This window comes from Bombina bombina, chromosome 2 (assembly GCF_027579735.1).
Source record: "Bombina bombina isolate aBomBom1 chromosome 2, aBomBom1.pri, whole genome shotgun sequence".
Taxonomy (NCBI): Eukaryota; Metazoa; Chordata; class Amphibia; order Anura; family Bombinatoridae; genus Bombina; species Bombina bombina.
The window spans coordinates 750,774,695-750,896,397 of NC_069500.1; the positions used below are offsets into that span (position 1 = coordinate 750,774,695).

Below are 121,703 nucleotides of genomic sequence, written 5' to 3' on the forward strand. Positions count from 1 at the left end.
AATCCTTCTGCTGCAGGGGAGAGAGGTGGGCTACCAACGATCCCTGGAAAGGGCTCTGTCGCTGGGGAGAGAGGTCGGCTACCTCCTCTCCCTGAAACGGGTTCTGCCGCTGGGGAGAGAGGTGGGCTACCTGCTCTCTCTGGAAATCATTCTGCTGCTGGGGAGAGAGGTGGGCTACCTCTGCTCCCTAGGAAGGGCTCTGCCGCTGGGGAGAGAGGTGGGCTACCTCTGCTCCCTTGGAAGGGCTCGGCCGCTGGGGAGAGAGACCGGTTGTCTCCTTTCCCTGAAACTCATCCTGCTGCTGGGGAGAGAGGTCGGCTACCTCCTCTCCCTGGAAATCATTCTGCCGCTGGGGAGAGAGGTCAGCTACCTCTGCTCCCTGGTAAGGGCTCTGTCAATTGTCCCCATTGCTGACCTTTCAGCCAGGACTTCAGAGCTTTTGGCTATTTCTTCCTGATAGTCCCAGGCAAAGGGAGCCTCACCAGGCTGCTGAGCCGAGTCTAGCAGCTTTTTGTAGGCCACTTCCAGCTCCCATTCCTGGACACTTGTAAAATCCAGATTGCTTGTAGCCAGGGTACCCCAGAGATATTCAGCAGTCTCTCTCAATACTTGCTAATTTCCTCAAGTCTCCACTCTGCCTCACTCCCAAAGTCTTGGTCCTCTGTCAGTTTTTTTAAAAAGCAATCCAGGGCTACCGAAGCCAAAGCTCTCTGGGGGGAGGTCTTCCTCCAGCCATGGCCGCACCTGCATAGCGTACCATCGGAGGGTACGGTAGTCGTCATCCAGCACCATCTCTGTCCAGACCAATCCATCTAATGTAGATAGCCATTCCTCACTGAGCTGCTCTCCCAGGAAAATATTTAAAGATTCAAAAAATGAAGTGCAGCAAAAGTGAAATATAGCAGGTTTATTCAGCACATAAAGTTAAAAAAAAAACATGCAACGGTTCGGGAACTCCTTCCCTTAGTCATGCAATAAAAATTGTGGTACAAAGTATCCTTATATACCCCTCAGCCACCAGGGGGCAATAGAGGGATATTTACAAATTTAAAGGATTACTTTCTGTTATATTTTTTAAGCTAAACAACTAACATATTAAAGTTAATAAACATTAATTAAAACCTACTGACCTATATTTTCTCCAAAACGAAGTTTCATAACATTCCAAAAGTTATATCTTTTATTCGCCGATGATGTCACGTTATCCTGCCCACTATTTTCAGCACTGCATGTTCAAAATACTTAAACCAATAACTGTGTTTAAAGCGCCATTTTGAAACCTAGGTATTGTAAACGGATTGGTACAGAGCAAAGGATACCCACGGAGTGGGTTTGGAAAACAATTACATTTGCAGACAAGATTTCTGATATACAGTAGAGATATGTTAATGAAATGCTATTGATAAAAAGCGTATTTGGGGTAGTTAGTTAGTAACAGGCATAGAAAATATTTACTTACAGTGGCCCTTTAACTGTTTATTAACCAGATTACCACTAGACAGTATATCACAAATCACAGAATGGGACCACAATACTACAAACTGATACTATATAAGTAAATGCAAAAAAATTGCATCTATCCCAAAACATTGCAGGTTTTTTTTTAACTATGTGCTGAATAAACCTGCTATATTTCACTTTTGCTGCCACTCCATTTTTTTAATCTTTAAGTATTTACCTGTAGGGTGTGGTGGTGTGCAGTGAACTGTGTGTTGGACTGTACTGCTTGTTGTTGCTGCTCTCCCAGGAAAGGCACTCGTAAGTCTAGCTGGAGCCAGTACCTTTCCTCAGCAGTGAGGAGGACCTTTCCATATCAGTCCTGCTCTTGTTGAACAGCCTCTCTCCATAGTTGCAGGCAGATAATGTCCCTCAATTCCAGTTCGTCCTGTGCAGAACCAGGACCATCCAGCTGGGCCAGCGCCTTTTGCACTCTCCATAGAAACTCAGCTTCCATGGTTGCAGGCTACTGTGGCACTTTTCCTGTGTCAGCAGGAACCGTGTGGAAGAAGCAGATCCCACCGTTGTCACCAATGGGACGGACCCCGGATACCCCGACTGGGTATCTCTGCCAAAAGGTCCTGCTTCCTCCCCGGAGCCTGTAGCTGTATGGCTGGAATGTGTAGCTATATAGCGGAGAGAAGTGATTATAGCCAGAGCCTACCCAAATAACCAGACATAACTAGCATTCAGGTGAAACACAAATAGACTTTATTGTGAAAACCACACAGCTTATATACACATTCAGAGTCTTATCTGATCCTAAAATCTCCCGCCATTCCCGCCCCTTCAGACAATCTGGAACCTCCATAGGAGCCACATTCACATAGAGCCCCCACTGTGCCTAGGTCACGGTTTTTAGGGTGGTCCGGGGGGGGCAGGGTGTCGTTGGAAAGCTCCTGGTCCACAGATGCCACAGTCCAAAAAGCGGCATGTTCCGTTACTGGGGACCAGAGTTACAGCCTGGCAAAGATATGGAGGGGAGGGTGTCCAAAACCCCCGGACAGCCCTTGTCCACCAAAGGCACAACAAATCCCCAAAAGAGCGGAGCTCTGGGACAAAGGGCCTCTGGAGCGACCTAGGGTAAAGATCAGCTCTTTTAATGACAACGTATAAGCAGTGAAAAACAAGTAGCAAGGGGGTCGTAGCACAACGCAATCCAATATTGAAGGGAGGGTGACCTTGGGAATTTGGTATCTGTGACACCCTATAAAAATAAAAAATCCCTTCTAAAATAAAAGCAACCCCTAATCTATCAATATACTACCAATAGCCTTTAAAATTGCCTTTTGTAGGGCATTGCCCTAAAGAAATCAGCTCTTTTACATACAAAAATTGCAAAGTACCCCTTAACAGTAAAACCCCCCACCTAACCACCCAACTAAAATAAAAAAAAACTAAGTCTAAAAAAACCTAAGCTAGCCATTCCCCCTAAAGGGGCATTTGTATGGGCATTGCCCTTAAAAGGGCATTCAGCTCTTTTACTGCCCTTAAAAGGGCAATCAGCTCTTTTACAGCTCAAAAGACCCTAATCTAAAACAAAAAAGCCACCCCCCCAAAAAAAAGCCTAAGACTAAGCCCCAAATAGGTACTCACTGTTCCTGAAGCCCGGCTCCATCATCTTCTATCTTCATCCGGAGCGAAGGCGGCACGGAGCGGAGGTATCTTCCCTGATGTGTGGATCCGGAGCGGTGGTTCTCAGCGGCGGTCCTCAATGGCAGTCTTCAGCGGTGGTGATCCTCAGCGCCGTGGAGGCTCCTCTTCATCTGATCTCTGTCGTACACTAAAAATGTAATGGAAGGTACCGCATTCACTTTGGGGTACCTTGTATTCCTATTGGCTGAAATTTTGAAATCAGCCAATAGGATTAGAGCTACTGAAATCCTATTGGCTGTTCAAATCAACCAATAAGATTTCAGTAGCTCTCGTCCTATTGGCTGGTTTCAAAATTTCAGCCAATAGAAATGCAAGGTACCCCAATAAATATGGTCTCCACGCCCAGCTGAGGACCGCCCCCTCTGAGGATTGCCACAGCTGAGGACCACTGCTCCGGATCCGTGCATCAGGAAAGAAAGCTCTGCACCCCCGCTCCGTGCCGCCTTCGCTCCGGGTGAAGATAGAAGATGATGGAGCCGCATGGAAGAAGACCTTCTCCACCGGACTTCAGGAACAGTGAGTACCTATTTGGGGCTTAGTCTTAGGTTGTTTTTTTTGGGGGGGGATTATAGGGTTTTTTGGTCTGTAAAAGAGCTGATTGCCCTTTTAAGGACAATGTCCATACAAATGCCCCTTTAAGAGCAATGGGTAGTTTAGGTTTTTTAGTGTTAGTTTTTTTTATTTTGGGGTGTTTGTTGTGTGTGGTGGGGTTTACTGTTGGTGGGGGACTTAGTATTTTTTTACATGTAAAAGAGCTGTTTAACTTGGGGCAATGCCATACAAAGGGCCCTTTTAAGGGCTATTGGTAGTTTAATTTAGATTAGCAGGTGTTTTTATTTTGGGGGGGCTTTTTTCTTTTCATAGGGGTATTAGATTAAGTATAATTTTGTTTATTTTTTTCTGTAATTTTAGACTTTTTTATTTTTTAACCTTTGTTAGGTTAGGGGGCTTAGTAATTAAATTACACCTAGATTCCGAGTTATGCACGCTATAGGGAAATTAACAAACGCAACAAAGTTGCATTATTTGACCCTCTATAGCGCAGCTATTACAAGTTTTCAAACAGCCGGCTTGTGCGTGCAATATGGCTGCGTTGAGCTCCATACCGCACACAATTCAAGCGCTGTTTTGACGTGCTCGTGCACGCTTTCTCCATAGACATCAATGGGGAGAGTGGGTCAGAAAAAAGCCTAACACCTGCGATCGCGGAAAGAAAAGCTGGAGGTCCTCTTCATGCGATTATCCGCCGCACACTGAGGATTAAAATGCAAGGTACCCCTTTTATACTGGGGGTACCATTGCATTCCTATTGGCTGAAAATTTTGAATCAGCCAATAGGAATTAGGGTTGCTAAAATCCTATTGGCTGTTCAAATCAGCCAATAGGATGAGAGCTAAGCTACTAAAATACTAATGACTGATTTGAATAGCCAATAGAATTTTAGCAGCCCTAATTCCTATTGGCTGATTCAAAATTTTCAGTCAATAGGAATGCAATGGTACCCCCAGTATAAAAGGGGTACCTTGCATTTCAATCCTCAGTTCTCCACGTCGGATCGATGGACCTCCGCCTTGGACTTTCGCCTGGACCTCCGCCTCCGCTTATCGACCGCTATGCCTCCGCAGGGATGAAGAAGATGCCGGTCCCGCGATGGAAGAAGATGGAGGCGCCTGGATGAAGATGCCGCATGGATGAAGATGGAGCCGCCTGGATGAATGAATATGGAGCTGCCGGGATGAAGATCCTTCAAGCGGGACTTCAGCAACTGTCAGTGGATCTTCGGGGGTTAGTGTTAGGATTTTTAAAACTTTTTTTGGGTGGGTTTTGTTTTTAGTTTAGGGTTTGGGCTTTTCGTAAAAGAGCTAAATGCCATTTTCAGGGCAATGCAAAAGAGCTAAATGCCCTTTTAAGGGCAATGCGTAGCTTAGGTTTTTGTTAGAGTTAGGTTTTTTTATTTTGGGGGGTTGGTTTTTACTGTTGGGGGGTCTTTGTATTTTGTTTACAGGTAAAAGAGCTGCTTAACTTAGGGAAATGCCCTACAAAAGGCCCTTTTAAGGGCTGTTGGTAGTTTATTGTAGGCTAGGTTTTCTTTTATTTTGGGTGAGATTTTTTATTTTTATAGCGCTATTAGATTAGGTGTAATTCTTTTTTATTTTTGATAATTTCGTTTGTTATTTTTTGTAATTTAGTCTTTTTTTTATTTTTTGTAATTAAATAGTTTGTAATTTTTATAGTAGTGTTAGGATTTTTTTAATATGTAATATAGTTTATTTAATTGGTAGTTAGTTTAATTTTAGTTTAATAGTTATATTAGTTTAATTGTTAGTTTAAACTTAGTTTTTTAATTTGACAGATAAGTTTTAATTTAATTTAAGGTAGGGAAATTGTAATTTTAATATAAAGTTAGGGGGGCATTAGGTTTAAGGGTCACTAGTTTAAATTAGTTTATTGCGATGTGGGGGCTTTTGGTTTAGGGGTTAATAGTTTAATTTAGTATATTTTGTTGTGGGGGCAGTTCAGGGGTTAATAGATTTATTATGGCGGTGGTGTAGGGCTTAATAACTTTAGTATAGTGGGGGTGATGGGGGGGACGGCAGATTAGTGGTTAATAATATTTAAATAGTGTTTGCGATGCGGAAGAGCCTCGGTTCAGAGGTTAATAGGTAGTTTATGGGTGTTAGTGTAACAGTTTAGTTATGAGTTTTATGTAACAGTTTTGTTGCGTAAAAACTCATAACTACTGCTCTCAGATGACGAAACGGATCGTGTCGGTATAGGCTGCAACGCAAGCTTTTTAGCCTCACCGCAAAACTCAAAATGGCTGCACTATGGAAGTCCCATGAAAATACGTAATTTTTACGTGTGCGGGACTGACGTTGCGTTACAGGCTAAAAGGCTTGCAGGTGGATTATTTTAGCTACACGCAGCCAACATTTTTTTGGCTGCCTCGCGCAGCCAAGATTCCTTTGAGGATGCGTGCGCAACTGGCGACGGACGCATTACAAACGCGATTATAATATAGATATACACATACATATAAATGCTCTATAATTCTCCCCCTTTTTTTGAATTATTTTTATACATATACATATACTGTCTGCATCTGTGATCTGTCTTCATATGGTAAAGGGAGCACAATCATCAGCATGAGGCAGAAGGTTGGATATAGGTACTATGTCAACAGAGTACGCTAGGCAAAGTACCCTGTGAAGTAGTACCTACCTCAATGTTGCTTAAGGGGTTAAACTTTCATGATTCCGATATTTTTAAGAGATTTTTCTATTTACTTCTTTTATCAAATGTACTTTGTTCTCTTGGTTTCTTTTCTTTTAAAAGCAAACCTAGGTAGGTAAAGAAGCAGCAATGCATTACTGGGAGCTAGCCGGTAATTGGCCATTACAAACATATGCCTCTTGTCCCTAGCTCACAAGTAGCGCATTACTGACTTCAACAATGCTGTCAATCACCGTGTCATGAGCGCTTCCGTTCATCGCCGTGTCGCCGCGGCTCCCGGAACTCCTCTGTGTCTCTGACGTCATGTTGCTTAGCAACATGACGCTTTCTCTCACACCCCTCTGATGACGGTTACGCTCCTGCCCTTTAAATCTCGGCGGGAGATCTGAATCTGGGCCCGTTTGTTTGTTTCCCTGGATTGTGAGTACCATATCAGTTTTATTCTTCTGTGTACCGACTTCTGCCTGCCTGACCAAGCCTCTTGCCTAATCCCTACTTGCTGATATTTGGACATTGACTTCTGCCTGCCTGACCTTGCCTGTAGCTATTACCCTTTTGCTGACACTTGGATGCCGACTTCTGCTTGCCTGACCCTGTCTTTTGCCTATACCTTTTGCTGATATTTGGATGCCGACTTCTGCCTGCCTGACCTTGCTTTGGCCTTTACCTTTAAACCTATTCTTTGTTAAACAAGACCTGCTTAAAGGGACATTTACTTTTACAAGCTGCAAAAGAGAACTTTGCCTTTCTGTTTGTTATACACCTGCTTAAAAGGGACATTTACTTTTACAAGCTGCAAAAGAGAACTTTGCCTTTCTGTTTGTTATAAACCTGCTTAAAGGGACATTATACTTTTACAAGCTGCAAAAGAGAACTTTTCCTTTGTTTTACAAGCCTGCTAAAGAGGACCTTTTTCAGAAGCTTCAAAGTAAGAGCATTTCCTTTTTGTTCTTTGTACTACTTAAAGGGACGTTTTATCCTTTGTGGCTTTCCTGCATTCTGGAACAATATTCATTTTTGTTATCTTCTAATCTGCTTCCTGAGTGGGTCACGTCCTGGATATTTCTCAGTGTGCTAGCGTGTGCTTTCAATTCACGCTAGCAGTTGGGTTACATCCCGGATTGATTCCAGAGCGGCTGACACACCGTCTTCCAGCCGAGGCCTTTTCAGCTCTTTTACATAAGCAAATGTTTTGAGTACACAATATCCTCTTCAGCTAGGGGGACCTTCAGGACATGTGAGATCAGGACCCCAACAGCTATATGTGGCGTACAATAAGCTCTTTCTGTTAATGTTTGTTTCTAACTCACATTGTCATGATTGTCACTATTAGTACTGTTGTTGTCTTCATAACTGTGAGCAGGTTAGGGTGTGTGGAACTCAGAATGCAGGAACAGATATACTGAACAACAAAAGTCTTTTGAAAGCTTTACTGAATGATACGTAGAAGAACAGTTTTTAGTTTAAATTAAATATCACAGAAATTGCAAGTTTGAATATAGCCCCAATGCAGAAACTAAAGTCCTATACAAAGTTCAGAATACTTAAGTAGGTTGCAGTAAAAAAAAAGTCCAGTGGGCACTGTTGCTTAGTCTCACCTTTAAATTGTGACAATCTCCCCCCCTAAATTGTGCAGTAGAGGGTGAGAGTGTCAGAGGACACCATGTAGGCACAGCAGACACAGCCGGTTTATGGAAAGCTGTCACTGGTATAGCAAACACAGGATATTCAGCAGGCACAGGATACTGTTGGTGAGACTGTCATGGGATAACAGTAGGTACAGCGTCAGGAACAATGTGAGCATACGCAAGTGCAAGGTAAATGTGCTTGGTCTCTTGAACAAGGTGAGCAATCACAGCTATCAGTTAATTATGCTTGGTACCTGGAACAAGGTGAGCATAGACAGGTATCAGGTAAGGATGCTTGGTCTCTGGAGCAAGGTGAGCATACGCAGGTAACAGGTAAGTATGCTTGGCTTTGAGGAACTAGTAGAACATATGGAGGTGCAAAGTATGCTTGGCTTTCATTAACCAGATGAGCATACGCAGGTGTCAGTTAATTACACCTGGTACCTGGAACAAGGTGAGCATACGCAGGTATCATGTAAGTATGTTTGGTCTCTGCAACAAGGTGAGCATACGCAGGTAACAGGTAAGTTTGCTTGGCTTTGAGGAACTAGGAGAGCATATGCATATGCAAAGTAATTTTGCCAAACTCCAAGAGCAAGGTAGGTAGTAAATCAGCCCAGGGTGATGGGCTGAGTGACCTTTTATAGGAATTCCTACTCCAATAGCCTCCAGGTGGAAATTCCGGTAATTAGGACATGGTCCCTTTAAATCTAAGCAGTGCGCAGCTGTGCACACCTTGAGAGCTGTAGCAGCAGCTATAGGAGTTGAGTCTCGGTGTCCCTCCACGGGGGACATCGAGACTGAAGAAACCACTCTTGGTGTTTGCCGAGACTGGGAGCCGGACAAGGATCCAGGTAAGTCCTGACAATAACTGTCAATATTTGCATTTATTGATTGTAAAAGCACAGTTTCCGGTTTAGTGTGATCTGAAACCAAGGCTACAGGTTTATATTACAAGGATTTATGATATATTCCTATAATGTATTTTAACAGTACTGAAACTTTAAAGCAGGAACCCTCTTCCATCGCAACATTGTATCTGTATTTTTTTTTTAAAGGGCAATGTGTTTTCATGCATTCTAACTCCAAACACGGTTATAACAGTGCATTTGACAGCACTTGTTCCTTCGTTACTGAACTCACATTCCCATACGCGCAATCATGTTTACAAGTTCAATAATGTAGGTAAAAGCACAGTAAACTTCTTTTCTCCACTGACTTTCCTTACTGACTTTTCTTTACTGACTTCCTGATATCACACCTTCGTTAATTAACTGAATAAGTATTATCCATTAAACAGAGCCTCAGACATCTCATCTACCAGATTCTTTGGGTCCCGAATTTGAGACAATTAATGTTTCTTAACAAACCAGCTTTGAACTAGCTGTTTATTTTCAACCACATCAAATTTAAAATTGCTGAAAACTTCAAAATTATTCAAAAGACACCAAGACACTGAGGGGCCGATTTATCAAGGGCCAAATCGCCCCTGATGCCCCTGTTTCCTCACGAGCCTTCAGGCTCGCCGGAAACAGCCGTTAAGAAGCAGCGGTCTTAAGACCGCTTCTCCTTAACTAGTCCGTTGTCTCTGAGGCGGCAGACAGCAATCAACCCATTCAGATACGATCGGGTTAATTGATACCCCCTGCTAGCGGCCGAATGGCTGCAAATCTACAGTGGGCTGCACTGCACAAGCAGTTCACATTCAGCAGATGTAAAAGATAAAAAAAGAAGGCGCCACCATAGTGCACAATCAGATGATTAAAACACGCCAAATGTACAAGTAAGACCGTACTTACAAGCTGTATGACACTTGAGAAGTGTCACAAATGCCTTCTGGACTGTTAGGAGTCGTCCAGCTAACTCACACTGGTGGATATCGGAGTAGCTCTGGAGTGTAGGAGCGACGATAGGCAAACAGCATGCAGTATCCAGCCACAGGCTTTTCACAGAGCCGGATCGTCTAATACTAGTCCACTAATAATAGTAGATACACTAGTAATGGTAGATACACTAGTGGATACAGTGTATCAAATGGATCCAAATGTTGAATAAAAATGTGAAGTATATGAATAAATAAATAAAAGATGATGATTCGTGGCAAAAGTCTTGTAAAAGCAAACAGACTTTATTAGGAGTATAGCAGCACAACGTTTCTCGGTCTCTCCTGACCGTTTCCTCAGGTGCAATATACAAAATAATTAAAACCACGAACTTTTATTGCCGAGTTTTCGGCGTCTTCTAGAATGAACAGCGCATGCGTGGAGGTGTGACCACTACTAGAGCTACCATTGGTTATCATTGTCCAATGCTAGAGGGGATAATGTTCAAGCCTCTGTATGATATAGACAGCGTAAGTAAAAAACTGCCAATAGTGTCAAACACACAAAATCATACCGTGCAGGGTTATATTAACCGAGCATATTTATGGAACGTATATAAAGTATATATAGATCCAGTAAGTATATGTCTATATATAAAGTATAAATACGATATATGAAAATAAATAGTTTATATATATATTTCCAATGGGAAGCTCTTAGTGGTGACACCAATCGCACAAACTTAAAACCAAACATTAAGCAGGTAAAGCTAGAATATCTGTCAGTCTGGATACAAATAATATATTATTCACTTGATAATACAACATAAAACTGTATACAGCAGCCTCATGTAGGAAGCCTAGGTTTATATTTCTAAAACATAGATAAAATTGAAAGTATACACGCAAATCTAACACAATCAGTTGTGAAACTATATAAATAAATAAATGAGTGCAGATAAAACCTACTTATAAAACATATTTACAAAATAAATTATATATATAAAAAAAGCATAGATACACATATGCAAGTACACGTCTATAACGCGTGTTAAATATCTAACTATACAAGCATATATGCACACATACACGTCTCATATCTCATGAGTATGGCTGAAACCACAACCCAAAAGGCATCACACATGAAATACGATATATCTGTCAAATGCCAGTCATGTAATATCTGTATTAGTTGGCGTTGGGTATAATAAATTTCCCATAAGGCAATAGTGGTGGAAGTATCCATAAAGATTCCATCAATGTAATCAACATAATATATAGTAAAATGTATTAAAAAGGGATGAATATAATAATCAGAATATTGTAAAAAATTATTGAAACAATTAGTTAAAAGCTGCCATATCAATATTGGCATTGAGACCACCAGGGGACAGACTTTTGAGTTTCCAAATCCAAAAGGTCTCCCTTTGTCTCAAATGTAAAAACCTGTTTCTGCCCCACTTGGGTAGGATCTGTTCTAATGGGAATATAGAGAAACAATCAGATGGTGTGGAGTGGCAAAAACTAGCATGTTTGGGGATACTATGGTTTTTGATTTTGTTTTCTATGTTTCTTTTGTGTTCCCCCCACCTCTTTTTTAGGGGCCTGGAGGTCCTCCCCACGTATTGGAGCCCACATACACACTCTAAGAGGTAGACAACAAAGGGAGAATCGCACGTAAAATGTGAATTGATGTTGAATTTTTCTTTTGTGGTAAATGAACTAAATTCAATTCTATTTGGATTTGTGAAAGCACATAGGCCACAGTGTGCACGATTGCATTTATAGAAACCTGGTTTGCCTAGTAATGTGGAGTCCCTATTTTTAAGGATATAACCATTTGCTTTGTTTGTGGGCTGATGTACTTTCATGACTACCTTGCTGGGTGCCAGCTTATTTTTTAAGGTGGGAGCTCTTCTGAAAGTACATATTGGTTGCTTACTCAAAGTGTTGGTGAGAAATGGATCGTTCTCTAGGATATACCAATATTTTTCTAAAATGCCTTTGATCTTTTTGTGATTATTATTAAATTGTGTTACAAATCTAACCCCAGTATTATTAGACTCACTGGGATTTTTTGGCTTATCTTCTTTGTCGGTCACAATGTTGGCCCCTGTGTATTTAAAGAAAAAATCTTCTCTACATTTCTTTCTGGCCTCAAGGAAGCTGGTCTCAATTAAACTACTAGGAAAATTCTTTTCCAAAAACCTTTCTTTTAAAAGGTTAGCCTGTATATCAAAAGTTTTCAAATCAGTGCAGTTTCTGCGCAACCTACAGAACTGATTGTATGGTATATTCTTTTTCCAGGGTAAGTGGTGGTTGCTTTTAAAATTAAGATAGCTATTAGCATCCACTGGTTTGAAAAAAGTTTTGGTGGAGATATTGCCTAAATTATCCCATTCTAGTATTAAATCCAGAAAGTCTATACTTGTTTCATCCATTTTGGATGAAAACTGCAGACCCATATCATTATCATTTAATTTATCAACAAAATTTTGGGCTTCTATAGGGCTGCCTTCCCAAATAAACAGGAGGTCATCAATGAAACGGCCATAGAAGACCAGATTCGCCACCGAGTCGGAGGAATAGATGTATCTGTCCTCGAACATGCCCATAAATAAATTGGCAAAACTCGGGGCGAATCTGGTCCCCATGGCCGTTCCCTTGATCTGCAAAAAGAATTTTTCTTGATAGACAAAATAATTGTTCTTAAGGACAAATATTCAGCGATGTCTGGCCGCCATTTGGTAAATCGGCCCCTGAGAATCAATTTCTACATTTGTCATTCATTTATGGAAAATAGTGAGTACTTTCTATTTTGGGGATTACCCATGACTAGCAGGGCACTCCAAGACGAATTTTGTAATGTGGTTGTCAAGTCAGCCAGTGTTGAAAAATATGTTGGATGAAGAAGACCTCACCTTCAAAAAAGCTGTGGCTATTGCAGCCATCATAGAACTGGCACTAATAATGCTAATATCTGAGGCAGTAATTAGGGCTCTACGGCAGAAGTGAATATTTTTAACAGACAGAGTTTTTCCAGCAGTATTTGTCACAAACAACAGTTTAAAATGTAAAGTTTAAACCCACTAATTAGAGGTCAAGATACCTAGAATAAAGGGGCCCCTCCCTAGACGCCATATTGAATAAAGAGACACACTGTTTCTGGAGTTTAGACTAATGTCGTTACTTTTATCTATAAACAATAAAACTTTATTTAAGCATGGAACTAGACGTTTTAAATAAAAAATATTCTAAACCATAAAGGGGGGTAACAACTGAGTACCTTAAACATTAGCACCTAGCAGGTCAGTGCCCTAAACTGTAAGTTTGTAAAACTCCTGCTAAGCTTCACCCCACAAAAATGAATACCAGGCAATCTCGGGATTATAGGTCAGTAGACATATGGAGAGGTGCACTCCAAGCAACTACCTGAATTATAATGCTCCATACTTTAGCTTGGCCCACTCTGTTTAGACCCTGGTATAAACATTAGGCCCTGACACCCAGGGCTGGCTCAAGGTATTGTGCTGCCAGGGTCAGAGAATGCAGTGAAACCCCCAGTATTAAAATTATTGATTAGCATATCAACTTACTAGCCTGGCTGCTGACCTTACTAAGCCTGCCTACCTTCATAAACCAATGCTTATGCACAATTGCGCAAGTGGGAAGGAAGTTACCCCTGACATTTTCTTTGTTTTTGTGCATGATGAGGTTATACCGCTGGGAGGACTGAGTCTGACAATGACTGACTCAGACACTGAAGTGCTGCCCCTTGTTAACTGCTGCCTGGGACCATTAGACCCACTTGGTACCATGGTTGAGCCGGCCTTGCTGACACCGCCAAATAGGATGAATAAAAAATGAACTTCAACCCTCAGAAAAGTAATAGATGCTGGAGAAGTGGACATGTGAACAGTGGAATTAGCCACAACAGCAATTATTGAAATAGAATTTGTTCTACATCAACAGTTTCCATTAGACCCCCTGATTTGGTTATTCAACTACTTCCCCAGATTCCAATCTCCCACCGGCTAAAAAAACACTTCCAAATAACAGTTAATAGTGCCAGGTTTCTAAATTGGAAATGCAAAGAGGCCCCATCACTATTCATGTGGAAGTCAAGAGTCTTGTGAACTAATGGAATACCACTAGCATAAAAACAGAATAATAGACACGTTACCTAATAAAAGTCTTATGGGCTACTTACACAGAATAGCTCAACTCCACTGACATTCCCATATGGTATCCTTGTTAATATCTATTTTTTCTCCTTAATATCCCTTTTCCCTCTCTCTTTCTTACTCCTCTTGGTGAAACTGAATACACGCATGATTTTCCATTGAGGCTATTCTGCTCCGGCCTGCCTACATTTAGTGCTAGACTGAGACAAATTTCTTTTGCTACTAACCTTGTTTTTTTTTTTTCCTCCTTATTATACATTTGCAGTGTATCTTTGCAAGATTTGTATTATTTTACTATGCACAAATTGTATTGAAAATTTTTACTTTAATAAAGCTGGTTGAAAAAAAAAATGAACTCCAACCCATTAGGGGCCAAGGTTGTGCTAGCCTTTCCACATGCACACGCCAAGAAGAGAAAATATTACCACAGTGGACCTACTCATTACAGTGAATGTAAATTTGAATGAATAAGTGCTCGGTTTTTAAAAATACTATTTAAAAACAGGGGCCCTTTCTTTCATTAAAATTTACATTGAAGCGTTTTTAAAAAAATACTTATCTTTTTCTTTAGGAAAACCAGACCGGCGGTCCTCCGCACCTTTGTACTTTGTATTTAGCACCTAAATGACTAAATCGGCTTCCTCAATTTGTTGCGAGCACCTCAAGGCGTCCAGCTCCTGAGGCCACACAACGATTGGAGGAAGACGTTTTTGTCGTTTAGGTGCTTAATACAAAGTACAAAGGTGCTAAGTACAGCAGAAGAAGTGGGCGGAGGACCGCCGGTCTGGTTTTCCTAAAGAAAAAGGTAGGTATTTAGAAAATAAAAACGCTTCAATTTAAATTTTAATGAATGAAAGTGCCCCTGTTTTTAATAGTATTTAAAAAAAAACGGGCACTTATTCATTCAAATTTACTTAAGTAATTAAATGCACTATCCTCCTGGCTTGCTGTATTATAACATAACAGTCATAGAACTGACTGAACCATAACAATAACTTATATAACTTATAAATAAACACAAGAAAAAGAGTGTGGGAAAAGACCCGTGGGTCACTTTTATTGTGAAACAAGAGAACCGCAATCTAGCTAGGAGAGTAAGCAACCCCCTGCTAGGAAGATGGGCTGCACCCGTGAATGCCTACACAAGCGGAACTTAGCTGCATGCAGAAGGCTTAGGGAGTTCTCTGCAACGTCAAAATGGGGGAGGGACCCCAGGCACGTGCCTGCTAACACTACCCTCCCCCTGGGGCAGCCATCACTCTACCTCTGATGGCAAACCAGGGCACGGGCCAACCACCCAGCCAGGGTGTAAATCATTGAACTCCAGACTAGTTGGGCCAGGTGTGACTAGGCGCGTGTGCATGCCACTACCTGGGGAGCCAAAACTATCAGCCTTGGACTTAAGGAAATGAGCCGCGTAGCCCTCATCCTGCCTCAGACCCCTGCTGAACACCATATTGATGTCCCACCTAAAGATTGCCGCCTTACCAGATTAAAGGGAGGGGGGGGAGGGAAGCTGTGAAGATGAGCTGGAAAGAGGGTCGGGCCTGTAACTTGACTTCCTATAAGTAAGCCAAATCCCCATCCCCACTAATGCAACATTGTTGCCACTTTGAAGCAGCACACTCCTAAGGGCCTTATTTCTTATGTCTGCCCTCTACTTTCTTAATTAATTTAATGCCCTATCCTCCTGGCTTGCTGTATTATAACATAACAGTCATATAACTGACTGAACCATAACAATAACTTATATAACTTATAACTTATAAATAAACACAAGACACAGAGTGTGGGAAAAGACCCTTGGGTCACATTTATTGTGAAACAAGAGAACCGGCTAGAAGCAACAAGGCAAACCTACACCAGGTGGCGAAAAAATCTAGCTAGGAAAGTAAGCAACTCCCTGCTAGGAAGATGGGCTGCGCCCGTGTATGCCTACACAAGCGGAACTTAGCTGCACGCAGAAGGCTTAGGGAAATTTTGGCAATGTCAAAATGGGGGAGGGACCCTAGGCATGTGCCTGCAGACACTTCCCTCCCCCTGGGGCAGCCGTCACTCTACCTCTGATGGCAAACCGGGGCACGGGCCAACCGCCACAAGAGACAGCCCAATAGGTACAGCTCTTGCCGCCACCCTCATAGATGTAACAAAATAGCATGCCTCAGATTACACAGGAACAGGTCAATGCCTCTCTCAGAGAGGTGCACCCCGTCCCTCCTGTAGAGGCTCCTCTCAGCCGTTGTGATGTTTCCATGTTAAACAACGTAACCTCCTAACTGAGACAGGAAAATCCTCACTTCCCTATTCAGCTTCTTACGGACCTGAAAGGCCGCCCTGTGGGACTGCATATGGCGCCACTCTATTCTCGGGATAATGTTAAACCACCGTAACCTAGCATTTGGGACCCAAGTATGGAAAGTGCACAGGTTGGACTAAATCACCGCATTGAGCTGCTTGCACTGCAGGTACCCCATATCATTCCCCCTGGCGTGAATGATCAGGACGTGAGGTTTCTCCCACTAATGCAAAGCCCCCTGCAATAACGCAGGAAGACCAGGCCAAGTCAACCCCCTGCAACCCAACCATCTAACAGTAACCCTAGAGCAAGGGAATTCCAACTGGCGCCCATCTGGTCTCACAATCGCTCTCAGTTCCGCCCAAAGGATGTAGGAGTGACCCATAATCCACACTCTCAACGGACCCTCCCTTGGTCCTGCAAAGAAACCACAGTTAACAAGGGAAAATCGCAAGGTAAAAAGCAAAAACAATTATACAGTCAAAGGCCTAATATACAACAGGTATCTTTGTGACATCCACCACCCCAACGATCTAATATGTTCAGCAGACCAACCCAAACCTACAGCGGTGGTAGCCGCTCCAACCCTGAATGAATGAGGAGCAATGACCCTAGGGTCAAGGCCCACTCTAGATGCTGCCCAGTTCAGGACTTTCTGGAACTGGAATCTCATCAATGGGGAACCATCCGCGTGTACAAGAAATTGTGATAGACCCTCTGGACGCACGTCCATGTAAGTCCCAATTAGCCTGACTAGGCAAAAGACGGAGCCCGCATGGGCCGGTAATGAGATCCAGACACCTCTTCCCTCTTGACTCATCGTTCCGTAAGTGAGCGACCAAAAGGTATTCGGGTTTGTTTCTTGAAGGGGGGACCAATTCACCCACCCTTAGCGCCCCGTGAAAAGCCAGCCCAAAGGCCTCGTAGGCAGAGGAACATACATCAGGCAAAGTGTGACAAAGGCTTACCAATCGTTCAACAGTGACAGGTTCCATAACTTCAAGAAAATAGAGAGACGCACTCACTGAGACAGAACAATAGCTAGAAAAACTTCTGTGCTTGTCCACAAGGCCAGTGCCACTCAGGGTGCAGTCTCTTTTTGTACACTATGCCTTTTCACAGAGAAAAAATATCCTGTAGCATATCAGTCTGATCCTGCCCAATGACAGTCCAGCACCGAAATACCAGGCAATTCTTCTCTGAACAAGTCAAACAACAAACCTCAGACGTACATTTCGGCCTCTCTTGGGCCTCGTCAGTGAGGTGCAGTTGCATATCTCTAGGGCATGTGTGCAAGGAGTCCACGTCTGGTTTCCCCCTTTTACTCTTAGAGAGACCTAAGAACAATTTACATAAAATCAAGACAATAGAGAGACGCACTCACTGAGACAGAACAATAGCTAGAAAAACTTCTGTGTTTGTCCACAAGGCCAGTGCCACTCAGGGTGCAGTCTCTTTTTGTTAGGATCCACCTGAGGAAACTAACGTATAGAAGGCTTCCCACTGAAAGCGGAAGAGCGCATGTGCAATCCTATTCTGTACACCAGGGACATGTCGAGCACGGAACACAATGTTCAGGTGCAGACACCTCAGCACCAGCAGCCTCAAGTATCTCACTACCGGAGGAGACCCGGACGTTAGTTTGTTAATAGCGAAAACTACGCTCATGTTGTCTATTCAGAAGACTACCTTGTGTTCGCGGAGCTGTTCGCCCCATATCTCGAGGGCCACTATTATGGGGAAAAGCTACAAAAGACAGAGATTCTTCACTAGTCTCTTGTTGATCCACGACCGAGGCCACGGGCCAGCACTCCATTGCCCGGACAAGAAAGCACCATACCCGTGAGAACCAGCGGCATCGGTGAACAACTGTTTTGCTGTGTTGGAAGAAAACATCTTCCTCCATAGGCAGATCCCGTTAAAATGACTCCCACACCACAAAGTCGTCCACCATTTCAGGAGTCACGCGATTCTACCGGAATGATTCTACAGGCAAAGTTCAGAAGACTCAAAAGGGTCTGAAGGTCCTTTATGGACCTGTAAGGCTCCAACTTCATAGACCTGAGTGCCCCCAGCATGCGGTCAATTTTATCATGTGGCAAACGGCACTGCATTGCTGCAGAGTCAATTTCAATGCCCAGGAGAGTAAGGCATGTACAAGGACCTTGTGTTTTGTCTTCTGCCAGAGGGAAACCCAACCTGCCCATCAGAAGTCCCAGCACGATCTACCAACTGGAAATCATCCAGGTAGTGCGCCAGGCCATCAAAGCCGGCAACCGCCGCAATAGTCCATTGCAGAAAACTACTAAAAGCCTCAAAATAAGCACAAGAAATGGAGCAACCCATAGGCAAGCACTTGTCTACAAAATATTCACCCTAAAACCAACACCCCATAAGGTGAAAGGATGAGGGGTGGATGGGAAGGACCCAAAAAATTCCACGTCCAGTTTTGCCAAAAGCGCCCCTTCACCTGCTCTCCTGACTAGCACAATTGCATTGTCAAAAGACTGATAGTGAACCGAACTAAGTTCGGAGGAGATAGCTTTATTAACGAACCGCCCAATGCAATCTCCTTGCCCAGTTTCTCCCTTACCATGCTTGGGAATTGATATGCGGATTTCAGGTTCCTTGCGAACCGAAGAACCCAAAACCTCAGAATTGACGGGAATAACGAATCCCCATAGGAGGCCAGCGCCAAGCAACTCGTCGGCCTCCCTATCCGGGTAGAGCATCAGCCAATTCTTAATTGCAGCTACCCTCAGCGGGGAGTCCACCCTTTCCACCAGCGAAAAGCTTAGGCCCAGCACCCTGCTGCTCTTGGGAGCGACCAGCTTCATGGGACCTTGTGCACTCAGAGCCAGACTGGCTCCCTCCGCAGTACCTGCAAGCATGTTGGAACGTACACTCTGCTCCCTTAACGCAGAGCTTGTCTTGAAAGCGCCAGCAGACCCCTGCAGGACGCCATCGAGAATGCAGAGAAGCTTGGTTGCTAGAAGGCCGGCAGGAAGCTGCCCAGGTACAACCAGTTTCTCAGGTCCCAATTGCGCCCATAGGCGCATGTCTACATCTCCAAAGGACAAACAAGGGTTACCAACCTTCTTTCTGCAAAAAGCCACATCGTAGTCACGCCACGCCCCTTCCCTAAACCCTTCCTGAACAGTTTCAATGGCATCTTGATATTTCAGAATATCCAATGCTTGTTCAGGAAATTTCGTGAGATAACAAGAGGCGTACACAAAAGCATTTCGGCCACTCGTCAAAGGCATCTGGCCCTTTGAACTTTTTGGGGCCTGTACCATTCTCCTCCATTTCCTTCTGGCAGTAGTCTTCAATGGAGAGCTCAAACATTTGCACATATTTACCTTCTTGAATCCTTCTAACCATTTTGGACTTGAGATGATCGTGAAAGCTGAATGAGGGCCACAAATACGTGTCCCCATATATAGCTGCCTTACGTCTCGTTGTTGCCTCAGGGCTCGCAACCCCTGCCGGCGTGGGAGGTGTCGGCAACGGAACATGGGGTTCCATGTGGGACGAACCAGGGGGGAGGGGCAGACCCATGGCCTTCCTTTCTTCCACTAACCATTTCATCATCCTAAACATTCTTTTTGACCCTTTGCCTCCAACCCCAGTGACCTATCACTTTCTGACCCAGAATCATCCGAAGATGAAGTAAACCCCTTGAGCCCCGAAATCAAAGGTGTCTTACCGTTTCCGAATGGACGCTGCACGTAGTGGGGACCGGAGGAAGTTGAGGGCTGCTCCTGACGGCGCTGCTCCTCCTCGCCACGACAACTTGGACCGGAGTGCTTGGCAGAATCCGCTCCCTGAGATTCCATGGTATCCTGGAATGAGAATTGAGAGAGGAGTACCACGGATAACAACAGAATCTACAACCCCTGGACTATCAAGCCTGCGATATCAAGCCATGGAATCCCACACACCGACTCCATGCATTCATACAAACCACCCTCTTGTGCATCAAGTACAGCATTAGCAAACTGTACCTGTCTGATAGAGCCCTGTTCTGCGCCTACCACAATCCCTTGACATAAACTGGGAAGAGTGCCTGAGCCCTTCTTGGCCGAGGCCCTAGTTGTAACCCCAAGGGGAGCCCCACTTGGGGATGCACCCGAGGATGGCCTGCGCACGCCACGCGATGCCCTTCTTGTGCATCGCAACGTGGCCGCCGCGCGACTCCTGCTAGGCTTTGAGTTTCCACCAGCCCGTTTCTTACTGCCTGTCTGACCTAATAAAGGCTGACAATCTAAACTACCCGATTGACAAGATGATGTACCCCCCAGTCACGCCTGCGGGCCTGCTCATAAACACCAGTAATAACATCCGCTAAAAGGCCTCCGCCCTGTTAATTCGCACATGTGTCTTAGAACCTTGCCCCCTAGGTGTGGCAACCCCAATGTCTCCACACGAGAGCTGATCCCCATTGGCAAGCTGCGCGCCCCCCCCCTGTGGACCTCGTCCCCCCGGGGCACTCCTCTCTTACCTTAGAACCCCAGAGGCTACGACGATGCTGCCCGCTTGGAACCCGACTCACAAATGGCCGGACCGGAAATTAGGTCACCGAAAGCACCCAGACCAAAAGTGTAGTCATCGGAAACAGACACCGCCGTCCGCATTGCCGAAGATTCCCGTGAAGAGGAGCCTGAAGCCGCCCGACGACCAGGAGATGGATGAGGGGAACCGAAAACCAAGACCACAGAAGGAAGATCTGCCGCCCGCCAAAACCGACGCAAGCGACTGCAAGAGCGCGACCGCGGCCGAAACAGACTTGCTGGATAGCATAACTGATGGCGGAGGTAAGTATGAAGTGCTGACACTCGTTCCAGCCAATGATGTACCGTCAAGACGCACATCAGGGGATAACATTTGAGAAGGGGGGGCACCGACCCGGGCCCAACCTCTGGCTGACTGGGAGAGGGGAGGGAAGATGGGCCTGATGGGAAACTCACTATAGCTGCCACGTTACTAACGAGACGAGGGGGGAGGGGACCCACCACACGAACCTCAGGGTACAGGGAAGAATCCGGGGTACGACTCACCAGAGATGGTGGGACCACGTCCTCCTCCGAGTCGAAATCCACGATCATTAACTCCTCCAACTCTTCACTACTGACAGGCGCTTTGGAAGATTTGAAGCGATCCATGCTGCAGCAGACTGCTGTACTGGACAAATGAAGATCCTACAAGCTGTGAAGACGAGCTGGAAAGAGGGTCTGGGGCCTGTAACTTGACTTCTTATAGGTAACCAAATCCCCACCCCCACTAATGCAACATTGTTGCCACTTCACAGCAGCACAGTCCTAAGGGCCTTAATTCTTATGTTTGTTACGGGCTATTCTGCCCTCCACTGTCTTTCACTTTAAGAGCTCTAGTGCGACTTCACTTTCTCCTGCCACCACAACTAACTTAGCTATCCTAAGGAAGCTGACACCTCAGTACCACCACCCCAAACTACACCATAAAGGAAGACAAGTGAAGGGAAAGGAGGAAGGTAAAAAACCCACTCTGATCAGCAGGAGAAAGAGGAAGAGAACACAGAGCAAGAGCACTTAAAGGGACATAAAACCCAAAATGTTACTTTCATGATTCAGGTAGAGCATACAATTTAAAATAACGTTCCAATTTACTTCTATTATCAAATTTGCTTCATTCTCTTTGTTTCCTTTGTTGAATGAGCAGCAGTGTACTACTGGGAGCTAGCTGAACACATCAGGTGAGCCAATGACAAAAGGCATATATGTGCAGCTGCCAAGCAACAGCTAGCTCCCAGTAGGGGCATGTTGCTCCTTAGCATACTTAAGTATGCTTTTCAGCAAAGTATACCGAGACAACAAAGCAAATTTGATAATAGAAATAAATTGGCAAGTTATTTCACATTGCATGCACTATCTGAATCATGAAATAAAACTTTGACTTTACTGTACCCTTAAAGGGACACTGAACCCAATTTTTTTTATTTAGTGATTCATATAGAGCATGCAACTTTAAGCAACTTTTTAATTTACTCCTATTATCAATTTTTCTTCATTCTCTTGCTATATATAATTGAAAAGAAGGCATCTATAAGCTAAGGATTCGACAATTGTTGGTTCAGAACCCTGGAGAACACTTGTTTATTTGTGCTGTCCAATCAGCAAGGACAACCCAGGTTGTTCACAAAAAATGGGCCGGCATCTAAACTTACATTCTTGCTTTTCAAATAAAGATACTAAGTGAATGAAGAAAATGTGATAGTAGGAGTAAATTAGAAAGTTGCTTAAAATTGCATGCTCTATCTGAATCACAAAAGAAAATATTTGAGTGCAGTGTCCCTTTAAGGTAACTAACATTACCCCCCAAAATGAAACAATGTTACTAACTTTCTGTACATAGTTAGGCCTTTACCTTACAGGGTGAGTTAACCTTTTAGATGCTCTTGTCTAGTCTCCCAATGCTTGCATTTCAGATGAATAAGGTCCAGCATGATGTTACTGCTGTATGGCTAACTCCCACAACGTAATAAAATAGAGGTGATCTCATGGGGTATTTTTTTACTTCACCCCTTGTATTAAAGGCTTGTGCTTAGATGGCACAGGTTGCATGGGATCATCAGTAACGTCGCTTTCTCATATGTGCATTAAGCATGTCGTTCTATCACTAGGGATATGGCAAAGCTATGTGCTTAACCATCACAAAGAAGTTAAACACATAGTAAAAGTACCACTCTGGACTTGCAGAGCACTACCGAGTTGCTGCATCACTAGTGATAAAATGACCTACTCTAATGAATTAAAGCAATCTATAATGGCCTCATTTTTTTTTAACCCACAGCAGTTATTTCAGGCAAGAGGTCTATTATCCAGAAGGTCATGTGACCTGTTTATTATTATTTTTTAATGCTGTGGGAGTGGTAACGAGAATGTAAGAGCTTTATAGCTACTTTGCTGATGTTTTCATTTGTATAGGACTCCTGCTAGATGCAAACACAAACATACCTTACAGTGAAGCCACTGCATGTGCTTATTTGCATGCCACATACACTATTTTTATAGGTCAGTCCTAAAATTGCTTCAGACCTGCTTTTATATATGTGTTTTTCTTTATAATTACCAATCAGTGAAGCTGTGCTCCTACAAGGCATTTCCTGATGAATTTAGCTATAAAAAAATCTCTAATGCATTTTGTTATTACACAGATGTTTGCTGGTAACTATGGGGTTGATTGAATCTTGAGCTTCTTTTGGGCAGATAACAATTTTTTAACTTTGGACGGTATTGCCAGTTTGTTTTTCCAGTGATCAAGACTCCAGAATGCTTTTGTCATTAATAGCCCTGAAGCTTGGAATAATTAGCTCTCAAAAACCGCATGAAATCTATATCTGTGCAGTTAATCTCGCAATTAACCAAATATGCATGATTAAAGAACATACAAAGGGCCAGATTACGAGTCGAGCACAAACATTTGTGCGCAATATCGGGTTTTGGCGATAATTTGCGAGCAGGTTAAATTGCGCTTGCATTACAAGTTGAAAGTAAATTCGTTTGCTTGAGCGCAATTCAAGTTAAATCTCATTTGGTTAGCATGTACTCAGAGCTGTGGTTAAAGTGTCAGTTAACCTAAAAAATAATGTTATATAATTCTGCACATAGTGCAGAATTATATAACATTATTTTAGTGCTATAGTTATAAAAGCCTTTTTTCCCTTTGAATATTTTAAAAATATGCCGCCATAACATTAAGTGCAGCTCGCTCCTGCTCTGTCTGACAGCAGGAGCGAGCTTCACTTAGTCTTATGGCGCGGTCGGGTCGGGCTGTGACTATACAGCTGGTCCGATGCGCTGAGTAAAAAAACCAGACCCGCTCAGCAGAGAGCAGAGAGCGGGTCTGTAAAAGCGGCATATTTTTAAAATATTCAAAGGGAAAAAAGGCTTTTATAACTATAGCACTAAAATAATGTTATATAATTCTGCACTATGTGCAGAATTATATAACATTATTTTTTAGGTTTACTGTCCCTTTAACTGGTTCGCAAAATAAAAAAGTGTCACAAAACACATTAAAAAAAACTTTACAATGTACAGTTACACTTAAAATGACACCATCTAATATATATATATATATTTTTTTTTTAAATATTGCACATAAATGTTATAAGTGCTCAAAGATATGAGGTCTCAGGTTAGGTGTTAGTAAAAAAGAAGGGTGCAAAGGGCTTTAATATAGAGATCTCTTTATGTTGGGTTAATGCCCTTGAAAATATGAGTTTGGTTTAGTGACTGAATAGGGTGTTAGGTTTTTTCCACTTTTTTGCTCCATTGACTTCTATTGGGAAAATGTTATCGCACTCGCAATATTCTAATTGCGCTAGAAGTAAGCAGTTTGTGTGCGCAAAAAGTTTACTTCTATCGCAATTAGCGCTCTAGTGAAAGCGCTAAATAGTTGTCCACTAATCATCTGGCCCAAAATGGCTATTTTAAGGTTTAATTGTGTCTTGTGATGCTAATAGTTGATGAGTTTAAAAGGATATGAAACCCAAAAATGTTCTATTGTGATTCCCCTGGTTCCACGCGAGCCTTCAGGCTCGCTGGAAACAGCAGTTATGAAGCAGCGGTCTTAAAGTGAAGGTAAACTTTGATGAATGAAAGCCCGTTTTTAAAAAATATTATTAAAAACAGGGGCACTTTCATTCATCAAAGTTTACAAAGCAGCCGTTTTGATTCACAGCCAGAGCAGCTTCACCCACCCGGAGATCCTCTCTTCACACGTCAGCAATGACTAATCAGGCTTCCTCCAATCACTGCTTTCCCCCTAGGGTAGTCATTGCCTGAGGCCATGCTGTGATTGGAGGAAGCCGGATTAGTCATTGCTGACGTGTGAAGAGAGGATTTCCAGGAGGGGGAAGCTGCTCCGGCTGTGAAAAGTAGAGAGGTAAGTTTTTAATCAAAACGGCTGCTTTGTAAACTTTGATGAATGAAAGTGCCCCTGTTTTTAATAATATTTTTTAAAAACGGGCTTTCATTCATCAAAGTTTACCTTCACCTTAAGACCGCTGCTCCATAACTGGTCGCCTGCTCTGAGGCTGCCGACATTAGTCCGCTTGATCCTATACGATTTGGCTGATTGACACCCCCTGCTAGTGGCCAATTGGCCGCGAATCTGCAGGGGGCGGCATTGCACAAGCAGTTCATCAATGTCTGTCGGACATGATCTGCTGAGCGGATCATGTCGGACAGACCGATGATAAATCAGCCCCAGAGGTTTCAATTTTAAAAAAAGTTTCCAATTTACTTCTATTAACAAATTTGCTTTGCTTTCAATATATTCTGTGTTGAAGAGATACCTAGGTAGGCATCTGGAGCACTACATGACAAGAAATAGTGCAGCCATCCAGTGCTCTTGCAAATGAATAACATTCTTGCAGAACTGCTGCCATATAGTGCTCTAGACACATGCATGCTCCTAAACTTATGTCACTGCTTATCAACCAAAAGATACCAAAAGAACAAAGAAAATTTGACAACAGAAGTAAATTAGAAAGTTGTTTAAAATTGCATGCACTATCTGATTCATGACATAAAAATGCTGGGTTTCATATCCCTTTAATTAACCTGTTGTGCTCCAAAACCATAAAAATATACGATGATCGAAAGTGCTGCGAGTCAGTGATATATTTGAAAGGGATCCAACGCAGAGAGAATGCCGGCGAAGTATTCAAAAGTGCCAACATTACTGTTTAAAAGCAGCATCGCTGAGAGGCGTTTTATTGTACATTGCAATCGGTGTCGATGCTGGGGAAATATTTCAAGCAGCATCGGCACTGACATTGGAGATGTAAAGTAAAGGATCCCTTTTATATATATTGCACCGAGTGTAATAAATATAGCTATGTACCCCTAAACCGACATAACCCACCACCCCAAACTAACCCCTATACCTCCAATAGCCCACTGCAATAAACTTCCTAACCTATTAACCCTTAAACTGCCACAACTCCCCAATGCAAACACCCCCTAACCTATTAACCCGTAAACCGCCTCAACCCCCAATGCAAAAACTCTCTAGCCTATTAACCCCTAAACCACCACAACCCCCAATGCAAACTAGCCATGCACTACTTAACTACCTAACAGCTAACCCTCCCCAAGGCTCCTAAGCTAACACCACCTAAGTTACAAAACTGTGTGGATCTGCTTTCCTTTTTTACAATTTAGACAGAATGCGGGGCCGACAAGGCTAGAAAGGCAGTTTGTTGTCTGTCTGTCAATGCTTTGAATATCGGGGCCCCAGGGATTTGAGCAGACATTATCAGTATAATGGGCATATGTTTTTGTTGGGTTATTGATTTTGCTAATTTTTCTTAGTATAAAAGTGCTTATTATTTATTTTTTAACTGTAATTAAATGAGCAGCTAGCATTTGTATTTGTTTTGTGACCTTATCCAATATGGCAGTGTGTTTTGTCCATGTGCTAAACCATGGGTTATTAGCATTGGTTATTAGTGTTGGTTATTACCACTGGTTATTAGCACTGGTTATTAGTGTTGGTAATTAGCACTGGTTATTAGCGTTGGTTATTAGCACTGGTTATTAGCACTGGTTATTAGCGCCGGTTATTAGCGCTGGTTATTAGCACTGGTTATTAGCACTGGTTATTAGCGCTGGTTATTAGCGTTGGTTATTAGCGCTGGTTATTAGCATTGGTTATTAGCGTTGGTTATTAGCACTGGTTATTAGCACTGGTTAGTAGCATTGGTAATTAGCACTGGTTATTAGCACTGGTTATTAGCACTGGTTAATAGCACTGGTTATTAGCACTGGTTATTAGCGTTTGTTATTAGCACTGGTTATTAGCACTGGCTATTAGCACTGGTTATTAGCATTGGTTATTAGCACTGGCTATTAGCACTGGCTATTAGCACTGGTTATTAGCACTGGTTATTAGCACTGGCTAGTATGCTGATAATTATCAAACAAAAGATTTTGATCAATTCCTATGTGTTTCTCTCTTTCACTCAGGGGCCTCAAGGTGTTGTTATTTCTGAGCAAGACCGGCTCAGGAAGGTTTCTGATGAGAAAGATTAACTATGGCCTAGATTTGGAGTTTGGCGTTAGCCGTGAAAACCAGCGTTAGAGGCTCCTAACGCTGGTTTTAGGCTAACTCCGGTATTTGGAGTCACTCAAAATAGGGTCTAACGCTCACTTTTCAGCCGCGACTTTTCCATACCGCAGATCCCCTTACGTCAATTGCGTATCCTATCTTTTCAATGGGATCTTTCTAACTCCGGTATTTAGAGTCGTGTCTGAAGTGAGCGTTAGACATCTAACGACAAAACTCCAGCCGCAGGAAAAAAGTCAGTAGTTAAGAGCTTTCTGGGCTAACGCCGGTTCATAAAGCTCTTAACTACTGTACTCTAAAGTACACTAACACCCATAAACTACCTATGTACCCCTAAACTGAGGCCCCCCCAACATCGCCGCCACTCGATTAAATTTTTTTAACCCCTAATCTGCCGACCGCCACCTACGTTATACTTATGTACCCCTAATCTGCTGCCCCTAACACCGCCGACCCCTGTATTATATTTATTAACCCCTAATCTGCCCCCCACAACGTCGCCGCCAGCTACCTACAATAATTAACCCCTAATCTGCCGACCGCAAAGCGCCGCCACCTACATTATAGCTATGTACCCCTAATCTGCTGCCCCTAACACGGCCGACCCCTATATTATATTTATTAACCCCTAATCTGCCCCCCACAACGTCGCCTCCACCTGCCTACACTTATTAACCCCTAATCTGCCGAGCGGACCGCACCGCTATTATTATAAAGTTATTAACCCCTAATCCGCCTCACTAACCCTATAATAAATAGTATTAACCCCTAATCTGCCCTCCCTCACATCGCCGACACCTAACATCAATTATTAACCCCTAATCTGCCGACCGGAGCTCACCGCTATTCTAATAAATATATTAACCCCTAAAGCTAAGTCTAACCCTAACACTAACACCCCCCTAAGTTAAATATAATTTTAATCTAACGAAATAATTAATTATTAAATAAATTATTCCTATTTAAAGCTAAATACTTACCTGTAAAATAAACCCTAATATAGCTACAATATAACAAATAATTACATTGTAGCTATTTTAGGATTAATATTTATTTTACAGGCAACTTTGTAATTATTTTAACCAGGTACAATAGCTATTTAATAGTTAAGAACTATTTAATAGCTAAAATAATTACAAATTTACCTGTAAAATAAATCCTAACCTAAGTTACAATTAAACCTACCACTACACTATCAATAAATTAATTAAATAAAATACCTATAATTATCTACAATTAAACCTACCACTACACTATCAATAAATTAATTAAATAAAATACCTACAATTATCTACAATTAAACCTAACACTACACTATCAATAAATAAATTAAATACAATACCTACAAATAACTACAATGAAATAAACTATCTAAAGTACAAAAAATAAAAAAGAACTAAATTACAAAAAAAAAAAAAATATTTACAAACATAAGAAAAATATTACAACAATTTTAAACTAATTACACCTACTCTAAGCCCCCTAATAAAATAACAAAGATCCCCAAATTAACAAAATGCCCTACCCTATTCTAAATTACTACATTTCAAAGCTCTTTTACCTTACCAGCCCTGAACAGGGCCCTTTGCGGGGCATGCCCCAAGAAATTCAGCTCTTTTGCCTGTAAAAAAAAACATACAATACCCCCCCCCCCAACATTACAACCCACCACCCACATACCCCTAATCTAACCCAAACCCCCCTTAAATAAACCTAACACTAAGCCCCTGAAGATCTTCCTACCTTGTCTTCACCCTACCAGGTATCACTGATCCGTCCTGAAGAGCTCCTCCGATGTCCTGATCCAAGCCCAAGCGGGGGGCTGAAGAGGTCCATGATCCGGCTGAAGTCTTCATCCAAGCGGGAGCTGAAGAGGTCCATGATCCGGATGAAGTCTTCATCCAAGCGGGAGCTGAAGAGGTCCATGATCCGGATGAAGTCTTCTATCAACGGCATCTTCAATCTTCTTTCTTCCGGATCCATCTTGCAGACCTCCGACGCGGAACAGCCAATAGAATGCAAGCTCAATCTGATTGGCTGATCGAATGAGCCAATCGGATTGAACTTGATTCTGATTGGCTGATTCCATCAGCCAATCAGAAAATTCCTACCTTAATTCCGATTGGCTGATAGAATCCTATCAGCCAATCGGAATTCGAGGGACGCCATCTTGGAGGACGTCCCTTAAAGGAACCGTCATTCGGCTAGTAGGCGTCGGGAGAAGAGGATGTTCCGTGTCGGAGGTCTGCAAGATGGATCCAGAAGAAAGAAGATTGAAGATGCCGTTGATAGAAGGCTTCATCCGGATCATGGACCTCTTCAGCTCCCGCTTGGATGAAGACTTCATCCGGATCATGGACCTCTTCAGCTCCCGCTTGGATGAAGACTTCAGCCGGATCATGGACCTCTTCAGCCCCCCGCTTGGGCTTGGATCAGGACATCGGAGGAGCTCTTCAGGACGGATCGGTGAACCTGGTAGGGTGAAGACAAGGTAGGAAGATCTTCAGGGGCTTAGTGTTAGGTTTATTTAAGGGGGGTTTGGGTTAGATTAGGGGTATGTGGGTGGTGGGTTGTAATGTTGGGGGGGGGGGGTATTGTATGTTTTTTTTTACAGGCAAAAGAGCTGAATTTCTTGGGGCATGCCCCGCAAAGGGCCCTGTTCAGGGCTGGTAAGGTAAAAGAGCTTTGAAATGTAGTAATTTAGAATAGGGTAGGGCATTTTGTTATTTTGGGGGTCTTTGTTATTTTATTAGGGGGCTTAGAGTAGGTGTAATTAGTTTAAAATTGTTGTAATATTTTTCTTATGTTTGTAAATATTTTTTTATTTTTTGTAACAGTTCTTTTTTATTTTTTGTACTTTAGTTAGTTTATTTCATTGTAGTTATTTGTAGGAATTGTATTTAATTTATTTATTGATAGTGTAGTGTTAGGTTTAATTGTAGGTATTTTATTTAATTAATTTAATGATAGTATAGTGTTAGGTTTAATTGTAACTTAGGTTAGGATTTATTTTACAGGTAATTTTGTTATTATTTTAACTAGGTAACTATTAAATAGCTCTTAACTATTTAATAGCTATTGTACCTGGTTAAAATAATTACAAAGTTGCCTGTAAAATAAATATTAATCCTAAAATAGCTACAATGTAATTATAATTTATATTGTAGCTATATTAGGATTTATTTTACAGGTAAGTATTTAGCTTTAAATAGGAATAATTTATTTAATAAGAGTTAATTAATTTTGTTAGATTAAAATTATATTTAACTTAGGGGGGTGTTAGTGTTAGGGTTAGACTTAGCTTTAGGGGTTAATACATTTATTATAGTAGCGGTGAGCTCCGGTCGGCAGATTAGGGGTTAATGTTTGAAGTTAGGTGTCGGCGATGTTAGGGAGGGCAGATTAGGGGTTAATACTATTTATTATAGGGTTAGTGATGCGGATTAGGGGTTAATAACTTTATTATAGTAGCGCTCAGGTCCGCTCGGCAGATTAGGGGTTAATAAGTGTAGGCAGGTGGAGGCGACGTTGTGGGGGGCAGATTAGGGGTTAATAAATATAATATAGGGGTCGGCGGTGTTAGGGGCAGCAGATTAGGGGTACATAAGGATAATGTAAGTAGCGGCGGTTTACGGAGCGGCATATTAGGGGTTAAAAATAATATGCAGGGGTCAGCGATAGCGGGGGCGGCAGATTAGGGGTTAATAAGTGTAAGGCTAGGGGTGTTTAGACTCGGGGTACATGTTAGGGTGTTAGGTGCAGACGTAGGAAGTGTTTCCCCATAGCAAACAATGGGGCTGCGTTAGGAGCTGAACGCGGCTTTTTTGCAGGTGTTAGGTTTTTTTCCAGCTCAAACAGCCCCATTGTTTCCTATGGGGAATCGTGCACGAGCACGTTTTTGAGGCTGGCCGCTTGCGTAAGCAACTCTGGTATCGAGAGTTGAAGCTGCGTTAAAAATGCTCTACGCTCCTTTTTTGGAGCCTAACGCAGCCTTTTTGTGGACTCTCAATACCAGAGTTATTTTTATGGTGCGGCCAGAAAAAAGCCGGCGTTAGCTACGCGGGTCGTTACCGACAAAACTCTAAATCTAGGCCTATATATTTAACCCCTTTAAGGTTTAGATTACAAGTGGTGCACTAACTGTTGGGTTTATCATGTCTGTTTGTGTGCGTCGGAAGGAGCCTGTGTATTACAAGTAAACGTGATCGCATGAGTGCAAATTAATTTAATGTGTATTGGGATAGCGCAACTTCAGAGTTCTAGTTAACTGTTACACGACACAAAACACTTCAAAAATACATTTAAAAGTACAGTTGTATGTAATATTCATATTCCATAAAGCGTTTAACTATGTATTTAATGTAAATTTTTCACATTCCAATGTTCTTCACATAGGGAAATATGTATCTATTTATAAATAGATATTCCTATATATCTATATATATCTATATATAATTATATATATATATGTACAGATATATATTTTACCAAAATACAATCATATATATATAGAAATATGTATTTATGAATAAATAGAACATATTCTTCTATGTGAAGAACATTGGAATGTGAAATATTAATATATTCATGTCGGGTTAGCGCACTTGAGGTTTGTGCATTCTATTGACTTCTATGGGGGAATACGTAGTCACAATATTCTAACTTCGTCTTTTTGCGCTTCAGGTTAGAGCACGAGCGAAAACGTTTTACTTTGAATAATATGCGCGTCGTACTTCTAGTGGAGTTAGTGCCGAGCGGGTGCGATAAATAGCTCTCCACTTGTAATCTAGCCGTAAGTTTGCAGCAAACACTTATGCAAAAGTAAAATACTGTAAGACACTAGAGCATGTTATTATTACATATTAACCTATAAATGTGATATTGTTTGTAGTGTTTTAACAGGAAATATCTACGGAATAATAATAGTTCAAAGGAGAAAAGAGCTTAGCAGGATATATAGAACTTAAAGGACACTGAACCCAATTTTTTTCTTTCGTGATTCTTGCTATCTTTATTTGAAAAAGAAGGCATCTAAGCTAAGGAGCCAGACATTTTTTGGTTCAGACCCTGGACAGAACTTGTTTATTGGTGAGTGAATTTATCCACCAATCAGCAAGAACAACCCAGGTTGTTCACGAAAAATCAGCCGGCTTCTAAACTAACATGCTTGCTTTTCAAATAAAGATAACAAGAGAATGAAGGAAATTTGATAATAGGAGTAAATGAGAAAGTTGTTTAAAATTGCATGCTCTATTTGAATCACAAAAGAAAAAAATTTGGGTTCAGTGTCCCTTTAAAGAAAAGGGAAAGAAATGCAAAATCTTGTAGCCAGGTAAAGTATTTGCTATTTCAGGAGGCAAGAAACAGATGCTGGTACATTTAGCACTGCATCTGTGCTGTGTGCCTTAAAGGCCTCTCTTGCAGCAAAGTGACCACCTCATTCTGTGATAATGGAGACAGCAGCTGGGAATCTGTAATTGGAAGGTTAACATGTCAGAGAACTCAGGAGGTGGAGTGTTGTGTTTGTTCATTATTCATAAGAAGGCAGAGACCTAACGTTATATAAATATATATTTCTAAATAAGTGTAACCTGATCCCCAAAACTAGCAGACCCCCTCTGATCTGTAAACATCACATCCCTTTAAATGCACAGTTCCCAAGATATGCACCTTCTAATAAAGAGATGCCAGGAGATATACCCTTGTCATGCCAGATCCCCTCTCTTAAAGCACGGACATTTACTTTGCTCTTCCTCCTAATAGACAGACACCAGGGCTTGTAACACTCACCTCCTCCTAATACAAAGACCTAAGAACATGCATCTCTCATCTCCTCCTAATAGACAGACACCAGGGCCTGTAACACTCACCTCCTCCTAATACAAAGACCTAAGAACATGCATCTCTCATCTCCTCCTAATAGACAGACATCAGGGCATGTAACTCTCAACTCCTCATAATACACAGGAATCAAGGCATGTAAAGCTCACCTCCTCCTATTACACAGGCATCAGAACAGTGCATCGTTCATCTCCTTCTTATAGACAGGCATCAGGGCATGTAACTCTCACCTCCTCCTAATACAAAAGCATTAGAACATGCATATCTCATCTCCTCCTAATAGACAGGCATCAGGGCACGTAACTCTGAACTCTTCCTAATACACAGGAATCGAGGCATGTAACTCTCACCTCCTCCTAATACAAAAGCATTAGAACATGCATATCTCATCTCTTCCTAATAGACAGGCATCAGGGCACGTAACTCTGAACTCTTCCTAATACACAGGAATCAAGGCATGTAACTCTCACCTCCTCATAATACACAGGCATCAGAACAGTGGATCACTCATCTCCTTCTTTTAGACAGGCATCAGGGCATGTAACTCTCACCTCCTCCAATTACACAGGCATCAGACTCACATGTTACTAGTACACAGATATCATGACCTCTCACATGTCACTAGTACACAGATATCATGACCTCTCACATGTCACAAGTACACAGATAGCATGACCTCTCACATGTCACAAGTACACAGATATCATGACCTCTCACATGTCACAAGTACACAGATATCATGACCTCTCACATGTCACTAGTACACAGATATCATGACCTCTCACATGTCACTAGTACACAGATAACACAGTACACAGATATCATGACCTCTCACATGTCACTAGTACACAGATATCATGACCTCTCACATGTCACAAGTACACAGATATCATGACCTCTCACATGTCACAAGGACACAGATATCATGACCTCTCACATGTCACTAGTACACAGATATCATGACCTCTCACATGTCACAAGTACACAGATATCATGACCTCTCACATGTCACTAGTACACAGATATCATGACCTCTCACATGTCACAAGTACACAGATATCATGAACTCTCACATGTCACTAGTACACAGATATCATGACCTCTCACATGTCACAAGTACACAGATATCATCAACTCTCACATGTCACTAGTACACAGATATCATGACCTCTCACATGTCACTAGTACACAGATATCATGACCTCTCACATGTCACAAGTACACAGATATCATGACCTCTCACATGTCACTAGTACACAGATATCATGACCTCTCACATGTCACAAGTACACAGATATCATCAACTCTCACATGTCACTAGTACACAGATATCATGACCTCTCACATGTCACTAGTACACAGATATCATGACCTCTCGCATGTCACAAGTACACAGATATCATGACCTCTCACATGTCACTAGTACACAGATATCATGACCTCTCACATGTCACTAGTACACAGATATCATGACCTCTCACATGTCACAAGTACACAGATATCATGACTTCTCACATGTCACTAGTACACAGATATCATGACCTCTCACATGTCACTAGTACACAGATATCATGACCTCTCACATGTCACAAGTACACAGATATCATGACCTCTCACATGGCACTAGTGCACAGATATCATGACCTCTCACATGTTACTAGTACACAGATATCATGACCTCTCACATGTCACTAGTGCACAGATATCATGACCTCTCACATGTTACTAGTACACAGATATCATGACCTCTCACATGTCACTAGTACACAGATATCATGACCTCTCACATGTCACTAGTACACAGATATCATGACCTCTCACATGTCACAAGTACACAGATATCATCAACTCTCACATGTCACTAGTACACAGATATCATGACCTCTCACATGTCACTAGTACACATATATCATGACCTCTCACATGTCACAAGTACACAGATATCATGACCTCTCACATGGCACTAGTGCACAGATATCATGACCTCTCACATGTTACTAGTACACAGATATCATGACCTCTCACATGTCACAAGTACACAGATATCATGACTTCTCACATGTCACAAGTACACAGATATCATGACCTCTCACATGTCACAAGTACACAGATATCATGACTTCTCACATGTCACAAGTACACAGATATCATGACCTCTCACATGTCACAAGTACACAGATATCATGACCTCTCACATGTCACTAGTACACAGATATCATGACCTCTCACATGTCACTAGTACACAGATATCATGACCTCTCACATGTCACAAGTACACAGATATCATGACCTCTCACATGTCACTAGTACACAGATATCATGACCTCTCACATGTCACTAGTACACAGATATCATGACCTCTCACATGTCACAAGTACACAGATATCATGACCTCTCACATGTCACTAGTACACAGATATCATGACCTCTCACATGTCACAAGTACACAGATATCATGACCTCTCACATGTCACTAGTACACAGATAACACAGTACACAGATATCATGACCTCTCACATGTCACTAGTACACAGATATCATGACCTCTCACATGTCACAAGTACACAGATATCATGACCTCTCACATGTCACTAGTACACAGATATCATGACCTCTCGCATGTCACAAGTACACAGATATCATGACCTCTCACATGTCACTAGTACACAGATATCATGACCTCTCACATGTCACTAGTACACAGATATCATGACCTCTCACATGTCACAAGTACACAGATATCATGACCTCTCACATGGCACTAGTGCACAGATATCATGACCTCTCACATGTTACTAGTACACAGATATCATGACCTCTCACATGTCACTAGTGCACAGATATCATGACCTCTCACATGTTACTAGTACACAGATATCATGACCTCTCACATGTCACTAGTACACAGATATCATGACCTCTCACATGTCACTAGTACACAGATATCATGACCTCTCACATGTCACAAGTACACAGATATCATGACCTCTCACATGTCACAAGTACACAGATATCATGACCTCTCACATGGCACTAGTGCACAGATATCATGACCTCTCACATGTTACTAGTACACAGATATCATGACCTCTCACATGTCACAAGTACACAGATATCATGACTTCTCACATGTCACAAGTACACAGATATCATGACCTCTCACATGTCACAAGTACACAGATATCATGACTTCTCACATGTCACAAGTACACAGATATCATGACCTCTCACATGTCACAAGTACACAGATATCATGACCTCTCACATGTCACTAGTACACAGATATCATGACCTCTCACATGTCACTAGTACACAGATATCATGACCTCTCACATGTCACTAGTACACAGATATCATGACCTCTCACATGTCACTAGTACACAGATATCATGACCTCTCACATGTCACTAGTACACAGATATCATGACCTCTCACATGTCACAAGTACACAGATATCATGACCTCTCACATGTCACTAGTACACAGATATCATGACCTCTCACATGTCACATGTACACAGATATCATGACCTCTCACATGTCACAAGTACACAGATATCATGACCTCTCACATGTCACTAGTACACAGATAACACAGTACACAGATATCATGACCTCTCACATGTCACTAGTACACAGATATCATGACCTCTCACATGTCACAAGTACACAGATATCATGACCTCTCACATGTCACTAGTACACAGATATCATGACCTCTCACATGTCACAAGTACACAGATATCATGACCTCTCACATGTCACAAGTACACAGATAGCATGACCTCTCACATGTCACTAGTACACAGATATCATGACCTCTCACATGTCACTAGAACACAGATATCATGACCTCTCACATGTCACAAGTACACAGATATCATGACCTCTCACATGTCACAAGTACACAGATATCATGACCTCTCACATGTCACAAGTACACAGGGTTCGGGACATTTACCTTTCATGTACTTCAAAAACACATTTATGAGCAAATGTACCTCCTAATACACAGATACCAGGACATGCACCTCTCCCCTCCTCCTAATACACAGATATCAGAAAATATGTCTTTCATCCCCTCCTAATACACAGATATCATGTAATGTGCTTATCATCCCCTCCTAAAGCACAGGCATTGGGTAATGTACCTCTCATGTGCTTACACTACTCCTAATATAAAGATATCAGGTACTTTAACTCTCACTTCCTCCTATTACACAGTCATCATATAACGTACCTCACACTTCCTCCTAATACACAGATATCAGTCAATGTACCTCTCACCTCCTCCTAAAACACAAATATAGGTAATGAATCTCTCATCTCCTAATACACAGACACCAGGGCATGTACCTCTCACCTCCTTATAATACACATATATCAGTTAATGTACCACTCACCTCCTCTTAATACACAGACATTAGGTAATGTACCTCTCATCTCCTAATACAGAGATATCATGACATGTACCTCTCACCTCCTTATAATACACAGACATTAGGACATTTACATCTTATGCTCTTCTAATACACATACATGAACTAATGTGCCCCCTTATACACAGACATCAGGACATGCACCTCTCACCTTCATGCACAGATTCTATAACCTGTACCTCCACTCAACTAAAGCACAGATATCAGGACACACATCTCTAATAGATAACAATCAAAACACAGACATCTCAGTTAATTCTAATAAATTAATGACCTAACATAACCTAACTACCTAATACACAGTAATCTGGGCTCATAATACTGAGGGATGATCATATCTTCCTAATACACAGACATATTTCCTCCTTCATATCATTTCCTTTAAATACATAAGCATTAGGACATACACCTACCGCTACACTACAGTAACATTTGGAGACAGAGCACTCACCTGCTTCTAATACACAATCATGACAAATATCTCTCACCTCCTTCTAATATACTGACATCAGCACACGTAGCTCTAACTTCCTAATACACAGTCATCAAACAAAGCAGAGTTTGAAAGGGGTTTATAGTGGTTGTCCTTAAATGATACATGAGAGATATCTGAGATTATATGCCACGTTTACTACACTTACATTTATGTATTACATGTAAGTGAATAGCTGCCCTCTTTATAAAGCACTTGTCCCACAGCCTTGTGGAGGGGGAGGGTGTTGGTACCCACAGCAGGTTTTGCTGACCTGAGCTGGGATGTTGTGTAGTGGTAGGGGGGGTGCATGAGTAATATGAGAATGACATCATTGTGTGAGAGTGGATCCTCCCGAGGGAAATAGAGAGAGCAGCAGGAGGAGGGAGTGAGAGAGAGAGAGGAGCAATTAATGTGAATGCTCTGGATGGCTCCCAGCACACGGCATGCTGGCTGAATCTAGGTATGATCGTTTTCGTAACGACTCTGTAACTTCAGCAGAGGAGCAGCCACCATTGGCATCTAGAGCCATGAGCGGACAGGTGGCTCCTGGTTCTCCTTCAACGGCACCCTCTTTGGGTCAGCCATTCTCTGATCCACAGGGCCCAGAGGAGCAGGATGTGGCCACAACCTTCTGTATGATGATACCCAGAATGGGACAGTGGAAATTCACCAGCCCAGCTGCATTCCTCAGCAGATCACCCTCTGGAACAAGCAAGGATTTGACCTTGGACAAGACTGGAGGTGCTGGAGGAGGATTGGGGTCTGTGTTTGGTGCTTGTGACCCTGTATGCTCTACACCTTGCACTTTGCAGGTGATAAACCGATTGCGAGGGGGTGGTGGTGGAGGAGGGGGTGTTAGAAAGGCTGCAAGGACTGAAGCAAATAAACTTCCAGCTGAGGAGTGGAACCGTAAAGGTACCTTCATCAGTAAACCAGCTCAAGGGTGGCTGCATCCTGATGATCGTCTGCAAGGTCCTGGGGTCTCCTATATTGTCAGGGTAAGTGCTCTTACTTTAAGTGACAAGGAGAATGTTAGGACAACTTTACCTAACAGCAACATGTAGAATTATAAAGCTCATGATGGATTAAATTGTAGACATTACATTTATTAGATAATATGGGCTAACATAAGTAAAGGGATGAGGATACAAGGCCTTACAAGTGCACATGTCCATAATTTACTGTGATACAAGTCAGGTTTATGCATTTGGTGGCATTGGTGCCAGAACACATGTGATACGCCCTATGTGTTAATACATTTCGACTGCAAACGTCCACTTGAAAAATTGACAGTGCAGTAAGAGAGCAGTATGTGCCAACATCCTGTTGTATGCCATTATCTGGTTGGTCAGTTCAACCCTTTCTTGCTGCTAATTGGTAGAAATGCTGATGCATTGTTTTTCTTTTTTGTTTTGCTTTGCACTGATTGGCCAATGTCTCCTTTGTTTTGAAGAGGCAGTGAATAGAAGGTTAATTATTGTTTCTTATGACATCATAAGCATGAAGTATCTCAAAAATAATATCTTTTACATTACTGAATCCTATAACTAAATGGAAGCATCATACAAGCTATGTACGCCTGCACTTAAATGCATAAAAAAATCAGGTAATATTAATGATTTATTATATAAGGCTTTTAACCAGAGTATCTCTGACCTTGGATTTAAAGTTTAAAGTGACTGAACCTGACAGATACAAATACCTTTTTGCAGGAGTCAAACACTGGGATAAACAAAAGGCTATCTTACAAACCAACTAACATTACACTTTATAGGAAGTAAGTGCAGACATCATGGGCCTATTCTTCTTATCTGCTGACAAAAATCTATGTTTTATACTCCCACACTTCGGTCCCTCTGTTTATGCAAATGAATGATGTCCTTACTAACAAAGAATAACTACAGCAGATAAGCGCTCCAAGAATCCCTCACATGTGCAATGTATTGTTTCTGCCATATTGAGACTTCTTGCTTCTGTTTAGAGAACATGCCCTCTTATTCTACCATCTTTTCTTCCTTTGTGAAATATTAACAGGGATTGGGGATGACAATTAGGATGAACACTGAGAATGTGATTTAAACCTCCTGCTTTGATTCCCAGAGGGGTAGGTTAATGTCTCTTACAAAGAGTCTGGTTTCTTTCAAACCTACTGCTCAGTCACATTAATTACATCTGAAAGCTTAAGCACTATTCAGAAAGAGGCAGATGGATAACAGGATGAAGTATGGTAAAATTGATGTGAGTTGCTATACATGAAAAACTAAAGGCAAAATGCATTTGGTGCCCTAGATTTGCTAACAATTTAGAAGTCTGTCCAGCAAATCTACAGATCCTGTGATATTATATAATAAAATGTACTATAGTACAAGCTCTCTCCCCACAACTTAGTGAATTGGTTCTGTAGTATAACATAGGAGAATTCTTATCTTGAAAAAAGGCTTTTAAAGGGACAGTCAACACCAGAACCAGTTTTGCATAACCAACACTGTTATAGAAATACACTTTTTACCTCTGTGATTATCTTGTATCTAAGCTTCTGCAAACTGCCCCCTTATTTCAGTTTTTTGACAGACTTGCATTTTAGCCAATCAGTTCTCACTCCAGGGTAACTTCACGTGCATGAGCTCAATATTATCTATTGAATATTATCTATAGAAATTAGCATATGAACCTCCTAGAATAAGCATTCAACTAAGACTACGAAAAAAACAAAGCAAAATTGGTGATAAAAGTAAATTGGAAAGTTGTTTAAAATGACATTCCCTATTTAAATCATGAAAGTTTTTTGGGGACTTGACTGCCCCTTTAACTTTAAAAACCACCACAATCTTTATCTTTGATATTATATAATCCTAATCTCCTAAAAGACTGGTGAGTTGCTTCCCATTAAATGTCTTATTCAGTATCTTCAAATAAAAATTAAAGTTTGCTTTTGGTTGCTGCAATTTGTTTTTTAAGGGCTAATTTGTTAGAGCATGTAATTTTTACATTACTGATTCTAACTCATTATGAGGTTGTTCCTATAGAAAAACATATCTAATGATTTCTTATCGAAAATAACCATTAAAGTATTTTTAATTCCTCCAATACTTCATGATGATTTAGATTCATCAGATTTATCATTGGCTGGACAGACAGGGGCTGGCCCGGAGAGAAACCACACAAAATGTTTTTTTATTGACATTATGTTGTAATGCGTGCGTCTCTCCTACACATCCTGAACTCTGCATAACGAGATAAACAGCTTTCAAGCTACAATGTGTCTTTCTGAATGCATTTGTGGGCCTTGCAGTACTGACAAGACTTGTTAGATAATCTAGCCAGAACTAGTCATCATTTTAGGTATTTTTGCCCAGAATGTGTCTTTAACAGAAAATAACTTTCCCGTAGTATATTAGTCAGTGCCTACTTTTAAAAGATGACCATACCCAAAATCCCAGCACTCCCCTAAGAATGATAGACAGCAATCACAGACAGTTGTGTCAGCCTTCTTTGGGTCTTGTCAGTGAGGTGCAACCTTACCTTTCTAGGCAAATTGGAAAACAGTTTGATCTTTGGTTGCCCCCATGGTTGCCATGCAGACCTGCTGTCGGCATTTAGTAATGTCTGTCGAATATGATACTCTACAGCGTATCATGTCGGACAGACATTGATAAATTGGCCCCTATGTGTTTAACCCCAAGAAAGGAGTTAAACTCATAGGCAAATTCCTGCTTGGGAACCTCAGGTTCTAATTAGCTAATCACCAGCAGTTTTCTGCTTGGGAGCTGCAAGGTTGTAATTCCTGAGAGGAACTTTACCTATGTATTTAACCATGTTCTGGGTTAAAGCCATAGTAAACTAGGATTAGTAATGTAATGATTACATGCTGTAATTAAAGCATTTACTAATATACATTAGACTATCCCCTTAGTAACTGTGATGTATTTTCCAACCCACTAGAAGAACCATGTGGCGTGTTTTTTCTTGAGTTTTGAAATTTGAGGCCAATGAAAGTCAATAGAACACCAGCAACACCTAGTATAGGTGGCCTTCACTGTATATCCTGTATTTAGGTTAGTTTCTGAAGAAGGTTTTATGGTATCAGAAGTTGTTATATCTAGTGTTATTCTTTATATAGGGCACACTGAATGTTAGGACAGGGGTGGGACATACAGGAGGCATTGCATACAGAAGGAGGGGAATAAGGGGACTGGGCTGAGGGCCCCACATATTTGTCTTGCCCATGTCTTTTGTTCAGATGGAGATTTGCTGGTATTTTGTGGATGGACGTCTTCTTTAGGTGTATCTAGTCTGAGATATTGCAGGACATTTTCTCTCTGTGAAAGGCACATTTTGGCTGCACTTGGGATATTGACTAGATATACAACAAACTTGTATAATTGTTCTTGTTCTCTAGTTGAGCTCTTCATTCTTTTTATGTATGCTAATTATGATCCTTGAGGATTAGTTCCCCCCAAGGGTGAGAGAGAGGAAATTCAGATGTGCACCTGTTGCCCAATGTACCTAGAGGTATATGAATGTACCTCACTTAGGAGGGACATAGAAGGCTGAAACATATCTTTGGAACTGCCATGTCTCTTGTTCAGAGGGAAATTGCTTGGTATTTCTAGTTGGTCATTTTTAGGTGGAACCAGCCTGATACACTACATTCTGTGCTTATAGAGGCTGCTGTTGGGTCGTGGCTAGCTTTAGAACAAGCTATTTACTTTGTTGTTTGTCACTGTGTCACTTATTTTGTCTCCCTCTAGTACATGGGGTGCATTGAAGTTCAACGGTCCATGAGGTCCCTGGATTTTAATACACGGACTCAAGTAACAAGGTAAATAATAGAACACAACTCTCAAAGCTATACAAATTTATATCTGTTTGGGGATAGTGGGACTATGCATTCAAACATGTGGTCTCATTTAAAGATTACAAACATGGGAATGCGATTAGGGTACAATAATGCAAATGACTTAATCGGATATTCTCCCATTATAAACACTCTAATCAAATGAGCAAATATGCTTTACTTAAATGGACAGTTTACTCAAAAATGTTCTCCCCTTTAATTTGTTCCCAACGATTCACTTTACCTGCTGGAGTGAATTAAATTGTTTACAAGTATTTCCATTACCCTTATATTGGCATTTGAAATAGTTTATTTAGCCTGTGGTATCCACACCCATCCTGAAAGTTTTTGGCCTCAAGGCCAAGCTGTGTTAACACAGCTAGTAGAAGAAATTACACTCCCAGTTGGGTATAGAAGAGATAAGGTAATAAAAAGTTAATTTTCCATTGTTCTCTCCAAGTATTGGTGATTGGTTTATGGACAGATATAAGATAAAGAAGTAGGTATATGTACACAATGTGATAAAGTAATGAGATCTGATTATACCTACAAGCTCAACCCATTTTATTAGATTGTGACTTCAAAACACAAAATCAGCTAATTCATATACACAAACAAGTCTTAAAAAAGAAAATCTCATACATTTTATACTCTGTAGCTGGTAAAAAGTAATTGGAAACACATTAAGGGAAAAACAATTTTATAGTATACTGTCCCTTTAATATGTGTGTTCTAATGTTATACAAAACACATTTATTATGACCCAACCAGTCTTTTATACTTGCCAGCTAATTAAAATTGGCAGCTAAATTGGTACCATAGCTGGAAGGAGCCAATTAGTTTTGAGTTTGGAGATAGTGCTGATGCAGTCTGCTCCAACATATTTGATGGCAAGGGTCAACAAAACCTTTAATGCCTATAACTGTTTGTTGTTCATCAAGTTGGTCATGTCTAGGTAGGATCATGGAGAGAAGCAAGTTTTTCTTTTCTTTCTTAGTTTCATAGTTTTGAAGATTTTGTACGCTTAAAGGGACATGAAACCCAATTTTTTTTTCTTTCATTGTTTAGAAAGGGCATGCAATTTTAAACAACTTTCCAATTTACTTCTATTTAACTATTGTGCTTCATTCTCTTGATACCCTTTGTTGAAAATCATATCTAGATAGGCTCAGAAGCTGCTGATTGGTGGCGGCACATAGATGCCTCATGTGATTGGCTCACCCATGTGCATTTAAATTTCTTCAACAAAGATATCTAAAGAATGAAGCAAATTAGATAAAAGAAAAAAAATTGAATATTATTTAAAATTGAATTCTCTATCTGAATCATGGAAGACATTTTTTTTGTTTTCATGTCCCTTTAATGTTAATTGTTAAGAAAATGAGGATAGAAAAGAGTATATTTCATCATGTGAACTGTCTTACTATACTTTGTGTGTAACATTTTCATTGTTGTCTTTGTGCTCTTGTAGTAAATAAAGACCAGTTAAAAAAATAGGTGGCATGACACCATATTAGGACTGTAATGTATCAATCAGTTTATCTATCTGTATGTCTCTTATATACAGTGAGGCAAAAAAGTATTTAGTCAGCCACCAATTGTGCAAGTTCTCCCACTTAAGAAGATGAGAGAGGCCTGTAATTTGCATCATAGGTATACCTCAACTATGAGAGACAAAATGTGGAAACAAATCCAGACAATCACATTGTCTGATTTGGAAAGAATTTATTTGCAAATTATGTTGGAAAATAAGTATTTGGTCAATATCAAAAGTTCATCTCAATACTTTGTTATATATCCTTTGTTGGCAATGACAGAGGTCAAACATTTTCTGTAAGTCTTCACAAGGTTGTCATACACTGTTGCTGGTATGTTTGCCAATTCCTGCATGCGGATCTCCTCTAGAGCAGTGATGTTTTGGGGCTGTCGCTGGGCAACACGGACTTTCAACTCCCTCCAAAGGTTTTCTATGGGGTTGAGATCTGGAGACTCGCTAGGCCACTCCAGGACCTTGAAATGCTTCTTACAAAGCCACTCCTTCATTGCCCGGGCGGTGTGTTTGGGATCATTGTCATGCTGAAAGACCCAACCACGTTTCATCTTCAATGCCCTTGCTGATGGAAGGAGGTTTGCACTCAAAATCTCACGATACATGGCCCCATTCATTCTTTCATGTACATGTACAGGTCTACAATTTTGTTTCTGGTGTCCTTCGACAGCTCTTTGGTCTTCACCATAGTGGAGTTTGGAGTGTGACTGTTTGAGGTTGTGGACAGGTGTCTTTTATACTGATAACAAGTTCAAACAGGTGCCATTAATACAGGTAATGAGTGGAGGACAGAGGAGCCTCTTAAAGAAGAAGATACAGGTCTGTGAGAGCCAGAAATCTTGCTTGTTTGTAGGTGACCAAATACTTATTTTCCACCATAATATGCAAATAAATTCTTTCCAAATCAGACAATGTGATTGTCTGGATTTGTTTCCACATTTTGTCTCTCATAGTTGAGGTATACCTATGATGAAAATTACAGGCCTCTCTCATCTTCTTAAGTGGGAGAACTTGCACAATTGGTGGCTGACTAAATACTTTTTTGCCCCACTGTATATTTAAAATTATTATCATGTCTTTATGTCATAGAGAAGCCATCAACAGGCTGTACGAGTCTGTACCTGGGGTGCGAGGAACCTGGAAGAAGAAGGTGAGACATTTTCCTGGAGATCACTAAGAAGGCCAGGCTTCCTCACGACAGGATCTTTCAGCTGCAGGATACTATCTTAATTATTCTATTCTCTTTCTGCTATAGGCACCAAATAAATCTCTTGCATCTATTTTGGGCCGTAGTAACCTTCACTTTGCTGGGATAAGCATTGCTGTAAATATATCCATAGAAGGACTGAACCTGAGTATCCCAACAAGTCGGCAGGTCAGTATCAGGACTCCTTTCACATTTAGTATAAAACACTGGACCAAGGCCATGAACAGCAAACATATGAAAGATCAATCATTACAGCTCAGGTTCTTTTTAAAGGTGTGTACCTGGAAAATGATACACATGCTAAATTCCACTGCATTGCCAATGCTTTTAATAGCACTTATAGGGATACTAAATCCAAAAATGTTCTTTAATGATTCAGATAGAGCATACAATTTTAAATATCTTTCTAATTTACTTCTAATAACAATTTTTCTTTGTTCTCTTGCTATCTTTATTTAAAAATCAGGAATGTAAAGCTTAGGATTCTGCCCATTTTTGGTTCAGAAACTGGGTTACGCTTGCTTATTGGTTGGCTGAATGAAGTCACCAATAAGCAAGGGCTATCCAGGGTGCTGAACCTAAAATGACCTGGCCTTGTAAGTAAATGCCCCTCCATAGTCTACAGAGTCACTGCAAGCAACAAACTAAGGGCCCGGTTCTATAAAGCTCTCCGGGCTTGTAAGATCCTATAATAAATCGCAACAGTAGTAGGAAGCCCATGTCCTAAATCTATAAAGGCCGTTTTTAACTTGAGAGGTGTGTTCACAAAGTGTGTTCCCTGCTTTTAAGTATATAAAAGCGATGCAAATGTTACAATAGGAAAACCGTAATATAAAAATGATATAAAATGAAAAAAAAAATAAGCAGTAAAAAAATTGGTATTGTTCAATCATATTGTAAAGAGTTTCTTTTCTGCAAAAAATCATATTTTATGGAAAAATTAAAATTTGTACTGAAATTACATAGCAAAGAAACAATTGAAGGTGCAAAGTACAAAATGTAATAAAATGACACTGCACATGCAAAAAAAAAAAAAAAGTAAAATTCGTATTCATAATACAAAATTCAAAGTTTATTTGATGAGAATAGTGAGTTTCCCTTCCTTTACTAAAGGGCTGTACAAAGGGTGTAGCTGAAATTTCTGCACCAGCTCTGGTGTATGCTGTAAAAATGTTCCCTCTGTTTTTCCTGCAATCTACATGGTGTGAGATTGAGGTTGTGTCAAAAATATGCAAAACTGCCCTTATAGAAAAACACATACGAAAATAGAAGCCATTATAAGATAATATACAATGATAGCAGAGTGATCTGATTTGTATTGGCTGTAGGATTTAATTTTTAAAATGTAGCCCCTGGCCCTGCACCCTGCTTACTTTTGCTCGCTTTCCAGTGAGCTGAGCTCCATTACTTTCTAAGGGAGATGTCTGGCCACTCGCAGGTAAAATTCCATAGATCCCGGCAACAGATCACAGACACAGGGCTAAACTGAAGTTCTAGGTCACGGGGTGCCAGCAATAAGCGGTGGAACAAACGGCCAGTACTTGAGCACGTAGAAAGAATGCTGCACTCCAAGAAGCTCAGAAATCCAATGTTTATTGAAATATTAAAACGGACACGGGAGACACAAAATGTCCATCTTATGCTTTTCACGCTACACAGAGCGCTTAATCATAGATAACGTCACAATTCCAGGATACATCTTCTTTAAGCAACTCTTAACCAATCAAAAACGATATTCGTATTACGTTTCGATTACCATATTACCACTATTCTGATTCGGTAGCCGTGCATCGAGGAATATGAAAAAACAAATATGCGTGTGTTGTGTGTTACTGTTTGCCAATAAAGCAGTGGGAGTCCTGCTTATTAACCAGTGAACAATTGGACCTTATGGACAGGTTGTGCTTTCTGTTATTTTCAAAATCAAAATATTTTTGTATAAAAGAAGACTATGTTAAAATGCAACATGTTCTAATAGAGATTTTTCCTATGTGTGATACAGATTTCTGTTCCAGTAAATAATCAACTCCCACTGAGGGTGGGAGAGACTCCAGCCAATTTGAATGGGTGTTGCTGTAGCAGCTTTGAATAAAACAAAATCTTACTAGTAACTTGCATGACTATATTATCCCTTTAATCATATGATTTTGGGTAAAAACAATAGAAGCCACTATTGTTTAGTCAGACATTGTTATTCCTAAAACAAGTTGATTACATTTTTCCCAAAAGTGTATTCAAAGTGACTGAATGTTGTAATTTTGAAAATATATTGGCTTTTCTCTGTGGGCACCCGGTGTTAGTGAATTTCATATTATACTCAGTTTTATTAAATGCATCCTTAAGTTTATTGCAGCATTGTATTTCATTTTGATTTAATTGGGGCCAAGAGAAATGTTTTGGTTTTGTTTTATAAAAAAGGCTGGCTGACTTCTCCCTTGTGTCACACCCAGTGTTTATTTTTATTTTCTTTGGCACTTCATTTCTACAGGTTTAAAAATGTATGTAAAATTTTAATGACCATGATTGTATTATAGGAATACAGGTCTTCTAGCTCCAGAAGTGCACTGGTGCCCAGGCCCGGACTGTCCATAGTGCATACAGGGCAAATGCCTGGTGAGCCGTGCTCTTATATGGGCCTTACTGCTATATACCACCCTCTCTTAATATGAGTAACAATAGGAAAGCTGTTACAATCTACATTTTCTGTCTGGCTGTTAAAGGGACAGTATATACTAATTTTCAAATAACTGCATGTAATAGACACTACTATAAAGAAGAATATGCACAGATACTGATCTAAAAATCCAGTATAAAACCGTTTAAAAACTTACTTAGAAGCTTCCAGTTTAGCTTTGTTTAAAAGGTTACTGGAACACCCACTGCAAGTGGGAAATATCAGACACTCCCCCCCTCCCCCTTCCTTTGCACAAACAGAAGCAAGCTGGTGTAGGTATACATTGGTATTCTCCTAAAACTTTGGGGCTTGGTTAGGAGTCTGAAAATCAGAATAATGTTATTTAAAAATAAGCAAAACTATACATTTTAAAAAAAAAACTTTATGGGCTATATAAATCATCTACAAAACATTTATGCAAAGAAAATTAGTGTATAATGTCCATTTAAGCACAGATGCTGGAGGACAAGAGATCTGGTGTATTATGGCTACCTAGTTGACAGAGCTCTAATGTGGACTGCTCTGCGTTTGAATGCCTGGGCCTATTTTTTGGTCCCAGTCCAGTCCTGCTGGAGCTGATGTTGAAGACAAAGTTAGAAGTGACCCTGTATGTGTTGCCTTTCTGAACAACTATATGAAAATATCTGCAGCGCCAGCTTTCTCCAAATGATGATATCAAATCTGAGCATCAGGTACAAAAAACTAAGCTTCTTTCAAATACCAGGTAAAGCTTATTTTTGTACCTGATGCTGGAATAAAGTTTTATGTCATTTGGGGAAAGGTGGTGATGTGGACATTTTAATCTATTTGTACAATTGGAGGGTGTAAAGCACTCTGAGGTGCTGTACCTTTAGTTTGTTATGTCTCTCTCTTTCTCTCTCTCTCTCTCTCTCTCTCTCTTTCTCTCTCTCTCTCTCTCTTTCTCCCTCTCCCTCTCCCCTCTCCAAAATGAAACTTTCATGGTTCAGGTAGATCATTTAGTTTTAAGAGACTTTTTAATGTTCTATTGTCGAATTAACTTTTTTCTTATGGTATCCATTGTTGAAAAGCATACCTACGTTGGCTCTGGAGCAGCAATGAACTACTGGGAAATAGCTGTTGATTGGTGGCTTTGCAAATAGGCCTCTTGTCATTGGCTCATCATATGCGTTCAGCTAGCTCCCAGTAGTTCATTGCTGCTCTGTAGATGACTTTAACAATGTGTTTAACCTCTTTGCAGGAGTTAAACACATACATCATTTTATTATTACACAATTGCTTGCACATCACTAACACATTAGAACATTTTAAATTTGCAATTTGATGTCCCTATTAAGGGACAGTCAAGTAGAAATGAGATGTTCATAATTCATTTAGAACGTACAATTGTAAATAACTTTCCATATTATTTCTATTATCTCTTAGCCTTCCTTGTCAAATAATAATCTTAAGTGAGCTCAGGAGGGTGTAGTTAACATTCTATGGCAGCAGTATTGCAACTATGTATCACATAAACACTCCTGCCAAATAGCAGCTGTTATGCTGTTCCGGTCTTAGGCAGTGCTGCTTATTTCTCTTTTAAATTTATAATGCATTTTTTAAATTGGGATATTGCTGACATGAGGGGGCTGCAGAGGACAGAGCCATAGATTTGGTCTGTTGAGAATACAGCTGTCACAAAGTAGTGTCATGTGATGTCTAATGTGGCCATGTAGCGAACATGAGGGCTCTATAAGCGTATGATTACGGTTTGGAGCCGAAACATGTCAGTTGCTACCTGCTGACCAACCCTTGTACATATTTTCCATGTTGTGCCCTAATAAGGATTTTAATATTAAGGTGAAATAAAGTAAGACTTTTTAATTATACAACCAGTAGCCGGTGCTCCTTCTTGTTTTTTGTTTTTTATTCTTTCTCTATAAGCTCTAGCACATTGAAGAGCAAAGGTTAATTTATCTGCTGACCAATAGGTGAAACAACTGCAGATGCACTTACATAAAGGAATGTTATGTAATGATGTACAGTTTGTAAAGAAGGAATAGTGATGTGCAGCACCCACTATATGCAATGACTGCAGTTTACATTTTAACCAGTAGATAGAGCACTTGTTTGTTTTATTATTTCTAGTTTTTATCTGATGCTTTATTTCTGCTATATACAGCTCTGCTGGTTATTCTTTCATGACAATTATGTTTATTTTCATATGTAAATAAATATATATATTTATGTATTTAAAAATGTAGTTCTCGATTTCAATCGTTCTGAAATTCTTATTCAATATTGCATAATGAGATCGGCCATTTTATTGTTTTTAAATCAAAATTATTACAATCTTACAGCTAAGCTGCGTAAAACTCTTACCATATTTGATCTTCATTTCCTCACAATGGCACTGTTTACGACCGATAATTGCTGCTCATCCCAGAAACCAAATTGATACATGAAAAAAATACTGCTCTCCAGGCTGCCCAGCCCCTCTCACCAACTGACCAGGCCCAGCCCCTCTCACCAACTGACCAGGCCCAGCCCCTCTCACCAATTGACCAGGCCCAGCCCCTCTCACCAACTGACCAGGCCCAGCCCCTCTCAACAACTGACCAGGCCCAGCCGCTCTCACCAATTGACCAGGCCTAGCCCCTCTCACCAACTGACCAGGCCCAGCCGCTCTCACCAATTGACCAGGCCCAGCCGCTCTCACCAATTGACCAGGCCCAGCCCCTCTCACCAACTGACCAGGCCCAGCCCCTCTCACCAACTGACCAGGCCCAGCCGCTCTCACCAACTGACCAGGCCCAGCCCCTCTCACCAACTGACCAGGCCCAGCCCCTCTCACCAACAGACCAGGCCCAGCCCCTCTCACCAACTGACCAGGCCCAGCCCCTCTCACCAACTGACCAGGCTCAGCCGGCACTGACCAGGCCTCGCCTTCTTAGTCTGCTGGTCCAGCATTATCTTCCCTTCTGATAGTCTCCTCTGTCGTTGCACGTTTCAACTGTTGGTATCTTGTAGATATGTTTTCTTCATGTTTTAAATTAAATTTATGGAGAAAAACTGATCAATCATTTCATTGTCCCTTTTCCTGCAGTTTATTATTTTTCTTTTTGCACTTCTATTTTGTTTTAACTTTTACTAATATCTATTGCATGCAGTAAAACAATATTTAAAGAGGCATCAAATAAAACTTTCTTGCATCAGATAGAACATCGGACATGCAATTTTAAGAGACTTTACTTTTATTATCAAATGTACTTTGTTCCCTTGTTATCCTTTGTTGATAAGCATACATAGGTAGGCTAAAGATCAGTAATAAACTACTGGGAACTAGCTGCTGATTGGCAGCTTCACATCACATATGCCTCACCTAATTCAGCTAGCTCCCAGTAGTGCATTGCTGTTCTGGAGCTGATTTTAACAATATGCAGGGGTTAAACACATAGATATATGCAAGCAGTAGTACAATAATGTAATGTCCACACATTAAAGTATTTTTTGGTCTCTCTTTATATCCATTTTAGCACCATTTGAATTACAATAATATTCAGAAGCTTTATTGATATACATGTATGTATTGCATTTTTAGGTTATAGCCAATCATCACATGCAGGCCATCTCCTTTGCCTCAGGAGGGGACACGGTAAGTTCCAACTTCTCATTGGCTCTTAGATTAAAAATAGACAACATGACTAACTCTTTTTGTTTCCATGACAGGACACCATTGATTATGTGGCGTATGTGGCCAAGGACCCCATAAATCAGAGAGGTAAAAAATGTATAACTTCTTGGAATGGCTGTAAATAGTATGGGCAGAATATCTATCTGGGCTTTTCAGGGCTGCTTATAATTTTATAATATGATTTAGAGATATGTCTGTGAGCTACAGTTTTCTAGATTCACTAGCAATTTAAAGAAGTTTCCAGTGAGGAATATCTCTCTATTTTAGTGCTGATTCACTAAAGGGTAAATTTAGTCTTAATAAATGAGTCCTTGTATCTATGACAGGAGTCAGCAAACTTGGGCCCTCAGATGTTTTGAAACTAGATTTCCCATGATGCTCAGATAGCCTAAAGAGTGTCTCAGCATCATGGGAAATGTAGTTCCAAAACATCTGGATGCCTGAGCTTGCTGACCCCTGCTCTAGGATATCAGAATAATTATTTAACATGAGCTCCCTTTGCTAAATAATTTAGGAGGTAAAGCTAGGGGCCAGATTATCATAAATTCACCTGAATAGAGAGAAATCACACAAAACCTTTTTTTTTTTTAGTATTAAATTGTACTCTATGCGCCTCTCGTTACATTCAGAACAAATAGCAAAATAAACAGCTCTTAAGCTAAAATTTGCCTTTCTAAAATAGTTTGAAGGACCTTGCAGTATTGCAGAGACTTCTTAGATAATCTCGCCAGACCAGAAAGCCCTAAAGGCTCTATCCTCAAAAGCTCTTCGCTTAAAGGGACAGTCTACACCAGAATTTTATTTTTTAAAAAGATAGATAATCCCTTTATCATTTATTCCCCAGTTTTGCATAACCAACACTGTTATAGTAATATACTTTTTACCTCTGTGATTACCTTGTATCTAAGTCTCTGCAGACTGCCCATTATCTCAGGTTTTTTTTGACAGACTTGCATTTTAGCCAACCAGTGCTGAATCCTAGGTAACTCCACGGGCGTGAGCACAATGTTGTCTATATGGCACACGTGAACTAACGCCCTCTAGTTTTCAAAAAAATATTAAAATGCATTCAGATAAGAGGTGGCCTTCAAGGGCTTAGAAATTAGCATATGAGTCTACCTAGGTTTAGCTTTCAACTAAGAATACCAAGAGAATAAAGCACAATTGCTGATAAAAGTAAAATGGAAAGATGCTTAAAATTACATGCCCTATCTAAATCATGAAAGTTTATTTTTTACTAGACTGTCCCTTTAAGTAAGAGTTTCTAAACATATCCAAAGGTTATCTTGCTGAGGGGTGTAACCTACATTTTTGTGTAAGACACATATACTATAGTAACGTGATAAATAAAATTAGCAGTTTAAAATTTAAAATTAAAGTAAGCATTTAAATGTAAGCATTTACAGTAAATTGTATTAATAATACACATTACAATTTGTACTTAAAGTATGCAAAAAAAGTTCATTTAAATTACACAGCAAAATTATTTTTATATTATAAATTCAGTAAATTATATATATACTAGTCCTAAAGCCCGTTCACACGGGCCATTTTTTACATTACAGCGGTCCCACCCCTTGCTCTCTCTCCCCCTCTCTTTTGTGCTCTCTCCCCCTCTCTTTTGCGCTCTCTCCCCCCTCTCTTTTGCGCTCTCTCTTGCTCCACCTCTCTTTTGGTCTCTCTCTCCCCCCTCTCTTTTGCTCTCTCTCCCCCCCCTCTCTTTTGCTCTCTCTCCCCCTCTCTTTTGTGCTCTCTTCCCCTCTCTTTTGCGCTCTCTCCCCCCTCTCTTTTGCGCTCTCTCCCCCCTCTCTCTTTTGTGCTCTCTCTCGCTCCACCTCTCTTTTGCTCTCTCTCTCTCCCCCCTCTCTTTTGCTCCCTCTCCCCCCTCTCTTTTGTTTTCTCTCCCCGCTCTCTTTCGCTTTCTCTCCCCTTCTCTATTGCGCTCTCTCTCCCCCCCCTCTCTTTTACACTCTCTCTCCCCCTCTCTTTTGTGTTCTCTCTCTCTTTTGTGCTCTCTCTCTCCCCCCCTCTTTTGCGCTCTCTCTCTTCCCCTCTTTTTGCAATCTCTCTCTCTCCCCCCTCTTTTGCGCGCTCTCTCCCCCCTCTCTTTTGAGCTCTCTCTCTCCCCCCTCTCTTTTGTGCTCTCTCTCTCTCCCCCTCTTTTGCTCTCTCTCTCACCCCCTCTCTTTTGCGCTCTCTCTCTCCCCTCTCTTTTGCGCTCTCTCTCTCCCCCACTTTTGCGTTCTCTCTCTCCCCCTCTCTTTTGCACTCTCTCTCCCCCCTCTCTTTTGCGCTCTCTCTCTCCCCCCTCTCTTTTGCTCTGTCTCTCTCTCCTTTTTTTTTTGCTCTCTCTCTCCATCCCTCTATTTTGCTCTCTCTTTCCCCCCTCTCTTTTGCTTTCTCTCTCCCCCCTCTCTTTTGCTCTCTCTCTCCCCCCTCTCTTTTGCTCTATCTCTCCCCCCTCTCTTTTGCTCTGTCTCTCTCCCCTCTCTTTTGTGCTCTCTCTCCCCTCTCTTCTGCACTTTCCCCTCTCTTCTGCTCTGCCCCCTCTCTTTAGTTCTTTCCTATCTCTTTTTGTCTCTCCCCCTCTCTTTCTATTTCTCTCCCCTCTCTGTTGCGCCGACCGCTCCCGGCCACGCCCCCCACCATGCCCGGTCACGCCCTTGTCCATGCCCGGTCCCATTTCTCTCCCCGCTCTCTTTCGCTTTCTCTCCCCTTCTCTTTTGCGCTCTCTCTCCCCCCTCTCTTTTACACTCTCTCTCCCCTTCTCTTTTGTGTTCTCTCTCTCTTTTGTGCTCTCTCTCTCCCCCCCCTCTTTTGCGCTCTCTCTCTTCCCCTCTTTTTGCAATCTCTCTCTCTCCCCCCTCTTTTGCGCGCTCTCTCCCCCCCCCCTCTTTTGAGCTCTCTCTCTCCCCCTCTCTTTTGTGCTCTCTCTCTCCCCCTCTTTTGCGCTCTCTCTCACCCCCTCTCTTTTGCGCTCTCTCTCTCCCCTCTCTTTTGCGCTCTCTCTCTCCCCCACTTTTGCGTTCTCTCTCTCCCCCTCTCTTTTGCGCTCTCTCTCCCCCCTCTCTTTTGCGCTCTCTCTCTCCCCCCTCTCTTTTGCTCTGTCTCTCTCTCCTTTTTTTTTTGCTCTCTCTCTCCATCCCTCTATTTTGCTCTCTCTTTCCCCCCTCTCTTTTGCTTTCTCTCTCCCCCCCTCTCTCCCCCCTCTCTTTTGCTCTCTCTCTCCCCCCTCTCTTTTGCTCTATCTCTCCCCCCTCTCTTTTGCTCTGTCTCTCTCCCCTCTCTTTTGTGCTCTCTCTCCCCTCTCTTCTGCACTTTCCCCTCTCTTCTGCTCTGCCCCCTCTCTTTAGTTCTTTCCTATCTCTTTTTGTCTCTCCCCCTCTCTTTCTATTTCTCTCCCCTCTCTGTTGCGCCGACCGCGCCCGGTCACGCCCCCCCACCATGCCCGGTCACGCCCTTGTCCATGCCCGGTCCCGTCCAGTCATGCCCACGCTCCCGCCGGCCATGCCCACGCTCCCACCCGACCACGCCCACTTTTGCCGCAAATAGCATGCCATGAATTGTCAGGTAAGGCCAGGTGTGTTTGTCCTCGTACTGTCTCTACTGCGCATGACAGCTTCGGACAAACACACTTGGCCTTTTATATTATAGGATTAAAATATACACAGTAAATCATATTAAGTTTTGAATGTCATGTCAAATTACAAAGTTTAAAGGCACATGAAACGCAATTTTCTTAATTTCAGATACATACAATTTTAACCAACTTTTTAATTTACTTCTATGATCAAATTTGCTCCATTCTTTTGGTATCTTTTGTTGAAGGAGTAGCAATGCACTACTGGGAGCTAGTTGAAAACATTGGATTAGCCTACTTAGGTATGCTTTTTAGCAAAGGATACCAAGAGAATGAAGTCAATTTGATAATAGAAGTATCCAATTATTAAAAATTGCATGCTCAATCTGAATCACGGATGACTGAAGGGACATTAAACTGCTAGGCACAACTACCTTAGCATGGTTACTACTCATTATATTCCTGCAGCTCTTTTCAAATTCATTGTCCTGTTTTAATAGCTTAAAGGTGCCAGATACTGAAACTCCACCTCTTTGTACTGGGGCTGCCATCTTGGAGCGCAGGTATTCTCACTGCCTGTGACACATGATGTATCATGCACACTGACCTGAAGCACGTTATACAGCTGTAAAAAACATGGACAATATTACTGATCTGTGAATGTGCACAGCTTATGTCAGAATACCCGAGCGCCAAGATGGTGGCCCCCAGAACAAAGAGGTAGAGCTTCAGTATCTGGCCCCTTTAAGCTATTAAAAAGGAGAACTGATTTGTAAAGAGCTGCAGGAACAAGATAAAATGCAATAAAATTGTTACTTTTCTTTTGTAGTTGTGCACAGCAGTTTAATGTCCCTTTAATATTATACCAAAAAGTACTTTATTTTTCTATTCTAAAATAAGTCTTTGTGAATGGGCTGAACAGGGGTGTTCCCTGGACGTATCCAAAGTTTTCTCTCAGTTTTTATCTTATTCTCTACGCATGTAATGCTTTCAGGTTGTGATTGTTTTATCTTGCAAAATGAAAGCTGATGAGTTGTCTCAAAATACGTGAGGAACTGAATGTACTGATAGAAAAAGTAATATATATATATAAGGCAAAACACACTGAAAACAGCACAATGTGACTGTATGAGATCAGTGCTGTATGCTCTCCGTCATTTGCTTTCTCCTATGGGATCCTCCATTGCAGAGCTCATCATTATTTGTATGTGTGTATGGGAGAAAGCTGTTCTTTTTTTAGAGAATTGAGAGAGGGAAGCCCATGCGAGGTTTTGCAGGATATTTATTTCCATGCCAACAAATTTGAAAGAATCCGTCCACAACTAAGATATCTTTCTGTATGTAAATTAAATCCTACCCCAGATTCACTAAGATGCTGAGAATATTCTAGTGAGAATAATCCATCCACTTTCTATTCAATCCTATATAGCTCGGAGAGATACCTCATGTTTAGTGAATCAGCTTTATAGTGTATCGGCAATCGAAGGGTATTTTCTTGCTCAGGGTCTGTCTGAAAGCTGTAGTATGAAAAGAGGAGTGTGCCTGAATGAGATTTCAGGATAATAAAAAAAGAGAAGAGGGAGGTGAATGGTGATGCAATATGGAGGAAAGAGAGTTTTTGTGTTAGAAGGCTAGAAGAGAGATAATTTAGGCTGGTACAGAACGTGTACCCTCCATTCTTATCCCCTGAGATGCTGCTGGCGGTTGCTAAGGAGACAGTGACGGAGGTTGTTGATTGTTTCCATGGTAATGGAGATATATATTGGGTTACAAAAGGCCTGCAAGGTTATAACAAGGAATGGACATTTTGATACAAAGTAGCTCCCTTTTAAGGAGGTTAATTTATAAACAAGACGTACTGCAGAGATACTTGGTTCTCAACTGTAGAAGCTTTTTTATGTCTGCTCATTCTAATTCATTAGGACAAGTGCAGATCACTGGGCATTTAATGAGAATCACATTATGAAAATTAGCTACCCATAACCTATATTTCTGAGAGCATCCGTGCACGCTCTGTTAATAAGGCTTATTAAATCTTAACTGCAATAAGGGTTCAGACATTAAGTTACAACCTAATGAAAAAACAAACAAAAAAATAAAAGTTACCCAGAATAACTTATTTAACTCTTTAGGATTCAAACACCAGCTGCCCAGTCATCTAATAGTACAAGGTTAATGTTATGTGTGAACTGTAGGACTACTTGAGTGTGAATGTACGAATAATAGGAAGCCGACTGACTCCATAATCTGAGCCCAATGCTGCTTTGTGGTAAAACAAAAAGTAGTTTAATTAAAAAATAAATACAATTTATCAACAACAGGATTTTGTAGGAATAAGTGCCTTAGTTTCTTGAAGACTTTGGTAACTCCCCAATAGCTATGTGCCCTGCTATACATTATGTGTCCCTTCATCCCTAGCACACATCGTTTGTGGATATCATAGCAGTGTTAATGTGTGTTCTTGTCTTTCGCACCAACCCCTCTTCTCCTCATTTGGACCACTCCTTCCTTCCCATGTGTTCCCTTGTGTCCCATATCTCACCCCCATCCTCCGCAGCCTGTCATATTCTGGAGTGTTGTGAGGGACTGGCCCAAAGTGTGATCAGCACTATAGGACAAGCATTTGAGTTGAGGTTCAAACAGTTCCTGCACAGCCCCCCCAAACTGGCAGCTCCCACTGACAGGTAGGCCAAAAAGTCAACGTACCCCTGACTGTAACTTGCATCCCCCTATTGTCTTGTCCACAAAATACTCACACAGACTAAAGTATATAAGAAACTATGCCCTCACTTTTGACTGATAATGTCAGAAATACAACCAAATACAGAATGCTCCTCCCAGTGTTCTAATTTTAGTGTAATATCCCTGGTATTTTGTATTCAGCAGGTTTAATTTCTGCTGCTGCATTGTCTTCTAGCTCGTCTGCTAAAATACCCCTCACATATGTCTACAATTTTGTCTGTACTTCTTTCCTCCATAGTCTTTCAAAATATGACGTTTGATACAGGTATTTTCTTTCACTCTCCTATCACTTGTTTCCACAGGGTGGTGCTGGGAGATGAAACATGGGGGGGAGAGGACGAGCACAGCTCAGAACACAACTACTATAACAGTATCCCTGGAAAAGAGCCCCCAGTCGGAGGGGTGAAGGACTGTCGCTTGAGGGAAGGGGGAGCCATTGGACAGTCAGCTTCACAGACAACTGCCAATGGGCCAGGGCCTCAGGTAAATATAATTCCAACTGTCAAGAAAGAAAATATAAATATATATATAGATATATACAGTACATATATATATATATATATAGAGAGAGAGAAAGATCACTGTATTTTTCAATGATACAGGATAACCGTAGGGTATAAAAACACTTGCTGTGCTACTAGCAGTCAAGGGGTTCACTTCATTACTGCATGGGTGTTGTTTGCAACCTAAAAGGTAAACTTTTGGGTTTATATGTTGCTGTCAGCCAAGAGGGTAAAAACCATGCTCTCTTGTGCAAATATATTTGGTGTTGTCAAGGTTGAGGGCCAAAGGTATAGTTTAGTAGAGGGGGGCATTTTGTGGCCACATGTTCATTTACTCACAAGTTGTCCGGTATTTTGTCACTCATTTGTGTTTAACATGATTTTGTTTTAAATATTTCATCCAAAAATGTTTATAATCAGTTGATAAAAAATAATTATTCCATATGGCCCCTCTTTCTGCCTCTGCAGCTGTAAGGAATGTCCCTTTTTACTCCCAGAAAAGACATATACCCCTTTTTACCCTACAAAACACCTGCATTCTCTCTACTCACATTTCCTAAACCCTGGAAGTAACCTCATTATGACTTGAGCCAACATCATAAAAACCTCCCTGTGTAACTTCCAGTCACTGACATCTTTTCCGGTGTCTGGAGGACAAATCCCTGACAAGCTTTGCTTTCCCTGAAATGTGTTCCAACATAAAGGCAATCTGGTGGTCCAAGAAAAAAGACTTACCTCTTGTCTGTTACAGAGTGCATGATGTTCCCCAGCCATTAGATTCAAATCCAAAGGCATCCCAGAAAGGGAGCAGTCATTCCAAAACTCCATGGTTATAAACCATCACTATTGTTGGCGCAAATCTCCTTGGGAAAGGAGGTCTAGTTGATTGTATGAAACATTTTTCCGTAAAAAAATACATTTTGCATCGCCATAAAATTCAGCAGCATGGACAGAAGCTAAAAAGAAGAGGTATTACTATGGATTGATGAGTCACTGAAATTACCATTGCTCTTAGTGTCCTTCTCGGCACCTTTGTAGAAGATATATTTGAGAAAAGCTCAACTGGTATACAGGAGTCTAATTTGAAACTGTTGCACACGAGAAGGTGTTAAGGTGGGCTGGAGAAAATATATCACAAAACACAAACTTTGAGAAAGCTAAATCAATACTGATGCACCTGCAGACACTGATTCTTGGTTCAAAAGTAGAATTTTGTCTTTATAAATCACTAGATCTATGAAGTAAAATTTGCTGCCACTGGTTTCAGAACTTTGGTAATGCATCAAGTAGTCGAGACTAGGCTGAAGGGATTGCATGGGATCTGCAAAAATGCCCTTTGCTACTGGAATTGTAGATAATATCTGCAATCTTGGTCAACAAAGATAGAAAGATATACATCCTTCCAATTAAGATATGTGGACTAGTCTCAATGAAATAATATGTCTCTGAAAATGTGGATATAGGAATGCAGAGCATTAAAATAAATTTAGGACAGGTAGTTGATTTTTTCCTTACTAAAAAGATGCTGCTGACAAAACCTGAGAGGAAGAAGCCTACTTGAATTGTCTCTTCATTTAAAAGGTTGTTCTTGAAACAACTTCTGATCATGAAATGAAAATGAGCTTGCCTTCATTTGGTTCTTCTACAACATATTTTTAGCAACATGTAACTGTTGGGGGGGAGGGGGAGCAAATCTGCCTGTTTTATGAAGAGAACTGATTAATGAGATTAGCACATCATAACTCACCTTTGGTAGCATAACCTCTCCTGTATAAGGATCCTTATAAACAGCCTAATTTGGACCTATGTGGGAATAGGTTTCTATGGAAGAGCTATGTGCTGTATTTGTCATTGAAACCTGTCTCCTGCTCGTGCGTTAAATTTGCTTGAAGCAGGCTTTTTGCACACGTCGGGTAGCGTGTGTATTACAAGTTGAAAGTAAAATGTTTTTAATCAAGCGCTAACTGGATGCGCGAAAAAAGGCAAACTTTAAATATCATAATCGAGTTAACATATTCCCCCATAGTTTTCAATGGAGCGTGAAAAGTGAAAAAAACCCTAACACCCTTAATCGCGCGCAACCCCAATCGCATTTACTCAAGTGCGCTAACCTGTCATGAAATATGAATATTTCACATTCCAATGCTCTTCACATAGCAGAGTATGTTCTATTTATTCATAAATACATATTTTTATATATATATATATATATTTATTTTTTTTGTAAAATATATATATATATATATATATATATATACAGTATATATTATATTTTATATATATTATATATATATATATGTAGAAAAAAATCACTATGGTTTACTAGTCAGGGTTAAAAAGCTACTAGCCCAGAGAGAAAAAGTTACTAGTTCACTCATGTGTTAAAGATATGAAAAAGTCTGGGCGGAGCCTGGCCGTGCCGGAACATGGCCGACTTGTGAAAGAGCTCTGAGCTAAACAACTCTCAACCTCCTAATAGAGCCGGGTATAGACCTCACGGAGTGCTACAACTGGTCACCGGGTGATCAGGGAAGCAGTGGGAGATTGCAGAGAGTGAGATGGTCCCCCCCTGGTCCTTAACTTAAGATAAGTTCTCCTGTGCACACATCGCATCAGGGGCCGTCGCCATATTGTCACAACATTTGGTCCGGCTAACACAAGCGCAGCTCATACACTTGCTGTAGTAACGCCGCAACGAAACAGGCACAATGCTGTGCAGATACACTGAATCAGTGTCGGTCCAGACACAGGCATCCCAGCACGGTCCTTGCATACAGCGAGCCGATAACTACGCAGCAGCAAAAATTATTTTGAAGAGTGGAGTGGCCATGCTTTCAGCAGCAACGGAAGGGTGAGACTCTCAATGCTTAATTCTAGCAGCAACACTCATAACTAGCCTAACCATCCCATGAAGCTAATTCAGATCCCAACATGTATGAAATCATGCCCTCCTATAATTCAATATATATCGTTTAGCTGTTGAAAAGGCACATATCTTATAGCTCCTGGAACCGCAGCTTTTACATGTAACAACTCTAGCAAGTCCACAGGGATCCACTTCCTTTCTTCTAGATATCCCACAAGTCTAAATCCAGTTCTTTAAAGGGCCATTTACTACTCAGTATAATTATTGAGTCGACATACTTAGCATACTTGTTGAAGTGGTGCTCTGAGAGCTTAATATGGCGTCTAAAAAAGGCGCTAAATCGGACAAAAATAATAAACAAGCTGCACTACCTATGTCAGTGGGCAATTTCTTTGGCACTCATGAGACCTCTACTCTTGAACAACATGAGGGCGGGGGCAACATACAACACATACCGGACGCAGTACAACAACAGACTGCTCCGGTAGAGCTTATGACACAATTAAAAGCAGATATAGCCAACCTCCCATCTAAATCCGATTTTGACTCCTTGAAAAATGTAATCAAATCTGAACTCACAACAATAAGAGAAGAAATCTCTGAAATTGGATATAGAGTTGAGGACTTGGAGGACACACAAGAAACTTTGAATTCACTGACAGACACGATTATAACACAATCCATCGTACAAGAGGTTAAGATATCAGCTCTCCAAGACAAGATTGACGATTTAGACAACAGAAATCGCAGAAACAACTTAAGAATCCGAGGCATACCAGAGAAGATCACTAACGCTGACTTAGAAACATACGTTCAAGATCTGTTTTGTCATCTGAAGAAAGATCAACAGGCCCCAAAGGTGGAACTCGACAGGGTCCACAGGGCCCTTAGACCTCCCCCACCAGATAGAACTCCCCCAAGGGACGTAATCTTGAGATTCCTCAGATATAAAGATAAGGAAGAAATTTGGATACTGGCCCGCCAATTAAGGGACATAACATACCTTGACCATCACCTTCAAATCTTTATGGACTTGAACCCAAATACATTACAAAGAAGAAGGGAAATTGCCTTTATAACCAGAGTGCTCAGGGACAGAAAGATAAGATACAGATGGGGATATCCCTTTAGCCTAGTGGTCACACATGAAGGAAGTGTATTCACCTACAAAGAACCCCAGGACCTGGAAGCTCTCTCTAAGGGATTGAATATTTCTTTTAATATCCCCACTGAGTTTGACTCTCAGGGAAATAGGGAAGCTGGAGAGACCTCGGACCCCAGACCATTGCAAGGAAAGCACTGCTGGCAGGTGGTGAACACCAGCAAGCGCAGAAAGGACAAAAACAAATCATCTCCTTTAGAAGATGCAATGGTTTCTACCGCACAAGAGACATGAAGCTGCACGTAGATGGGTGAGATTGTACCAATCTTGAACATGTTTTTGTTTTATAGAAATTGTTGGAGGATGATGAATACGACAGTATGATTACTTGTTTGGGAAATGTATGTATTATGCGCTCTAATAGAGATTAAATTCATTATATATGAAAGGGGGTAATTATGTTGTTTTGCAATCCCTCCTAACCTATGGCTTTGAGCATCTCTTTGTTCTTACAGTATGTTTTATATGTTAATGTTGTTTTGAAAACTGCATTAAGCCGACGTAATCAATTTTTTAAGTACCAGATTATGAGGGAGCACATGGTGTATCACAGAGTTTCTGCCACACACTAGTCACGAGAGTTAGCCCACCGCCAGCACTGTATCATTTAACAATATATGGATCCTATAGATAAACTGAAGGGTATATACCATCCTCACGGTTAATGCAAAGGGCCTCGATAGCCCATATAAAAGGAATACAGCTATGAGAGATTTCAATGAAAGAAAGGGCGATGTGATTTTCTTGCAGGAGACAAACTTCTTGCAGATTAGAGAACCTCACAGCTTTAGATTACAAGTTTGTGAACTCTTTTTATGCCTCTAACACTGCTAAAAAAGGAGGAGTTGGTATTCTGTTGCGAAAGGGTGTATCATTCCAGGTCCACAAATGCATAAAAGACAAATTGGGTAGATTCCTCATACTAGTGGGTACCTTGTTTCATAAGCAAGTGACACTGGTCCAGCACATACGCACCAAACACTGGCAGGATATTTTCTTTAACACTCTGGACCAACGCAATACTAGAAGTAGTAAAGGGCTCTTTAATACTGTTTCGGTGACCTCAACTGTACATTAGATCCCACATTGGATAACTCTTCAGGGACAACATCCACATCACACGCAATTATCCATAAGCTTCAAAAACATTTAAGGGATCTAAACTCTACATGATGTTTGGAGGATACTAAACAGGAAAGTGAAAGATTATACATTTTACCTCCCACCCTCATGTTAGATACTCGAGGATAGACTATATTCTAACAGACGTTACTAGCTTAGTCTGGGTAAAGTCCTGCAAGATACTTCCCACAACATGGACAGATCACTCCTTGGTCAGTTGTCACATGCGTTGGGATACAAGAGATAGCACTAGTTATGTATGGAGATTGGAAGACAGACTATTAGATGACCCCATATATGCTGAAAAAATAGAGAAAGCTTTATAAGACTTCTTTCAGTTTAACTCAGACGCTGAGGTGGACACTAGATACCGCTGGGCGCACACAAAGCTGTTATCAGGGGGGAATTAATGAGTATGAAAGGACACCAACTGAAACAACAAAGAGCTTATTTAAACTTGGTGTTAAATAAATTAGAAGACTTAGAGAGAACCCATAAACAGGACCCTAGAGACGCACAAACATTAGATCTTTTAACAGAATATATGGGCAAACTTAACACAATTTTTGATAAGGAATGTAAAATCACAGCACTTAAATTGAAACAACAGCACTATGAGGGACATAATAAATGTAGTAAATTATTCGCCAGGAAGCTGAAACGTAAAACAAATAAAACTTATATACTAGGAATTAAAGACTCCAAAGAAAGAGGAGAAAACCTCATCTGCGCATATTGCTGAGGCATTCCGTGCATATTATGAAAAACTTTATAACTTGCAGGAATCTCCTCCAGAAAACATAGATGCATTTCTGGATCAAATATAATTACCAGATATAGGGGAGGAAGAAGGGGCTCGTCTCAACGAACCTTTCACCCTCAATGAAATAAAGAGCATAATTAGGGACTTGCCAAATGAAAAGAGCCCCCGGGCCCAGACGGCTTCACAACTTATTATTTTAAAAAGATATAGACAACCTTTTCACCCCACATGCTAGGTCTATATCAAAATATATCAGAATGGAATCCTTTCTTGGAAGAATCCTTGGCAGCACACATTGTTGTGCTCCCTAAACCAGGAAAGAAATCAGGACAGAGTGGAAAATTTCAGGCCCATATCCCTACTTAATAATGATATCAAAATATACGCCAAACTACTTGGCCAAAAGGTTGAACCCCATCATTCCACAGATAATTGATAAAGACCAAGTAGGGTTTGTAATTGGCAGAGAGGCAAGGGAAATACAGTGAGAGCCATCAACCTGATAGACTACGCAGTTTCGCGGGATGCCCCATTGGTCCTGATCTCACGACGCGTAAAAAGCTTTTGACCGCGTCCGATGGAGATTTTAAAGAAGGTATTGGAAAAATTTGGTATAGGGACTTCATTTATAGCGAAAATAATGTCATTATATAGCTCCCCCTCAGCACAAGTAAGGGTGAACAGCGATGTTATCCCAACCTTTTCAAATCAGCAATGGCACGAGACAGGGGTGTCCTCTGTCCCCTCTGCTGTTTGCCTGTGCGGTAGAGGCCCTGGCTGTGACAATTAGGAACGACCCAAAAAATCAAGGGAGTTAAGATCAGAGAAAACGATCATAAAATCATGTTATAATGCAGATGACATCTTGTTTACTCTCATGGATCCACTCATATCCTGCCATATATATTACAACACTTGCAAAACTTTCAACTCGCATCAAACTTTATGATTAATAAAAGAAAATCATATAATACTCAATATCTCTCTGACACAAAACCTTCTTACTCAACTAAAAGAGACGTGCCCCTTTAAATGGCAGGAAAAATCCTTAAATATCTAGGGGTCTTGATCACAAGAAACCCACAAGACTTATTTTCAGATTAACTACATCCTCCTGCAGAGACGAATAAAGCTGACCTCTTCCTCTTGGAGATCTTTACAGACTTCTTGGTTGGGGAGAATAAACATTTTCAAAATGAATGTCCTACCACATATACTATATGTCTTACAAGCCCTACCTATTCACTTTCCACCTAACTTCCTCTCGTCCCTACAATCAAAAATTTTAGAGTTTGTTTGGGAGGAAAAAAAATGCTAGAATAAATAAACGTATAATGTGTACACCTCTGCTAAGTGGTGGGCTTGGCGTGCCTGATCTGATAAAATACAGATATGCAACCTATTTACAAAGAATACTTTTCTGGTTCTATAATTTTCAAAATAAAGCCTGGGTACAACTAGAGCAAGAGATGTCAGATATTAAACACTTAGGAGGCCAATGCTGGACTAGACTTGGGCTATACGGACAGGGACCAATAATCCTCCACAGGTTAAGTTCTGAACTTTTAGAGTTTGGAGCAATATATTGTCAAAGTTTCCACGCATATCCTCCAAACATTCCCCCCTAACTCCTATGTTTGAAAATAAAGACTTTTTCCGCATGTACACAGCTGCTCACACTACACTTCCAGCACGTCAAATAGAACTTTTATAGGTGTATCAATTGGAAAATGAACAAGCCCTACGAACAAAAGGGAAATTGGTAGAGGAGGGACTACTGATGTTTAAGGACTGGTTATTTCATCATCAATGTGTTTCCTTTATTTTTAAACATTGTGATAGGAAAAATCTAAGCAGACCATTGACTCAATTTGAAAACATGTGCATCTCTCCAAAGCCAATAGCTCATTCTTTATCCTTATTATATAACATTTTGCAGATACAGCCCCCGGGTCATGTTCCATACTACATCGAGAGATGGAACAATGACTTGGTATGGTTATCAACCAGAGAGAGGCAAAAATGTTTTTTTATAATATCGCAAAATCATCTGTCTCAGCCAACCTGACTGAACTAAACCTCAAAATACTTCATAGGTGGTACATGACACCAGTTAGAATACACAAACTCTTTCACACACATTTTAACGATTGCTGGCGGTGCAGTGCAGAGAAAGGCACAATGTCCTATATTTGGTGGACTTGTAATAGTATAGCTCCCATATGGGATTGTATAGCGGGCAGAGTCCTCCAAGGTACTGGGTAGACATGTGTTACCTGATCCAAAAATTTGGCTATTCTTACACTATCCTATAAAATTTCCGACTGTACAAAAAAAAAATGCTGTGTATTTTAAGTAATAGTGTGAAAAATCTTTTAGCTCAAAATTGGAAATCCCGAAATATACCAGATGTGGCACAATGGATCCACAAGTGTAATGATTTACTTAAAATGGAGGAATATCACTATATTAGGGTTAGAGGCACAGATCTGTTACGCACAGATGTTGTTAATGTGGGGGACCTATATTGAACATAGATTTGAGAATCAGGGCCGAGATGGTGGCGAAACCCCTCAATAATATCCAAGTAAGAAAATGGGGGTACATGTGTGTTTGGGTCGACATCTCATAGGGGGCGTTGGTTAGTAGGTTACGTGTCCTCCCCATAGAAAGCTTAGTCTGGCTTGCAGTTTTGTTTTCAAAATGTTGTTATGTTAAATATATATATTTATACAAAGTGGTATCCAATCTATGTAGTAGGGTAGTCTTCATGAATGCAATTTTTTTTATATGTACATCATATGTGATATGTTTGTGATGACTATTGATTATATAGTGACTTTTTTTATCTTGGATGTCCAATAAAAAAATTATTAAAAAAAAAAAATATAGGAAAAAGTCAAATTTCTAAGTCATCAGCTGCAATTTCTAAGTCGTAGCCGGAACCACTGGAGATGTCAAGCACTGGTAAATATATAGTCACTGGATTAAGATCAATAAAGTATTAATTTATTCAGTGGTAACATTTCAAGGTTCACAGATCCCTTCCTCAGGCCAGACGTGCAACAATGTATCAGTGCAACTTAAATATGCTAAGTCCCACCCCAAAATTAATTAAAAAATATGTGCCAGAGCAGGCGGGACAAGTTATGGAGCAGTGGGTCTTTAGACCGCTGCTTCAAAACTTCTGTTTCGGCTCGCCGGAAACAAGGGGCATCAAGCTCCATACGGAGCTTGATAAATAAGCCCCTGTCTCTTTTTGTTCAATAACCATGACTTACACCACCAATATATAGCCTATTTAACCCTCTCAATCGTCACAATTCTCTTGACTGCACACTTTATATGCAAACAAGCACACTTCTAATTCATTTCACTATCACTGAAACCTGGTAGCCCTTCAAAGAAATGGTGCCTCTCCTCCTCGAACACAACCTCTGCACTCTCTCTGTCCTATGGTGGCCTGCACTTCAGTCACACTCCAGGGCAGGAGGACAGACAAGGAGAGGGAGTAGGCATTCTTTTTTTTTCCATTACTGTATATTCCACTACATTCCATTGACTCACATCCTTTTTTTTCTTTGTTCACCGCTGTAGGTTCTCTGTGTTGCTGTTATCCATTGGCCTCCTGGTCCAGATCAATATTTAGGACCCACATTTCCTCTCCTGTTAATGGCCCTTCCCTCGTCTTAGGTGATTTCAACATACCCATTGACAATCCTAACAAGCCTGGTGCCTCTATACTGTCCCCAATCTCTGTGCATTTTTTTACGTTTTCTAACTTCCTCTTTTCTCTCTTGGAACACCATCTACAACTTTCTCTCTAACTCTCACAGGAGCATCTTCATCAACCCCCAAAAAAGTGCTACCTTAAAGGAACTTAAATTACTTAGATCTCCCAGACTTTTGTTCTAAACAGAAACCTCTACTCTCCAACATTTCATCCCTCTCTTGCCCAGACCTTGTGGCCTTACAATATAATTCTGTACTAAAAATCATCACTTGAGAAAGCACCCTCCACAGTTTGCTGTGCATCATGCACATCATTGACAGCCATAGCACACCAAACAGAACCGATATCTTCAGAGGAGGTTCACGGACTGCTGAACATCAGTGGAGGAAATCATGCACACAATGCTGATTTCCTCTATATAAATTCATCCTCATACCATACAACTCTGTCCTCTACCTCGCCAAACACACTCTATTTCTCCTCCCATGTTGTCAACCTCATTTAACAAACCCCAGAAAACTGTTTTCAAACTTTAACTCCCTCCTATGTCTGCCTTTACCTACCAAACTCACTGTTATAAATATTGCTGATGACTTCAAAAATAAAATTGACACAAATAGGAAAACACATTGCTCTCTCACACCCTCAAAGACAGCCCTTCTACCTACCCCGTCTATAACAAAACTCTCTTTTACTTCTCTCCTGTAACAGCAAGTCTTCATACTGCTATCTTTTTTCACTGCACATAACTGTCCACTCAACCCCATTCCTTCACAACTTCTTCACTCTCTCTTTGTTTCTTTAAACCTCTGCCCTAAACTCCTCTCACCACTGGCATATTTCCTGATACATTTAAGCAAGTGTTAATCTAACCAAATCCTAAAAAGTCCCATCTTGATCCTCTCTAACTATTGGCCTGTTTAGGTTTTAGTTTATAATCGCCTATCTCAGTTTCTCTCAAAAACTCTTTATTTGATCCCTTCCAATCTGGGTTGCACCCAAACACAGATAAACTGTTCGTTACTACAGTAACAGGTGATCAGATATCAGCTAAACTAAAGGGGCAAATACTCCTTACTAATTCTTCTAAATATATCTGCTGCTTGACCATCTTCTCCTCTCAAAAAAATCTATATTCTTTTGTCCTCCGAGACACAGCCCTCTCCTGGTTTGCGTCTATCTCTCGAACTGCTCATTTCTCATGTTAATTAATTTAACAGGGTGTGTTTTGGGGTCCCATTGTTTTTTTTTTTATCTATACATCCTTCCTTGTAAAACGTATATACTCCTTTGGGTTCCAGTACCACTTATATATGCTGATGACACACTAATCTATCTTTCTTCTCCTGATATCTCTCCCCTCTTTACTCAACCAGATTTCCAACTGCCTCTCTGCAATTTCCTCTTGGATGTGTCTTCCCTACTACTATTCTGTCTAAAATTGAGTTGTCTTATTCCGCCCGTCTTCCTAGACATCCCACATCTGAATTTATTTTACAGTTGGAAACTCTCTTTCTTACACTTCATCACAGGTCCGCTGTTTACATAATTTTTCCTTTTCCTTACTCATGAAACTACCAAAATACTAATTTATTCCTTATTTTGTCACCTATTGACTATTGCAACCTGCTCCTAAATGGTCTTCCCAAACACCACCTCTCCCTCCTCCAATCTGTCATGAATGCTTCAGCTAGACTCATCAACCTAAGTTGCCGATCTACATTAGCTCCCACACTCTGCCTGGTCCCAACACTTGCTCCCAATTCACAGTCCAGAATACAAAGCAAAATATTAACCCTAACCTATAAAGCATTTAACAGCCTCACCCCCAACTTTATTTCCTCTCATCTCCAAATACTCCCTGACTCGTACTCCTATTCGATGAACAACTGAGCATATGTCTCTCCCCTCCTATTATTTCTACTTTCCCTCTCTCACCTCCAAGACGTTTCACTGCACTGCTTCTGTCATTTGGAACAGGCTTACCATCTCTTTTCTGTTTTTTCATCCTAACCTAAGTTAAATCTTGAACTGCCTTTGACTCGCTACTGCAACTACAAGCCACGTGACAAACTACCCCAAACCTTATGTCTCTTCACCCTTCAACCTCTTAACTGTAAGTTTTTTCGGAGCAGGGCCCTCCTCCTTCTATACTAGTTTGTTTAGTCATTTATGTATTTCTATCTTACAAACAAATCTTTCTCGGATAGATATCCCTACTGTTGTACCCAGTGCTACAGAATTTTGTGGCGCTATACAAAAAAATGATAACAATAATATTATACTCTGTCTCTGTAGCTATCAATAGCTGCTTGAATAGGATTTAGCCCTATGTAACAGTCCAAATTTGTAGGTAGAGTTTTACCTCTTGAAGCTTTCTGTGGATAAACTTCAAACACCATGAATAAAATAATAAAATTAATATTATAAATATGCTCCCCTTGACGAGGGTTAACAATCAAAAACATTAGATAAAGAATAGAATTTGATAACGGGATAGGCTTCAAAAGTCATGTGAAATTATTGCAGATCCCACCTTGATCCATCCACATATGGGATCAGATGCCAACCATGGGTCATGGTCTCCAATTACAAAAACAATCATGATCTCCCAAAACTTTTTTAATTAAAATAATACCCTTCATAAAAAAAAACCACTCAGATTCTTACCCCAATGTTCCCCTCTAACAATTGCTTTTTAAACTACTGTCAAAACAGCCCCTGTAATCAATCTTCCTGAAACAGGTTTTTACATCTGTATTGAGACTAAGGGGCCTATGTATCAATGGTCTTGCGGACCTGATCCGACAGTGCGGATCAGGTCCGCAAGACCTCGCTGAATGCGGAGAGCAATACACTCTCTGTATTCAGCATTGCACCAGCAGCTCACAAGATCTGCTGGTAGCAAACGCCACCCCCTGCAGACTCGCGGCCAATGGGCCGCCAGCAGGGAGGTGGTCAATCAACCCGATCGTACTCGATCGGGTTGAATTGTTGCAATTCCTGTCCGCCTGCTCAGAGCAGGTGGACAGGGTTATGGAGCAGCGGTCTTTAGACCGCTACTTCACAACTGCTGTTTCTGGCGAGGTCTGAAGAAACACGGGCCCACAAGCTCCATACGGAGCTTGATAAATGGGCCTCCATATATGTTTTATTTAATAGGTAATGTTTAATTTGCTGCACTTTTGGTATAATTAGTAGTTGGAAACCAAGCGTAAACAAACAATATATTATGTCATTTAGGCAATATTTATAAGCCATAATACAGGCGTGAACATGTAACTTAAAGGTAGTTTTATATAATTTCTAATACATTTGTACCCTCAGAAAGATAGTACAGTAGTTTAATCAGAAAGGTATTTGTTGTTTTAAATAAATATAGATTATTATTTGCATTGTTAGACACAAAAACCAAACCAAAGACACAGACGGAAAGATTGTTAACTTACAGGCTCTAGTGATTTTTGCTATTTTTATTTTTGTCAAAATATGAATTAAAAAGTTTTTATTTCAGAATAAGGTTTGGATTTTTGAAATTCTGTATTGGGGGATTTGTACCTGTATTACAAATTATATAAAACTACCTTTAGGTTACAAGTATAAAACTATATTATGATATGGTAAATATTGCCTAAATGGAAATAAGATATTGTTGTTTACACTTGGTTATATCCCCTCTCCCAAACTGTCCCATTTTACAGATGCAAATATTCCAAAATCCAAACCTTTTACTGGTCCCAAGCAGTTTTGGAATAAAGGCTTTTCTAATGTACTTATTTTATATTGCGTCCTATAATTAAACGGGAATATCTGTAACACACTGATCTATATATAAACACAAATAATGAGCACTTTTCTTTATGATATATTGATGAATGAGTATTTTCACAAATCTATATCTAGAATATATTGGAAAATATGAACTGAATGAATATCTAAATCGCCTGTATTTATTTTTTTTTCTCCTTTTCTCAGTCTCAGGTGGGGTCTCCAGCCAGAAGACCTCCAGTGTCACATTCTGGGTCTCAGTGGAGCTTGAGGTGCAGGGTAAGTAAAACACATTAAGAGTGATGGAGGTCAGTGACAGGGGATGTCACCATTCTGATGCAAGATATTTCTTTACCAGGACAGGCAGTGAAGCCCTCCTCTGACCAATGATCGGGCTGTAGGAGTCAGAGACTATGAAGAGCATATGTATGTAAAACACACAGAACCTGGATAACTGGAGCAACGACAGGGAAAGCATTATATGAATCCTGAGGACAGTCCCAAGAAGGATCTGTTTGATATGAGTAAGTGGGCTGGAGGTGTAATATTCTGCTTTATTCTGCTGAAAACCAAATGCTGATGGCCATGAAAGGAAATGGGAAATACTGATAGAAGAGAGTAATAAAATGTACTCAATTAACAAGTAGTTAACATTCACCTTTATAATCAATTGAATCATAAATGTAAAAAAAAATGTATAAAGAGAAATAGGAAATTAGTGGTAAGACATGATATTTTGCAGAGTAAATAAGTATTATAAACAGATAATGAGATGCATCTGATTCACCACAGAAGACAAAATAAACCTCCTATTCACAAAGTGGTTAGGACAGACAGAACAACTACTTGATTGTGCCAGACACTTATGAAAATAATCACCATTCCCCAGTACTAAAATGTATTTTCTTAAAATCAATTTGCAATTTTTTTTTAAAAAATTACATGAAACCCAAACATTTTCTAAGCATGATACTTGATAGATCATAGATTTTCAAACAACTTCCCAATTTACTTCTGTATAAAATTTGCTTAATTTTCTTGGTAGCCTTTGTTGAAGGAGCTGCAATGCACTACTGGGAGCTAGCTGAGCACATTGGCAAACCTATGGAAAGATGCATATCTGTGCAGCCAGCAATCAGCAGCTAGCTCACAGCTTCTTTTCAACAAAGGATACCAAAAGCAAATTTGATAAATTAAGTACATTGGAAAGTTATTTAAACTTGTATTCTCTATCTAAGTCACAAATGAATAATTTTAGGTTTGTATGTTCCTTTAATATCAATTTGCTTTGTTTGTGGCCACCCACAACTTCACTTTACAGTAGACTTGGCCCATGATCTTGCACCTAATGCACTTTGTTCTATTTATCTAAAGGACCATTTGAAGATGCCCTGAAGCTCCATGAATCAACCCTATCTTGGGTCCCAAAGGCTAGATGATGAGTGGCCAAGTCCCTCCACCAGGAAAGCTCCTGTGGCTCCAACAGAGGAGCAGTTGAAAGGAGAGCCATGGTACCAGGGGAAGATGAGCAGAAGAGAGGCAGAAAAGTTGCTGCAAAGGGATGGAGATTTTCTAGTGAGAGACAGCATCACCAATCCAGGGCAATATGTCCTAACTGGCATGCACAAGGGGCAGCCCAAGCACTTACTGCTGGTTGAGCCAGAAGGAGTGGTAAGGATCCCATCTACCAACAAACACAAATCATAATTGTATGGTGTTACTGGGTAACAGAGATACACAACTTACTAGAAGGTAATTCCTTTAATGGCCAGATAGATTAAGGCATAAGCTTTGTGTAAGACAACCTAAATACATTTCAGTCAGTGACGTGCAGTCACAGGAGGCAGGTGAGGCAGCGCCTCCCCCTGGCCAATCTATGTAATTACAGCCTTTATTTAAAATTAAAAAATAAAAAAATTAGATTTTTTTTTTTTTTCATATTTTTTTTTTTTTATAAATAAGGTGACCCCCCCCTACCCCCCCACCCCTCCACCAAAATCAGGATTCTGTTTTTGTCAACACTCACTGTAAATTATTAAAACCGACCGTAATATACTTATTACATCAATACATTCATATTGCGCAAAACAAGGACAGCCGGCTGTCCTTGCATTGCGCTATATGAATGTATTGACTACTGTGGAAGTGTATGGGACGCTGAGAGGACTGCCACCAAGAGGAGAAAAGGTGCTAATGCAGTGCTCTCCAATGCGCCCCATACGCTTCCACAGGAGGCTAGCCTCCGTCCTGGCCGGCTCTCAGTCTCACTAGTCTCAGCCAATCAGATTCAGAATTCAGAACTCGTCTGAATCTGACTGGGGCTGGCTGTCTCTGAGTGCCGGGCGGGAATGAAATAGATCCTTCCGCATGCGGTCACGCGGAAGGATCTATTTCATTCCCGCCCGGCACTCAGAGACAGCGCAGACTAGAGTCAGACGTGGTGGGTGTCAGTCGATCGCTCGAAGTGCTGCACTCTGCTGTGTTGTGTTGACGGCGTGACCCGGGCCCTGGCCGACTGTGAGTGATACTGAGACAGGAGTGGAGTCAGGGGCGCAGGACCTAGACAGGACGTCACTCAGGACAGGAGGACTAGGAGCCGAGGGGAGCGCCAGAAGGTTAGGTGCCGACTGCCGTTGGAATGTTTATTTAATTAATACAAATAATACATACACATTACACAACAACCTAAGTCATCTAATAAATCTGAGAGCCATCAGCCAGATCGCTATAAACAGGCCCCGACTGACCATGGCATAGGGCATGCATTGCCGGGCATTTGCCCGGTGGGCTGCCAGTTACCAGAGCCCCGCCCACTATTAGAGCACATACTGGGTGCTTTCAAATTTCAATGTGACAAGGGCCGTTTCCAAGCGGGGACAGACTGAGCTGTTTTTTGCTGAGGTGCTGCAGTGGGGAGCGCAGTGACTTGGGAGCTCTCCCTTACTTTTCTTTTTTTATAAGTTTTTTTTTTTATTGTTGTAAATTTGTAATCCAGGGGCATTGGGGGCAAGAGAGCTAACCAGGCTGGTCCTTTGAGGCCTCCGCACTCTGCTGCATATGGTTAGGACCAGAGGAGCAAGAATCACGTTAGCTGGCAAGCTGTTTCAGCATTTACCACCTAATGGCATCTGCAGAAAATCAAAGCCTCCAGACGCGTAAAGCAGAGAGGTGCACAGACATTACATAGCTAAAGTTACTTTGCAGTTTGCAAGTTGGTTAATTGATGGCATGCCGAGAAGGAGAACAGCTAAAAATGTCATAGCAGAGTTTATTACCTCCATGCCGATGCACAGGCTTCTGTGGAGACAAGGAGAAGAAGGTGGGCTGAGCAGAGCAGTGTAGCAGATGCCGGCAATAGAAGAGCTGTCACTTGTGATTTATAACAATTTAAATTGACCCCTCTACATAGGTAAGAGACAATCTTGAGCACTGTTCACTTTTGTGTACAAATAAATAAGTGCAGCTTGTCAGGTCAGATGTTTGCTTTTTACAGCTTCCTGTGTGTAATCTATGCATGCTGTGACCCCTGATAACAGAGGGCAGACATTTTATATCATTGTTTTGTTTTTTTAACCCCTTGTTTTCAAAAGTGTAAAGTACAGTAGAGGCTATTTGCCTACAGGTTTTATTTTATTATGTTGCTGTAGGACTAATTATTAATATTTCAAATAGGTCTTTTTTTTTTTATTATTAAAAAAAATGCATTGAAGGTAATGAATTTGTACCCCTAGAAAAAAAATTAAATCTACTATATAAACTTTAAAAAAGCTGAGAGCAAAATGTTAAATGTCTACTGTAGAAAGCAGCTGTTGATTTTTAGATGTAATAGTTTTGGGACACAGGTTTTAAAATATATACTTACAACCATGTTTCAAGTGACCTCTGGGTCCCTCTGTGTCTTATGTATATCTGATGTAACTTGTGTATATATATATATATATATATATATATATATATATATATATATATATAGTATTAATGCATATGAGGTGTGTGTGTTGTGTGCGTATCTGGGTGTATGTGTGGTTTGCATGCACATGAGTGTGTGTGTGTGTGTGTATGTGTTTGTATGCGTGCGTGTTATGTGTGGTGTATGCGCATATGTAAGTATGTGTGCTGTGCTTGTCTATGAGTATATGTATGCGTGGTGTGTGTTTATATGTGTAATGTGCATGCATGTACGTGTTTATATGTGTGGTGTGTGTGCATTTGAGTGTGTGTATGTGGGCGTTTAAATTAAACATGGGGAGGAGTGGGCTGTTTTGCCTTTAAAATGCCCGGGCCTATTTTTGGTCCCAGTCCGGCCCTGGCTATAAATTAAAAATGGCACAGAAATATTTACTTAAATCTGCTGGACGGACCCTGACAAACTGAATGGTATCTGTGAATGTGATTGATTCATTGTGCAATAATAGTACAGAACAGAAGCAGCCATAGACGTGTCGGGGTCAACACAGTCACACAGTCAGTGAGTGGTGCTTGAGTGGTGGTGACAGACTCCAGTGGTCAGTGCTAGCAACAGTCTGCTTAGGTGAAGTGAGTGTTTTTTTATTATATAAATTAGAGGGACAATACATGACATCCGAATCCGATCACAGATCAACAGAACATTTGACACTGACAAGTTTCGTGCCCAACTGCTACTGCAGTGCCCACTGCCCACTGCGTCACGTTACTATAAACCAGCACTCTGAGCCTGTCTTGTCTGCCACAGTGGGAATAAGTAAAAAATTAGGTCTCAATTCTCAAAATTGCATTGCATAATATACCTGCTGCTTGAAGCCTTGAATATGTGTGGGAACAAGGTGACTTTTATTAACACTATATGAAGGGGGGGAAATAAATTAAAACATAAATTTTAATATGCAGATAAAGATTAAAACTGAATCACTTATTAAAAACACACTTAGGAATTCCTCATTAGGTATGTACTGTTGCATAGTAAAGGTAATAGTGTGCTAGCTTTAGGTGCTTGGTTAAATCACATAAAACTGACGTATTGCCATTTGGGGTATAGCAAGTTAATGTAAATAACCTATATAAATAACCTGAGAATGTCTAAATAGCAGAATTGACATTGGACATTTATGCTATTTAGGACATTCTCAGGTTATTTATAAAGGTTATTTACATTAAAATGCTATACCCAAATGGCTAATACGTCAGTTTTATGTGATTAACCAAGCAAGCACCTAAAGCACACTATTACCTTTACTATGCAACAGTACATACCTAACAATGAGAAATCCTAAGTGTGTTTTTACTAAAGTGATTCCAGTTTTAATCTTTATCTGCATACTAAGTTATGTTTTAATTTATTCCCCCCCCCCTTTCATATAGTGTTAATAAGGTCACCTTGTTCCCACACATATTCAAGGTATATTTGCAATTTTGAGACCTCTTCATTTTTTAGTTAATCCCATGAGTGCTGTTAATGTAGTCCAACATTTTTAAATTTACAGAATAATGAAGGAATCTATAAGCATAATTGCAGCAATAAAGTAAAAAATATGTTTTAAACATATTTTAATGGGCCTGGATTCTAGATCTCATAATCAGAGCAAGCATTTTGTTATCTGGCAAGAGTTTCTGTTACAATCCTTTAGAATAAAATCAGATGTTTACTAAGTTGACCAGTTTGGCCTAGACACCATTTAAAGGGAGATGAAACCCATATGTTTTCTTTCATGATTTAGAAAGAGCATGCAATTTTAAATAACTTTCCAATTTACATCTAATATCTGAGCTACTGAGCATATTTAGATATGATATTCAACAAAGGATATCAAAAGAATGAAGAAAATCATATATCCTTTGTTGAAAATCATATCTAAATATGCTCAGTAGATACTGATTGGTGGCTGCATATAGATTCCTCATGTGATTGGCTCGCCCATGTGCATTGCTATTTCTTCAACAAAGGATATCTAAAGAATGAAGGCTTATCCGATTCCTAGCCACTGCCTCACCAGCCTCTTGAAGTCACCGCACAATCACTGATTTCAGTTGAAAGTATCAGCTAACTATACTTCCAGTTTGTATTTTACACAGATACGCTATAAACCATTTCTTTGAATTAAAAGATATTTCTATTTTTTTTTTTACCAATTTCTACTTAATAGTATTGTACAGTTTCACTTAAACATGAGGTTACAAAGCTTAGTAAATCTGATCTGTTTGATTGGAAAAAACTTGAAAATTATTATATGTAGGGACTTCCCTTTGAACTTCATAACAATAGAGATAGGATAGGCTTTTGGGCACACCATCTGCTCAGTTATCAGTTGAATTGGTTCTAGGTGTTTGTTTAACAGGAGCACTTATTTATAATAACATAAGGCCACTGTTAATTTCTTGCATTTCTTTTCTAAGGTGCGAACTAAGGATGTGCTATTTGAAAGTATAAGCCATTTAATTGCCTACCACTTGCACAACCAGCAGCCAATTGTAGCGGCAGAAAGTGAACTGCACCTGAGGCAGGTGGTGCCAAGAAGAGTGTCATCATTATAGAAGGTTGAGAAGCAAGGACTAGAAACATGGCAATGGACTACCGTGCAGATACAGGCCTGGCCAAAGGCCAAATGTTGAGATTAGATTGTTTTGTAACACATGCAGATTGTATGCACACACATACAGACACACAAACACAATATGCAAGTATTATACATATATGCTATACACAATAAGGAACTACTATATGGCTGGACTTGTATATATGTGTTAAAGCCAACCCAAAAATAATGATAAAACATTTGTTAAGATTGCATAAAAAGTAACACCTAAATTATATTTAATTTGTATATACTAAGGAAAATGTATGTTACATAGAACAGAATAATACAGTTTTCTTTCATGTAATTGGCAAGAGGACCATGAGCTTAGTGACGTATGGGATATACATTCCTACCAGGAGGGCAAAGTTTCCCAAACCTCAAAATGCCTATAAATACACCCCCACCACACCCCACAATTCAGTTTTACAAACTTTGCCCTCCTATGGAGGTGGTGAAGTAAGTTTGTGCTAGATTTCTACGTTGATATGCACTTCTCAGCAGGCTGAAGCCCGATTCCTCTCAGAGTACAGCGAATGTCAGAGGGATGTGAAGGAAGTATTACCTATTGAATGCAATGGTCATCCTAACGGGATCTATTTCATAGGTTTCTCTGTTATCGGTCGTAGAGATTCATCTCCTACTTCCCTTTTCAGATCGACAATATACTCTTATATACCATTACCTCTACTGATTCTCGTTTCAGTACTGGTTTGGCTATCTACTTTATGTAGATGAGTGTCTTTTGGTAAGTATGTTTTCCTTTATTAAGACACTCTCAGCTATAGTTTGGCACTTTAAATGTAAAGTTCTAAATATAATCTTTGTACTTATATTTGCCATGATTCAGGTTTTATCAGTATATTTCCTTTTTGCAGGACTGTCAGTTTTCATTTTGGGAAATGCACATATATATAAAAAAAAAAATTAAAAAAAAATCTTACCTGAAATTTTTCATTTGCGGGCTGTTAGGCTCGTGGGTGCGCAAAATGCTATAATTTATTGCGTCATTCTTGGCGCAAGCCTTTTTGGGGCGAGAATTACGTTTGTTGACGTATTTTCGTCATTTCCGGTGTCTTAGTTGGCGCCCGAGAATTTTCACGTAGTTGCGTCATCTATGTTGCAGACGTTTTTGGCACCAAAAATATTTTGTCAGTTGTGGGCGTCATACTTGGCGCCAGACTTTTGACATTATTTAAGTCTTTATGTATTTTTGCTTCTGGTTTCCAGAGGCTTATTCTGTTTGCATTTTTTTCCCATTCCTGAAACTGTCATATAAGGAAATTGATAATTTTGCTTTAATGTTATTTTTTCTCTTACATATTGCAAGATGTCTCAATCTGATCCTGTTTCAGAATCCACTATTGGAATCCCTGCTGCCTGATGTTGGTTCTACCAAAGCTAAGTGCATTTGTTGTAAACTTGTGGTAACTGTTCCTCCGGCTGTAGTTTGTGATAGTTGTCATGACAAAACTTTTACATGCAGAAAATATTTCCATTAGTAGTAATCCATTACCTGTTGTTATTCCTGTCAACATCTAATGCTCAGGGTATTCCTGTTAATGTGAGAGAATTTGTTTCTAATTCTATTCAGAAGGCTTTGTCTGTCATACCACCTTCTAATAAATTGTAATAAGGTCTTTTTTAAACTTCTCATTAAAATTGATGAATTTTTAAATGACCAACAACATTCAGATTTATCTATCTCTGATGAGGATCTATCTGGTTCAGAAGATTCTGCCTCAGATATTGACACTGACAAATCTTCATACTTATTTAAAATGGAGTATATTTGTTCCTTATTGAAAGAGGTGTTGATTGCATTAGATATGGAGGAGACTAGTCCTCTCGATATTAAAACTAGTAAATGTTTAAATTCAGTTTTTAAAGCTAATGTAGTTATTCCAGAGGTTTTTCCAGTTCCTGATGCTATTTCAGATGTAATTTCTAGGGAATGGAATAGACTGGGTACCTCTTTTACTCCTTCAAAGGTTTAAGAAATTGTACCCTTTGCCGTCTGATAGATTGGAGTTTTGGGAAAAGATCCCCAAAGTTGATGGGGCCATCTCTACTCTTGCTAAAGTACTACTATTCCTACGGCAGATAGTGCTTCTTTTAAAGATCCTTTAGATAGGAAACTTGAATCTTATCTAAGGAAAGCCTATTTATGTTCAGGTCATCTTCTTAGGCCTGCTATTTCTTTGGCTGATGTTGCAGCCTGCTTCAACTTTTTGGTTGGAAACCCTAGCGCAACAAGTATCAGATCATATTGTGTATAGCATTGTTAAGTTAATTCAACATGCTAATAATTTCATTTGTGATGCCATTTTTGATATCATCAGAATTGATGTCAGATATATGTCTTTAGCTATATTAGCTAGAAGAGCTTTATGGCCTAAAATCTTGGAATGCTGATATGACTTCTAAATCAACGTTGATTAAATTATTTCAACTGTCACTGGGGGGAAGGGAGCTTTTTTGCCTCAGGATAAAAAAATCTAAGGGTAAATTTAAGGCTGCTAACTGTTTTCGACAAAATAAGGAACAGAAACCTGATCCTTCCCCTAAGGGAACGGTTTCCAATTGGAAGCCTATTCAGTCTGGAATAAATCCAAGCCATTTAAAAGGTCTAAATCAGCCCCCATAACCGCATGAAGGTGCGGGCCCTCATTCCAGCTCAGCTGGTAGGGGGCAGACTAAAATTCTTCAAGGATGTTTGGATCAATTCAATCCAAAATCATTGGATTCAGAACATTGTTTCTCAAGGATACAGAATAGGTTTCCAAGTAAACCTCACCACCTGTGAGAAGTTTCTTTCTTCTCACGCATTCCAGTGAAACCCAGAAAAGGCTCAGACTTTCCTGAAGTGTGTTTCAGACCTGGAGGTATCTGGGGTAATTGTGCCAGTTCCTGTTCAGGAACGGGGTCTGGGGTTTTATTCAAATCTGTTCATTGTCCAAAGAAGGAGAATTCTTTCAGACCAGTTCTGGATCTAAACATTTTTGAACCGTTACGTGAGAATTCCAACAATCAAAATGGTGACTATAAGGACTATTCTGCCTTTGTTCAGCAAGGGCATTATATGTCCACAATAGACTTACAGGATGCATATCTTCATATTCCGATTCATCCAGATCACCATCAGTTCCTGAGATTCTCTTTTCTAGATAAGCTTTACCAATTTGTTGCTCTTCCTTTTGGCCTAGCGACAGCTCCAAGCATCTTTTCAATGGTTCTCGGTGCCCTACTCTCTGTAATAAGAGAGTGGGGTAATTGCGTTGTTTCCTTATTTGAACGATATCTTGGTACTTGCTCAGTCTTTACGTTCTGCAGAATCTCACACAAATCAACTAGTGTTGTTTCTTCAAAAACACGGTCGGAGGATCAATTTACCAAAACGTTATTTGACTCCTCATACAAGGGTAACCTTTTTAGGTTTCCAAATAGATTTCAGTATCCATGACTTTGTCTCTATCAGACAAGAGACGTCTGAAATTGGTTGCAGCTTGTCGGAACCTTCAGTTTCAATCATTCCCTTCAGTAGCTATGTGCATGGAGGTTTTAGGTCTCATGACTGCAGCATCGGACGCAATCCCTTTTGCTCGTTTTCACATGAGACCTCTTCAGCTTTGTATGCTGAATCAATGGGTGCAGGGATTATACAAGGATATCAACATTAAGATCCTTAAATCCCAATGTTCGACTATCTCTGTCTTGGTGGTTAGATCACCATCGTTTAGTTACAGGGGGTCCTCTTTTGTTCGTCCAACCTGGACTTGTGATCACAACAAATGCGAGTCTTTCAGGTTAGGGAGCTGTCTGGGGATCTCTAACAGCGCAGTGGGTTCGGAAATCTCAAGAGGCGAGATTACCAATCAATATTTTGGAACTTCCCCGTGCGATTCTCAGAGCTCTTCAGTTTTGGCCTCTTTTGAAAAGAGAAAACCGTTTATTTGTTTTCAGACAGACAATGTCACAACCGTGGCATATGTCAATCATCAAGGTGGACTCACAGTCTCAAGCTATGAAAGAAGTATCTTGGATACTTGCTTGGGCGGAAATCCAGCTCCTGTCTAATTTCTGCGGTCCATATCCCAGGTATAGACAATTGGGAAGCGGATTATCTCAGTCGCCAGACTTTACATCCAGGAGAGTGGTCTCTTCACCCAGATTGTTTTTTCAGATTGTTCAGATGTGGGGGCTTCCAGAAATAGATCTGATGGCTTCTCATCTAAACAGGAAACTTCCCAGGTATCTGTTCAGGTCCAGGGATCCTCAGTCGGAAGCAGTGGATGCGTTGACACTTCCTTGGAGTTATCAACCTGCTTATATCTTTCCGCCTCTAGTTCTTCTTTCAAGAGTGATTTCCAAAATCATAATGGAGCGTTCGTTTGTACTGCTGGTGGCTCCAGCATGGCCACACAGGTTTTGGTATGCGGATCTTGTTTGGATGTCCAGTTGCCAACCTTGGCCACTTCCATTAAAGCCAGACCTTCTGTCTCAGGCATTTTTTCCATCAGGATATCAAATCAATAAATTTGAAGGTATGCAGATTGAACGCTTAGTGCTTAGTCATAGAGTTTTCTCTGACTCAGTGATTAATACTATGTTGCAGGCTCGTAAATCTGTGTCTAGAAAAATTTATTATCGAGTTTGGAAGACTTACATTTCATGGTGTTCTTCTCATAAATTCTCTTGGCATTCTTTTAGAATTCCTAGAATTTTACAGTTTCTTCAGGATGGTTTAGATAAAGGGTTTGTCTGAAGTTCCTTGAAAGGACAAATCTCTGCTCTTTCTGTTCTGTTTCACAGAAAAAATTGCTAATCTTCCAATATTCATTGTTTTGGACAGGCTTTGGTTCGTATTAAGCCTGTCATTAAATCAATCTCTACTCCTTGGAGTCTTAATTTGGTTTTGAAAGCTTTACCAGGCTCCTCCGTTTGAGCCTATGCATTCTCTGGACATTAAATTACTTCTTGGAAAGTATTGTTCCTTTTGGCCATCTCTTCTGCTAGAAGAGTTTCTGAATTATCTGCTCTTTCTTGTGAGTCTCCTTTTCTGATTTTTCATTAGGATAAGGTGGGTCTTGCGGACTTCATTTCAATTTTTACCTAAGGTTGTGAATTCCAACAACATTAGTAGAGACATTTTTGTCCCTTCATTATGTCCTAATCCTAAGAATTCTCTGGAGAGATATTTACATTCTTTGGATGTGATAAGAGCTTTGAAATATTATGTTGAAGCTACTAAAGAATTCAGAAAGACTTCTAGTCTATTTGTTATCTTTTCTGGTTCTAAGAAAGGTCAGAAGGCTTCTGCCATTTCTTTGGCATCTTGGTTAAAGCTTTTGATTCATCATGCTTATTTGGAGTCAGGTAAATCCCCGCCTCAGAGGATTACGGCTCATTCTACTAGGTCAGTTTCTACTTCCTGGGCTTTTAGGAATGAAGCTTCTGTTGATCAGATTTGCAAAACAGCAACTTGGTCTTCTTTGCATACTTTTACTAAATTCTACCATTTTGATGTTTTTTCTACTTCAGAAACAGTTTTTGGTAGAAAAGTACTTCAGGCAAGCTGTTCAGTTTGATTCTTCTGCTTATAATTTCAGTTTTTTTCATTATAAGATTAAAATTTTTGATTTGGGGTTGTGGATTAATTTTTCAGCGGAATTGGCTGTCTTTATTTTTATCCCTCCCTCTATAGTGACTCTTTCGTGGAGTGCCACATCTTGGGTATTTGTTATCCCATACGTCACTAGCTCATGGACTCTTGCCAATTACATGAAAGAAAACATAATTTATGTAAGAATTTACCTGATAAATTAATTTCTTTCATATTGGCAAGAGTCCATGAGACCCACCCTTTTTATGGTGGTTATGATTTTTTTTGTATAAAACACAATTATTCCAATTCCTTGTTGATGCTTTCGCTCCTTTCTTATCACCCCACTTCTTGGCTATTCGTTAAACTGAATTGTGGGTGTGGTGAGGGGTGTAATTTATAGGCATTTTGAGGTTTGGGAAACTTTGCCCCTCCTGATAGGAATGGTATATCCCATACGTCACTAGCTCATGGACTCTTGCCAATATGAAAGAAATGAATTTTATCAGGTAAATTCTTACATAAATTATGTTTTTTCCCCAGAAAATATTGCTAGCTGTTTGACATCCAGCACTACAGAATTTTGCAGCGCTATACAAATAAATGATAAAAGAAATAATAATAATAATTATGAAGTAGCCAGTTGGGTGCAGTGTAATAGTTAGCAATATTATAACAGTTTCTGTTATTTATAAATGTTACTTAAACAATGCAACAAATGAATTGCATAATTAAACATAGATTGATTTAATGATAATTTTGCACCCAATAAGGGCCAGATTACGCTAACAGATCTGCTCAAGTGAAAAGGGGTTTATCTCAGGTTTTTGCGTGGGTTTAGCGCTCGTATTACAAATTAAAAGTAAACACAAACCCATGAGCCCAATAACAATTTATGCGTAGACTGATTACCGCATCCTCAGAGCTCTGGTTCACGTTTCACAAAAAAGTGTCGCAAACACATGAAAAATACATTTACAAAGTACAGTGACATTCATAATAACACTACCCAATAAAAAATTTAAGAGAAAAAAAGGCAGGCAAAGGGCTTTAACATAGAGATACATTCATATACATGTCTATATATGTTTATATGCGTGTGTATATGTATTTATGCATTTATATGGGTATATATGTATTTACAGACATATATATATATACATATAAACACATAAATTCATATGTACACACATATAGACATAAATATGTACACATATATAGACATACTTCTCTCACTCACTACCTCCTTTGGTCTCTCACAATCCACTCTATTCCCTACTCACCATGACGGTCACTCTATCGATCTGGTATTCACCTACCTCTTGTTCTCTCTCTCTGATGTCACCTGTCCGCCCATTTCCCATCTCAGACCACCATCTACTCACTTTTAATCTTAATGTACAACCTAAACCTACTTCTCCCTCTTGCCCCCGCACCTGTAGTAATCTGCACACTGTGGATCCTCTCCAACTTTCCAACCTTATTCAAAAGCACCTCCCCAAGACTTCCACAATATCCTACCCTGACCTTGCTGCAACCCACTATAACTAATACTCTCTCCTCTGCACTTGAGACCATTGCTCCTCCACAAATATGCAAAACCCCACGTCGTCAGCTCCAGCCCTGGCACTCTCAGCAAACACGCTACCTGCAAAATGCTCCCGTGCTGCTGAACGTACCTGTAGGAAATCCCGTTCTGAACCAGATTTCCTCCACTATAAATTAATTATTTATTCTTACTCCTCTGCCCTTCACTTAGCCAAGCAAACCTACTTCTCTTCTCTTATATCTACTCCACTCCTCAAACCCTAAATGTATATTTTCCATTTTCAACTCTCTCCACCTGCCTCCACCCCCCTTTGTCTGCCTTTAGTGCTCAAGTCCTGGCAGACTACTTTTTCAACAAAAACACTTACCATCCGGAGTAATATACCCAACACAAGACTGCAACCTTCCATCTCTGCCCCCGGTCACCCCTTCCACCACTCTCGGCAGCTTCCCGCCAACCACTGAAAATGAAGTGAGTTACCTATTGTCTTCCTCACACCTCACTACATGCCCACTTGACCCTATTCCTTCACATCTAATACCTTCTCTATTCCTACACTTAATCCAACTCTTACCCCATCCTCAAAAAAAACCCTCTCGACCCCAATTTTCCTGCAAACTACTGCCCCGTATAACGGCTTCCGCTAGCTTCAAAAGTCCTGGAAAAACTAGTTTTCGATCGCCTAACCCACTTCCTGTCCTCCAACTCATTGCTTGACCCTCTTCAATATGGCTTCCGTCCCCAACACTCAACTGAGACTGCCCTCATCAAGGTTACTAATGCTCTTCTTTCTGCTAAAAACAATGGCCACAACTCTATACTTATCTTACTCGACCTGTCTGCTGCTTTGACACCATTAACCATCCCCTTCTCCTACGGACTCAGCTTCCTTGGGCTCTGTGACACCCCCCTCTCCTTGATCCACTCTTATCTCTCTAATAGGTCCTTTTCTGTCTCATTTGCTGGCGACTCATTATCTTCATTGCCTCTGTCTATTGGAGTACCTCAAGGCCCTATTCTGGGTCCTCTACTCTTCTCTATTTATACTTCCTCACTGGGTAAACGTATCAGTATCTATGGCTTCAACTATTACCTCTATGCTGATGATACTCAGTTCTACCTATCCACCCCTGCTCGTCCATTTGTCCATTTCTGAGTGCTGAAACTACTAAACAGCTTATCCACTCCCTAGTAATATCCCAACTTGACTACTGTTATAACCTACTAACTGGCCTTCCTCTCTCCCACTTCTCCCCCCTTAAATCCATCCTAAATGCCTCTGCTAGACTAATCCCCACTCTCTTCCGACGCTCTGTATCTGCTGCAACCTCTTGAGAGTGCCTTCACTGACTTCCCATTCACAGCAGAATTAAATTCAAAATTCTCACCCTGACCTACAAAGCCCTCACCAACGCTGCCCCCCCCCCCACCTGTCCTCACTAATCAACAAATATACTCCAGCCCACATCCTAAGATCCAACAATGACCTGCTCCTTGCCTCCTCTACCATCACCTCCTTCCATGCTAGACTACAGGACTTCTCTTGTGCGGCACTAACCCTCTGGAACGCACTTCCTCGAACTGCCCAGACTTTTCCATAACCTGTCCTCCTTTTAAAACGCTCCCTAAATACCTTTTTGTTAGGGAAGCCTTTCACCAATCTGTAACTAAATGAATTCCCACTTGCCTAATAGTTGCCCTCTTCTTAACTCCACACTAAAATCATTATCACCTTTACAGTCCCCACCTCCTGTTTCTCACCCTCCTACCCATCTAGGTTATAAATTTCCACTGGAACAGGGCCCTCAATACCCCTGTATTTGTTTGTTTAATTTTGTACGGTGTCTTATATTTTATTATACTGTACTTTTATCTTTGTACCCATGGACAGCGCTGTGGAATATGTGGCGCTTATAACTAAATAATAATAATAATACATGTAAGTGTATTGGAGCCCTTTGCTGTCAAGTAGATGAAAACATGTAAAATCATATTTATACAATATCCATATTTAATAAAGTGTTATAATTTGTATTTACTGTAAATATTTCACATTTCAATGTTCTGCAGAATATGTTCTATGTATTTTTAAATAGATATTTCTATATAAATCTGTATATATCTATACCTATATCTAATCATGTAAAATATAGGTATAGATATATATTGTACAAAATATACCATCAGATATATATAGTAATATGTATTTTATGAATAAATAGAACGTATTCTGCTATGTGAAGAGCATTGGAATGTGAAATATTCATATTTTAATGTTGGGTTAGCGCACTTGAAAATATGTAATCGGGTTTGCCCGCAAGTAGGGTCCATTGACTTCTATGGGGAATATGTTAACATTACCGCAATATTCTAAATTCGTCTTTTTGCGTGCATCAAGTTTGCACTTGTGCAAAAACAGTTTACTTCAACTTGAAATACGAGCGCTACCGAACTCGCAAAAATCTTACTTGTAATCTGGGCCCTAACTAAGGTCCACGGAGGAACACTGAAATATATATACAGTATATATATATATATATATATATATATATATTACACATTTTAATTGATGTAGCCAATCACACGATAAAAGCAGATTTTAAATATTAAATATAAATCTCCCAATACAGAGGAAAACAGAGGAAAAATGAGGTAAGTTTATGTATGTGCTGATGATTATCATATGCAGCAGACACCAATTATCACACATCTAGATAGAATAGAAAACCCAATATGGGATTATGTTACTGCTAATCCTGACGTGTTTGTTTTGCAGTTGATCCTTATCCCAGTGCAAGATGCAGTGTAGTATTAGTGCTGTTTTGAATTAATGTCAGTATCAGTTAGTGCCTTTTTTTTCAGTCACATCACGTTAGTCTGAGCACAAAAAGATACCTTTAATTTGAAGATATCCTCTTAAAGGGCAAACAATGCAAAAAGTAATCAAATAAAACTGCAAACAACTTGTGTGAAATACATTATATCCAAAACTTGCCAGTTTTAAGGTTACATTTTTAATATTAGTTTTGATTTTCAAAATACTAACATAAGTTTGTTTTATCCTATAGTTAGTGTAAATAATAACTTTATCCGTACAATGCATTTTGGTTATTGCACAATATTCTCATTGCACCAGGAACTAATTAGAAATCTCACTGCTGTGCCCAGACAAAATGATGTATTTTATCATGGAGGTGGTATGGGAGGGATTGTGCCATGGAGATGAACGAGGAAGATGACTTTGGCGTTGGTTATTTGACACTATATGAAATTCAGCAGATAATACAGTAGTGCAACATGTAAGGTCAGGAGGATACTTGGTTGTATAGTAAGGGGGGCGATTTATCAAGCTGAGGCGGACAGGGGCGGAATTCAGTATTGCACACGATCGCTATTTCCCTTTTAATACAGGGAGAGTCCACAGCTGCATTCCTTACTTGTGGGAAATACTGAACCTGGCCACCAGGAGGAGGCAAAGACACCCCAGTTAAAGGCTTAAATACCTCCCCCACTTCCCTCATTCCCCAGTCATTATTTGCCTTTCATCACAGGAGGATGGCAGAGAAGTGTCAGAAGATTTCGGAGTAGTTCTCTAGGAAGGGTATCTACCCTTCTATATGGGACTGGAGTTTTAAAGGGACAGTAAACACCAGGATTTTTGTTGTTTAAAAAGGTAGATAATCCCTTAATTACCCATTCCCCAATTTTGCATAACCAACACAATTATAATAATATACTTTTTACCTCTGTGATTACCTTGTATCTATGGCTCTGCAAACTGCCCCCTTATTTCAGTTCTTTTAAAAGACTTGCATTTTTAGCCAATCGGTGCTTGCTCCTAGGAGCTTCACGTCCCTGAGCTCAATGTTATCTATATGAAACACATGAACTAACGCCCTCTAGTGGTGGAAAACTGTCAAAATAATTTCAGATTAGAGGTGGCCTTCAAGGTATAAGAAATTAGCATATATACCTCCTATGTTTAGCTTTCAACTAAGGATACCAAGAGAACAAAGCAAAATTGGTAATAAAAGAAAATTGGAAAGTTGTTTAAAATTACATGCCCTATTTAAATCATGAAAGTTTTTTTTTTACTTGACTGTCCCTTTAAGTGGTCTTGTCAGCCTCTCAGTGAGAGCATTGATGAAAGTTAGAGTCTGGAGATGCAGAGAGAGTCTTTCTGCGAAACCATCCAGACTCATAGTAACAGCCCCTAAGCAATCAGCGGCGTTAACGAGTTTCGCTGCCTGCTTTTCATCACTCAAGTCCATGTCAGAAGCGATGCAACAGTCTGTCTCACTTGAAGGACTGTGTTTCTGTTCCACGGCATAGATTCTGGTAAGATCATTTCATTTTTTCCACATATGTTAACGCTAGAAGACAGGGTCACAGTGGGACTCCTTTATCTTTATGGAATCAAGGGGTAATATCTCCTGAGAGGGAATATTATTGTTTATCTGATTTATGCTGCATTATATGTGTGAGATGTTTTGGGCTCATAGGCTGATATGGAACGTACAGGTTGCTCTTTTACGTTGAGAGTTGCACAGTTGTATTAAGCTTGGCACGCTTTTCCTTTAGCAGGGGTGGTCCTCCATTGCACACCAAGTGACCAAGAGTGGTCACGGTTTCCATTTCCTATTCCTGACCGAGTGACTACAGAGAGGAGTGAGTTTTCTCTATACTGTCTGGGTCATAGGAGGTGGTGAGTGCCTCAGCCATTGGGGGTATAGGTGCCGGTTGTTGTTTTTTTTTTATTTAAATAAGGTTACCTAGTTATGGAGGATTCTGATTTTTTAGAGGGTGATCCCTCTACGACAGAATTTGATACCTGTATATATTGTGAGGAGGCCCGGGTGGTCCAGCCCTCTCAATTATGTTCCATATGCTGCAACAGGGTGTTTTCATCAACCAATGTTGAGTTGTTAGATGACACTGAACCTTCCGCCTCTGTGGTCTCTTCGTCCCGTGAGGTGTGTCCCCTACATTCATCTGATCCTACACATGCAGCTTCCCCTTGCACCACTAATCCTCCACCTGGAGGGGCCTTTTTCCATGAGACGTTACTGCGCAGTTCCGGATGGCGATGTCTGCGGCCTTAGCCGCTTTGCTCTTACTGCTACGCGCAAACGAAGGGTTAATCCATGCACTCCTACCCAGGGAGCATCATGTAAATTGACGGTTGTATCTGATCAGTCATCTGAGGATGCGGTTCTCTCTGAGGCTTCAGGGTACGGACCTTCTGGGTCGGAGCCTGCTGTTTCTATTCCTCCGGGCAGAGGAGGATTTCGCTTTTAGATTTAGAGTAGCACATCTGTGCTCGCTTCTAAAAGAAGTTTTGGCGATATTAGAGATTCCTAGTACTGATCTGCCAGTCGAATCTCAGAGCACTAAATCAGATGGCAAATTTGATTAAGGTGGGTGGGGAAGGATGGAGATCCACTTCCCTTTCGTCTATTTCCTTTTTAAGATTCCCAGTTCCGGGCTCTATAGGGGGGTTGTGCGTTGCCCATCCCTACTTGGCTAACACTATTTGTGCACTTGCCTATTGTTTTACTATTCCGTTTAAGGATAGTTTATTCTTAGAGCTCTTGGTTATAAGAGGAAACTATTTTTATGAAGATGTTTCATCACGAGGGATATTTATGTACTGACGACTTAGGTTGTCGCGGGTTTCTGGAAAATTCCTACTGAAGCATCTCTGTCTTGTTTTGAGGTGATGGTTCCCTCAATATTTTCAAGAAAGAATTAAAGCCTTGGAGCTTATAATTCTTTTATCTGGGACTTTCGCAGATTACTAACCCCAAAGCTAGGGCTTCAGGTTTTTTCTGTTCAGGCCTTGAATTGCCCTGACAGATATGACTTCTGAATCTAATCTTTCCTTCTGCTTGAGAGAAAGATTTAATTTGGTTCCGCTATTCTTCGGTTTTACCGTTTAATGAGAGAGCGAATATGAGAGACAAATTTCTTTCTCTTATTCTTTCAGTGCGGTTAAAGCCCAGCGTCAGAGACCTCCGCTAAGCATGAGCAATCCATGCGTTTTTGGAAGCCGGAATATGTGGCGCTTTATAACTAAATAATAATAATAATACATGTAAGTGTATTGGAGCCTTTTGCTGTCAAGTAGATGAAAACATGTAAAATCATATTTATACAATATCCATATTTAATAAAGTGTTATAATTTGTATTTACTGTAAATATTTCACATTTCAATGTTCTGCAGAATATGTTCTATGTATTTTTAAATAGATATTTCTATATAAATCTGTATATATCTATACCTATATCTAATCATGTAAAATATAGGTATAGATATATATTGTACAAAAATACCATCAGATATATATAGTAATATGTATTTATGAATAAATAGAACGTATTCTGCTATGTGAAGAGCATTGGAATGTGAAATATTCATATTTTAATGTTGGGTTAGCGCACTTGAAAATATGTAATCGGGTTTGCCCGCAAGTAGGGTCCATTGACTTCTATGGGGAATATGTTAACATTACCGCAATATTCTAAATTCGTCTTTTTGCGTGCATCAAGTTTGCACTTGTGCAAAAACAGTTTACTTCAACTTGAAATACGAGCGCTACCGAACTCGCAAAAATCTTACTTGTAATCTGGCCCTAACTAGGTCCACGGAGGAACACTGAAATATATATACAGTATATATATATATATATATATATATATACACATTTTAAATTGATGTAGCCAATCACACGATAAAAGCAGATTTTAAATATTAAAAATAAATCTCCCAATACAGAGGAAAACAGAGGAAAAATGAGGTAAGTTTATGTATGTGCTGATGATTATCATATGCAGCAGACACCAATTATCACACATCTAGATAGAATAGAAAACCAATATGGGATTATGTTACTGCTAATCCTGACGTGTTTGTTTTGCAGTTGATCCTTATCCCAGTGCAAGATGCAGTGTAGTATTAGTGCTGTTTTGAATTAATGTCAGTATCAGTTAGTGCCTTTTTTTTCAGTCACATCACGTTAGTCTGAGCACAAAAGATACCTTTAATTTGAAGATATCCTCTTAAAGGGCAAACAATGCAAAAAAGTAATCAAATAAAACTGCAAACAACTTGTGTGAAATACATTATATCCAAAACTTGCCAGTTTTAAGGTTACATTTTTAATATTAGTTTTGATTTTCAAAATACTAACATAAGTTTGTTTTATCCTATAGTTAGTGTAAATAATAACTTTATCCGTACAATGCATTTTGGTTATTGCACAATATTCTCATTGCACCAGGAACTAATTAGAAATCTCACTGCTGTGCCCAGACAAAATGATGTATTTTATCATGGAGGTGGTATGGGAGGGATTGTGCCATGGAATGAACGAGGAAGATGACTTTGGCGTTGTTATTTGACACTATATGAAATTCAGCAGATAATACAGTAGTGCAACATGTAAGGTCAGGAGGATACTTGGTTGTATAGTAAGGGGGCGATTTATCAAGCTGAGGCGGACAGGGGCGGAATTCAGTATTGCACACGATCGCTATTTCCCTTTTAATACAGGGAGAGTCCACAGCTGCATTCCTTACTTGTGGGAAATACTGAACCTGGCCACCAGGAGGAGGCAAAGACACCCCAGTTAAAGGCTTAAATACCTCCCCCACTTCCCTCATTCCCCAGTCATTATTTGCCTTTCATCACAGGAGGATGGCAGAGAAGTGTCAGAAGATTTCGGAGTAGTTCTCTAGGAAGGGTATCTACCCTTCTATATGGGACTGGAGTTTTAAAGGGACAGTAAACACCAGGATTTTTGTTGTTTAAAAAGGTAGATAATCCCTTAATTACCCATTCCCCAATTTTGCATAACCAACACAATTATAATAATATACTTTTTACCTCTGTGATTACCTTGTATCTATGGCTCTGCAAACTGCCCCCTTATTTCAGTTCTTTTAAAAGACTTGCATTTTTAGCCAATCGGTGCTTGCTCCTAGGAGCTTCACGTCCCTGAGCTCAATGTTATCTATATGAAACACATGAACTAACGCCCTCTAGTGGTGGAAAACTGTCAAAATAATTTCAGATTAGAGGTGGCCTTCAAGGTATAAGAAATTAGCATATATACCTCCTATGTTTAGCTTTCAACTAAGGATACCAAGAGAACAAAGCAAAATTGGTAATAAAAGAAAATTGGGAAAGTTGTTTAAAATTACATGCCCTATTTAAATCATGAAAGTTTTTTTTTTTACTTGACTGTCCCTTTAAGTGGTCTTGTCAGCCTCTCAGTGAGAGCATTGATGAAAGTTAGAGTCTGGAGATGCAGAGAGAGTCTTTCTGCGAAACCATCCAGACTCATAGTAACAGCCCCTAAGCAATCAGCGGCGTTAACGAGTTTCGCTGCCTGCTTTTCATCACTCAAGTCCATGTCAGAAGCGATGCAACAGTCTGTCTCACTTGAAGGACTGTGTTTCTGTTCCACGGCATAGATTCTGGTAAGATCATTTCATTTTTTCCACATATGTTAACGCTAGAAGACAGGGTCACAGTGGGACTCCTTTATCTTTATGGAATCAAGGGGTAATATCTCCTGAGAGGGAATATTATTGTTTATCTGATTTATGCTGCATTATATGTGTGAGATGTTTTGGGCTCATAGGCTGATATGGAACGTACAGGTTGCTCTTTTACGTTGAGAGTTGCACAGTTGTATTAAGCTTGGCACGCTTTTCCTTTAGCAGGGGTGGTCCTCCATTGCACACCAAGTGACCAAGAGTGGTCACGGTTTCCATTTCCTATTCCTGACCGAGTGACTACAGAGAGGAGTGAGTTTTCTCTATACTGTCTGGGTCATAGGAGGTGGTGAGTGCCTCAGCCATTGGGGGTATAGGTGCCGGTTGTTGTTTTTTTTTATTTAAATAAGGTTACCTAGTTATGGAGGATTCTGATTTTTTAGAGGGTGATCCCTCTACGACAGAATTTGATACCTGTATATATTGTGAGGAGGCCCGGGTGGTCCAGCCCTCTCAATTATGTTCCATATGCTGCAACAGGGTGTTTTCATCAACCAATGTTGAGTTGTTAGATGCCACTGAACCTTCCGCCTCTGAGGTCTCTTCGTCCCGTGAGGTTGTGTCCCCCTACATTCATCTGATCCTACACATGCAGCTTCCCCTTGCACCACTAATCCTCCACCTGGAGGGGCCTTTTTCCATGAGACGTTACTGCGCAGTTCCGGATGGCGATGTCTGCGGCCTTAGCCGCTTTGCTCTTACTGCTACGCGCAAACGAAGGGTTAATCCATGCACTCCTACCCAGGGAGCATCATGTAAATTGACGGTTGTATCTGATCAGTCATCTGAGGATGCGGTTCTCTCTGAGGCTTCAGGGTACGGACCTTCTGGGTCGGAGCCTGCTGTTTCTATTCCTCCGGGCAGAGGAGGATTTCGCTTTTAGATTTAGAGTAGCACATCTGTGCTCGCTTCTAAAAGAAGTTTTGGCGATATTAGAGATTCCTAGTACTGATCTGCCAGTCGAATCTCAGAGCACTAAATCAGATGGCAAATTTGATTAAGGTGGGTGGGGAAGGATGGAGATCCACTTCCCTTTCGTCTATTTCCTTTTTAAGATTCCCAGTTCCGGGCTCTATAGGGGGGTTGTGCGTTGCCCATCCCTACTTGGCTAACACTATTTGTGCACTTGCCTATTGTTTTACTATTCCGTTTAAGGATAGTTTATTCTTAGAGCTCTTGGTTATAAGAGGAAACTATTTTTATGAAGATGTTTCATCACGAGGGATATTTATGTACTGACGACTTAGGTTGTCGCGGTTTCTGGAAAATTCCTACTGAAGCATCTCTGTCTTGTTTTGAGGTGATGGTTCCCTCAATATTTTCAAGAAAGAATTAAAGCCTTGGAGCTTATAATTCTTTTATCTGGGACTTTCGCAGATTACTAACCCCAAAGCTAGGGCTTCAGGTTTTTTCTGTTCAGGCCTTGAATTGCCCTGACAGATATGACTTCTGAATCTAATCTTTCCTTCTGCTTGAGAGAAAGATTTAATTTGGTTCCGCTATTCTTCGGTTTTACTGTTTAATGAGAGAGCGAATATGAGAGACAAATTTCTTTCTCTTATTCTTTCAGTGCGGTTAAAGCCCAGCGTCAGAGACCTCCGCTAAGCATGAGCAATCCATGCGTTTTTGGAAGCCGACTCAGTCCTGTAATAAGTCCAAGCAGAGCAGAGGCCCGCCTAACCTAGGTTGACAAGAGGGGCCAGTTCTAGGTCCTATCTCGGATCACACTGGGGACTGACTATTGCTCTTTTCTGGTGCTTGATTCAGGGATATACAGGATCCATGGGTCCTAGAGGTCATAGCGAGGCTTCAAATCTCTGCGTCCCAGGGCAGTTTTCCTTCTCTTGATCCTGTCTTCCAGACAGAGAGAGGGAAGCCATTTCAGGTGGGTGCGGGTTTTGTTCTCTTTTGGAGTCATTGTCCCGGTGCCTATCACAGAGTGAGGTTTGAGATTTTTTTCAAACCGTTTTTTTCGTAGTCTCATAGAGGGAGGAAACTCCCATCCTATTGGGGTCCTAAAGTTCTTAAGCAAGCTTAATATGTCTCCTCATTCCAGAGGGAGACTATAAGGTCCACTCTACCCTTGTTATGGGAAGAGCAGTGCAGGACCACTGTTGAGGAAGGATAACATTCCTCCTCAGGGAACATTTCTGGTTCCTAAGGTTGACGTTTCTGGACCAGCACTTCCAGTACATTGCTCCTTCCGGTTTGGTCTCGCTACTGCTTCTAGAGCATTTTAGGAATCTAGGGTTTCTATTGGAAGTTGCCAGAATCCAGATCTAGCTGTAGCTTCCCTTGTCTAGACGATTCTGGTTAAATTGCTATTGTCTCGTCTGATAGAAGACCTTTAGGGATTTTTTCTGTCTTCCTCGATCCTCAGGGATGGAAGAATATCTAGACCAGAGTTCTCTGGTGTAGACACCAGGGTGGATTCCTGGATGCTATTTTAGTCTTCATAGACATGAAGACATTTCTATCAGACTTGTGAAGTTATGAGTTAGCTTCATCAGGTTGTGACCTCCAGACCTCCTTCAGGCCATCACTGGCTCTGTGTTGGGTGGTGATGATTTGTCATGGGGTCCATCTTGAACTTCATTCCGTTTGCCTGGTCTCATCTCAGCTGAGGCTTGGAGTATGCTGAGGCAGTGGAGAGGCGCTGTTTCAAATATGTCTTAACAGATTTACCTGGACTACTGGTTGAGAGAATCGCTCTCTAGTGTCTTTGTCCAGATCTCCTTGTCCTGAGGGACATCTTTCTTAAATCTTCTGTTGGTGTGCCAAGAGGGCATGGAGCCCGTGAACTCAAGAGGTTTCCCTCCCGATTAATTTTATGGATCTTAAGGCAATCTTTTTTGCTCTGAGGGTTTAGACTACTGGGTTAGTCCCAGTTTATAGATTCTAGTCCGTCTTACTCTCAATGGCTTAGATCTCCATCTGAGGGGAATGAGAGACTCCCTAGTGATGACGGTAGTATCTTGGGTTTTGTAGTGGGCAGAGGCTGTCAGCGATCCACTCTCCGGGTGTGGTCATCTGGGACGGATGTTCTCTACAGATATTCCCTTTATTTGGGGATAAGATCTCCATCCGAGGGGTTTTCAGATATTGGAACTTGAAGGGGATGCCGGATGAAGGTCTCAGGACGTCCCTTCTCAATTCCCAGTTACCCACAGATGGGTCGTGGCTCAGGGATCCTTAAGCGGAGCTAATGGATGCATTAGCGGTGCCTTGGAGGTTCAATACAATTTTTCCTTTTCTGCCATATCACTCCTTCCTTGAGTGGTGGCTCTAACCTAGCAAGAGCAGGCATCAGTGAAGATTATGGTTCACGGTTTAGTGGGGATGTCATCTTCCCTTCCATGTAGGTTACCTTGTCGCAGGGATCTGCTGGAACAAGGGCCCTTTGCTTCATCAAATCTTAATTCTCTGAGGCGGACTGCGAGATTGACGCTTAGTCTTAGCCAAGAGACAGTTTTCTGAGCGGTTGTGGTCCTCTCCTTCAAGCGCATAAGCCGGTTTCTTGTCATCTATCATAAGGTGTGGAGGACCTCCTTCTTCTGTGAAAAGCGTGGTTCGTCCTGGCACACTACTACTGCTACTTTTGAACCTATGCATGAGGTTTACATTAAGTTGTTATCTTGGAAGATTCCTTTCCGTCTAAATTTTGCTTCTGCATGCAGAAGTCTTTGAGATTGTGGCCTTGCAATGCTACCCTTCTTATCTGGTGTTCCACGATAATAAGACTGTTCTACGAACCTAGTTAGGATTTTCTCCTAAGGTTGTGTCAAATCGCAACTTCAATCAAGAAGTTGTGGTTCCTTTTTTATGTCCTATTCCTTCTTCTCGAAGGAAAGTTTACTACATAATATGGATTCATGCCTTGAAGTTCTATCTTCAGACTACACAGGAATAGACAGATTTTTTTTGTTTTTTCTCTCTGTTTGATATCTATCTGGGAAGGGTCAGAAGGCATCTTTAACTTCCTTATCCTTTAGTTGATAAGTATCATCCGCTTGGCATATGAGACAGCGGGTCACAAGCCTCCTCAGAGGATTACGGCTCATTCTACGAGAGCAGTGACGTCCTCTTTGGTCTTCTAAAATATGGCCTCTATGGATCAGATTTGAAGGGTTGCTACCTGATCCTCTTTACATTATTTTCCCTCAAGTTTTAACGTGTTTTTGCTTCTGTTGAAGCAGCCTTCGGGAGAAAGGGTTTTGCAGGCTGTGGTGCCCTCAGATGGGGGCCGCCTTTCTCTTTTTTGCCCTCCCGTTAGCATTCAGTGTCCTCTGAAGCTTGGGTATAATTTCCCATAAGTAAGGAATGCAGCTGTGGACTCTCCCTGTATTAAGAAGGAAAACACAAATGATGCTTTCCAAATAATTTCCTTTCCTTCTGAACAGGGAGAGTCCACAGCTCCTTTCCGTGTTCTCTGATGGGCGGCCCTAAATTTGAACTTGTTCTTCTAGCACCTTTTTCACCCTGATATTTCTCCTACTGTTCCTTGTTCCCTCAGCAGAATGTTTGGGGGATGAGGGGAGTGGGGGAGGTATTTAAGCCTTTGGCTGGGGAGTCTGCCTCCTCCTGGTGGCCAGGTTCACTATTTCCCACAAGTAAGGAATGCAACTGTGGACTCTCCCTGTACAGAAGGAAAGGAAATTCTCTCGTAAGCATAATCCCGCCCCTGCCCGCACACAGCCGATCACGCGCAGGCAGGAGCTGTCAATCTCCCCAGTCGGACTATACCGGGGAGATTGAAATTCGCCACTTTAGAAGTGGTGAAAGGTTAGTAAATGGTTAGTAGCGGTCTGATGACCGCTGCTTGTTAAATACGGCGTGCAGGTTCTCTTGTGAGAACCTGCAGTTGTATGGGGTCGAAAGGCTTGCAAAGCCTTTGATAAATCAACCCCTAAGAGGCATTAATAGTAGAAAAAGTGAAAATGTTCTATTGCCATGTTATAGAAAAGTCGTATCTTGACCATGTTTCCAGTAGGATATAAATAAATTAGACATTGGTAAAATGAGGGCTACCTAAATGCTACATGGCCTAAATATAAAACTTTTAAGGAAAGGATTTTAAATATAAAATAGTGTACATTTTAGAATGTTGCCTGCTGGGTCTGCATCTCTATTTTCCATGGCTTCATTTTCTGCAAAAATGGCATAGCAGAATTAATAATGTCCTTTTTGACAAATGATACCTGAAACTGCATTACATATTCTTAGAGTGAGTCCTTAAAACATGTTAATATAGCAGCATAATTACAGAACCAGTCAAAGGTTTGGACATGCCTGACTGAATGTATGTTTATCATGTTCTTAAAGAGCTTTAAACGAAAAGGGATTTGTTTAAAAGGTTAAAATTAGTTTTGTAGATAAGTTTAAATTGCTGAATCCTATGTAAGAATATCTTTAGAAAACTACATTTTTCTCTAAAGAAAAATATTCTCTTTGAAATGGACTCCCACCAAGTACATGGAACTTTTAAATAATTATCGTTTGTTAGCAGCTGAAAATGGCTGCTAAGCTCCGCCCACATCTTTCTTCTTGTCCAGTTAGCTGTTTTCTTGTATGACCGTTTAGAATTGCATGTTTAATATTTTTCAATTAGTTATTTCAAATTGCACATTGCATTTGCTCAGTAACGGCTGATTGGTGACTGCACATAGATGCCTCATGTGATTAGCTCACCCATGTGCAGTGCAATTTCTTCAACAAAAGATACCTAAAGAATGAAGCAAATCATATAATAGAAGTAAATTAGATTGTACAGACAGTAGAAATATATATTTTGTCTTACTTGAAGGGTTAATAAGTGGGCTGTATGTGGATATTTCTTTGGTGTGTTTGAAGTTTTGTTGCAAGCTCTCTTTGTGCTATCTAAGCATTTTTATACTTGCAGGTGACACAGGTTTATCTCAGCAGCTATATGGTGCTATAAGGTTGTCTCATAATACAAGTCAAATGTATTAAACATATAAAATAATTAATACAAATTCAAGTGATCTATTCAACAGTTTTAGGAGTGCCCGATGCTGCCATGTTAAAGGGATATGAAACCCAAAATGTTTCTTCTCGTCTCTGACGGCATCAGAACGGGGCTCCCATAGGAGCACAATGCTTCCCAGCAATGTGAATGTGAATTAGCGTTCTTATTGCTGTGAACTTGTAATACAGCGCACATTAGCGTACGCTGATATAACACGGTGGAGCGCTAAAATCACTTTCTTAGTGAGAAGAGTTATGTGAGGCCTGAGAGTTATAATCTCACAAAAAACCAACACAGCTTTTAAGGATCCAGGCCAGGAAATGGCTTCTAGTTGTATTCCTGAGGAAAGTAACTCGTATTAAGATTTAGGCTTCAATGGGTAAAAGAAATTCAAAGCTTTTCTGACATAATTTTGACTTCTGATTTAACAAGTACAAAACAGCTAAATATGAGATATAAAGGGTAAGACATGGAAGACAGACTTTAGATGTGAAAAAAGACAAAGAGACAACTGTAGACAGACAACTATTATTTCTCCTGATTGTCAGCCTAACATGTAATATCCCTCCCTTGTAAATCATAATAGTTTGTTCATGTTATCTTCACCACAGGGTCACATACAGGCCAAAGACAGAACTCGCACCTCAAGAGGAACAGAGTGGAGGTGTCCTTAGTAGAGAACGGAAAAGAGAGGAGAGAGACAATGTGGGGCTGGGGGCCCACTATTCCCCTTGCTCAGGGGTCCTATATCCTCTGCTGAATAGAAGCTTCCTGTTACTAGACTTCTCTTAGCAACTTTATCTAGAATTCTGTTGCTATACTCTGACTTTGCCACCAGAGGGAGCAAACAGAGCATGGACAGCAGGATCCTTGCTTTTTCAGAGCTCATCCATTTACTGGACTTGCAGTAACCCCCTGCTGCTGGAAAGGTCAATAATTCTTTTGCTGCCAAATTAAAGAAAGGAGGTGTGATGTGCAGCAGGTTCTTCTGGCTATGAAGGGGCTTACTTCGGTGTGATTTAAACCATGTAAGATACAAGGAATGTGACAGCAGATGTGATCCGCTTGTTCCACCAAGTCTGCTCTTTCCCTACCTGCTGTAATCCTATCTTATCTATAACCTTCTTTTATATTCAGGGTTTTAGCCTGATGTCTTATCCAAAGCAGTGCTGAATTCATAATATAGTTTCTACCACCTCCTGTGTGAGGTTATGTCATGTCTCATTCATGTCTTGTTAAATACTTCATTAAATACTAAAAGGTAACAACAGCATATGAGGCTATATTATACATATATATGCACACACATATAGTATACAATGTCTCTTTTCATGTAAATATAGTTCCATTTACTAAAGGGATACAAAAGCCAAAATTAAGATAGATTTAGATAGAGCATGCAATTCAAGAAACTTTTCCAATTACTTCTGTTATCAAATCTGCTTTATTCTCTTGTTATACTTTGATGAAAAGCATACCTAGGTAGGCTCAGGAATAGCATTATGGGGAGTTAGCTGCTGATTTGGTGGCTACACCATCATTGGTTTGCCAGATGTGTTCAGCTAGCTCCCAGTGGTGCATTGCTGCTCTGGACCTGCAAGGTTTAAACAAATAGTTATATGCAAATAATTGTTCACTAGTTAAATGCTCTAACACTGGGGGTTATAAAAACTGTGCACCGTTATTGTTGGAATACCTAACTCACCACTGTTTTGAGCACCAAATCTTTTAGGGAGCTAGAAAGGCCACTGGGTTTTGAGTAAAGACATCGTTTTGGTATTATTTTACGTGCATGATGCAGATGCATTACCTAAAATATCAATCCCCCCCCAACTTGTATTCTTTTAGCTTATGGGTTCAAAAAAACAAACTGTTCTGTCTGGAAAGAATATGGTGTATTTGGTTGGATTTGTACAACAATATCACTACTGCAACTATGATTTAGCTATCGCCACAGTGTGACCCCAGTGAAGACGTCTTTGCAGGAATATTACAAACCATATTGCCTCTGGTAGGGCAAAGTCCCCTTAAGTCTTTGGACCCAATGCTTTGCAGCCCTCTGACATCAAACCTATTAAATCTAACCCTTACCATAACCAAAAGTTGCAAACCTCACCTTACACAAAGATGGCTTCAACATTCTTGCACTAAAAATATCCTGGAAGGCAACATCTCCCTATACTTGAAATCCGTGCCTGCAACATCAAAGATGGGAGACTGGTTGGGAATTGTGAGTTTACAAAAGCATGTTCAGAAACCCTGTACAGCCCTGAGCACTGGATTTAAGCTATGGACGTGGGATTATATGCCTTCATTTCTGTCTGCTAACTAAGGTGACATTTAGGGTTGAGGGGATATGGTTGTCAAGGGAACTAGTTGCAGGTATGCGGGTTCTTTAAAACTTTTAAAACCCTAAATTGATTCCATTGGTGAATGAGATTAAAAAACACTAATATAGATATGAGTTTAATATTGCTAACCCTGTAAATTATTAGACATAACATTGTTTAAAGAAGGAAAGGAAAGGCAGAGAGTAAGAAAAACTGGTGCAGGTTAACAGTGCGACTCTTGGCAGGGCGCTCTACCCGTTTGATCCCTATAAATGTTTTGTTGTACTCCGCCTATGTTTATAGCGCTGCAGAATCTGTTGGCGCTCTACAAATAACCCATAATAATAATTATAATAATAACACAGATAGGATAAATGGCTAAATTGCAGCAGAGACAGCTAAGTGTGGGGAGTCAGACATGTGTTATAGGGGAGACAAGCTATTGATTGTATCTAAGCCCTCCAAAGAAGACTGGAAAATGGGATTATTTCTTAGTGACTAAATATATTTGTTTAAAAAGAGAGAGGAAGAGGAGGTGAGAGGAGAGAGGAGATAGATTAGGATACTTGCAATTTGGTGCAACAGTTTATAGAAAGTCCCAGTAGGAAATTAGTCAGACCTTAATTAATTCATTGCTGATATAGATGTATTAATAAACCATATTTTGAGCTTCTATTAGGGCATCTGTCAAAGGGGGAAATGTTTTTTTAATGACATGGATGAATAATGTTGCCTTTGAATAGCATGGTGTGTGGTTTGAAAGATATTAGATCTGACTGTAGCTTGATGAAATGAGATGCTCTGCATTTAAATAGAATTTGATGTGATGTAATTATACTGTTTAAAAAACACACGGCATATGTCCACATCCAATGCACATTCAATGAATTTCAAAAATCTTTAGGTAGTTTAAAAAGGGTAATAGAGGCTGTATTGTCACCCTGCTAAATTTGAAGACATTCAGGCATTTGGGCTGTTGCTATGGCTAAAGTCTCTAAAGATTCTGAAGCAATTTATTTAAAGGGACATGAAACCCATTCTCTTGATATCACTTGCTGAAAAGCATATCTAGATATGCTCAGTAGCTGCTGATTGGTTGCTGCACATAGAGGCCTTGTGTGATTGGCTCACACATGTGCATTGCTATTTCTTCAACAAAGGATATCTAAAGAATTGAGCAAATGAGATAATAGAAGTAAATTGGAAAGTTGTTTAAAATTACATGCCCTATCTGAATCATGAAAGTTTAATTTTGACTAGACTGTCCCTTTAAGTTTTATTACTATTGCCAAGTAAACTAGCAAGTTATGGCTAAGGAAGTCATTGCGTTCCAGGGCTATTGGCTATTAGAAATTCAGGATATTCCAAGGGAGTATATTTAAACTCAAGCATAGCTACATTACCTTGGAGCTATAATATTTACATGCATATGTGAATATTGTGAATGTATGATAACATTAAAACACTGAACCTTACTCAAATTGAACGCCTATTTGACACACTCCTGCCATCCATTCATCGTCTTGCAACAGTTAGATATGTGCCCCTGGGCAAGATATCCAGTAGTTCCTAGACTGAATGCAGAGAAGGTCATTGATTTAATTACAATCGTATTCCAGCTAATTTACAGAAATACAATATACTTATAATGTAATTATAATAGTATCTTAATAAAAGGAAAAAAAGTATACATAATTCCAATGCATGTATCGTTTTTCAGTTGTTAAAGTGATTATAAAGTTTCATGAATGTGTGCCCAGTTTTTAAAAATACAGTACTATTAAAAACAGGGGCACTTTCATTTATGAAACTTTACATTGCAGCGTTTTTAAAAAAATACTTTTTTTTTAGCAAAGCTGGACCGGCGATCCCCTGCCCGCTTCTCATGCTGTACTTAGCACAGCAATGATAAAACCAGCCTTCTCCAATCACGGCATGGTCTCATAGGATGGACGCTCTGGGGGAAGCCATCATTGGGGGAAGCCGGTTTCATCATTGGTGACGTAAGTACAGCATAAGAAGCGGACGGAGGATCGCCGGTCTGGCTTTGCTGAATTGAAAGGTATTTGTAAAAAACCGCTGCAATGTAAAGTTTCATGAATGAAAGTGCCCCTGTTTTTAATAGTATTTTTATGAAACGTTACATTCACTTTAAAGGGACAGAAAACCCCCAAAATTTATTTCATGATTTGGATAGAACATACAATTTTAAAAAAAAAATTCACTTTACTTCTATTATCAAATTTGCTTCATTCTCTTGTTATCCTTTGCTGAAGGGACAACATTGCACTACTGGCAGCTAGATGAACACATCTAGTTAGCCAATCACAAGAGACAAATCTGTGCAGGAACCAATTAGCAGCTAGCTCACACTAGTGAATGATATGTGCGTATTCTTTTTCAACAAGGGATAATAAGAGAACGAAGCACATTAGAAAATAGAAGTTCATTTAAAGGTGTCTTAAAATGACATTCTCTATCTGAATCCTGCAAGTTTAATTATGACTTTCCTATCCCTTAAAATAATCAATCATAATTGTGATATAAAAAATAATTCTCCATGTAAACTACTTCTTATTTTTATAGTTTGTTTTTTTTTTGTTTTTTTTTTAACTTATGGCTTAAAACTAAAACTATTTCTTAAATGAAGGGACATGAAACTCCCCCAAAAATATTTTAAGATTCAGATAGAGCATAACATTTTAAACAATTTCCCTTCCCTTTTATTATCATGTTTGCTTCATTCTCTTTGTTAAATTAGCAGCAATGCACTACTGTGAGCTAGCTGAGCATATTGGGTGAGCCAATGGCAAGAGGCATGTATGTGCAGTGATCAGTAGTGCATTGCTGCTCTGGAGCCTACCTAGGTATGCTTCTCAACAAAGAATAAGAAACGCTAACAGCCCACTTGTTCACTAACCACACATGAAAATATGAATATTTTACATTCCAATGTTCTTCACATAACAGAATATGTTCTATTTATTCATAAAAACCTATTTCTATATGTATCTGATGATTTTTGGTACAATATATGATTATATATATTATATATAGGTCTAGATATATACAGATATATAAAGGAATATCTATTTCAAAAAACCTTGGAACATATTCTGCTATGTACAGAACATTGGAATGGGAAATATTCACATATCAGTTTTATTATATATTACAGGTACAATTCTCCAAATCGAGAATTCTAAAATCCAAACTTACTCTGAAATCCAAACTTTTTAATTAAGATTTTTTAAATTAAAATGATCAAAGAGTACAGTTTTCCCTGCCTGTAAGTAACAATGTTCTCTGCCTGTATCTTTGGTTTGTTTTTTCAAACTCAAATAACATTCTATATTTAGTTAAAACAACATAGAACTGTACTATGTAATGGTACTATATACACATAAGTATTAAACTGATATAAAACTACCTTTAGGTTACATGTATAAGCTGTATTGTGATATGTAAATATTGCTAAAGTGACATAATATATTGCTGTTTACACTTCGTTCCATCCCCTCTGCAAACTGTTCCATTTTACAGATGCAAATATTCCAAAATCCAAACCTTTTCTGGTTCCAAGCAGTTTGGATAAAGGGTTTTCTACTTGTAATGTGTTTAAAGGGACACTGAACCCAAATATTTTTCTTTTGTGATTCAGATAGAGCATTAAATTTCAAGCAACTTTCTAATTTACTCCTATTATCGAATTGTCTTTATTCTCTTGGTATCTTTATTTGGAATGCAAGAATGTAAGTTTAGATGCCGGCCCATTTTTGGTGAACAACCTGGGTTGTCCTTGCTGATTGGTGGATAAATTCATCCACCAATAAAAATGGGCTGTCCAGAGTTCTGAACCAAAAAAAACAACTTATATGCCTTCTTTTTCAAAGAAAGATAGCAAGAGAACGAAGAAAAATTGATAATAGGAGTAAATTAGAAAGTTGCTTAAAATAGCATGCTCCATCTGAATCACGAAAGAAAAAATTTGGGTTCAGTGTCCCTTTAACTGTGCTTTTACTGTAACTATTTAACATCCCAATGTTCTTTACTTATAAGAAATTGTTCTTTGTATTCATATATATATATATATTTGTATATATTCATATAGATATATAGGTATAGATATTTTACAAAAAAAATAATCATATATATATAAACCTAAAAAGAACATTTTCTTCTATGTGTAGAACATTGAAATGTAAATATTCATAACTACCTTCAAGTTTAGCACTGTAGGTCTTATGTGGTGTCGGTGTTTTTTGAGAGCCCTCTCCATTGAACTCGATGGGGAGAAGAAGTTAACACGGTTGTGAAATCTGAAGTTCCAGTAGTTGTGCGCATCAGGTTTTGCTCGCTCACAAAAACAATTTACTTTCGACTTGTCATACGAGCGTTAACCCGCCTGTGTTAAAAGTTTACTTTCAGCTGTGTTTCCAGGTGAGTGATAAAAATATTTAGTGCAACACTTGTAGTCTGGTTCTCGGATGGGGAAAAAAACAAGCTGACACTCGCACAGGCTGTCCTTAGGGAATTATTTAAGAAATGGTCTGTCCCTGCGAGTTGCAAACTATTTCCTGTAGAAAGTAATAGAGTTTGCTGGAAAGGGAAAGTTTGATGGAGTTTTTCTATTAGGGTAATTAAAGGGACACTAAACTGAAAAATGTTCTTTCATGATTCAGATAGAGAAAACAATTTGAAACAATATTCCAATTTATTTCTATTTTCTAATTTGATTAATCAGAATTTAGATAATTTAGATACCTCTTTTTGAAGAAATAGCAATACGCATGGTTGAGCCAATCACATGACAACTCAATATGCATCTACCAATCAGCAGCTACTGAGTCTATCTAGATATGCTTTTAGGAAAGGATATCACAAGAAATTAGATAATAGAAGTAAATTAGAAAGTTGTTTAAAATTGCATGCTCTTTCTAATTAATTAAAGTAAAAATGTGGATTTCTTGTCCCTTTAATGTTCTGTGTATTTTGACATAATGTCACATAAATATACACAGTTTGGGGGAAGAAACATTAAGTTATATAGGGGGGAAATGTTTAAAGGGATATAAAACAGTTTAATTGTAATTAAAAAAACACTAAGCAGTGAGTTGTACTTAATAGAAATCAGTGCAATATGTATTAATCCTCATTTTAAAAGGATTCTACCATTTATTTATTTTTTTAATCTTGATTTATTTAGTATCCATTACTTCCTGTCACAAGGGGGCTTTGGTCTCCTACAGGATGAATAAGTGGTTGCTAGGAGACACATGCACTAGCTTCAGTCAGTTTCTTGCCAGGTTGTTTCTACCATTACAGTAGTGTCCATTACCTTGAGCAGTGTATCAGAAGATGAGGTAAGCAGACTAAATCTAAGATAAAAAGCTACTAGCAGACACGTGCACTAGTAATAGGAAGTCAATTTTTTCCCCATATTCAGTAGAAGACTTTAGCTACAAAGATTATGTCAAAGAAAGCCACAGCTCTACTCCTCAGGATTGTGCACATAAGTCCAACAGGAGTACACTAATTCTTCATGTGCGCTAACCCGAATTGAGTTATCTATCTTAAGGTGCGCTATTTATTTATTAAATAAAAAATACTGAAAAATATTAATAATTAATATAAATAATTATTATAGATGTACTAAAATATTCTAAAAAATACATAGAATATATATGCATATTTTACAGTATCTATAATAATTATTGGTGATTATTATTAATATTTTTCAATATATAGATAGCCTTAAGATAACTAATTCTGCATGTGCGCTAACCCGACACCACGTTAGACCTAAAGCGAGCAACCCAAAGTGTGATATTAAATATATATTTCTATACATATATCTGATAATGTTAATGTAAAATATATTTATATATATATATATATAATAATGTTAAAGTAATATATACTTTATATATATATATATATATATATATATATATATATATATATATATACCTATAGTGAGCACGTTTAATTTCAATTTGTAATATGTGCACAAATTAAAGGGACACTAAACCCAAAATTATTTTTTCAGAATTCAGGTAGAGAATACAATTTTAAATAACATTCCAATTTACTTCTATTATCTAATGTGCTTCATTCTTTAGATATCTTTTGTTGAAGAAATATAAATACACATAGGTGAGCCAATCACACGAGGCATCTATGTGCAGCTACCAATCAGCAGCTGCTGGGCATATCTAGATATGCTTTTCAGCAAATAATATCAAGAGAATGGAGCAAATTAGATCATACAAGTAAATTAGAAAGTTGTTTAAAATCACATGCTTTTTCTAAATCATGATAGAAAAAAATTGGGTTTCATGTCCCTTTAACGTTCCCGCGATATTCTAATATCGCTTGCGCACAAACATTAGTGTTCCACTTGTAATCTATCCCTATATAATAGACTCAATAGAATAATCTGATGATTTCTGTCCATGATGGCAAGTTTCTGAGTATCATGCCCTTTAGCGAATACCCCCAAGGGCTTCATAGTACAGAGGAGCTTTCTCATAGAATCTCCCAAGCCCAGAGGCCTTTGAGATAATCAGGCCTTTTGTGCATTTACCAACATGTCTGTGTGTGTTTATTCAGAGTGTATGTGTGCCACTGTGTGTGGATGTTTCAGTCAATCAAATCCACTAAAAATTAAAAGAACAACCACTATAATCATATTTAATTCTATTTAGTAAGTTCATTAATGCAGTGTTTAACTACATTTTTCAAGTTGCCCTAAAAAGGCTAAATGTAAAGGATTTTACAGTTTAGAGGTGTGCTTGTCTGGAGCGGTTAGTGCTGCCTGTATGTGAAGCTGCATATAATTGGGTAAGCACTATGTGAACAAAGTGTGTTTGTTGCCATATCTGCTACACATGAACATAAAAGTGAGGCTGCAGGTAGGAAAGGGAAGGTGTGTGCTGGAGTTGGCTGGCGGCCAGCTGGCTGGTTTTTGTTTACAGAACATTGTTGGACAGGATCTAGAGGCAGCTTACTGTTTGAGGATTATTAACTACCATACGTTTGTAACAGAAGCCGTGAAATAGGTGCAGATGAGTGTATGAATCTAGATGTATGTTGCCTTTGTTGGCATGTAACCTGTGAGTACTACAGTTGTATCTACTACATGAGAGGGACTATATGTGTCTGTGTTTTTTGTGTGTACAGATATTTGTGCAGTGTGACCGAAGTTAGCAAAGGGATGTGCTGTATATATTTAGAGCCAGATTACCAGTGGAGTGCAACCTTTTGTGCGCGAGCAATAAGTTTTTTTTTTGCGGGGGGTTGCGCTCGTCAGGCTTACTGCTGGCATTACGAGTTAAAAGTAAACACAATCGCTTGAGCGCAATTGTGATTTATGCTAGAATGATTAGTGCGTCCTCAGAGCTCTGGTTAACTGGTTCACAAAACAAAAAAGTTGCACAAAATACATAAAACCCCCCACATAAATTCAAATGTAAACATACAGTATATAGATATATGAATATAAGTGCATTGGAGCCCTTTGCAGTTAAGTAGATGAAAACATTATTATACAATATTAATTTTTAATAAATGTTTTAACTATGTATTTACTGTAAATATTTCACATTTCAATTTTCTGCACAAAGCATAATATGTTCAAAGTATTTCTAAATACATATTCCTATATATATATATATACATACATATATACAGTATATATATATGTATATATATATATGTATATATATAATCATCTATATATTGTACCAAAAAAACATCAGATATATGTAGAAATTTTTATTTCTGAATAAATAAAAAATATTTTGCTATGTGAAGAATATTGGAATGTGAATTATTCATATTTTTATGTCGGGTTAGCGCACATGAGAATATATATATATATATATATATATATATAATGAGAATATGTTATTGGGTTTGCACGATAGTGGGTTGTTAGTTTTGTTTCCACTTTTTTTTCTCTATTCACTTTTATGGAGAAAGACGCAAATGTGATATTGTAAGTTCGCCTTTTGCACTTATCAGGTTAGCGTGCGAGTGAAAACAGTTTACTTTCAACTCATAATATGAGCGCAACCCGACACTCAAAAAACGTACTTCTAGCGCAGTTGACGCTCAAGCGGGAGCATTAATTAGTGCTCCACTTGTAATCTGGACCTTATTGGGGTAATCTGTGTTGCAGACCAGCTAAGAGACTGTTAAATTTAGGAACATTGTATGTAAACTTTCTGCTACTTTGATGGTTTTTTAATACAGTGGCCACTGAATTAGTCTCCTTTTTTAGATATATTTTGATACCTTTTTTTGGACATTGTTTCTATTAACTGACGCTGCACTTATATATTTGGATCACTATTTTAGAGTTTTTTGGATTATTTTTTCACACAAGTTTCTTGGATTACTTTTTCACATTTTTTGGAACAAATGAATTATATTCACGGAAGTTTTTATCATATGGATTGATTTCAAGTTTTTAACGTTTGACATTTTCATTTTTGTACCTTTTTTTAACAACATACACATCCACACCAAGGATTTAATTTTATTTTTACTATTATATTTTTATGAATCATTATTATTATCGGTTATTTGTAGAGCGCCAACAGATTCCGCAGCGCTATTAACAAAGGTAGAGTACAAAAAAACAAACAGTTATAGGGATCAAATGGGTAGAGGGCCCTGCCAAGAGTTGCACTGTTGTAGTCAGCTCTTGAGAAGGTGATCTACAAACAGCTGGGCTCATAGGCTTACATGCTAGGGGGGTTCAGGGGATAGCAATGGAGGAGAGGAACTGGTATAAAGAAAGGTTAGCGTAGGTTGTATGCATCCCTGAACAGTAGAGTCTTTAGGGAGCACTTGAAGCTTTTAAAACTAGAAGAGAGTCTTGTGGAGCGAGGCAGAGAGTTCCATAAGATGGGAGCCAGTCTGGAGAAGTCCTGTAAACGGGAGTGCGATGAGGTAACCAGAGAGGAGGAGAGTAGGAATTCTTGAGCAGAGCGAAGGGGACAGGAGGGAGAGTATCTGGAGACAAGGTCTGAGATATAGGGGGGAGCAGTGCAGTTGAGGGCTTTGTATGTCAGAGTGAGAATTTTGTGTTTGATCCTATAGGCAAGAGGAAGCCAGTGAAGAGATTGGCAGAGAGGTGCAGCAGATGAAGAGCGACTTGTAAGGAAGATGAGTCTGGCAGAGGCATTCATTATGGATTGTAAAGGAGCTAGGCGGTAGGAGGGTAGACCAGAGAGGACAGAGTTGCAGTAATCGAGGCGGGAGAGGATGAGAGAGTGGATTAAAATCTTAGTTGTGTCTTGTGTAAGGAAGTGTCTAATTTTAGAGATGTTTTTAAGGTTATCCTTTATTCTTTATGGATTGTTAAGCACTGCAATCACTTATTTCTAATTTTATCATTTTATTTTATAAGATACACGATTGTTAAACACATAGTTGCAAGACAACACAAAAACACTGTCACCACCTACTATAGGATTTTTAAAGATAGCAGCAACTTCACTCTTGTTATTATATTAATTTTACATCAGAGAGTATTTTATTGTTATTGACGACTATTTGTTAAACACATAGTTGCAAGTTAACACTTGAACATCATTATTTTAGAATTCTTAATCAGTTTAATAACAACGTTATTATATCCTAAGAGATATACTGTTATTGAGGACCATTATTATGGTAAACACATAGTTGCAAGCTAATACATGAGCATTAATTTCACAGCTGTGCTTAAGTCAAAGTTAGGTGGAACTTAAGTTCCATCCAATTAGAAATTACACACCTAAGATAACAGTTAGGACACTACTACATCCAAGCTCTTAAAACAGTTGTTGGATTAGGACATTGGCTATAATCACAGTGATTTTACTACTATATTGTTTTTAAACCATTTTTAATACAGTCATTTGTACTGAATTTTACCTATTTTAAGGTTTGTCTTGTATGTTACATGGATCCATGTTTGTCTACTAGTATAAATAAATTGTAATCGTATTTTATACTAAGTATAAGCTCTGATTGAATCAGACCCAGCCTTTTTTGGCTCTTTGGTATGTACACATCTAAACTCAATTCTCTTTTTTGACTACTAGGAGTCAAAGCCAAAACTAAAGGTCCACCATTTGAGGCAGGCGCATAGTGTACCCCCCCCCCTATCACAGTATTTAAAACTAGAAAGTTGTTTATCCCCTTTGTGACATAATAATAGAGTTAACATCGGAACAAAGTGCTGATGTAAACACAATTTGTAAAAATGAAATCACCCGACCGTCAATACAATTGCGGGATTTCAAGGCTGGGATCGGATCATGGGGGACTGCCTAAGCTGCTATTCACCCCCCCCCCCAAGCCCATCCTTGCCTATGTTAAAAAAAAAGCTGCAGGACGCCGTATATGGTAGGATGATCCATGCTGTCCTAATGGAGTAAAAGCCTAGCGCTGTTAGGATGGCAAGGAACATCCTAATCGCGTGAAGGGGTTAAAATGGTATGCTCCATCTGAATCATGAAAGTTAAATTTGGGTTTCATGTAGGGTTGCGCAATGCCTTTGATTGCATGTGTGTGAATATGAAATGGAAGTTGGGTTCTGAATGGAGGTCAGTGTATACATGAATTGTGAGTGTTTTATGTAACATATGGTGTGAGGCTGCTTGCTGCAAATTCATGGCCGTCTTGCTTTTTTATCAGTTTATATTTGTGTTATAAGATTTTGCAGGATATTCAAGGAACTATTGAAACATGCTGTTTTGTCCTGGCACCGGGGAAGTGCACACTCGTTCTCGCTATATTACTGGAAATGGAATATCGCACAAAATGCAAGTGCAGTGCGTGCCTGTAAATTGTGTTGTGCAACTGCAGTTTGTGACTGAGGACGAGTGTCTGAGTTAAGCATGTAGGAGTGAAGAAGTGAGTGGTGTTTAATTTTAAAAGAATGCTAATGGGTGTGGTGGTTTGCAACTACAGTGTGTGCCTGTGAATGATGGTAGGTGCATCTGCAGTGTGTGCCTGTGAATGATGGTAGGTGCATCTGCAGTGTGTGCCTGTGAATGATGGTAGGTGCATCTGCAGTGTGTGCCTGTGAATGATGGTAGGTGCATCTGCAGTGTGGGCCTGTGAATGATGGTAGGTGCATCTGCAGTGTGTGCCTGTGAATGATGGTAGGTGCATCTGCAGTGTGTGCCTGTGAATGATGGTAGGTGCATCTGCAGTGTGTGCCTGTGAATGATGGTAGGTGCATCTGCAGTGTGGGCCTGTGAATGATGGTAGGTGCATCTGCAGTGTGTGCCTGTGAATGATGGTAGGTGCATCTGCAGTGTGTGCCTGTGAATGATGGTAGGTGCATCTGCAGTGTGTGCCTGTGAATGATGGTAGGTGCATCTGCAGTGTGTGCCTGTGAATGATGGTAGGTGCATCTGCAGTGTGGGCCTGTGAATGATGGTAGGTGCATCTGCAGTGTGTGCCTGTGAATGATGGTAGGTGCAACTGCAGTGTGTGCCTGTGAATGATGGTAGGTGCAAATACAGTGTGTGCCTGTGAATGATGGTAGGTGCAAATACAGTGTGTGCCTGTGAATGATGGTAGGTGCAACTGCAGTGTGTGCCTGTGAATGATGGTAGGTGCATCTGCAGTGTGGGCCTGTGAATGATGGTAGGTGCATCTGCAGTGTGTGTCTGTGAATGATGGTAGGTGCAACTGCAGTGTGTGCCTGTGAATGATGGTAGGTGCAAATACAGTGTGTGCCTGTGAATGATGGTAGGTGCAACTACAGTGTGTGCCTGTGAATGATGGTAGGTGCATCTGCAGTGTGTGCCTGTGAATGATGGTAGGTGCAACTGCAGTGTGTGCCTGTGAATGATGGTAGGTGCAACTGCAGTGTGTGCCTGTGAATGATGGTAGGTGCAACTACAGTGTGTGCCTGTGAATGATGGTAGGTGCAACTGCAGTGAGTGCCTGTGAATGATGGTAGGTGCAACTGCAGTGTGTGTCTGTGAATGATGGTAGGTGCAACTACAGTGTGTGCCTGTGAATGATGGTAGGTGCAACTGCAGTGTGTGCCTGTAAATGATGGTAGATGCAACTGCAGTGTGTGCCTGTGAATGATGGTAGGTGCAACTGCAGTGTGTGCCTGTGAATGATGGTAGGTGCAACTACAGTGTGCCTGTGAATGATGGTAGGTGCAACTGCAGTGTGTGCCTGTGAATGATGGTAGGTGCAACTGCAGTGTGTGCCTGTGAATGATGGTAGGTGCAACTGCAGTGTGTGCCTGTGAATGATGGTAGGTGCAACTGCAGTGTGTGCCTGTGAATGATGGTAGGTGTAACTGCAGTGTGTGCCTGTGAATGATGGTAGGTACAACTGCAGTGTGTGCCTGTAAATGATGGTAGGTACAACTGCAGTGTGTGCCTGTGAATGATGGTAGGTGCAACTACAGTGTGTGCCTGTGAATGATGGTAGGTGCAACTGCAGTGTGTGCCTGTGAATGATGGTAGGTGCAACTGCAGTGTGTGCCTGTGAATGACGGTAGGTGCAACTGCAGTGTGTGCCTGTGAATGACGGTAGGTGCAACTGCAGTGTGTGCCTGTGAATGACGATAGGTGCAACTACAGTGTGTGCCTGTGAATGACGGTAGGTGCAACTACAGTGTGTGCCTGTGAATGACGGTAGGTGCAACTACAGTGTGTGTCTGTGAATGATGGTAGGTGCAACTACAGTGTGTGCCTGTGAATGATGGTAGGAGCAACTACAGTGTGTGCCTGTGAATGATGGTAGGAGCAACTACAGTGTGTGCCTGTGAATGATGGTAGGAGCAACTACAGTGTGTGCCTGTGAATGATGGTAGGTGCAACTTCAGTGTGTGCCTGCGAATGATGGTAGGTGCAACTGCAGTGTGTGCCTGCGAATGATGGTAGGTGCAACTGCAGTGTGTGCCTGTGAATGATGGTAGGTGCAACTGCAGTGTGTGCCTGTGAATGATGGTAGGTGCAACTGCAGTGTGTACCTGTGAATGATGGTAGGTGCAACTGCAGTGTGTACCTGTGAATGATGGTAGGTGCAACTGCAGTGTGTGTCTGTGAATGATGGTAGGTGCAACTACAGTGTGTGCCTGTGAATGATGGTAGGTGCAACTGCAGTGTGTGCCTGTGAATGATGGTAGGTGCAACTGCAGTGTGTGCCTGTAAATGATGGTAGGTGCAACTGCAGTGTGTGCCTGTGAATGATGGTAGGTGCAACTGCAGTGTGTGCCTGTGAATGATGGTAGGTGCAACTGCAGTGTGTGCCTGTGAATTATGGTAGGTGCAACTGCAGTGTGTGCCTGTGAATGATGGTAGGTGCAACTGCAGTGTGTGCCTGTGAATGATGGTAGGTGCAACTGCAGTGTGTGCCTGTGAATGATGGTAGGTGCAACTGCAGTGTGTGCCTGTGAATGATAGTAGGTACAACTGCAGTGTGTGCCTGTAAATGATGGTAGGTGCAACTCCAGTGTGTGCCTGTGAATGATGGTAGGTGCAACTGCAGTGTGTGCCTGTGAATGATGGTAGGTGCAACTGCAGTGTGTGCCTGTGAATGATGGTAGGTGCAACTGCAGTGTGTGCCTGTGAATGATGGTAGGTGCAACTGCAGTGTGTGCCTGTGAATGACAATAGGTGCAACTACAGTGTGTACCTGTGAATGACGGTAGGTGCAACTACAGTGTGTGCCTGTGAATGACGGTAGGTGCAACTACAGTGTGTGTCTGTGAATGACGGTAGGTGCAACTACAGTGTGTGCCTGTGAATGACGGTAGGAGCAACTACAGTGTGTGCCTGTGAATGATGGTAGGTGCAACTGCAGTGTGTGCCTGTGAATGATGGTAGGTGCAACTTCAGTGTGTGCCTGCGAATGATGGTAGGTGCATCTTTAGTGTGTGCCTGCGAATGATGGTAGGTGTAACTGCAGTGTGTGTCTGTGAATGATGGTAGGTTCAACTGCAGTGTGTGCCTGTGAATGATGGTAGGTGCAACTGCAGTGTGTGCCTGTGAATGATAATAGGTGCAACTGCAGCGTGTGCCTGTGAATGATAATAGGTGCAACTGCAGAGTGTGCCTGTGAATGATGGTAGGTGCAACAGCAGTGTGTGCCTGTGAATGATGGTAGGTGCAACTGCAGTGTGTGCCTGTGAATGATGGTAGGTGCAACTGCAGTGTGTGCCTGTGAATGATGGTAGGTGCAACTACAGGGTGTGCCTGTGAATGATGGTAGGTGCAACTGCAGTGTGTGCCTGTGATTGATGGTAGGTGCAACTGCAGTGTGTGTCTGTGAATGATGGTAGGTGTAACTGCAGTTTGTGCCTGTGAATGATGGTAGGTGCAACTACAGGGTGTGCCTGTGAATGATGGTAGGTGCAACTGCAGTGTGTGCCTGTGATTGATGGTAGGTGCAACTGCAGTGTGTGTCTGTGAATGATGGTAGGTGCAACTGCAGTGTGTGTCTGTGAATGATGGTAGGTGCAACTGCAGTGTGTGTCTGTGAATGATGGTAGGTGTAACTGCAGTGTGTGCCTGTGAATGATGGTAGGTGCAACTGCAGTGTGTGCCTGTGAATGATGGTAGGTGCAACTGCAATGTGTGTCTGTTAATGATAATAGTTGCAACTGCAGTGTGTGCCTGTGAATGATAATAGGTACATCTGCAGTGTGTGCCTGTGAATGATGGTAGGTGCAACTGCAGTGTGTGCCTGTGAATGATGGTAGGTGCAACTGCAATGTGTGTCTGTGAATGATAATAGTTGCAACTGCAGTGTGTGCCTGTGAATGATAATAGGTGCATCTGCAGTGTGTGCCTGTGAATGATGGTAGGTGCAACTACAGTGTGTGCCTGTGAATGATGGTAGGTGCAACTGCAGTGTGTGCCTGTGAATGATGGTAGGTGCAACTGCAGTGTGTGTCTGTGAATTGTGTTGTGTAACTGCTGTTTGTGACTGAGGATGTGTGTCTGAATGAAGCATGTAGAAGAAGAGATGAGTGGTGTTTATGAGGAACAGAATGTGGTTGTTTTCTTTTCCAGGAAACAAAGATGACTAGTGAAAGTAGTTTAACCCTTTAAGGACACAGCTTTCAGTTTGCTCAATTGTTTTATGACGGAAAAATTCCGTCATATGTCCTTAAGAGGTTAAGGATTGGATAGCAACTTCTTTACACAAACTTTATGTAAATGTGGATTTTAAATAAATGTGTGAACAGTATCTAAGTATAAAATTCAACATATTTTGATTCATAATGTGGGTGTACTGGAAACAAAATAACACTTTGAAATGCTTTTAAAACATTGTTTTTTATGCAGAACTTTTGCAATTAAGTAATTATTTTTCTGATGCTACATTATATAAAAGGTATTTTTATATCCTTTAGCTATGTACGAAATGACGTTAGATGCAGAGAGGTTTATATATATATTTCTTCATAAGTTGAAATGCCAGATTGTTATAGTCAATTGCAGTGGGACACCTGGACAGTGCTATTTATCTGTGGTATGGAAGGTCACAGGGTTAAAGGGACATGAAACCCAAACAATTTATTTCATGATTCAGAAAGAGCATAACAGCTTTCCAATTGACTTCTCTAATTTGCTCCTTTTCTTGGTATTACTTTGCTGAAAAGCATACCTAGGTGGGGTCAGGAGCAGCAATGCACTGCTGGGAGCTAGCTGCTGATAGGTGGCTGTACATATGTTTCTTGTCGTTGGCTCATCTGATGTGCTCAGCTAGTTCCTAGTAGTACATTTCTGTGCCTTCAACAAAGGATACAATGAGAATGAAGCAAATTTGATAACAGAACTGGAAAGGTGTGTAAAACGGTAAATAAAACTTAGGTTGAATGTCTTTTTAACACTAATGATTTTAGGGTAAACTGTAGTGGGGGATTGGATTGACAACAGTTAGGTTTAAACTGTAGTATCAGGGAAGAACATACTTTATTTTTATTGTTAACTGAGTTTTGTGTCACTGTCTAACCAAAAAGCAGTTACACAGCTGATTCAGTTGCCTTAATTTAATACAAATAATGTGCACTACAGGCTTCCACACATCATAGGATATTGAATCAAAACAGATCCTGTATAAAACAATAGCTATTACTTTGGAATAATCAAAATACTCATGTATGCAGACCCTCAGGTATTGACAGTGATAAGGATGCCACAAATTCATCAATGATGTTACAAATTATCTCTCTCATCGTCTATCTATCTATCCATCTATCTATATTTATTTATAAAATATTTTACCAGGAAGGATACATTGAGATTTCTCTCGTTTTCAAGTATATCCTGGGATCACAAAACATTGCATTGATACAATAGGGTACAATAAATACAAAAACAATAATAATAATACACAATATATGCAAAAATTTAACATAGACCAGGTAGGAAATATATAATCAACCATGACAGGTGCATTCTGTTTTGAGATATGTATATAGGGATCTCTAAAAGGATATTAGGCTTGGGGAAGGTTTGAAAGTGTGAGGGAGGTCATTCCATAACTGTGGCGCTCTGTAGGAAAAGGAGGATCGAGCTGCTTTCTTTTTGTATTGAGGCAAGCTAAATAATGTGCTGTTATTGGATCGGAAGTTATATGAGGTTGGAATAGCCGGGAGAGCATTCTGCTCAGGTAGGGTGGGAGCTTCCCAGAAAGGCTCTTAAACACAAGGCAGGAAAGATGGAGGGTGCGTCTGGATTCCAGCGACAGCCAGTTTAGTTCTTTTAGCATGTCACAATGGTGGGTCCTGTAGTTACATTGTAGCACAAAGCGGCAGAACGAGTTATATAACGTATTAAGTTTATTAAGGTGAGTTTGCGGTGCAGGTGCGTATACTACGTCCCCATAATCCATGATAGGCATCAGCATTTGCTGTACAATCCTTTTCCTTTACTGTAGGGCTGGGGCAGGATTTGTTTCTGTACAGGGCACCTAGTTTTGGATAAAGTTTAGATGCAAGTTTTTCTATGTGGAGGCCAAAAGATAGATTGGGGTCTAACAACATACCCAAGTATTTGAAAAAGTGGACTGCGGTCAGCGTGCAATTGGATTTTGTTTTGATGCGTAGATGGGAATTTTGTAATTTGTGTAATTTAGGTCTCATTCCAAAGATCATTGTGACCGTTTTGTCAGTGTTTAGGAAGAGTTTGTTTTTTGAGATCCACATTTCTACCTCTGTGAACTGGTCTTGGAGCACTGCCTCAAGCTGATGCAAATCGGATTTGTTTTCGTAGATTACCGTGTCATCTGAATACATGTGTACAGTTGAGGATTTGCAGACATTAGGTAGATCATTTATAAATAATGTGAATAGTAGGGGGCCGAGAATGAAACCTTGGGGTGACTGGGAGAGGGAGGGAGTCGCTGTCAGAAATGGAGACATATTGTGATCGATCCGATACATATGATCGAAACCAGGTTAACGGACGATCACCAATACCAGAGTTTTTTAGTTTGAGAAGTAGTATGTCGGGGTCTACTGTGTCAAAAGCCTTTGCAAAATCAAGGAAAATAGCTCCAGTTAGGTCTCCTTGTTCCATGCCAGTTTGGATGCTGTTGCAAACTTTTAGGAGGGCAGTTGTAGTGGAGTGATTCAGGCGAAAACCTAATTGATATATATATATTTCTAACTAATCTATCGATCTAATTTATCTATAATCCATCTGTCTATCTATCATCTATCTATAATCTATATAATAACTATTATCCATCTACTGTATCTAATAATCTAATCTATCATCTATATATCTATCTAGCTAGCTATCATCAATCGATCATCTATCATCTATCTACCTATCGAAAGTGGTACACTTAACATTTTGTAAGAATACCCAGGAGTGTGACCACCTTTAAAAATGATAACTATAAACATATATTATTACAGCGTTAGAAGATAACAGATCTACATAAACTCTACCAAGATCTCCTAATCAAATCTGAAGGTTCACAAGTAAAGTCAAGAATACTTTATTAGCATGACATTATTACATGTGTTGTCAAAGTAATATGTTACAATAAAACACATCAAAAACAAAGTAGGAGTATAGTGGGTAAATATATGTTCACATATGCATATATGGAAAGCGCCTAACAGACTAAAGTGTAATGTACAGGTGCACCTTTAAAAACGACCTCTATAGATAGTGCAAGTGCATTTGAGCACTGTATATGTGAGTGTGACTGTATACTGATAAGTAGAATTAGAAGAGTAGGCTATTGTGTTGCTGGTATTATATAGAGTACTGCTTTGTAGCGCTGACAGTAGCTTGCTTTTCTTTAATGTGCGGTATAGAGCGGAGTATAAAAGGCAGCTCGTAGCATGGCATTTACGGTAATATCACACAAGTTCGGGAATCCCCTAAGGACACAATAGATTGTCAGTCAAGTTCATGTAATACAACAGCACAATATCGCGCTATCACACGGCAGCGCTGTCACATTATGCTGTGGAAAAGGAAACGGATGAGTGGAGTTTTATAAGATGTTGCTTTAACTAACATATATATTGCTGACGAGTAAACATCATCTTCTACACAGCACACACTGGCGCGTTATAAAGCTTCATAATCTTACAGCAGGGTATCTGACCCATCTCATTTAGTATTAATGCAGATATATCATTACACACACATATATATATATATATACTAAACTGATTCAAACTTTACCGCACAAATGTATAGTTAATAGATGCTATTATAACAACAGGTGGCATAACTTGACTCTGGTTTTATTACAGTAAATAGTCATTTGGCTTTA

The 121,703-nt window shown here is 40.2% G+C and overlaps 1 protein-coding gene across 1 annotated transcript; it reads left to right on the forward strand.

The window, feature by feature from the left end:
* Positions 1-38,629: 38,629 nt before the first annotated feature.
* Positions 38,630-78,854, forward strand: SHC2 (SHC adaptor protein 2). Its single transcript, XM_053700034.1, is given in 13 exon segments — positions 38,630-39,184; positions 42,938-43,008; positions 45,662-45,722; positions 45,828-45,947; positions 52,013-52,066; positions 52,141-52,192; positions 58,243-58,369; positions 58,730-58,910; positions 72,558-72,643; positions 72,717-72,868; positions 73,719-73,762; positions 73,764-74,015; positions 78,717-78,854. Coding segments are annotated over 13 exon segments (1,893 nt in total).
* The last annotated feature ends 42,849 nt before the right edge of the window (positions 78,855-121,703 follow it).